Source organism: Lathyrus oleraceus, chromosome 3, assembly GCF_024323335.1.
Source record: "Lathyrus oleraceus cultivar Zhongwan6 chromosome 3, CAAS_Psat_ZW6_1.0, whole genome shotgun sequence".
Lineage (NCBI taxonomy): Eukaryota > Viridiplantae > Streptophyta > Magnoliopsida > Fabales > Fabaceae > Lathyrus > Lathyrus oleraceus.
Window position 1 is genome coordinate 66,767,903 of NC_066581.1, and position 144,179 is coordinate 66,912,081.

A 144,179-nucleotide genomic window follows, 5' to 3' on the forward strand; every position below is an offset into this window, starting at 1 on the left:
TTGAGCTTGCTTTGTGTTGTATTGTTTAAACTGTTTGATTGTTTGCTGTACAATTTGTCTGATTGAATACTGACTGAGTTTGATTGTTTCCAGGTACTTTAGTTGCTCAGTTCCTTGTGAACTATTGCTTTGCTTTGCTTAAGCAACTTGCATAGAGGTATAACCTTCTTACTTCATGTAGTCTGGAGACCCGGCTGTTACCGGGCCGGGCAAATTGTCTGAAGTCCTCCTTAAGAGGCAATGCTTGTGTATGTTTATTTTAAGCCCAAGCAGGAAAAGTCCTTTAAAGAAGGCAATTGGTGGAAGGTAGGGACAAGCAGTCTGTCCCCCACTATTCAGTGAGTCTTCTCCTTGCTCCCATTACATGGTTGTAGCATCGAGATCAAAAGCCCAAGATCTGTTGTGTCAGAGTCATCGAGTATAGAAGGGTTCCCCCATTCTGGACCCATGCTCATTTGTCAGAAGCTCTCCCTGGTTAGGGATATGAGCTGTGAGGTCTGATCCTCACTTCATCCCATCATCTGCTTCACCTTAGCCTCGTAATGGCAAGGTTAAGAGCAAACACAGCCTGTACAGACGATTGCTTAGGCAGTCAAACCTGATTGATTGAGCCCCCTTGTTTGGCTATAGTGCGTGTTATGTGGATATCTGATTGACATGCTTGTTTGAGATACCTGTTCTCATTTGATGATATATGATTGTATGCTTGTGTGCTAGCTTCTTTCCTGGTTAGGTTAGTTTGCTTATGCAAGTAGGATAGAAAACTGAACTTAGGGTTAACGATGCATGACAACATTAGGCTCGAGTCTCAGCTCCCTAGTGTCGTGTTTTCCCCTCTGTTTCTGGTTAGCAATTCAGTCCCTTTCAGGGGAACTACATCGCCCTGATCCTTGTTCCAGACAAGGTATGTAGGCAGGTGGTCGTGCGAGACCACTCCGGGCAACCTTTTTCTTTTTTGCGTGCGTTTACTTGTTATCTGATTGTGCTTGGGTTCGGATGCCGACGTAAGCCCAGTGATTGGCTGTCGGGCTCCACGTTTGCCCTTTTGAGTGTGTTTTGGTTCGGATGCCGACGTAATTCCATCCAGTGGTTGTCGGGCTCCATGTTTGCCACCCTTTCTTGTTGGTTTGTTTTGTGTTGTTTGGCGTGCGTAAGCCGAACTACAGTGGCTCTGATTCTTGTTCCAGACAAGATATGTAGGCATAAGGTGCGATACCTTATCGAGCTCGTTTCTCCTAACCCCACCTGCGTTCCCCGTGTGTGTGTGTGATGTTTAGCAACCTTTTCTTTATTCTAGGACGTGGATCCCGTCGAGTACGACGGACGTGAGGGGTGCTAATACCTTCCCCTTGCGTAACCGACTCCCGAACCTTTTCTCTCTGGTCGCGAGACCATGTCTTTCCAGGTTTCTCTGAGCGTTTCCTTTCCCTATCTTGGGATAAATAACGTTTAGTGGCGGCTCTGTGTGTTTTATTTTCGAGGCTCGCCGGTTGATTTTTCGCAGGATGCGACAGCTGGCGACTCTGCTGGGGACTTGCGATGTAGACCTATGCTGGTCCATCGTCCCTAAGCGAGTCCTTCCTAGCGTTTTAGGATTAGTTTAGGTTGCTTGTTTGTGTTATTTATTGCATTTATTATTCTAACCAGTGTGTATATATTTGCATTAAATGTTTGCATGCATCATACTATCATGTTGTTGCTGTCCTCTGCAGGTGGTTCTGTTGTGTGGGGTGGGTGTTCTGAGTGGGGCTAAAACCCAGGCCCGAGTATACACCTAGGACTAGTGTGGTCTCACGTTGCCTCTTTCATGTTAAGTCAACATGTGCCTGGCGGCGTGATGTGCCACAAGCCGGACGAGGCTCACTTGATAGTGCTCATCTCTGTGGATATTCCGCTTTGTTTGAGTCACTCCATTTGAGTTGTTGACTCTGGTGACCGATCATTCCCGGATCTTTGGTTTAGACGATTTTAAGGGAGCTACAATGGCACACCCGAAAGGGCAAACCCATTGAGTATCTCCGCCCGATTGTCGAGACCATTATCCGCCTTAGGATGACTTGATTAGAACTTACCTGTGAGGGGAGGGTTGTTCTGTCAGATGTTTGTTCAGATAGCCTTCAGATGGTGACTTTTGATCTGTGATTCAGAGACATATTTATGAGTCGGATTTATGGTTATTTGTTGCCGTGACGCCGGAGTGCTGTCCGTGATATTTATCAGTGGGGATCCGTTTATTTCAGGATTCCCCGGGCCGATTCAGATGGTTGAGGGTGTCTGCTCAGAGACTGGTGATGATGATGATGTATCTATCTTCCGTTTATTTCGGAACCCTTGAGTCGGACTTATGGTTACAGTTTCCTCGGATGGGTATGAACAGTTCAGAGACCAGGCTTCTGTACAGTTGATGATCAGAGGGCTTGGAGGATGGCACAGTGCATTGCATTCATGCATCATTCTCATTTCGCATTCATCTGCACCCAAACTACGTCTAGTCATATGGGGAGTACTATGGATTGAGATTCTGGTTGAGAGACATCATGAATTTCAGAATGTGGATGTTAAGATGTTATCTGTCTCGATGAAACCAGAATCGAAGGACGGAATCTTCCTCATATGGATAGACGTTGCATTCATGCATATTAACCTGTTTGCTGTTTTGCAGGAATCATTGCTCGTGCTCGTAGAGTTGTACCCTTGCACTCAACCCGTCCTCACAGATACTTCACCAGACGCAATACACCCAGACTGATGGATCTTCCCAACACAGATATGCTCGAACTGAAAGATAAAATGAACGAGCTGATCAACATCATGCAAGGCTTTGCAGTTGGTCAGAAGGCTCTGGCAGATAAAGTTGAAAAGCTCGAGCGGGCTTCAGCTGCTAACAGTGTTGTTAATCTGGATGGTGTCTCCAATCAGGGGTTGGGTGGATCCAAAGATGGTGGTAAAAGAGCGACTGTGGGTTTGGTGAATGACAATGCTGCTGGTTTTGGTGCTGGTGGTCAACCTGGGCCCGGTCTGGGGCAGAATTTGAAGGACAATTTTGTGCCTCCTTTCTATGGGTTTGATGATGACAGGGAGGAAGACAGAGAGGCTGATCAATTCTCCATGCACGATGAGCCATTTGGTCAATATGGTGTCCAGCCACAGAGCAAAGAAATTCAGTTACTGGCAGAGAAGGTAAAGGCTCTGGAAAGCCACGCCACTCCGGGATTTGTCAACATGTCCAACTTGGGGCTGGTTGAGGGGATTGTGATCCCACAAAAATTCAAAGCGCCTGCATTTGACAAATACAATGGGAGTTCCTGCCCGGAAACTCACCTCCAAGCTTTCGTACGTAAGATTTCTGCCTACACGACGGATCAGAAGCTGTGGATGTACTTCTTCCAGGACAGTCTGTCTGGAGGATCTCTGGAGTGGTACACCAAGCTGAAATCTGCTGACATCAAGGGTTGGCAAGATCTGGGAGATGCTTTCTTTAAACAGTATCAGTTCAATGCTGATATGGCCCCGAGTCGTACCCAGCTGCAGGGTATGTCTCAGAAGAATACTGAAGGGTTTAAAGAGTATGCTCAAAGATGGAGGGAGTTGGCTGCCAGAGTGCAACCTCCTTTGGTGGATCGGGAGATGTCTGATCTCTTCATGGGTACTTTGCAAGGGGTCTTTGCCGAGAGAATGGTGGGTTGTCCGGTAACCAATTTCGCAGACATTGTGGTGGCTGGTGAACGAATTGAAAGTTGGCTGAAAATGGGGAAAATCCAGGGTGGTATTGCTTCATCATCAGGATCGAAGAAGCCCTTCGGAAATGGTCAAAGGAAGAATGAGGGAGAATCAAGTGCTGTGTATGCCCAGGGAGGATACGGTAGGGATCGTTACTACCAGCACACTGCTGCTATAACCATCCCTGCTGGTAATCAGTCGGTACGACAGCAACGTCAGCCACCTCAACAGAGAGCCGGGTACCAGGTGAAAGGAAAAGGGGTTGATCGCTATTTTGACAAGCCGCCCGTGACATACGCTGTTCTGTTCAAAAAGTTGATGGATCTTGGGTTGGTTCAACCGAGGGCGATGGTTCCGATAAGAACAGATCAGTGGCCTCCTGATTACGATGAGAATGCCAAGTGTGAATTTCATTCTGGTACGCAGGGGCATAACATTGAGGGCTGTAGAGCATTCAAGAATGTCGTCCAGGACCTGGTAGACTCCAAAGCTATCAATTTTGCGCCATCACCGAATGTTAATGCTAATCCCATGCCGGTACATGGTCAAGCGACGGTGAGTGCAATTGCTGAAGATGCAGATTACACCTGTGCAGTGGGTGGAGAGACCAACAGTGACTGCAAGCTGGATGGTTGGGTAAAACCGTGTGCACCAGGGCAGCAAATCCTGAACTGGAGGGTTTGAAAGATCAACATTGTTACTCATCTGGAAGAGTATTATTTCTTGTTTTCAGTTTATATGCATGAAAGCCATACGTGTTGCCCGACACGTAATGGTTCATTGTAAGGGCCACCTCATGTTTAAATTTGCATTTCTGCATCATTAATAAATGGATGTTTTTCAGTCAAAAAACGGTGTTCCCTGTTTTTCAATTATTTTTGCAGTTTAAAAACAAAATAAAAATGGCAATGTTTATTTTCTGTTTTTTCCTTTTGTTTTGTCTCGTCCCGACTTCAAAAAAAATTCTTCTCCGGATCTCATTGATAACAATTTGGTTACCTCTCATATGACTTCGACAAACCGATCTATCTTGCTGAAGAAGAAGACGAAGAAGATTGTGATCTGTTGGGATTGGCCAGATTGCTGAAAACAAGAGGAGAAGGTGATTCAGTCGCCCGAGGAGCGATGCAAGATCGTTATTCCAAGCACCGAGGTCAGAAAGGAAGTGAAATTAGGGCCGCTTCAGAGGCGAATCGAGAGCAGAATGGTAGCCTTGTTGAAAGAGCATGTGGATGCTTCACCTGGTCATGTCAGGATATGCCAGGGTTGGATACCGATATTGTTGTGCACAGGCTGCCATGGAAAGGAGACTGTCCTCCAGAGAAGCAGAACGCCAGTGCCTGTATCAGAGAGCCATGGTGACTTTGTTTCATGAGATGATTCATCATGGAATCAAATGCTATGCTATTGACATGATAGAAAAGTCCCAAACAGAAGTGGGGCATCTGGCAGACCGGGGCAAGTCGTTTGACCGGTTGAGACAATTCAGACTGAGGTTGAATTCAAGTAAGGGCACTATCAGAGTGCGGTCCGGTAAGCTGTCGGGGGTTCATTGTCAGAGAGGAATCGAGGTTGCTCCTGCTTAAAAAAAAAAAAAAAAAAAAAAAGAGGAACGCCTGAACCGAGGAAAAACAGAAAAAGAGGTTCGTAGTTTCTTAGAAAGATTGAACTACCTGTCATGGTTCACATCTCATCTAAACAGCCACATGCGAACCTATATTCAGGATGTTGAAAAAAAAATCGAACGGTCAGGCGAAATAATGATTGCCAAGGGGCATTGAAAGAAATAAAGGAATAAGTTGCAGGAACCTCTGATTCTGATATCTCCTGTGGGAAGAGCAATTGTCAGTTCTGTATTTGACGGCCATTGAGGGGTCTACGAGGTGTATTGGGTCAGCATGACGAGTCTTGTCGAAAAGAGCATGCAATTTACCTTAGCAAAAGTTTACCGACTGTGAAACAATACATTCACTGTTCGAGAAACTTGATGTACTTTGGCATAGGCTGCTCGCCGACTGAGACAGTATATGCTGATTCATGCCACTTTGTGGATTTCCGAGATGGATCCGATCGAGTATGGGTTTGAGAATCCAGCATTGACCGGACGGGTGGCGAGAGGAGAAAAATAAAATGTTTACTGATTTGTGATGCTCTCAGAAAGCAATCAAGGGGTGTATTGTCTGATTACATCGCTCCGCAACCCATTGAGGATTATCAACCGATGAAGTTTGAGTTCCCTGATGAGGACATCTCGAGGTGCTCTAATCGAAAGATTGAGAGTGACCGATCCCGGAGGAGGGGCCTGACCCTGAATCCGAACGGATTCTGATGTCTGATGGGGAGGTTAAGGTGGATGAGTTAGTGCTTCCCGGGGCACGATGGAATGTATCAACGATGGTGACCGAGTATGAAGCTGGTATCCTGGGGACGGTACTTCGGTACGTACATCTGCTGGGGCACACGCCTTTCTCACTCAGAGAGCATGATTGAAGAAAAGAGGCTGGCAGCTATCTGTCATGGGCAGTTATACCAGCAAAGGATGAAGCGTGCTTTTGACAAGAAGGTGCGACCTCGGGTATATCACGTAGGTGATATGGTGCTGAAAAGGATCCTTCCTCCCCAAAACGATCGAAAGGGCAAATGGACGCCGAAGTATGAAGGTCCATTCGTGGTCAAGAATGTTTTCTCTGGTGGAGCCTTATTGTTAATGACCATGGATGGTGAGGATCTTCCATCCCCTGTGAATGCGGACGCAGTTACAAAATACTTCGTATAATTGACCCGCTGGACGAAAAGAACAAAATAGTCCAGGCAAAAATGGGCATCCCGGCGAACCAAAAACAGAAAGAAAGGTTCGGGCAAAAATTAGGGATAAAAATGAAAAATGTACACCCGGCAAGTCGAAAACCTGAAAAGGCGACTTGGGCAAAAAAGGGCATCCCGGTGGACTGAAAACCCGAAAGGGCGGTCCAGGCAAAAGAGGGATTGAAACGAACAACTGCGTCTAGCATGATCGTTTGTGCTTTGGTTAAAGCATCATGGATAATACCCGGTGGGGATCAGTTGGAATCGTCTTGTTCAGAAGGCAGAAAGCACGGAGAGTCTGAGGACATATGGGGTGTAACCGAGTTGGAACTCGATGAGATTACGGGTTTCACATTGCCATTGGGATAGATTTTTCCTTTTGTGCAGTTACCTCTTTTCAGGAATTGCTTCCTTTTGTATTTCTCATTTGAGTCACGCTTTTCAAATCAATAAAATGCATATTCAGTCAAATAATTTTGTTTTTGTTTTTCATAATCGCTTTGATTGCAAAAACATCCAGATATTTTTGATAAAGAATCTTGCATTTTTAAAACATACAGGTTTCCTTCCAATGCATGTTTATAAGATTGAAAATTTGAAATCTTATTTGGAAGGTTGAGTGACCCAAGTGTTGAAATCTTGACACGCCTGGGGCACGGTTTTATCTAATGATCTGTTTTGCAGGAACTGTTAGATATTTTCACTCACTTGCAGGTTGTGATGTGGAAGCATTGTAATAAATCCCCAGAGAGTTTGCTCAGGGACTAATGAATGAAAGAATGACGAAGACGTTGCGGCGTACGACGTTCCTTGATGGTAATCAAGAAGACTCTTCAAAGTCGGAAGACTTGAAAGTATGTAATTCCCCGCAGAGTCCGCTTAGGGACGAGTGCATGAAGAAAGGACGGAGAGACGAGAGACGTCCGACGACCTTTGGAATTAATCAAGAAGACTCTTCAAAGTCGGAAGACTTGAAAGTATGCAATTCCCCGCAGAGTTCGATCAGGGACGAAGGAGGAACGGTGGAGAGACGACGAGAGACGTCCGACGACCTTTGGAATTAATCAAGAAGACTCTTCAAAGTCGGAAAATTGAAATTTCTTTATAACTCCCATGAGTACGTTCTCGTCGAGCGCGGAGCGATTTGGGGATACAAGATGATGGAGCAGAAAAGGTCCAGACGAGTCTGGAGTTCTCAAAAGTGGAAAGCTGATACGAGACTGGAAGGTAGATACTGTGGTTCGACGAGTCGACGGGTGTTCTGTGCCAACTTTTCTCATTTCCCAGCTAAGTCCCCAAGCAGAATTATAGGACTAGCTCCTCAGCAGATCCAAGGTCTGTGACCTCTCCAGCCGAATCAGTATGGTTATACCTGGCAGGTGTACAACGGTGTCTCCTCAGCAGTCAGGTCTGAAGGTTGCTAATCCCCGAGTGGAGCGGGTTCAATAAAATATATCTCCAGCAGTTCCCCGAGTGGAGCGGGTTTTTTTCAATGACATATTTCTCCAACAGTGTTCATCCTACCAGTGGATTGAACGAGTTTCTGTAGCAGACGAATATCTGCATCCCCAGCCGAGGGTATCCTACATGTGGATTGATTGGGTCCTCTCCAGCGGAGTAGTTGTCGTTCCCCTAGCAGGGTCTGGATGGTATTCCCCCAGCAGGTTGAAGATTGCTCTTTTCCCCAGCGGGAGTATCTGTGAGGGTTCCCAAAGCAGAGTTGGGATCTATATCCCCAGCAAGTCAAAGACTGTGGTATTCCCACAGAGTGCAGTGAAGGATCTGTATCCCCAGCATGTCCTCGAGAGGGTGGGGTGCAAAGGAGGTATTCCCCAGCATGTCCTCGAGAGGGTTGGGTGCAAAGGATCTGTATCCCCAGCGAGGGTTGTCTATTTCCTAGCAGCAGTGTTATCCCCGGCAGGGTGGAAATCGGAGCAGTGGCGAGTTCCTCAGCAGAGAGTCTCGTTTTCCCCAGAAAATTCCCTTGAGGGGGATATTTTTATGCATTCATCATGTAGAATAAGCATTGCATATTGCATAGAAAAATAAATAATCGCGTAGCATTTCCATAATTATGGAGCATTACGCAGAAGAGATAAAGCATGCATCATTGCAAACGTCAGCTAGTCTCAAGCCGTGGTTATTGTTGGAGAGGTATTTTGCCAGAAAATGAAAGTGTTACTCCGAGTAGTATAGCCTCATGATTGGATCACAGGTATTGTCCCAGTGGTACGACACTGGAGAAGACTCCTTCTGTCGGACGGAGATGGAAAAGGGATGTATTCAACGCAACCCAAACTGTGGTTACCGCTTGAAGATTTGGGGTTCACCAAAGGTGAAGATGTTACTCTGAGGAGATTAGCATCACAACGTCAGATCAGCAATGTTCCCCAGTAGTGCGATATTGGAGGAAATGTTCCCGTCGGACAGAGATGGGGATACAGTCAGAAGACGTTACGCGATCAGCGCGATTCAAGCCGTGATTACCGCTTGAGGTTTGGTTTTGTCTGACAGCGAAGACGATGCTCCGAGGAGTTCAGCATTGTGAGTTTGGAACCACCGTTTCTTCCCAGACATCAGTAAGTGTTTGGTCGATCATTGTTTGATGTCTGTCTGCATCATTGTTTGATGTCTGTCCGCATCATTGTTTGATGTCTGTCCGCATCATTGTTTGATGTCTGTCCGCATCATTGTTTGATGTCTGTCCGCATCATTGTTTGATGTCTGTCCGCATCATTGTTTGATGTCTGTCTGCATCATTGTTTGATGTCTGTCCGCATCATTGTTTGATGTCTGTCCGCATCATTGTTTGATGTCTGTCCGCATCATTGTTTGATGTCTGTCCGCATCATTGTTTGATGTCTGTCCGCATCATTGTTTGATGTCTGTCCGCATCATTGTTTGATGTCTGTCCGCATCATTGTTTGATGTCTGTCCGCATCATTGTTTGATGTCTGTCCGCATCATTGTTTGATGTCTGTCTGCATCATTGTTTGATGTCTGTCCGCATCATTGTTTGATGTCTGTCCGCATCATTGTTCGATGTCTGTCAACATCCTTGTTCGATGTCTGTCAACATCATTGTTCGATGTCCTGTAAACATCATTGTTCGATGTCCAGTAAAACGTCGAGTTTCTTCCCAGTCATCAGTCAGTGTCTGGTTGAAAGTGTTACTCTGAGGAGTGTGGTACCATGATGTCAGATCAACAGTGTTCCCCAGTAGTGCGATATTGGAGGAAATGTTTCCGTCGGACAGAGATGGAAATGATATCAGAAGACGTTACGCGATCAGCGCGATTCCGGGGTTCAAATGGAGAAAAGGAGATGTTGCGACATTTTTGGAGATCGGGGTTCAATCAGAGAAGAGTATATGCTGAGGCATTTTCTGGGGTTCAAATGGAGATAGAGTGGAAGATTATATCCAGGATGAGGTCCTTGGGATTATCTTCTGTTCATGTGTCACCTTAGACTTTGGCGGATGCCAGTGGAGGTCGTTACGGGTGTCTTCGGAAGAAGAGATGCACATGTTACCTTCCTTATGTGAAGGTGTACCCTCTGATATGTCGCCCTCAGAGTGGTTTGGTGTTATTTCCGTCATTGCCAGCGGAATTATCACGGGAGAATGGAGAAAAGGATATGCTGAGGCATTTTCCTGGGGTTCAAACGGAGAAAAGGAAATGTGGAGACATTTTCTGGAGACGGGGTTCAAATGGAGAAAAGGAAATGTGGATACATTCTCTGGAGAACGGGGTTCATTCTGGCGATCGAGAGTTATCGTCAGGCGACTGGGGTTCAAACTGGAGATCGGGGTTCATTATGCTGGCAAGAAGGAGTGCTGAGGCATTTTCTGGGGTTCAAATGCAGGGATCTGAGGGTCGTTTGCGCAGAAAAGAAGTTTTCGGGGTTCAAGAAAATGAAAAAAAGAAGATAAGAAAATTTTGGGGTTCAAGAAAAGCACAAGAAAAAGAAGAAAGAGTAATAATCCCGAGTGGATGTGTGGTGTTCAGGCCGTGGTTATCCCTGAGTTACCATTTATTTTGGTATCCAGGTCGACGTTTTTCAGAGATTGTTTCTTCGCCGATGCTGACAGGCGTTGTTAATTATTATCCCATCAGAGTGCAAATTGTTCGTCTGTTCTTGGTATTCAATCACTCTTCATCCTGATCATCCGAAAGCCGAGGCTATTTCGTATCGACAGGTTCACAGTGGATTGAATAGGGGCAGCTGTAACACCTCAAAATTTGCCCTCCTCTCTTGGGACTAGCATTAACATATTTGCATATCATTTCAGGACATTAGGCATTTCATATTGCATATCATGTGGTTACATAGTGCAAGCCATCTTCCCAAGTCTTAATCAGGAGATGAGGAAGTTCAAAGGTGCAAGCTAGGGTTTAATGACTGATCATGGGCCATCTGAGGATTGGACTGTGAATTAGGGTTTCATGATTTCCAAGGATATTGGTCTTCATCTTGTTTGAATTGATACATCATCATCATCATGGTTGGATGTCATCAGGAGATTGGAGAAGATTCCTTGAGATTAGGGTTTTGACCACTGGTCAACCCTAATCAGTTGTATTGGGCCAATCAGGGCTGGATCAGGAGATGAGGTTTATGAAGGAGATGAGGATCATTTTGTGACTATATGGTGCTTATGGAGGCTAGGGTATCACCCTTGAGCCATTTCAGTTGGAAATTGGGGCTCAGATTGATCAATGCATTGCCAAATTCATCTATCAGATGAAAAGTCAACTGTGGTCAACTGTACATGATCTGGTGGATTTGGAGGTGGAAACAAGTTAGATACACTTCATTCGGGTTGGAACAAGTGTTAAATGACATCTCAAAGCTTAAGAATGAAGAAAATCAAGTCAGGACAAAAACTGCCAAAAATGGAAAGTGACTTGTAGCTGAAGTTTCCAAAAATGGAAAGTTTTTGACCTCAAAAACAGAAGTCCAAGGAAGCTTCAAATGAAAAATTGTTCAACATGACAGATGTAGATCTTGTTCTCACCTTTCCAAAAAGTCCAAGAACTTGAAAATCCAATGTACGGTTTGCAAAATATGGCTCATTGAATTTCAGAAAAGACCGTAATCAGGAGGCCATAACTTCCACATGGTTTGTCCAAATTGCAAGTTCTTTATATGCACAAACTCCATTTGACATGTACTTTGAGGGTGCATCATTGGATTTGTTCAAAAATGGCCGAGGCAAAAAGTCACTTTTCAACTGGACAGCTGAATTGGACCAGGGGCAAAATTGTCCAAATGTCAAAATAATGTGAATTTTGAATGGGACTTTTTCCAACACCTCAGGAATGGCATTTTAAGTGTGTTTGAATATTCATTTCATGGTTAATGCACATGGTTTGAGTTTTGGCATGAAAAATGAAATGGTTAAAAATGGATACTTTACATACACATAGTGAAAATGAGATTTAAGCAACCAATTGCAATGAGAATTGTTTCTACACTTCACATATGGTGTTTTGGACATGTTGGAACCAATTTTGAGCTGGCATGTGCTGTCATGAGGAAGTTACCATTTTGCCCTCACTTACAAAATATCAATTTCCATTAACCATGTCATTTTGCTAATTATGTGATTAGAGCTACAATTAAGCATCCATATATAATCCAAATCATCTCCTAATCATAACTGAATATCACAATTACCAAGAACAGATCTAGATCTCTCACATTCTCTCCATTTTCATCCAAGAACACAAACTTTCATTTCCAAAATTCTTGACCAATTCTCAACCAAACTTGAAGATTTCTTTTGCATTCATCTTCTCCAATCATCTACATCAACTGTTTTTGCAAATTGGAAGGAAAAGCTTGGCCAAACGCGACTGTTGAAGAACTCACCATCAATGGCAAATCGAAAATTCGCATGACTGGAGCAGAATCAAGCTAAGGCAAGGCTTTCATTCATCTTCTATATCCTTCTAGTGCGACTGTTTTCAAGAATTAGAGCTCAAAGCCGCGCGCATTACACTGCAATTTCCAGGTTTGAGTGAAATTCGACTTTAACCATTTGCTTGATTATGATATGCGTTTTAAAGTGCGTAGCATGTAGATCGTCATGATAGCTTTAGTTTTGCAAATGCTTGCCTGTAGTGTGAGAAATCTTGAAATGAAAGTATGAATGCGAAACTTTAAACGATCGATCCGGTTTACACGGTTAGGTTTAGGTTGATTAGATTATATATTCGTGATCTATGCATCGAGACCTTTCCAACGGTTATTAGTTTGTTAATTTTGGTGATGAAATGAGCGAAACCACATTTACCGTTCCAAGCTTGTGTGCGCGCGAGGAAGATGAAGCTGTTCTGGATTTTTTCCGCGTTTGATTCTGTTTTTTGGCTTGGCAATTCAAATTGTTGTTTCCCTCCCTGGACGACCAATAGCGGTGTGACAACACATTAATGAATTGGAATGGCCTTGGATTATTACAATAATGCCACTATAATTTAATGTAATTCGTTTTCATGCTAAATAATTATTTAAAAATTACTAACATCTTAAAAAATTCACCAAAAATTCATAAAAAATCAGAAAAATGTGAGGATTTTTTCCTTGACTTTGTTGACTTGTGTAGAATTTTTTTGACCTATTGGTCAAAGTTGTGCTTGGTAAAAATGTTGTTTGACTTAGGCTTGTCTCACATGTACTCATATTTGATACATTTCACCATTTGATTCATGAAATACTCATAATGTAGAATAAATTCTTGAAAATTTTTGTGGTGGTTCTTGACTCATTGAGGATTATTTATATGTAAATTTCATGAATTTTGGATACCTGGTTAGAGAGCAGCAAATTCTGGAACTTAGGTGTGACAATTTGTGTCACACCTCATTATGTCAACTTGCAGGATTTTTTTGAGTGACCTATACATGTTAGAATTGGCTGAAATTTTGCATGATGATTGGTTGGCATGTCGTGATGTTGTATGAATTTTTGTAGAATTTTTCACTGCATTTTCTATTTAATCATGATTTTTCATTTCTGGAGATCATTTGTGCAAGCTCATGTGACATAGGTTGGTAGAATGATTGGGAAATGCTCACATTGTATTGTATGGCCATGAAATTTGATATGCATGAACTAGACACATTTTAGGACCTCCTTGTTTTGGTCTCATCCATTTCTTTTTTGTTTTCAATGAGATATGAATTTTTGAAGTGGATGTATGCATTGATGGTATGAATTGAAGCATGAAATGGTGTCTGTTTTTGTTGATTTTCATTGACATGGTTCCATTTGCCCAATTGAGCTCAAATTTGACATGGTAGACCTTGATAGACCCCTGTTTAGGTGTATTTAATTTGAGAATTTTTGGATGTGTTTTGGTATGGATTTGAATGCAATAATTCTGTTTGTATGTTTGGTGCTTCATTTGAACCAATATGGATTGTTTTGTGCATAACATGAGCTTGGTGGATGATATAAACATGAGACCAATGATGTTTGCTTGTGTTTGATGTTAATTTGATGTTGGTTAATGAATACCTTGCTGTTTTAGATTTTTTCTTGCTTTTGGACCCTAGGCTTGGCCTAGTGGTCTAGTTGCTAATATTTGCTTGATTTTTCAGGACCAAAAGCATAATGCACATGGAGAATGATCCAAATCAATTTTAATTGATGTTGTGGATGTTTGTACACTAACATAACATTGTTTTGTAGGTGTTAGAGCTTGGGCTTAAGCCTTGAGCTTGCTTTGTGTTGTATTGTTTAAACTGTTTGATTGTTTGCTGTACAATTTGTCTGATTGAATACTGACTGAGTTTGATTGTTTCCAGGTACTTTAGTTGCTCAGTTCCTTGTGAACTATTGCTTTGCTTTGCTTAAGCAACTTGCATAGAGGTATAACCTTCTTACTTCATGTAGTCTGGAGACCCGGCTGTTACCGGGCCGGGCAAATTGTCTGAAGTCCTCCTTAAGAGGCAATGCTTGTGTATGTTTATTTTTAAGCCCAAGCAGGAAAAGTCCTTTAAAGAAGGCAATTGGTGGAAGGTAGGGACAAGCAGTCTGTCCCCCACTATTCAGTGAGTCTTCTCCTTGCTCCCATTACATGGTTGTAGCATCGAGATCAAAAGCCCAAGATCTGTTGTGTCAGAGTCATCGAGTATAGAAGGGTTCCCCCATTCTGGACCCATGCTCATTTGTCAGAAGCTCTCCCTGGTTAGGGATATGAGCTGTGAGGTCTGATCCTCACTTCATCCCATCATCTGCTTCACCTTAGCCTCGTAATGGCAAGGTTAAGAGCAAACACAGCCTGTACAGACGATTGCTTAGGCAGTCAAACCTGATTGATTGAGCCCCCTTGTTTGGCTATAGTGCGTGTTATGTGGATATCTGATTGACATGCTTGTTTGAGATACCTGTTCTCATTTGATGATATATGATTGTATGCTTGTGTGCTAGCTTCTTTCCTGGTTAGGTTAGTTTGCTTATGCAAGTAGGATAGAAAACTGAACTTAGGGTTAACGATGCATGACAACATTAGGCTCGAGTCTCAGCTCCCTAGTGTCGTGTTTTCCCCTCTGTTTCTGGTTAGCAATTCAGTCCCTTTCAGGGGAACTACATCGCCCTGATCCTTGTTCCAGACAAGGTATGTAGGCAGGTGGTCGTGCGAGACCACTCCGGGCAACCTTTTTCTTTTTTGCGTGCGTTTACTTGTTATCTGATTGTGCTTGGGTTCGGATGCCGACGTAAGCCCAGTGATTGGCTGTCGGGCTCCACGTTTGCCCTTTTGAGTGTGTTTTGGTTCGGATGCCGACGTAATTCCATCCAGTGGTTGTCGGGCTCCATGTTTGCCACCCTTTCTTGTTGGTTTGTTTTGTGTTGTTTGGCGTGCGTAAGCCGAACTACAGTGGCTCTGATTCTTGTTCCAGACAAGATATGTAGGCATAAGGTGCGATACCTTATCGAGCTCGTTTCTCCTAACCCCACCTGCGTTCCCCGTGTGTGTGTGTGATGTTTAGCAACCTTTTCTTTATTCTAGGACGTGGATCCCGTCGAGTACGACGGACGTGAGGGGTGCTAATACCTTCCCCTTGCGTAACCGACTCCCGAACCTTTTCTCTCTGGTCGCGAGACCATGTCTTTCCAGGTTTCTCTGAGCGTTTCCTTTCCCTATCTTGGGATAAATAACGTTTAGTGGCGGCTCTGTGTGTTTTATTTTCGAGGCTCGCCGGTTGATTTTTCGCAGGATGCGACAAATAGGAGTATGAGATTGTACATATTTGCATCTGACAAGACTTTAGGGAACACGTTGGCTCAAGAGGATGATAGTGGCGTCGAAAGAGCCATTTACTATCTCAGTAAAGTCTTAAATGATGTGGAAACTAGGTATAGTATAGTTGAAAAATTGTGTTTATGCTTGTATTTCTCTTGTACAAAGTTAAAGCATTATATAAAACCAGTTGATGTTTATGTTTAATCTCACTTAGATATCATTAAACATATGTTGTCTAAACCAACTTTGCACAGTCGAATTAGAAAATGGGCGCTAGCTTTAACTGAATATTCCTTGACGTATATGCCCTTAAAAGATGTTAAGGGACAAGTCGTAGCAGATTTTATAGTCGACCACTCCATAGCTGAGAATGCACTGGACTATCTCGAATTAGAACCTTGGAAGTTGTACTTCAATGGGTCTAGTCACAAAGATGGAACGAGCATATGAGTTCTAATCATTTCTCATAATAAAATTCCAACAAAACTCAAATATAAAGTGGAGGGCCTCTGCTCAAACAATGAGGCTGAATATGAAGCCCTCATAGCCGAACTTGAGATATTGTTGGAATTTGGGGCAACTCGAGTCGAAATAATGGGTGACTCAGAGTTAGTTATAAAATAGATCACAAAAGAGTACAAATGTATTAAAGAGAATTTAATTATGTATTTCATAATTGTCAGTCGATTGCTAAAAAGATTCGAGATGGCTAATATTCGACACATACCTCGATTGGAAAATCAAGTTGCCAATAATTTGCCTCAAATTGCATCTGGGTATAAAATTCCAAAAGAAAAACTGCAAAAAGCCATCGAAGTCAGAGGAAAAGTTGTGTCAACCATATTAGCCCCATTAGACTTAGAAAAGACAAAGTTGGGATACATTGATCAAGAAAACTTCAAAATATTGGCAATATACAATCTGATAGACAAAGATTGGAGGAAACCAATAGTGGAATATCTACAGAATCCAACGGTGCCCGCTGATCAAAAAATGAGGTATCGAGCTTTAAGTTATTTTCTTTTGGGGATGGAGTTGTTCAAAAAGACTCCTGAGGGAGTTTTGCTTAAGTGCCTTAGCGAGTCAGAGGCATATTAGCCCTTTCGACTGTCCATAGTGGGGCACACCAAGTTGGCCATAAGATGAAATGGCTTTTATTTCGCCAAGGGATGCATTGGCCTACCATGATGAAATATTGCATCGAATTTTCCAAAGGATGCCAAGAATGTTAGGCACATGCATGCATACAACATGTCCCTGTGAGCGAATTGCACTCTATAGTCAAACCTTGGCCATTTAGAGGCTAGGCTTTGGATTTAATTGGGGAAATTCGACCACGATCATTTAAGAATGAGAGGTATATCTTGGTGGGCATTGATTATTTTACGAAATGGATAGAAGCTATAGCTTTACCAAATGTAAGCCAAGAAGATGTGATCGATTTTATCCAGAAACATATTATTTATAGATTTGGAATCCTAGAGACTGTCACAACAAATCAAGGATCATTGTTTAGTGGTCGAAAGATGCAAGAATTTGCTAAGGAAATGGGCTTCAAATTATTAACTTTTACGCCATATTATGCTCAGGCTAATGGTCAAGTCGAAGCCGCTAATAAGGTGATTATTGGTTTGATTAAGAAGCATGTGGGGATGAAGCCTAAAAATTGGCACAAAACTTTAGATCAGATTTTGTGGGCATGTCGTACCTCTCCCAAGGAAGCCACTAATTCGACCCCTTTTCGACTGGCCTTTGGTCATGATGCAGTTCTAACATTAGAAATTTACCTACAGTCCACAAGAATTCAAAGGCATCATGATATTCCATCAGAGTCGTATTGGAACATGATGCTGGATGAACTAGTCGATCTAGATGAAGAGAGACTAAATGCCTTGGAGTTATTAAAACGACAGAAGAAGAGAGTAGAGAACTCTTATAATAAGAATGTAAAAATTAAAACATTTTCGCCTGAAGACTCTTCAAATTTTGCAAGTATTCTCTAATGGTGCCTATGAGATTGAGGAACTTAGCGAAGACAAAAGAATCTTGAGAGTGATTGGAAAATATTTGAAAAGATACAGGCCATCACTCTAAGAAATAAAAATAAGAAACGAGTAATTGTGTATAAGTTAAGCAGAGCCAATATGATAAAATGTGCCAAAATGGTTTAAATTTTCTTTAAAGGCCCAAAGGGCTAATATTCATTACAACCAAGACTTATATTCATTACATCAAATAGGCCAAAAATGGAAAATGAGACTAAAACTAGAAAGGGAGATTGGCCTTTATGTGGAGGTACTTTGTTTTGAGAAGTTCCAGGCGTTTCTCACATAAAGACCATTTTGACCGGAGAAGTTTGATTTCTGATTCAAGTGTTCGCGCTTTTTCGACGAACTCCATGCCAAACTCCAGAAGCTCACTTTTGCATTTTTCAGCTTCAGGGATTTTTGCCCGCAGTTCCTCTATTTGTTTTCTCCATGAAGAAATGTCACGGTCATGGCCTTCAATCTCCTCTTTATTATTTTGTTTCGTCTGCTCCAGTTCCATTGCCTTGTTGGTCGATTCAATGGCGGCATCCCAAGCAGCTGCTGCAGAACTAGCTGTCTTTTTTATCTCCTTGGTTAGCTGGGGTAGTAGTTTATGATCTTCGACGGCTTGGTCGATCATAATGTCTATCTCCAGAATGACATTGGCCACTTCAGGGGAAGCTTCTAGTAGATTGACTTGGTTAAGAAGAGCCTTCAATGTTAAGGGGGCAGAAGGATCATCCAGGAGGAGTAGGAACAAGTCGCCCCTAAAGATTTTTTCTTGATTTTTCAAAGCACTTCATATGTAGGCGTACACGAAGGTTGATCATCAGATGTCGTAGCAGTGTTGTCATACCTTGATTTTGGTCCTGAAAATTTTTCCAATCAATCATTCATTTTCATTTCTCCTCATGACCATTTCATCCGGTCATCACCTGCTATTCCATAAACCTTTGGGCCTTGCCATTTGTTTTGGTATAAGGTAATTAATTCCCTTGGTTAAGCAGGAATTGGAGTCCATTATCATCTGATAAGAATCATTTGGAATCTCATGTTTTGTCTAAATTTAATCCGTGTTTTGTGTCCCTCATAAGACACCATTCACCCCTCATTCAAGTTTTTCACTTATGTGGTCATTCACATTCCATTGTCGTGTTCACAATCCTCACTCACTTCTAATGAATTTCTATGCCAAATACAAAAATTACATTAATTCAATCATTCATATTTATTTTTCATTTATTCGAGATTCGAAAATTCCACACATATCTCTCTATCCATATTCATACTCTCCATTTCATATTTAAATTCTTCACTTTATATTGGAAGATTTTCCATTCATTCATGTTTAAAGACTTCCACGTAATCATTCATATTCCAATCATTCATTCATGACCAGGGACCTTCTCACATTCATTCAATCATAGTCATTCATTTGCATGGTGTCGCATTACACGAAAAACCGGCGAGAAAACAAGAACAACAGAGCCGCCACCGTGCGTTATTTATCCCAAAATAGGGAAAGGAAACGCTCAGAGTAAACCTGGAAAAAGCATGGTCTCGCGACCAAAGATAATGGGATCGGGAGTCGGTTATGCGAAGGGAAGGTATTAGCACCCCTACGCATCCGTCGTACTCGACGGGATCCACGCACAAAAGGAAGGAAAATGGTTGCTAAAACACTGCTCATAAACAAACAAACACTGGCTAAAAGAGACACAAGAAAACAAACAAGACTGACTCGGCAGGATGTCGCATCCTGGGCCTACTTAGTCTATCAGGCATAGACATCAGAGTCTAAGTAGTTCGGACTGGGGGAAAACACATGCTCGCTAGGATGTCGCATCCTATGCATACGTATCTTCTTGGACTAAGAAGAATCAGAGCATCCGTAGCTCGGCTCACGCACACAAACAAAACCACACAGGCAAACGTGGAATCCGAATGCCAATCGCTGGGCTTACATCGGATTCCGAACCAAAACACACCCACACTAGAAACCAGATGCCACTTGATGGACTTATACCGGACTCCAAGCACACAACAAGAGGATACGGAATGCCAATTGCTGGTCTTACATCCATCTCCTGACACACACAAGACAAAACAAAAACGGGCGCCCGGAGAGATCAGCTCATCTCCTGCCTACGTACCTCATCTGGTATGAGGATCAGGGCGACGTAGTTCCCCTACGCAGGGACACAGGACTAGCCTAACCAGATAACAGAGGGAGACACAACTAGGGAGACTACGACTCGAGCCTAGATGTTATCATGCAAATCATCCCTAAGTTAAGGTTGCTATCTAACTTGCACAGGAAGCAAGCTATCCTAAACATGACTTGCACAGGAATCAAGCCACACTAACCTGAACTAGAAAGCACAAGCAATCAATCAAAAGCACAAAGCAAGCACACACACTATATACACACAAAGTGGGGCTCAAACAAGGGCTAGGTCTTAGTTGAGGGGTCATATCAACCTCAACAAACAGACACTGCAATCAGGTGAAGTTTGCTCTTAACCCTAACATTGAGAGTTAGGGTGAAGCAGATGAAATGGTAAGTGAAGATGAGACTTCACAGCTCTTATCCCTGGCCAGGGAGAGCTTCAAGACAATGCAAGTGTGGGTTCAGAAAGTGGGAACCCTTCTACACTTATGACTGACACAATGTACAATGATCTTGGGTTAGTATCTGCAATGCATCAACACAGTGGTGTGAGCAAAGCAGATGACACACAGAATAACAGGGGATGGATTGCACATCCCTGGTATCTGCCAATGCCTCTTCACTTAGGAGGTCTTTGGATATGTACAAGGACAAATATAAACAAACACAAACATTGCCTCTTAAGGAGGACTTCAGACAGGTGCCTGGCCAAGTAACAGGCCAGGTCTTCCAGACTACATGGAGAAGAGATCATTATACCTCAATGCTCAAGCTAGCAAGCAAAGCAAGAGCAAGTTCTCAAGGGAACTAAAGCAACTAAAGTACCTGAAAACAATCCAAGATAATCAGTAATAAACTCAAACAGAAATCAAACAGCAAAGGTTAACAGTTAATTGTACAACTGTACACAAGCAAGCAATAGTCAATGCACAAAGGTGCAAGCCATAAGGCACAAGGTACAAGTCTCAAACCCTACAAAATAAACCAAAGTTAGTCATCAACAATCAACAGGTCAACTCCAATTGAGTAAGCATCATTAAGCATGGCAATTGTGCCCTTTGACCTGAAACAAAGCTCAAATGTGAGAGCACAAACCACTAGTACAAGACTAGGGTCAAAATGAGAGCAAAAAGTCAAAACAGAACATGAAACTTATCCAAAATCAAGATCAAACAATTAAGAATCCAATCCAAGTGGTTGCACATTCATATCATTCATCAATATCATTTCATGAATCAAAGAGTACAAAACATGCAATTAGAAGCTCATAGAAGTCAACAGAATGGTTCAACTCAAATCAACTCACAAACATTTTAATAAATCCTCAAAAAATTCATGGCTAAACCGAACTCATTCAATGATCTACACACCAGATTTCAGCTCATTTGGATCAAGGGAAGTAAGTCAATGAAATTCATCAAGTCAACACATCATCAAGCAAGCTCATACAAGGCATCAAAACATGCATCCACTTCAAGCAATCATAAAACAGAGGCAAAACATGATAAATGAATGAGACCAAAGCTATGGTGAACTTCCAAATGTCTACAATACACATGCCAAATTCCAAGTCCATCCAATTAATAACCAGAATTTCACAAATCAAATAAAAACATGTCTCACAAGAAGTCAACAATTGGTCAAGCAGGGGAGAAAATCTCAATAAAAATAGAAAATGCATTCAAAAATTCCAGAAAAATTCACATGCATTACCAACATTCATAAGTATCCTCATGCAAAAATTCAAACCATTTTGAGTTCAATAAGCATGGTAACAAAAATCAACAAGTTGGACATGAATGGTGTGACACAAATTGTCACACCTCTATTCAAAAAATCATATCTCATCAACCAGCAATGATAAAATCACAAACTCTATACCAAAATGACCATGAACATGTCTAGTTTAAGCACAAAAAGATTCAGCTTCATTGGATTAAGCATCCTCATTTCACAAGCAAAATGGCATGGCATACACAAATTGGACACACATGAACAAACCCTAGGAAATTTAAAAATCCACACGTGCATAAATTCTGGAAAAATCACCATAAAATACTAGAGGTCATGAGGAACAAGGTGCAAAAAATCCCACATTATTTGGACAAGTATTGAATGATTTATGATTTTTCTAAGATTGAAGATCAAAATGAAATAAAAATTAAAAATGAAAATGATTTAATTGAATTTAAATGACTGTAGTGGCAAACTGGTAAATACGAAGCCACTTAAGTGAAACGCCGCGTTTCACTTAAGGGCGTGGCAGTCAATGATTGGGCTCATGGCATGGAAACACGATTTACATGCAATTCAAAGGGAACACGGATCTACACGCTTCTGGCTAGGGTTTATGCAAGCATTCATCAAGTTCTTCATCCAAAATCCAGGTGAAGAACATTTTGTTCCAGAATTCAACAAATGAGACACCATTCGATTCATCTTAACGTGTACATCAACAATCCAAGATTCATTAATCCTAATTCATGCTAATATGGAAGAATCGAGCAGGATAATATTCAACAACCAAACTTCAATTCGGTATATCAAGCTTAATACTCAATGAAAATCAAAACCATAAAGTTTAGTGAACTCATGGATGCAAGATCTATCAAATACACATCCTAATTTTAACAAATACAAGGTTCGAAATCCAACCTTCAAGAAATGACAGAGTTGAATCTGGAGTTCTTTGGCCGTGTAAGCGCGAAACAGATGCTTAATGATGATGGAGAAGGTGAATGAACGATGTAATTCAGCTCAATAATCCTTGAAGCAGCTCCAATCAACACTTGCCATGGAAGAAGCTCAATGTAACAGTTCTTGAATATGCTCTACAGTGGCGAATTTCTGCTTGCAAAAGCTTCAACAATACTTGGAGATGAAGGATCCTTGAAGAACAGCACAAGTTTCTTTGGAAAATTTGCAGAAAAAATGAAATGAAAAGTTGAGAGAGTTTTGGATTTTTGATTCTAGATCTGAGATGAGTGAGTGCTCATGTGTTTTCTGTTAGGGTTTCATTTATATATCATCTGTTAAGCAAAACCTTAAACATGTTTAGGCATTTGGCAAGTAGAATTAGTGGAAACAAGTGTTTATGCAAAGTTGATATTTCCACCTCTATGCATGGTGTGCATGCTACAGTGCACGAAAATGGGCCTAAACATATTCCAAATATGATTTTCAGTCAAATGCAATTGGTAGAAAGTGTAGAAAATGCTTATTTTGAAAGTCACTTTTTTACCCCTCCCTTTTTTAATTCAAGTCACTTGAAAAATGCCATTTTGATTGGATGATTTTTGATGAAATGTGATGAAGGATTTGGATAGAACATGTCAAATGTGACTTGTAGCAAAAAACCTCACTCAATTTGGCCAAATGGTTCAAGAGTTATGCCACTTTGAAGTTCAAAAAATCTTGACAATGATTTGATCATAACTTGCCAACCACAAATGAGAAATGCGTCTTCTTGGACTTTTTGGAAAGGTGAGAGCAAGATCTTCAACTTTCATGTTGAACAAAATTTCATTTGAAGCTTGTATGATGATGTAAATTTGAGGAGAAGAACTTTCCATTTTTGGCAGTTTCCAATTACAGGTCACTTACTATTTTTGGAAACTTTTTGTCTGACCTCAAATTCTTCAATCTTGATCTTTGATATGTCAAATGAGACTTGTATGGACATGAATGAAACCTTTCAAACCATCTCCCACCTTCAAATCCTTGAATTCAGGCACAGTTGACTACAATTGACCTCCTAGGGTTTCTGGGGGATTGAACAATGATTGATGACTTCTGAACAACCAAACCTTGACCAAACCACTTCAAAATGATCACATAATCATATGAACTTGATAAACCAACCCTAGGGCTTTGTCTCAATGGAAATGGCACATGCTTGCTTGTTTGACTGATTCTCCTGATCATCTTGACCTAATTTTGTCTGATGACTTGCACTTGGGCAAAGGACAATGCAATGCTATGCAGTGGACTATGTTATGTTAATGACCTAATATGAATATGTATGTATAAAATGGGAGGTGCAAATTTGAGGTGCTACAGCTGCCCCTATTCAATCAGCTGGGAACCCGAATGGATGAGAGCAACGGCTGTCAGACTTTCAGGGTAAACAGGGATGGAATACCAAAGAACCGTAGAAATTTGCACTCTGTTGGATATGATACAAGAAAAGCCAAGTCATTTACCGATGACAGCTGCACGACAACTTCAGGAAAGCGAAACCATTTACCGATGGCTAAATACCGGAAACTTGATATTTACCGATATCAACTTCAGCGAGACCATTTACCGATGGCTGCTGGGAAACACCTTGATATTAAAAGGAAGCAAGACCATTTACCGATGGTGGCTTCAAAGCAACTTGATATTTACCGATATCAACTTGAGGATTCGATATTTACCGATATCGAAGAAAGCGGGGCCATTTACCGATGGCGGCTAAACTGGGCATTCGATATTTACTGATATCGAAGCAAACAGGGCCATTTACCGATGGCGTCTCCACCCGGGGAGGAAAAAGATATTTGCAAATGGAATCAGACAAAACGTTTACTGACGACTCCTGGGGATTTGATTTTATCAACAGGGGAATACACACGATCAGACATTTACCGATGATTGGGATGAGACTCGATGTTTACCGATATCGAACGATGATGTTTACCGACATCCAAAAAACGACCAGACATTTACCGACGACTGGGAAAACACTCGACCAGACGTCAACGGACGACAGGGAGAGGCTTGACGTTTATCGACACCAACGGAAAGGTGAGCACTTTACTGGGGAAGGAAAAACAAATACTCGCAACTGGAAACCAGATAGGACGTTTACCGACGACTCTACTGGGGATCTCTAGCTGGGGAACTGCCAGACATTTACCGATGACTGGGAAAAAAACTCGACGTTTACCGACATCGAAAGATGATGTTTACCGACATCAAACAAAGGCGACCAGACATTTACCGATGACTGGGATGAGACCTGATGTTTACCGACACCGACAGGATGGTATTTACCGACACAAAAAAAATGACCAGACATTTACCGATGACTGGGGTAGGACTAGATGTTTTACTGACACCGAAGCAATGGTGTTTACCGACACCAAAGAAGGAACACACGCGGGTGCTGACACGACACTTACCGGTATCACGAGAATGACATCCTAAATACGTCAAAGCAAGGCTGACCACTTGCTGGGGATCTCACTGGGGAGAAACGAGCTTTCCGTTCTCGGAAGGGTGAGGAAATAAACCTCTCAGGGGAAAATCAATCCTGAATGCTGTCAGGAAAAACCATAGCAGACGTGCTGTACCGATGTTGAACAGACAATTCGCCTCTGCCGGGGACACGATCTGATTGGGTTAACACATGAATGCATATGTTTGAATTTTTCTATGGCGTAATGCTCCATTTTGAACGGAAATGCTACGCGATTTGAGGATGCAATGATCACTACATGCAAAATGCAAAGGATGAACAACTCCGGCTTGGGAGCCAAAACTGATCAGATACTCCAACTCTGCGGGGAGACTCTGCTGAGGAGTACTCTGCGGGGTGAGCATTGACTTCTCACTCGTGCTGGAGGAATAACACTGCTGCTGGGGAAAGGATAAACTCCACTGGGGACATCCTTCAGGACCCAATCCACTCGGGGACTCAGCTTGGGGGAAAAACCAAAACAACTCGCTGGGGACGAACCAAAGCGACTGCGCTGAGGAGTAAACAAAGCAACTCGCTGGGGAGTAACAAGGCGACTTGCTAGGGACAACCTGATGACTTCACTGGGGAGAGCCAACCAATCCACAAGTAGGAAACACTCTGTTCTGGGAAATAAATGCTACTCCGCTGGGGACGACCCATCCGGTCCACAGATAGGATAACTGCTGGAGATAAATTTTATTGAACCCGCTCCACTCGGGGAGGAACTCGGCAAATACAGGCCTGCTGGGGAAACATTCACAGATGCCCACCTGCAAAACAGCACAACAAAATGCCCCCAGGGGGACATGGACAAGATACGCTCAAGTGTCCTCAACATTCAAAATGATTTTCAAATGTTTTATCTTTTTGCACGTTATTGTTTAGCCTTCATGTTCTTATATGCAATGCTTATCAAAATTTCGGACGTTTTTGCAAACAAAACAGTAAAAATAAAAACAAGAGAGCTATTTATCTGAATAACGACTTTTATTGATTGAAAATGTGCCTGAAAAGGCAAATACATTGGGATGCAATTCCTAGAAAGAGGTAATTGCGCACAAAAGGAAAATCTATCCTAATGGCAATGTGAACACGGCATCCACTATTTCCCAATTCTGTTATAACCCACAGGTCATCAGTTTTTTCTCCCAACTCCTTGCTTTCTGAGAAGAATGACTGGACCGATCACATCTTTCGAGATGGTAGACGACGAAGCGTGATATGAAGTACAGATAACTCAGACTGTAGTCTTCGCTCTAATCCCTCTTTTGCCTGGACCGCCCTTTCGGGTTTTCAATCCACCGGGATACCCATTTTTGCCTAAGCCGCCCTTGCGGGTTTTCGACTTACCGGGTGTACCAATTCTTTTCATTTTTATTCCTAATTTTTGCCCGAACCTTTTCTTTCTGTTTTTTTGGTTCGCCGGGATGCCCTTTTTTGCCTGGACTCTTTTATTCTTTTTGTCCAGCGGGTCAATTTATGCGAAGTATTTTTTGACTACATCTGAGTTAACAGGGGACGGAAAATCTTCACCATCCATAGTTGTAAGCATCAAGGCTCCACCGGAGAAGACCTTCTTCACAACATATGGACCTTCGTAATTAGGAGTCCACTTGCCCCTGTTATCTGTACCGGGCGGGAGGATCCTCCTCAAAACCAGATCACCAGTCTGATAGCTCTGAGGACGCACTTTCTGATCAAAGGCTCGCTTCATCCTTCTCTGATATAACTGCCCATGGCACACAGCTGCTAACCGTCTCTCTTCGATAAGGCTCAACTCATTAAACCTTGTTCGAATCCACTCGGCTTCGTCCAGCTTGACATCCAACAAAACTCTCAGAGAAGGGATCTCCACTTCAACAGGTAGGACTGCTTCCATACCATACACAAGGGAGTACGGGGTTGCCCCGGTCGACGTACGTACTGAGGTACGGTACCCATGCAAAGCGAAAGGCAACATTTCATGCCAATCCTTGTACGTAACGACCATCTTCTGCACAATCTTCTTGATATTCTTGTTTGCCGCCTCTACAGCACCATTCATCTTCGGTCTGTAAGGAGAAAAATTGTGATGTTCAATCTTGAAATCTTTACACAACTCTTTCATCATCTTGTTATTGAGATTCGAACCATTGTCAGTAATGATTCTCTCAGGGACTCCATAACAACAGATGATTTCTTTCTTGATGAACCGGGCAACCACTTGTTTGGTAACATTAGCATAGGAAGCTGCTTCCACCCATTTGGTGAAGTAATCAATCGCAACCAGGATGAAGCGATGTCCATTCGAAGCAGTAGGCTCAATCTTCCCAATCATGTCAATGCCCCACATGGCGAACGGCCAAGGCGAGTTCATGACATTCAACGTGCTTGGTGGTAGATGCACCTTATCAGCATAAATTTGACACTTATGGCATTTCCGAGCATACTTGAAACAATCGGATTCCATAGTCATCCAGTAGTAACCGGCTCTCAACAGTTTCTTGGACATTGCATGACCACCAGCATGGGTACCAAACGAACCTTCATGCACTTCCTACATCAACATGTCCGCTTCGTGTCTATCCACGCATATGAGCAGAACCATGTCGAAATTCCTTTTATACAACACATCATCCTGATTCAAATAAAAGCTTCCAGCTAGCCTTCTCAGGGTTTTCTTATCATTCTTTGACGCACCTTCAGGATATTCCTGAATCTTGAGGAAGTTCTTGATGTCATAATACCACGGTTTCTCATCAATCACAACAGACTCGGCTGCAAACACATACGCAGGCCTCTCGAGTCGATTCACCGCAACATGTGGCACATGATTCCACCAATGAACTTTGATCATAGAAGACAAAGTAGCCAAGGCATCAGCCATCTGATTCTCATCCCTCGGGACATGATACAACTTCACCTTCTTGAAGAACGTCATTATTCTTCTGGTGTAATCTCTATACGGAATCAAATGCGGCTGGTTCGTATTCCAATCTCCATTGACCTGATTGATCACTAGAGCGGAATCTCCATAGATGTCAAGCGTTTTGATTCTCAAGTCGATGGCTTCTTCTATCCCCATGATACAAGCCTCATACTCAGCTTCGTTGTTGGTGACGTCAAAAGTCAATCTGGCAGAGAAAGGTATATGTGCACCTTTGGGATTAATGAGCACTGCCCCAACACCGTTACCGTTCATATTCACAGCCCCATCAAACATCAGTGTCCACTTGTCATCAGGATCCGGTCCTTCCTCGACAAGAGGCTCTTCGCAATCTTTCATCTTCAGATACATGATGTCTTCATCAGGGAATTCAAACATCATCGGCTGATAATCATCAATCGGTTGCTCGGCGAGATAGTCTGACAAAACACTACCTTTGATAGCCTTCTGTGACGTGTACTGAATATCATACTCTGTTAAAATCATCTGCCAACGGGCAACACGTCCAGTGAGAGCCGGCTTCTCAAAGATGTATTTTACTGGATCCATCTTAGAAATCAATAAGGTAGTATGGTTCAACATATACTGCCTCAGTCGGCGAGCATCCCAGGCCAAAGCACAGCAAGTTTTCTCGAGCAGTGAATATCTTTGTTCACAGTCGGTAAACTTTTTGCTAAGGTAGTATATGGCATGCTCTTTTCGACCAGACTCGTCATGCTGTCCCAATGCACACCCCATCGAGTTCTCGGTTACTGATAGGTACATTATCAGAGGTCTCCCTGGAACTGGAGGGATCAGGATCAGAGGTTTCTGTAAATATTCTTTTATCTTGTCAAAAGCTTTCTGACAGTCATCATTCCACCTGATTGCTTGATCTTTTCTTAGCAATTTGAAAATTGGTTCACACGTGGCGGTTAGGTGAGATATGAACCTTGCAATGTAGTTCAATCTCCCTAAAAACCCACGAACCTGCTTTTCAGTTTTCGGTTCAGGCATCTCTTGAATAACTTTGACTTTCGCTGGATCAACCTCAATCCCTTTCTCACTGACAATAAAGCCTAATAGCTTATCGGATCTCACCCCAAATGTACACTTGTTCGGATTCAGCCTCAGTTTGAACTTTACCAGTCTGTCAAATAACTTCTGCAAATTTACCAAGTGCTCCTCTTTTGTCTGCGACTTCGCAATCATATCATCCACGTACACTTCAATCTCTTTGTGCATCATGTCATGAAAGAGAGTTGTCATAGCCCTCTGATAGGTAGCACCTGCATTCTTCAGCCCAAATGGCATCACCTTATAGCAGAACGTGCCCCAAGGTGTAATGAATGTCGTCTTTTCCATGTCCTCTGGCGCCATCTTAATCTGATTATAGCCCGAGAAACCGTCCATGAAAGAGAATACCGAGGATTGAGCCGTATTATCAACCAATACATCAATGTGAGGTAATGGGAAATCATCCTTCGGACTCGCCCTGTTCAAATCCCGGTAATCGACACACATTCTGACTTTGCCATCCTTCTTCGGCACAGGAACGATGTTGGCCACCCATGGGGGATAACTGGTAACAGCCAGAAAACCCGCATCCCACTGCTTTTGAACCTCTTCCTTGATCTTGACAGCCATATCAGGACTTGTGTTGCGAAGCTTCTGCTTGACCGAAGGGAACTCTTCTCTAAGAGGTAGTCGATGCACCACAATGTCTGTATCCAAACCAGGCATATCTTGATATGACCAGGCGAATATCTCCATATATTCTCTCAGCATCTCAATCAGCCTCCTCTTGACAGAGTCCTCTAAAGCAGCCCCAATCTTGATCTCTCTTCTGGCGTCCTCGGTACCCAGATTAACAATCTCCAACTCCTCCTGATGAGGTTGGATGACCCTTTCCTCCTGCTTCAGCAATCTGACCAATTCTGCGGGGAGTTCACAGTCTTCCTCACTCTCCTCTTCAGCTTGGTAGATGGGATTATCAAAATCATACTGAGCCATAACAGGATTGTTCATAGTGGATTCCGTGAGATCACTTCTGCATGTTAATGCCTTATTTTAGAAAAAGAGTTCAAGAAAGTCACAAAAAACAAAAACCATTGCCATTTTTATTGTTTTGAAAAAAAAGAAAACAAAAATAGAAAGACAGGGATCACAAAATTTGATTGCAAAACGTCCTTTATTAATGATAATCATTAAAACATGATGAGGCCCTACAATGAACCACTACGCCTTGGGCAGAACGTAGGGTTTTCATGCAAAATGAAAAAACAAAAGAAAATTACTCTGTCTGAAGAGTAACTTGGACCACTTCTTCAGCCGTCCAGTTGTTGATAGACTCCCCTGGTGCACACGGGCGAACCCAGTTGTCTAGATCACAGTCGCTGTCACAGTCTTCACTACCAGTTACAAAGACGTCGCCATGATTCATCAGCCCAGCGCTGGTAAAGGTACTTTGACCCGCTTGCACACTCTGCTCTACTTGGAGAGGCTCATAACCAATGCCAAATTTGTCTTCTTTGACAGGCAAGTCCACCATCTTGCCCCAACCCTCAGCTTTGCCGGAATCAACAACCTCCTTGGCTTGCTTGTACGAAGCAATCGAAGCACCTGGCTTCCTCTGATCAGCGTACGCCACTTTCTCAAGAGCCACAGTCTTGAACGCCTGGCATAAGGTTTCGTGGATCTCGCCATCCACCTCGACATACTTGAACGAGGATAGGTGACTCACCAGAATCTCTTCTTCGCCACACACGGTCACAATCTGACCGTTCCAGACATACTTGAGCTTTTGGTGGAGAGTCGACGAGACTGCCCCTGCTGCGTGAATCCACGGACGCCCCAACAAACAACTATAGGCGGGCTGAATGTCCATAACATAGAAGATTATATCAAAGACCTCCGGACCTATCTTCACCGGCAAGGTAACTTCACCAAACACAGAACGTTTGGATCCGTCAAATGCGCGCACAATAAGGTCACTAGGAGTGAGCACAACCCCTTCAACATCAATCTTCTTCAAAATCTGCTTAGGCAGCACATTCAGCGACGACCCGGTGTCTACCAAATACGTGAGACAAAACTGCTCCCTTGCACTCCATGGTGATGTGCAAGGCCTTGTTATGATTACGTCCTTCAGGCGTTAAGTCTAGGTCAGTGAATCCTACACCATGCCTGGTACTCACATTGGCCATCACCCCCTCCAGTTGGTTGACGGAAATCTCTTGAGGTACGTAAGCCATGTTCAGCATCTTCAATAAGGCATTACGATGCGCCTCAGAGCCCAACAGCAAAGAGAGTATTGAAATCTTGGACGGAGTCTGATTAAGTTGATCTACAATCTTATAATCACTCTTCTTTATGATCTTCATAAACTCCTCCGCGTCCTTTTCAAATGAACCCTCAGGCACCTCCTTCTGAGCCGGTTCTTCGTCGACAACAACCTGTTTGCCCTTTGACTTGGCGGAAGCCTCAGCATTAGCATCCCTCAACGGTTGAGGAGCAAACAGTCGTCCACTACGGGTAAAACCTCCTGGTCCACCAACGTTGTCCACAACGGGACTCACAACCACAGGAGTTTTAACCGGCGCACTGATCGTCATAGGCGCTTGATTTGCTGGCCTTGTCTGATTATCAGCCCTTCTGTTGCTACGGTAGGCATTATTATAACTCCATGGCATAGCCCTACTATTCTCAACTGGTCTTCTTTCAGACGCCACGATAGTAGTTAGAGCACTGATGGTTACCGGAGCGGAAATGGTAACTGGGGTACCACTTGTTGCAGGTGCACTAACAACCCTTTGGCTTCGTCCTTCAGACGGTTTAAAGTAGATGGTGACAGTCGACACCACCCCATTATCTCTGACAGCCCGACTGAACTGAACACAGCCCTCATCAATCAGCTTCTGAACACCAGCCCTCAACTGGTCACAACCATTCTCAGATTCTGCACAACCACTACAGCCCTCATCACAGCCCGGGTAGACACCCCCATTCAGCAAACGGCCCTTTACAACCAGCAGAGAAGTCTGAACATCATCAACACTGACAACCAGATCTTCAGCTTCTTCCCCTTCAATATTGTTCACTCTATGCCCACCATGCTGAGGCATAGGGTTGTTCACAACGTTAGGCACTGGAGCGAAGTTGATCGTCTTGGCATCGATCAAATCTTGAACTTTGTGCTGGAAAGCCCGACATTTCTCAGTATGGTGCCCTGGTTCCCCAGAGTGAAAGTCACAACGGACGTTGGCGTCGTACCCAGGAGGCAATACTGTAGGTGGAGCCATTGTACGCAACTCAATAAACCCCAACCTGAGTAGTTCGGGCAGCAGTTCGGCATATGACATGGGTAACGGATCAAAATGTCGATCAGGCATCCTTTGTCTGGGCTGATACAGACGTTGCTGTTGTTGTTGTTGTTGTTGTTGTTGCGGTTGTTGAACTCTTTGTTGTTGTTGGCGAGGTTGAGGTGCTGGGATTGTCACTGCAGCAACCTGACGGTACTGGTTTCTATTCTGATTTCCTCTGTACACATTCCCTCGGTGTTGTACAGCATTAGTTTCACCTTCTCTACGGCGAGGTGCCCCAGAGAAAGGTTTCTTGGATGATGAACCCACGTCTTGGATCTTCCCGGCTTTGATCAAACTTTCAGTTCTCTCACCACAAATGACGACGTCAGAAAAACTACCGATTGGGCAGCTTCCCATCCGGTCCATGAATACTCCTTGTAGGGTGCCAATAAACATATCTGTCAACTCCCTCTCCAACATAGGGGGTTGAACTCTCGCAGCCAGTTCACGCCACCTCTGGGCGTACTCCTTGAAGCTTTCATTGGATTTCTGACATAGACTCTGCAGCTGAGTCCGGCTCGGTGCCATATCCATGTTGTGCTTGTATTGCCTCAAGAAGGCCTCGCCCAAGTCTCTCTAGCATCGAATGGAATCTCTCTTCAACTCCATGTACCAGTCCAAAGAAGCCCCAGATAGACTATCTTGGAAAAAGTATATCCACATCTTTTCATCATCCGTGTAGGCAGAGATTTTCCGATAGTAGGCCTGCACATGGGTGCGAGGGCAAGAAGTGCCGTTGTATTTATCAAAAGATGGCGCCTTGAATTTATAAGGGATTCTCAAGCCTTCCACCAACCCCATATTGGTGACATCAAAACCGAGAGAATTCTGACATTCCATAGCTCGGATCTTTTCAGCAAGGGCATCAACTTTACGATCCCTCTCATCAACCCTTCCCAGAACGTCTTCGTCTTCATTGAGCAGAGTGAACATATCCTCTTGTCTGTCAACAATCGGAGCCTGATTACGGGCCGGAGCACGGACTACTCTGGCATTAGCGGTCTCTGGAGCAATCGGTTGACCGTTGACTCTAATACCTCTCAATTCGTCCCCTACAACATAGTTGTTGATGGGAACAGCAGCAGTAGCATTGTCATTGATCGGGCCTCCCTCGGGCAGAGCTTGGTTGGCCGGTGGAATTATAGCTTCTTGTCTCTGAACTAGAGCTCGGAGTTCTTCCTAACCTTGTGCAACCCCTTGCATCATGTGCATGAACTGGGCCATGTTAGCCCTCATCTCAGCTAACTCGGCTTGCACTTGATCCATATTCCTTTGATGATTCAGTCTCGTTGAGTAGCGGTGCGGTCTTTGATCAGCTATCTTGCCTGAACACAGGAATCAAAGTGAGAAGTCACGAACAAGAACACCTGTTATGCAAAATGATATGAGTATGATGCTAATGATGCATATGATGCATATGATATGTTCATTTCTCAGGCATTCAAAGAGCCTGATTCATCCTTAAAAGATGGCAACCTGCAGCAACAAGAGAACAACATACAAGATAAATGATATCAAAATGAAACACCAACAACCTTATCTATAGATAAGAGCAACAGGCTCATACAACAGAGTCAACAAAGATCCAAATAAACAGATTACAATAATGAATCCCACCCAACAAGCCTGGAGGTGATTCTCAACATACACATCAAAGATATAATCTAAGACAAACGGTCTTCCGGAATGAGAGTCTTCAGGTACTGGCACTGGTCTATCAACAGGGCGCATTCTGAACATTCTGGTAGAGGGGTGATCTTCTCCTTCAGTTGTCTTCTAAGCTCTACAACTTCTCCTCCAAGATGGGTCTCTAACGCCTGTCTCGAGTCAACCTCCTTCTTCAACTGGATGTCTTTGTCTCTGAGTTGCTTCTCCAGGTCTCTGATCTTCTTCTGGTAACTGGCTTCAGCTCTCTGCAACTTCAAGCACTCCCGGTGTTCTGCATCTAACATGGATTCCATCTCCTCATAAGATCTCTTCTTGCTTCTCAGCCTACTAGCATCCTCTCCCTGCACTCCTCTGAGTTGATGAGCCAAGTTCAACCTATCAGCTTTGGCTTTGTACAGCTCCATCTGGGTACCTTGCTCCTTCTCTCTCAACCGGCGATTCTCCATCAGGGCTTGCTTGTAGTGCTCAGCAGGCACACTCTCAGCAAGGATCAAAGGTGGTTGCTCCTGCAACGGTTCCATCCTATCATAGGGTAACAACAAAGTTTCCACTCTCTTCTTGACCCAATCAGTGTAATCAGGCATAGCAATGGCAAACTTCTTCCCTAAGACGGATCCATCTTTAACACCAATAGTCTTCCAAGCTCTTCCTATCTGCTCCAATCTAGCCGGGTCACTCTGCTTCTCAAAATACACACTTTCAGCTACCTCAGCATCAAGTGGTCTTCCATTCATCATAAACCCTAACTGGCGAAGAGAAAGAACTGGGTTGTAATTGATGCAACCCCTGGTCCCCACAAGTGGCACATTCCGGAACTCTCCACAGCTCATAATAACATTCCGTACATCCATCCGGTATGACTGCCATCTGATATCATAGGAGGTAAGAGACATAATCCTTTGAGTCCATTTATGAGTGCTCTGAGCATCCACAAAAGGTCCACTGACTAGCAGGAGAGATGTAAACCATCTGAGCAAAAGTGGAAGGCAACATCTGATAGCTCCACCCTTACCATGCCTACTGTGAATAGCATAATAAGTGTCAGCTAATAGAGTAGGAACAGGGTTTCCTCCAATGAAGATGATGACTGCAGCATAGTCAACAAAGTTGGGCATACTCGGGAACAAGACGATCCCATAGATCATGACGGCCAACTGAGCATGAAAAGCTTCCCAATTCCCCTTCTCTGCTTCTTCTCTAGCAACCCTCAACAGAAACTTCAACGGCAATCCTACAACATCCCCACTGGGCTTCCAACTACCACTGATCTCCTTGACACTCAAATGAAGAGCTCTAGCGATAACCCTGAAATCGACCTCCTTGGGCACGTCCAAGAAAGGAACCTAATGCTGAATCGGGACGCTCAGCAGAATAGAATACTCCTCGAGAGTAGGCGCCAACTGATAATCTTGAAAGGTGAAACAATGAAGCTCTGGGTCGTAGAACTGTAGAAGAGTCTGCAACGGCACCGGATCGACTACCATCTTCAACAGGGTCAGAATATCTCCATACTGGTCAACAAACCCCTTCTGGCTACCACTGGTCATAAGGCTGCTCAACTCCATTAGAGACGTCAAAGGTTCACGGTGAAAGCTGTAGGAACAAGTCTTCCGCTTCGGCTCTGGGACTGTTGCCATCTCTATCAGTGAACAGACTCTGGAATGTACCTGAGAAATGATATGCATGCAGAGATTAGTTTTTTCTCTCTTTCTTTTTTTTCAAACTTTTTTTTTTTATTTGCTTATTTTTTTTGAAAATAAACATGCTATGATGCAAATGATGCAGACAAGACTGGCTGGCTGCGCATCTCAGAACACAGGATCGAAGCTTCGGTTTAAACTCAGAACCCCAAATCCATCTGAAACCCAAAGTCAACTGAGAAACTGTCATCTGAACCCAAAGTCACCAACAGGACCACAAGTCACCAACGGTACCTGTAATAATGATCAATCCCTCCCCACTCACGGGTGTCGTCTAGGCCAGGGTAAGGTCGAGAGAAACGCAACATAAATAACCTTTCGCAGAATATCATCATATACACACCCGAAGTATGCAACGATAATATCCCACCAGGGTCTGAACTGCTCGTGATATCAATGTTCCGCTAAGTGGCGCAATACCACCCGCTTCCCATGAATCACTCTATTCCTAAGTATCCTAGATTTCACTCATGGCCTGGGTATTGGGCCTTTTACCCCAACAGAGAGAAACAGACAACCAGCCAGCCAGATGAACAATGAATATGAATGAATGCAAACATAAATGCAAACAATAAATGCAAGCAATAAATAATGAATGCAATAAATAACAGCAAACAGCAACCAAAACCCTAACCTAGAGAGCGCTAGGAGAGACTCGCTTAGGGAAGATGGACCAGCAGAAGGTCAACTTCTCTATGTTCCCCAGCAGAGTCGCCAGCTATCGCATTACGCGAAAAACCGACGGGAAAACAAGAACAACAGAGCCGCCACCGTGCGTTATTTATCCCAAAAGAGGGAAAGGAAACGCTCAGAGTAAACCTGGAAAAAGCATGGTCTTGCGACCAAAGAGAATGGGATCGGGAGTCGGTTATGCGAAGGGAAGGTATTAGCACCCCTATGCATCCGTCGTACTCGACGGGATCCACGCACAAAAGGAAGGAAAATGGTTGCTAAAATACTGCTCATAAACAAACAAACACTGGCTGAAAGAGACACAAGAAAACAAACAAGACTGACTCGGCAGGATGTCGCATCCTGGGCCTACTTAGTCTATCAGGCATAGACATCAGAGTCTAAGTAGTTCGGACTGGGGGAAAACACATGCTCGCTAGGATGTCGCATCCTATGCATACGTATCTTCTTAGACTAAGAAGAATCAGAGCATCCGTAGCTCGGGTCACGCACACAAACAAAACCACACAGGCAAACGTGGAATCCGAATGCCAATCGCTGGGCTTACATCGGATTCCGAACCAAAACACACCCACATTAGAAACCAGATGCCACTTGATGGACTTATACCGGACTCCAAGCATACAACAAGAGGATACGGAATGCCAATTGCTGGTCTTACATCCATCTCCGGACACACACAAGACAAAACAAAAACGGGCGCCCGGAGAGATCAGCTCATCTTCTGCCTATGTACCTCATCTGGTATGAGGATCAGGGCGACGTAGTTCCCCTACGCAGGGACACTGGACTAGCCTAACCAGATAACAGAGGGAGACACAACTAGGGAGACTACGACTCGAGCCTAGATGTTATCATGCAAATCATCCCTAAGTTAAGGTTGCTATCTAACTTGCACAGGAAGCAAGCTATCCTAAACATGACTTGCACAGGAAGCAAGCCACACTAACCTGAACTAGAAAGCACAAGCAATCAATCAAAAGCACAAAGCAAGCACACACACTATATACACACAAAGTGGGGCTCAAACAAGGGCCAGGTCTTAGTTGAGGGGTCATATCAACCTCAACAAACAGACACTGCAATCAGGTGAAGTTTGCTCTTAACCCTAACATTGAGAGTTAGGGTGAAGCAGATGAAATGGTGAGTGAAGATGAGACTTCACAGCTCTTATCCCTGGCCAGGGAGAGCTTCAAGACAATGCAAGTGTGGGTTCAGAAAGTGGGAACCCTTTTACACTTATGACTGACACAATGTACAATGATCTTGGGTTAGTATCTGCAATGCATCAACACAGTGGTGTGAGCAAAGCAGATGACACACAGAATAGAAGGGGATGGATTGCACATCCCTGGTATCTGCCAATGCCTCTTCACTTAGGAGGTCTTTGGATATGTACAAGGACAAATATAAACAAACACAAACATTGCCTCTTAAGGAGGACTTCAGACAGGTGCCTGGCCAAGTAACAGGCCAGGTCTTCCAGACTACATGGAGAAGAGATCATTATACCTCAATGCTCAAGCTAGCAAGCAAAGCAAGAGCAAGTTCTCAAGGGAACTAAAGCAACTAAAGTACCTGAAAATAATCCAAGATAATCAGTAATCAACTCAAACAGAAATCAAACAGCAAAGGTTAACAGTTAACTGTACAACTGTACACAAGCAAGCAATAGTCAATGCACAAAGGTGCAAGCCATAAGGCACAAGGTACAAGTCTCAAACCCTACAAAATAAACCAAAGTTAGTCATCAACAATCAACAGGTCAACTCCAATTGAGTAAGCATCATTAAGCATGGCAATTGTGCCCTTTGACCTGAAACAAAGCTCAAATGTGAGAGCACAAACCACTAGTAAAATACTAGGGTCAAAATGAGAGCAAAAAGTCAAAACAGAACATGAAACTTATCCAAAATCAAGATAAAACAATTAAGAATCCAATCCAAGTGGTTGCACATTCATATCATTCATCAATATCATTTCATGAATCAAAGAGTACAAAATATGCAATTAGAAGCTCATAGAAGTCAACAGAATGGTTCAACTCAAATTAACTCACAAACATTTTAATAAATCCTCAAAAAATTCATGGCTAAACAACACTCATTCAATGATCTACACACCAAATTTAAGCTCATTTGGATCAAGGGAAGCAAGTCAATGAAATTCATCAAGTCAACACATCATCAAGCAAGCTCATACAAGGCATCAAAACATGCATCCACTTCAAGCAATCATAAAACAGAGGCAAAACATGATAAATGAATGAGACCAAAGCTATGGTGAACTTCAAAATGTCTACAATACACATGCCAAATTCCAAGTCCATCCAACTAATAACCAGAATTTCACAAATCAAATAAAAACATGTCTCACAAGAAGTCAACAATTGGTCAAGCAGAGGAGAAAATCTCAATAAAAATAGAAAATGCATTCAAAATTCCAGAAACATTCACATTCATTCCCAACATTCATAAGTATCCTCATGCAAAAATCCAAACCATTTTGAGTTCAATAAGCATGGTAACAAAAATCAACAAGTTGGACATGAATGGTGTGACACAAATTGTCACACCTCTATTCAAAAAATCATATCTCATCAACCAGCAATGATAAAATCACAAACTCTATACCAAAATGACCATGAACATGTCTAGTTTAAGCACAAAAAAATTCAGCTTCATTGGATTAAGCATCCTCATTTCACAAGCAAAATGGCATGGCATACACAAATTGGACACACATGAACAAACCCTAGGCAATTTAAAAATCCACACGTGCATAAATTCTGGAAAAATCACCATAAAATACTAGAGGTTATGAGGAACAATGTGCAAAAAATCCCATATTATTTGGACAAGTATTGAATGATTTATGATTTTTCTAAGATTGAAGATCAAAATGAAATAAAAATTAAAAATGAAAATGATTTAATTGAATTTAAATGACTGCAGTGGCAAACTGGTAAATACGAAGCCACTTAAGTGAAACGCCGCGTTTCACTTAAGGGCGTGGCAGTCAGTGATTGGGCTCATGTCATGGAAACACGATTTACATGCAATTCAAAGGGAACACGGATCTACACGCTTCTGGCTAGGGTTTATGCAAGCATTCATCAAGTTCTTCATCCAAAATCCAGGTGAAGAACATTTTGTTCCAGAATTCAACAAATGAGACACCATTCGATTCATCTTAACGTGTACATCAACAATCCAAGATTCATTAATCCTAATTCATGCTAATATGGAAGAATCGAGCAGGATAATATTCAAAACCAAACTTCAATTCGGTATATCAAGCTTAATACTCAATGAAAATCAAAACCATAAAGTTTAGTGAACTCATGGATGCAAGATCTATCAAATACACATCCTAATTTTAACAAATACAAGGTTCGAAATCCAACCTTCAAGAAATGACAGAGTTGAATCTGGAGTTCTTTGGCCGTGTAAGCGCGAAACAGACGCTTAATGATGATGGAGAAGGTGAATGAACGATGTAATTCAGCTCAACAATCCTTGAAGCAGCTCCAATCAACACTTGCCATGGAAGAAGCTCAATGTAACAGTTCTTGAATATGCTCTACAGTGGCGAATTTCTGCTTGCAAAAGCTTCAACAATACTTGGAGATGAAGGATCCTTGAAGAACAGCACAAGTTTCTTTGGAAAATTTGCAGAAAAAATGAAATGAAAAGTTGAGAGAGTTTTGGATTTTTGATTCTAGATCTGAGATGAGTGAGTGCTCATGTGTTTTCTGTTAGGGTTTCATTTATATATCATCTGTTAAGCAAAACCTTAAACATGTTTAGGCATTTGGCAAGTAGAATTAGTGGAAACAAGTGTTTATGCAAAGTTGATATTTCCACCTCTATGCATGGTGTGCATGCTACAGTGCATGAAAATGGGCCTAAACATATTCCAAATATGATTTTCAGTCAAATGCAATTGGTAGAAAGTGTAGAAAATGCTTATTTTGAAAGTCACTTTTTTACCCCTCCCTTTTTTAATTCAAGTCACTTGAAAAATGCCATTTTGATTGAATGATTTGATCATAACTTGCCAACCACAAATGAGAAATGCGTCTTCTTGGACTTTTTGGAAAGGTGAGAGCAAGATCTTCAACTTTCATGTTGAACAAAATTTCATTTGAAGCTTGTATGATGATGTAAATTTGAGGAGAAGAACTTTCCATTTTTGGCAGTTTCCAATTACAGGTCACTTACTATTTTTGGAAACTTTTTGTCTGACCTCAAATTCTTCAATCTTGATCTTTGATATGTCAAATGAGACTTGTATGGACATGAATGAAACCTTTCAAACCATCTCCCACCTTCAAATCCTTGAATTCAGGCACAGTTGACTACAGTTGACCTCCTAGGGTTTCTGGAGGATTGAACAATAACTGATGACTTCTGAACAACCAAACCTTGACCAAACCACTTCAAAATGATCACATAATCATATGAACTTGATAAACCAACCCTAGGGCTTTGTCTCAATGGAAATGGCACATGCTTGCTTGTTTGACTGATTCTCCTGATCATCTTGACCTAATTTTGTCTGATGACTTGCACTTGGGCAAAGGACAATGCAATGCTATGCAGTGGACTATGTTATGTTAATGACCTAATATGAATATGTATGTACAAAATGGGAGGTGCAAATTTGAGGTGCTACACATGGCATGTGATTAGTTCATAATATTTAAGTATCATCACATGAATGCATGAGGTTTCCATGGGAAGAGCTTTTCCATGCTTTTAGCAATAAGCATGAAGAGTTGCAGTTGGAGTCTAAGGATAAAGATGCACTGATTGAGCTACTTGAAGACCGAGTGACGAAGAGATAGAGAGAGCTAGAGGTTTCATCTTCTAGCATGCCTCAACCTTCCGTTGCTTGGAAGAAGATTGTTGACCAGCTTGTCCTCGAGAAGACTCAGATGAAGGCTTCTTTTGAGACCGAGATCCGTCGCATTTGAAGGAAGTACGCGCCTTCAGTCAGATCTTCTGAAATTGTTGTTAGGGATCCTTAGGATGACTAGTCTCCTTTTCTCTTGTATCTTCTTATTTTGGTTTCTGAAATTGTACTCAGTGTAATCCTTCCAATTTATATAAATAAAAAGATATTTTTTGATCATGTCAAATTGTTGCAATTGCCACTTAAATATTATATATTTGCAAATGATATAGTAAGTTCCTTGGAAAAACAAAAATAATCAAGCATTGCATTTCATGCATCATTTGCATAAGTAGGTTTTTGCCAGGTGTCTGATTGGTGTTTCTTCTGTGCTTTAGCCAAGCTGACTCACCGGTACAACACCAGAGCCAATCATCAGAAAATTATGGAACACCTTGAGCAAGAGAACAGAGAGCTGAAGGACGAGATCGCTCGACTGACTGCCATGATGGAGTCAGTCCTTGCTGCTCAAAGCCAAGCTTCTCCAACACCTGCAACTCCTCCCGCGAGGACTGTTATCTCAAAAGTGGTTACCTCTATCGTGCCTGCTGCTGCCGCCCACTTCGCACCGAACTTGCCTGCCGGATTCCCGTGGGGAATTCCGCCCAACATTGTGCCAGAAGGTTTTGCGCCTACTTTTGCTTCCATGCCGGCATCTAGCCCGGTCATGTCCGTGCCACCTCCACTTGTGCACACTTTGCCTCGCGTAAAGGATATCATCTATCACCTTCATGTGTGCATAATTACTGATTCACTACTTCCAGGATAGCCTAACTGGTACTGCACTCCGTTGGTATATGGGGTTGGATAGTGCAAGCATCCGCACTTTCAACGACTTAGGAGAGGCTTTTGTGAAGCAATATAAGTACAATGTGGATATGGCGTCGGATAGGGACCAACTGAGGTCCACGTCTTAGAAGGATAAAGAGACATTTAAGGAGTATGCGCAGTGATGGAGAGAGTTGGTTGCCCAGATCACTCCTCCTTTGGAGGAGAAAGAGATGACAAAAATCCTCTTGAAAACCCTGAGTTCATTTTACTATGAATGCATGATCGCCAGTGCCCCCAGTGATTTTACCGAAATGGTAAGTATGGGGATGAGACTTGAAGAGGGGGTCCGTGAAGGACGTTTGTTAAAAGATGAGGCGTCGACGAGTAAGAGGTATGAGAGTAGTTTCAACAAGAAGAAGGACAGTGAGACAGATGCAATTTCTAGTGGGAGGCAGAGGAGGTCTCCTATCAGAAGAAATCCACCACCCCGTCAACACCATCATCATCAAGTGTCATCAGTAATTCTAGTATTCTCTAATCAACAAACAATACCAATTCAACAACAACAACATCAACGTCAACAACAACAACCGCAACAAAGAACAAACACCTACAACAACAACAACAATACCAACAACAATCATCAACAGTAGAATTTCGAGAGGAAGAAGGTCTCTTTTGACCCAATTCCTATGTCATATGCAGAACTGTATCCGTCTCTGGTCCTCAAAAACTTGATTCAACCGAGGAACCCACCGCAGATCCCAGAACCACTTCCCTAGTGGTATAAACCTGAACTCCGATGTGCTTTTCATCAGCGTGCACCTGGGCATGATAGTGAAAACTGTTATTCGTTGAAATATGAGGTGCAAAAGCTTATGAAGAGTGGTATGGTGTCCTTTGAGGACCGCGCGCCTAATGTGAGAGCTAACCCTTTGCCCGCTCATGGGAAATCCTCAATGAATATGGTGGACGGTTGTCCTGGTGAATTCAAGGTTTTTGGCGTCCGGTTTATCCGAAGATCTTTGGTTCAGATGCATAAAGATATTTGTTTGGTGAGTGACTTTGAACATGACCATGATGGTTGTGTTGTCTGTAGCATGAACCCAAGAGGGTGTGATGTAGTGAAAAGGGACATCCAGCGTCTGATGGATGAAGGCATGATTCAGATTGTTCAATCCCGTCATGTAGATGATGATGTCAATGTCATAGTGCTCATTTTCAAGCAACGAGAGCGGTTAGTAATTTAGTATGATAGAAGCAGCAACAAGAATGTCAGTCAAAGATCAGTATCGTCATTGGTAATACGGTTAACGGGCCCAGTCCCGTATTCATCTGATAAGGCTGTACCGTACTAGTACAATGCTACGATGATAGAGAATGGTCAAGAGGTCCTGTTACCTACGGCCAGTTGAGTGGTGAGCATTGCCGATGTAACGAAGATGGCCCGCAGTGGTCGAGTATTTGGACCAGTCGTCTCAGAAAGTAAAGAAGAAACAAGTGTTGGTAAGAAGGCGGAGATGCCTAATGTTGATCCAGTTGGTTGTTCAAAATATAAGTCTGGTGAATCCAACAACTTGAAAGCCAATGATGGTGATGAGGTGCTCCGATTGATTAAATGGAGTGAATTTAATGTGGTTGAGCAGCTTCTCCACACTCCCTCAAAGATCTCAGTGTTGTCTCTGCTTTTGAATTCTGAAGCACACAAAGAAGCACTGCAGAGAGTTCTTGAACAGGCATATGTGGAGCAGGATGTTACTGTGGATCAATTTGATCACTGATCGGGAAAATAACAAGTGTATTATTTTGCCTTTTGTAGTAATAATGGGGAAATTCCCCGAATGTCGATCTCAAGGACTGGAAGTTAATATTGAGTTTAAATTATCATTCAACTAAAACAAAAAGTATTAAGTTGGTTTTTAAGTGTAAAAATATAATAATAAAAGTAAAGGTAAAGACGGATAAAAATAGGGATTTATACGGAAAAAGGAACAATGCCAGGGAAGGTGTATGATTTATCCCTGTAACAACTCTGAGTCACTATTGCATCAACAAATATCAATTACTACCAGTTCTCAAGGGTATTTTCTCCCAAGTCCTTGGTGAGAAAACCTTTAATCAATCTACCCTAATTCCTATGTCCATAGCCAATTAGGGTGAAGTTAAGTTGTATAATATCAAGAATACTCTGGTTCATACAGGGTATCCCTAGTCCTAGGTGATATCTACTGTAGAGTAACCTTATGAAAACATTATCAATGGTGGTCCATCCTAATTGATAACCACAAATCAATCTCAATTGATCCGAAAGAGAAAGCAATAAACACATCAAAAGGTTATAGTAAAGACAATATTATAAATGCAATTGTAAACTCAAATTCATTACAATTCTAAATCAGGGACACCCCCCTAACATTGGGGGGTTTAGCTAATCATATTGTTTAAAACAAATTCAAGATAAAAATTACACATTACAAGTAATTGGATGACTTTGATCTTCAATCACTCCCGCTCATGAATATCTTCAGCTCTCCGAATGCCTTGATCTCTGTAATACTTGATTGCTTCACAATATTGTGTTTTGCCGTATTCCAAGATGATATTTTCTCTTGTAGAAACTCTCCTTATATAGTGAAAATCCCTTGACAGAAGGTGGAAATCTCCAAAACATCCATGCAGCTCAAGCCCGGTGAAAAAGCCCGAAAACTGGAAAATCAACGTTTTGGGCTGACACGGGCGGCCGTGTCAGCTCTCTGCCTTTTTATTTCCTTGCTGACACGCCCCAGGTGACCTGACATGGACGTGTCAGGCTAACACGGGTGGTCGTGTCAGGCCACTATTTTGGGCATTTCGTGTACTTTCGTGGCCTTCCTCCTGACACGGCCCGTGTCAGGTGACACGAGTGGCCGTGTCAGGCTTCCTGAACTGGGAAATCTTCTTTTTTCGAACACCGAAACTTTCCACTTTCTTGCATTGAGTCCATTGGATCTTCTCTATGGATCTGGAGGGCGTAAACACGATAACCGAAGCATAAAATCACGAAAACACAAAAATAAAACTGATAATTAATAAAATTGCTTAAATAACTTACGGGAATGAAAATTAAATCTAAAGGTACCATAATGCGTACACAGTGTATCAAAATCCTTGGTTTCTTCTCGGATAAGCAACGAAAATATAGTGAAAATGGTGACCGATCACAACCCCAAACTTAGCTCATTGCTTATCCTCAAGTAATGTCCTATACGACAAAGTGTCACTTCCCAAAATTTGTATTCTTACCATGATACTGCTGAGATCTTTTGCCAAAGCCTTCACTCTCCCTTTTATAGTTCCTGCTTTTCCTAATGAGTTTTCAGCCGCACTTCCTCATCGAGGTACAACTTCACCTGTCAGCTTATATCACACTCTCACCAAGTCTCTCGGGGTTAATGTGTTTTCACTCCCAATTCAAAATATGCAATATCAACTCATAAGCTTGAATAGTTTCTCCTTCCATATCAACTACACATAACACACACTTTTTGAAGTCTTTCGGGTTGTAATGGGCCTGGGTTATGGTGTGGATAATTCAAACAAAATGGGAAACAAGTGGTTTTTGGTTCGGAGTCAATGTTAATATTATTTTCACTGTGTTTGTTTATTTTATTCATTTTGCTCTATCATTTTTTTTATCGCTCGGGTTTTTCTTTGCTATTCTTGTTTTTCAACCGAGTGCCTTTCTTTGGCCAGTGCTTCTTTTGAACCCTCGAGTTTATTTTCTTTTCTCTTTTTTTTTTTCTCGATGATTCTCTTATTATTTATTTTTTCGCACTCACCTTGGCTTTTGAACTTATGGGGTTTTACCCCAAACTTAGAATTTCAACACAGCTTAATAATATCAACTTGACTCTGAACAGGGTAAGGAAGTGTTTTGGTCGCGGGGTACATTTACGGGGTTAAACAAACAATGGATACAGGGTCAAATGGGGTTACCAAAGGATAATATTAACGGGATGGATAGAAAGGCTCAGGGGTATAATAAAACAACATGCCTCAGTGTGTGTATACCTGAATATCGCTCATGATGACAAATGTGTTTGGCTTTTTATGCACTCACCATGTTAGGTAAAGCTTGACAACATCCATAGTACTTCGAGTATAGTGCGACTTCTTACTCAACTTGGAATGCACAGGGACCCTACGTTAGTTGAGCTTTAGAAATTGCGTATGATCTTTTCTTCAGCAGCATCGACTTTCTGGGAAGATCCTTCATAACAAGCAATAGTAAGTGGAGTGATCATTTCATCCACTACCACTATTGATCGTTACCTCATCCAACTATAATACCTAGAACCTGAAATACATGCAGCACATGATACCTGATAGTACAAATAAACCAAATGTGAAATGGTAAAAATTAAAAATTGGGAAATAATCAACAAAAATAAAAGAAAAAAGCATAGTAAAACCTCCCCCACACTTGAACTAAACATTGGCCTCAATGTTTTCGAACAAGATAGAAGGAGGGTGACTCACAGTGCCCTATTGAGGGGGCTGGATCGGGAAGTGCGACATGCCCCCACAAAATTCAAAATTTTCAAACAAATCTCAAATCTGCAGGCTTGACACAGGCCGTGTCAGCTAACATGGGTTGTCGTGTCAGGCTGTTGTTATGCTCATTTTTCAACTTTTTCCATGTGAGTATCTTCCCCCTTTTATGCAAGGCACTATGCAAACCTAAAATAACAAACAAACACAAACAATAATTAGAACTAGTTGTAGCACCTCAAATTTTCACCTCCCATTTGTACATACATTTTTATTTTAGGTTATTAACATTGCATAGTCCATCAAGTCATCAGGCAAGACTGGTCAGGAGATTCAACTGTGCAAAGCAAGCAAGTGCATTTTCCATGAGATCAAAATCCTAGGGTTGGTATAATGAGTTCATGTGACCCAAGGATCATTTTGAAGTGGTTTGACCAAGAATTGAAGGCTCAAAGCTCATCAGTCCATGTGCAAATCATCTGAAACCCTAAAAAGTCAACAGAAGTCAACTGTCAGTTCAACTGTGGATTTGGAGGTGGGAGATGGTTAGAGATGCCTCATTCATGTTCATACAAGTCTCATTTGACATTTCAAACATCAACATCGAAGAATTTGAGGTCGGATCAAGACTTTCCAAAAATAGTAAGTGACTTGTAATTTAGATTTTCAAAAAATGGCAAGGTTTTTGACCAACTTCAACTCAAGATTACATCATCAAGGAAGCTTCAAATGAAATTTTGTCCAACATGAGAGTTGAAGGTTTTTCTTTCCCATTTCCAAAAAGTCCAAGATCATGAATTTCTCATGTGTGGTTGATGAGATATGGTTCAAACATGGCAAAGTGTGGTTTAGACTTCAAATGAGCATAACTTTCAAACCAAAAGGCCAATTTGAGTGGCTCTTTTTGCACATTGATCCTTGTAAGATGTATTTTCCAAGCATACAATCATTTGGCATGAAATCTCATTTGCATGGAATTGGTTCAATCATGAAGATTTTTGTAGAAAATTGCATAAAGACATTTTAATTGATCATGAGCATACCAAACCAATTCCAATATGTGCATGGACTGTTTTTAATTGGATTTGGGCCAGAAATTGGCACTGTTCACGTGCATGGGGGTGCATGAAGTGAGAAAAACTCATTTTTGCAAAACACTCCATAACTTGCTAATCACAATTGCATTTGGTCTAAGCAAGTCTTAAACATGATTAGCATGGAGTATATATACTTAACCCTAACTGTTTTCCCATTTTAGCAACATTTCAGATCTGAATCACAAAATCACCAAAACTTTTCTCTCGAATTTTTCTTGCAATTCTTCACACAAGGAGCATTTCTGTTGATCAATTCATCATCCTGAAGCACATTGGAGTAGGTTTGGACGTGGATTCGAAGAAAACAGAGCCATATTTGAACATACTCGAAGCTTGGAGCAACAATGGTGAATTCAAATTCTGGTGGAATCAAGAGCAATTGAACTTCAAACTCTCTTCCAATCATCTGTACAAGCATCACAGGGAAGCTTTTGAGCATTGCAAGGCTTGGATAACACGAAATCCAGTTGCTGCTCTTCAAGAGGTTACAAATTGAATCTCTTATTTCTCAAAATTATTGTGCTATTGATGTAGATCTAAGTTTGCTGGTGATGCTGAGCTTTGAACCATGAAATTTCATGCAATATTGAATGAGTTAGGGTTATTTAAAGTTTTGTGCATGAATGTTGTTGGCTTCGATTTGCTCATGATAGTTGGAATTAGGCTAAACCGTGCATGGATTCGTGACCTAGAATGAAAGATCTACATGATGATGTATTCAATTTGGATTTCTAGTAATTTTGTTCTTGAGCATATGGTACTGTTCATGCATTCACGATGAAGGTGATGGTGTTCATGATTAGGACACGTTTTTGATCTTTCTGGAACGTAAAAGCGTTGCCTATTGTGTTTCTTAGGGTTTGCACGTGATTGGTGCATGCCAAATCCCATGCGCGTTCCTGATTGGTCCGTCTCGTTTGACTTGTGTTGACCTTGCCAGCGTTTTAATGAAACGCGGTGTTTCATGCTTGGCGCCAAATATTTTCAAACTAGCTCAGCCTTCGATTCCGCGCCAGGGCAATATTTTGAATGCTTCATGTTTTTTTGTTCCTTTCCCTCCATGCATTGCCATACTTGTTTCACATGCATTTTTTAATTTTTTCTCAACTTTAAAAATTCACAACAAATTGAATATTCATCCAAAAATTGTGTGGTTTTTTGCATCATGTTCCATTTTCTGTCTACTATTTTATGAATATTTTTCCATAAATTGTGCATGGCTGGAAATTATTTTGTGCTAGGGTTTGTGTAAATGTATGCATTCTTGACATTGCCTTGCCATATCTTTTGTGAAATGCTGAGATTTTATCCAATGCTCATGAAACTTTACATGTTGAAACTAGATTCTTTGATTGACATTTTGGTGTTGAGTTGGTATTTTTATCATGTGTCATTTCTGTTTTATTATCATGCTAAGTTAGGTGTGACAATTTGTGTCACACCTTGTGATGTTCAACTTGATTGATGAATTTTACATATCAAATGATCTCTAATTGCCTTGATTTTTTGCAGGATGCATGATATGAATGTTGTGATTGCTCATGATTTTTGTTGAAATTTTTCGGATCATTTCTCATTTAATTGAGATTTTTCATTCTGGATGGTCATATTTGAGCTTTTGGATTGCTTTGAACTTCATTTGATTGTGAAATGCTTGTTCTTTGTCCAATGAATGTGAAACTTTGAACACTATTTCTAGACATGCTAAATGTTGTTTTGGCTTTGGTTTGAGGTTTTTACCATGAATCATTTCTGTTTTAGGCCTATGCTAAGTTGGTGTGACAATTGGTGTCACACATGTGCTTGTTATGCTTGCCTTGACTTATACAATATGATTACCATGCTTAATGTTGTCCAATTCTCCTAATTGTTTGTGTGATGATCATGTTGTATGTCCTGTTTACTCATGAATTTTGTTGAGATTATTTGAATCATTTTTGAATTAATGTGCATTTGTTCATTCTGATGTCACAATGTGGTCACAACTTATATACTTTGCCATGTTTGGTTCATGAAATGCTTTTGGTATATGATATTGACATGAGACCTTTTGGATTGTGTTCTTGATTGATTAAGGATGATTCATGTTAAATTTCATGTTCTGTTTTAAATTTTTTCTCCATTTTGACCCTAGGCTTTGACCTAGTGGTTTGCCTCTCATGTTTGAGCTTTGATTTCAGGTTGGACATCCAAGTTATATGGTTCATGATGCTCCATCATTTGAGCATTTGATGTTTGCCTTTGACTACTAACATTGTGTGTTTTGTAGGATTGTTAACTCATTTGAGCTTGACTTGTGGCTTATGCCTTTGCTTATTGGGTTTGACTGTTGATATTGACTGTCTGTTTGATTGTTTGACTTGTATACTGATTGGGTTAGCTTTTTTCCAGGTACTTAAGTTGCTTTGAGTTCTTTTGAACTTGCTTTTACTTTGCTTGGTTGCTTAACCACTGAGGTATAACTCTCTGACTTCATGTAGTCTGGAAGACCTGTCCTGTTATGTGGGCAGGCACCTGTCTGAAGCCCTCCTTAAGAGGCAATGCTTGTGTATGTTTATCTTTGTGCCAAGCAGGAAAAGTCCTTTTATGAGGCAATTGGCAGATAAAAGAGATGTGCAATCCATCTCCTGCTATTCAGTGTGTCATCCACTTTGCTCACACCATGTGTTGATGCATTGTGGATATTAACCCAAGATCTTTGTTGTGTCAGTCATATGTGGAGAAGAGTTCCTACTTTCTGAACTCCCACACTTTCATTTGTTTGAAGCTCTCCCAGGCCAGGGATAAGAGCTGTGGGGTCTTACCCTCACTTCCCATTTCATCTGCTTCACCCTAACTCTCAATGTTAGGGTTAAGAGCTAACTACACCCGATTCCAGTTGGCTTGTGTTTCACAGCCTAACCTTGTATGAGCCCAATTGTGTGCATATAGTGTGTGTGCTTGCTTTTTGTGCTTGTGTAGTTGCTTGTGCTGTTTAGGATAGCTTTCTCCCTGTGCAAGTTAGATAGAAACTTCAACCTAGGACCATGGTGAATTTACATGATAACTATTAGGCTCGAGTTAGTCTCCCTTCTAGTTTGTCATTTCCCAGTCTCTGGTTAGGTTAGAAGTTCTTTCCCTGCGTAGGGGAACTACGTCGCCCTGATCCTCATACCAGATGAGGTACGTAGGCAGGAGATGAGCTGATCTCTCCGGGCGCCCTTTTCTTTGACGTAAGTCCAGCGATTGGCAGTTGGTTTCCTGTGTCTGGTTTGTTTTGTTTGGAGTCTGACATAAGTCCAGTGATTGGCAGTCGGTTTCCTGCGTGTGTGTTTGTTGGTTCGGAGTCTGATGTAAGTCCAGCGATTGGCATTCGGTCTCCAGGTTTGCTTGTTTGTGTGGAGTCTGACGTAAGTCCAGCGATTGGCAGTTGGTTTCCTGTGTGGTTTTGTTTGGCGTGCGTTAGCCGAGCTACGAGTGCTCTGATTCTTCTCCGATCAGAGAAGATACGTATGCATAGGATGCGACATCCTAGCGAGCACGTTTCCCCTGTCCCGAACTACGTCGACTATGATGTCTGTGTCTGACAGACTACGTAGGCCCAGGATGCGATATCCTGCCGAGTCCCGTTTCTTTTGTCTTTCTGTGTTTCTTCCCAGCCTTGAGTGCAGTTTGTGAGCAGTTTCTAGCAACCTTATCCTTCCTTTTGTGCGTGGATCCCGTCGAGTACGACGGATGCGTAGGGGTGCTAATACCTTCCCTTCGCATAACCGACTCCCGATCCCATCTCTCTCTGGTCGCGAGACCATGTCTTTTCCAGGTTTACTTCGAGCGTTTCCTTTCCCTCTTTTGGGATAAATAACGCACGGTGGCGGCTCTGTTGTTTCGTTTTCCCGCCGGTTTTTCGCGTAATGCGACAGCTGGCGACTCTGCTGGGGATAAGAGAGAAGTTGACCTCTTGCTGGTCCATCTTCCCTAAGCGAGTCTCTCCTAGCGCTCTTTAGGATAGGGTTTGGTTGCTTTTGTTGTTTCATTCATTGCATTTATTTGTTTATATTTGCATTTATGTTTGCATTTATGTTTGCATTTATGTTTGCATTCATCATATATTCATCTGTGCTGGTTGTGCTGTTTTTGTCTCTCTATGGGGTGGGAGTTACATGAGGTAAAAGGCCCAATACCTAGGCTCTGAGTGAACTCTAGGACACCTAGGAATAGAGTGATTCTTGGGAAGCGGGTGGTATTGCGCCACTTAGCGGAACTTGATATCACGAGCAGTTCAGATCCTGATGGGATATTATCGGTACATACATCGGGTGTGTACATGATGATATTCTATGAAAGGGTTGTTTATCCTGCGCTTCTCTCGACCTTACCCTGGCCTAGATTACACCCGTGAGTGGGGAGGGAATGATCATTATTACAGGTACCGTTGGTGACTTGTTGGTGACTCTTGGTTCCTGTTGGTGACTTGGTTCTGCAGTTTGGGGTCTCAGATGATTTTTGGGTCTCAGATGACTATTTGGTTCCGAATTCAAGCCGAAACTTTGAACCTGTGCTCCGAGATACACAGCCGACCAGTCGTGTCTGCATCATTTGTATCATAGCATGTTTATTTTCGAAAAAATAATGCAATAAAAAATGATAAAAAAAAAAGAGGAAAAAAGCTAATCTCTTCATGCATATCATTTCTCAGGTTCATTTAGGGGTCTATTCACTGTGAGAGATGGCATCTGTTCCAGAGTTGAAGAGGAAGACGTGCACCTACAGTTTTCACCGTGAGCCATTGACATCTTTGATAGAGTTGAGCAACTTGGTGACCGGCGGTAGTCAGAAGATGTTTGTTGATCAGTATGGGGATTTGTTGACATTGTTGAAGATGGTGGTAGATCCAGTGCCGTTGCAGACTCTTCTATAGTTTTACGACCCAGAGCTCCGTTGTTTCACCTTCCAGGATTATCAGTTAGCGCCCACTCTCGAGGAGTACTCTATTCTGATGAATGTCCCGATCAGATACCAGGTTCCTTTCTTGGATGTTCCAGAGGATGTTGATTTCAGAGCTGTTGCCAGAGCTTTTCATCTGAGTATCAAGGAAGTGAGAGATAATTGGAAGTCCAGTGGGGACGTTGTGGGTTTGCCTTTGAAGTTTCTGTTGAAGATGGCTAGAGAAGAAGCAAAGAAGGGGAATTGGGAAGCTTTTCATGCTCAGTTGGCCATTATGATTTATGGGATTGTCTTGTTCCCTAGTATGCCTAACTTTGTGGACTATGCTGCTGTCACTATTTTCCTTGGAGGAAATCCAGTTCCTACTTTCTTAGCTGACACTTACTATGCTATTCACAGTAGGCATGGTAAGGGTGGAGCTATCAGATGTTGTCTCCCTTTATTGCTCAGATGGTTCTTGTCTCTCCTGCCAGTTAGTGGACCTTTTGTGGATGCTCAGAACACTCATAAGTGGACTCAGAGGATTATGTCTCTTACCTCTTATGATATAAGGTGACAATCATACCGGATGGATGTGCGTAATGTCATCATGAGTTGTGGGGAATTTCGTAATGTGCCACTTATAGGGACTAAGGGTTGCATCAATTACAACCCGGCTCTTTCTCTTCGTCAATTGGGGTTTGTTATGAGTGGAAGACCACTTGATGCTGAGATAGCTGAGAGTGTGTATTTTGAGAAGCAGAGTGACCCTGTTAGATTGGAGCAAGTAGGAAGCGCTTGGAAGACTATGGGTGTCAAAGATGGATCTGTCTTAGGGAAGAAGTTTGCAGTTGCTATGCCTGGTTACATTGATTGGGTCAAGAAGAGAGTTGAGACTTTGTTGTTGCCCTATGATAGGATGGAGTCTTTGCAAGAGCAACCACCTTTGATCCTTGCTGAGAATGTGCCCGCTGAGCAGTATAAGCAAGCCTTGATGGAGAATCGTCGGTTGAAGGAGAAGGAACAAGATACCCAGATGGAGCTTTACAAAGCCAAAGCTGATAAGTTGAACTTGGCTCATCAACTCAAAGGCATGCAGGGTGAAGATGCTAGTAGATTGAAGAGCAAGAAGAGGTCCTATGAGGAGATGGAGACTTTGTTGAATGCAGAACACCGTGAGTGCTTGAGGTTGCAGAGAGCTGAAGCCAGTTATCAGAAGAAGATACGAGACCTGGAAAAGCAACTCAGAGACAAAGACACCGAATTGAAGAAGGAGGTAGACTTGAGACACGCATCAGAGAGCCAGCTTGGAGGAGAAGTTGTGGAGCTCAGAAGACAACTGAAGGAAAAGATCACCCCTCTGCCAGAGTGTTCAGAATGTGACCTATTGATAGACCAGTGTCAGTACCTGAAGACGCTCATTCCTGGAGGATATGTGTCTTAGCTTGTATCTCTGTTGTTTATGTTGAGAATCACCTCCAGGCTTGTTGGATGGGATTCATTGTTGTACTCTGATCATTTGGATTTTTGATTGAACCTTTGTTGTATGATCCTTGTTGCTCATGTCTATAGATGAGGTTGTTGATGTTTCACCTGGTACTCATCATCTTGTGGATGTTGCTTCTGTGTTGTTTATTGCAGGTTGCCATTTCTTGAAAGATGAATTAGGCCTTTGAATGCCTGAGAAATGAACATATCATGTGCATCAGAGACAAGAAGCTGCAAATCCACCCGTCAATCCCGCTTTTCCAGAGGGAGGCCCGATCAATGACCCTGCTACTACGGCTGTGCCCATCAACAACTATGTTGTAGGTGATGAGTTGAGGGGTATTCGAATCAACGGTCAACCTATTGCTCCAGATGCTGCTAATGCCAGAGTAGTCCGTGCTCCAGCCCGTAATCCTGCTCCGCTGGTTGACAGACAGGAAAACATGTTTACTCTCCTCAGTGAGGATGAAGACGTTGTGGGGAGGATTGATGAGAGGGATCGAAAAGTGGATGCCCTTGCTGAGAAAATCAGAGCTATGGAATGTCAGAACTCCCTGGGTTTTGATGTTACAAATATGGGTTTGGTGGAAGGTTTGAGAATCCCCTACAAATTCAAGGCGCCGTCCTTTGACAAATACAACGGTACTTCTTGTCCTTGCACCCACGTGTAGGCCTATTACAGGAAGATCTCTGCTTATACAGATGATGAGAAAATGTGGATGTATTTCTTCCAGGATAGCTTATCTAGAGCTTCCTTGGATTGGTACATGGAACTGAAGAGAGATTCTATCCGAAATTGGAGAGATTTGGGTGAGGCCTTCCTGAGGCAATACAAGCATAATATGGACATGGCGCCGAGCCGGACTCAGTTGCAGAGTCTTTGTCAGAAATCTGGTGAAAGCTTTAAGGAGTACGCCCAGAGGTGGCGTGAGTTGGCTGCACGAGTACAACCCCCTATGCTGGAGAGGGAGTTAACTGATATGTTCATCGGTACATTACAGGGAGTTTTCATGGACCGGATGGGAAGTTGCCCATTCGGTAGTTTCTCAGACGTTGTGATCTGCGGAGAGAGGACAGAGAGCTTGATTAAAGTTGGGAAGATTCAGGATGCTGGTTCCTCATCTTCAAAGAAACCATTTTCTGGGGCACCTCGCAGGAGAGAGGGTGAAACCAATGCTGTGCAACACAGACGTGATGTGTATAGAGCAGATGTGAACAGAGGCCCTTATCGCCAGGTTGCTGCTGTAACTATTCCAGCACCTCAACCTCATCAACAGCAACAACAAAGAGTTCAACAACCACAACCACAACAACAACAGCAACGTCCGTATCAGCCTAGACAGAGGATGCCTGATCGACATTTTGACCCGTTGCCGATGACCTATGCTGAGTTGTTGCCTGAATTGCTCAGGTTGGGGTTTGTTGAGTTGCGCACCATGGCTCCGCCAACAACATTGCCTCCTGGGTATGATGCCAACGTCCATTGTGACTTTCATTCTGGTGCACCGGGACACATATTGAGAAATGTCGGGCTTTTCATCATAAAGTCCAAGATTTGATCGATGCCAAGACTATCAATTTTGCTCCTGTGTCGAATGTTGTGAACAATCCTATGCCTCAGCATGGTGCGCATAGAGTAAACAATGTGGAAGGGGAGGAGGCCGAAGATTTGGTGGTCAGTATTGATGAGATTCAGACGCCGTTGGTGGTTGTGAAACATCGTCTTCTGAATGGTGGAGTATTCCCGGGCTGTGATCAGGGCTGTTCAGAATGTGAAGATTCAGCGACTGGTTGTTCAAAGTTGAGGACGGTTATCCAAAATCTGATTGATGAGGGTTGTCTGCAGTTTAGTCGGGCCGTGAAAGATAATGGAGTGGTGTCAACTGTCACCATTTATTTCAAACCGTCCGAGGGACGTGGCCAGAGAACTGTTGGTGCTTCTACAACTGTTGGTACTCCTGTTACCATTTCTGCTCCCGTATCTGTCAGTGCTCCAACTACTATTGCTGTGTCAGGTAGAAGACCTGTTGAGAATAGTAGGGCCGTGCCATGGAAGTATGATAATGCTTACCGTAACAACCGAAGGGCTGAAAGTCAGACCAGACCAGTGAATCAGTCTCTAGTGACTATTGGGTTGCCGGGAAGAGCTCCTGTGACTGTGGGTCCGGTGGTGGACAATGTAGGGGGTCCTGGAGGGTTTACAAGGAGTGGTCGTCTGTTTGCACCACAACCGTTGAGAGATAATAATGCTGAGGCACTCGCCAAAGCTAAAGGTAAGCAAGCTGCGGTTGAAGAAGAACCTGTTCAGAAGGAGGCGCCTGGGGGCTCGTTTGAGAAGGATGTGGAGGAGTTCATGAAGATTATTAAAAAGAGTGACTACAAGATTGTAGATCAGCTGAATCAGACTCCGTCCAAGATTTCTATCCTCTCATTGTTCCTGTGCTCTGAGGCACACCGGAATTCCTTGTTAAAGATGCTGAATCTGGCTTATGTGCCTCAGGAGATATCTGTCAACCAGTTGGAGGGGGTTATTGCTAATGTAAGCACGAGGCATGGTTTGGGGTTTACAGATTTGGACTTGACGCCTGAAGGTCGCAACCATAATAAGGCCCTGCATATCACTATGGAGTGTAAAGGAGCAGTATTGTCACATGTGTTGGTGGATACTGGCTCGTCTTTGAACGTGTTGCCCAAGAAGATCTTGAGTAAGATAGATGTTGAAGGGGTTGTCCTCACTCCGAGCGATCTTATTGTTCGTGCATTTGATGGATCCAAACGGTCTGTTTTTGGTGAAGTCACCTTGCCTGTGAAGATTGGCCCGGAGGTGTTCAGTATTGTCTTCTATGTGATGGATATTCAGCCAGCATATAGTTGTCTTTTGGGGCGTCCCTGGATACATGGGGCTGGGGCAGTTTCGTCAACTCTCCATCAGAAACTGAAGTATATATGGAATGGTCAGGTTGTGACTGTGTGTGGCGAGGAAGACATTCTGGTGAGTCACCTATCTTCTTTCAAGTATGTGGAGGTGGATGGCGAGACCCATGAAACTCTTTGTCAAGCATTTGAGACCGTTGCTCTTGAGAGGGTGGCTTTTGCTGAGCAGAAGAAGCCAGGTGCCTCAATTGCATCGTACAAGCAGGCTGTGGAGGTTGTCAAGGCTGGAAATGCAGAAGGTTGGGGCAAGATGGTTGACCTGCCCGTCAAAGAAGACAAGTTCGGTATTGGTTATGAGCCTCTCCAAGCAGAGCAGAGTGAGCAGAAAGGGCCGAGTTCCTTCACCAGTGCTGGGCTGATGAATCATGGTGACGTCTTTGCAACCGGCAGTGAAGACTGTGATAGTGATTGTGATGTTGACAACTGGGTTCGCCCGTGTGCACCAGGGGAGTCGATCAACAACTGGATGGCTGAAGAAGTAGTCCAAGTTACTCTTCAGACAGAGTAATTTTCTTTTGTTTTTCATTTTGTATGAAAACCCTACGTTCTGCCCAAGGCGTAGTGGTTCATTGTAGGGCCTCATCATATTTTTCAATGAATATCATTAATAAAGGGCGTTTTGCAATCAAATTTTGTGATCCCTATCTTTCTTTTTGTTTTTCATTTTTTTTCAAGACAATAAAAATGGCAATGTTTTTTTGTTTTTGTGACTTTCTTGAACTCTTTTTCTAAAATAAAGCATTAAACATGCAGAATTGATCTTGCGGACTCCACTATAAACGATTCTGTTATGGCTCAGTATGATTTCAATAATCCCATCTACCAAGCCGAAGAGGAGAGTGAGGAAGACTGTGAACTCCCTAAGGAATTGGTCCGATTGTTGAAGCAGGAGGAAAGGGTCATCCAACCTCATCAGGAGGAGTTGGAAGTGATTAATCTTGGTACTAAGGACGCCAGAAGAGATATTAAGATCGGGGCTGCTTTGAAGGAAGATGTCAAGAGGAGGCTGATTGAAATGCTGAGAGAATATGTAGAGATATTCGCCTGGTCGTATCAAGATATGCCTGGGTTGGATACAGATATTATGGTGCATAGACTACCTCCCAGAGAAGATTGTCCTTCAGTCAAGCAGAAGCTTCGTAGAACGAGTCCTGATATGGCTGTTAAGATCAAGGAAGAGGTTCAGAAGCAGTTGGACGCGGGTTTCTTGTCAGTAACTACTTATCCCCCGTGGGTGGCCAACATCGTTCCCGTGCCGAAGAAGGATGGCAAAGTCAGGATGTGTGTCGACTACCGGGATTTGAATAGAGCGAGTCCGAAAGATGATTTCCCATTACCTCACATTGATGTATTGGTTGATAATACGGCTCAATCCTCGGTTTTCTCTTTCATGGATGGATTCTCTGGTTATAATCAGATTAGGATGGCGCCAGAGGACATGGAAAAGACGACATTCATTACACCTTGGGGAACGTTCTGCTATAAGGTGATGCCATTTGGGCTGAAGAATGTCGGTGCTACCTATCAGAGGGCTATGACGACTCTCTTTCATGACATGATGCACAAAGAAATTGAAGTGTACGTGGATGATATGATTGTGAAGTCGCAGACAGAAGAGGAGCACTTGGTAAACTTGCAGAAGTTGTTTGACAGACTGAGAAAGTTCGAATTGAGGTTGAATCCAAACAAGTGTACGTTTGGGGTGAGATCTGGGAAGTTGTTAGGCTTCATTGTCAGTGAGAAAGGGATTGAGGTTGATCCAGCGAAGGTAAAAGCTATTCAAGAGATGCCTGAACCGAAAACTGAGAAGCAGGTTCGTGGGTTTTTAGGGAGATTGAATTACATTGCAAGGTTTGTATCTCACCTAACTTCCACGTGTGAACCGATATTCAAATTGCTAAGAAAGAATCAAGCAATCAGTTGGAATGATGACTGTCAGAAAGCTTTTGACAAGATAAAAGAGTATTTGCAGAAACCTCCAATCCTCATACCTCCAATTCCTGGGAGGCCTATGATAATGTACCTGTCAGTAACCGAGAACTTGATGGGGTGTGTATTGGGACAGCATGACGAGTCTGGTTGAAAAGAGCATGCCATATACTACCTTAGCAAAAAGTTTACCGACTGTGAAATCAAATATTCACAGCTTGAGAAAACTTGTTGTGCTTTGGCCTGGGCTGCTCGCCGACTGAGGCAGTATATGTTGAACCATACTACCTTGTTGATTTCTAAGATGGATCCAGTGAAGTACATCTTTGAGAAGCCGGCTCTCACCGGACGTGTTGCCCGTTGGCAGATGATTCTAACGGAATATGATATCCAATACACGTCGCAGAAGGCCATCAAAGGTAGTATTCTATCAGACTACCTTGCCGAGCAACCGATCGATGATTATCAGCCGATGATGTTTGAATTCCCTGATGAAGACATCATGTATCTTAAGATGAAAGATTGTGAAGAGCCTCTTGTCGAGGAAGGACCGGATCCTGATGACAAGTGGACATTGATGTTTGATGGGGCTGTGAATATGAATGGCAACAGTGTTGGTGCTGTGCTTATTAATCCTAAAGGTGCTCATATACCTTTTTCTGCCAGGCTGACTTTTGATGTAACCAACAACGAGGCTGAGTATGAGGCTTGTATCATGGGGATAGAAGAAGCCATTGATCTGAGGATCAAAACTCTGGATATTTATGGAGATTCCGCTCTAGTGATTAACCAGGTCAATGGAGATTGGAATACCAACCAGCCGCATTTGATTCCTTACAGAGATTACACCAGAAGAATACTGACGTTCTTCAAGAAGGTTAAGTTGTATCATGTCCCCCGGGATGAGAATCAGATGGCTGATGCTTTGGCTACTTTGTCGTCTATGATCAAAGTTCATTGGTGGAATCATGTGCCACATGTTGCGGTGAATCGACTCGAAAGGCATGCGTATGTGTTTGCAGCCGAGTCTGTTGTGGATGAGAAACCGTGGTACTATGATATCAAGAACTTCCTCAAGAGCCAGGAATATCCTGAAGGTGCGTCTAAGAATGATAAGAAAACCCTGAGAAGGCTAGATGGAAGCTTTTATTTGAATCAGGATGACGTGTTGTACAAAAGGAACTTCGACATGGTTCTGCTCAGATGCGTGGATAGACACGATGCAGGCATGTTGATGCAAGAAGTGCATGAAGGGTCTTTTGGTACCCATGCTGGTGGTCATGCAATGTCGAAGAAATTGTTGAGAGCTGGTTATTACTGGATGACTATGGAATCCGATTGTTTCAAATACGCTCGGAAGTGCCATAAATGCCAGATTTATGCTGATAAGGTGCACGTACCACCAAGCCCTCTGAATGTCATGAATTCGCCTTGGCCGTTTGCCATGTGGGGCATTGATATGATTGGGAAGATCGAGCCTACTGCTTCTAATGGACATCGCTTCATCCTGGTTGTGATTGATTACTTCACCAAGTGGGTGGAAGCAGCTTCCTATGCTAATGTTACCAAACAAGTGGTTGCCCGGTTTATTAAGAAGGAAATCATCTGTCGTTATGGGGTTCCTGAGAGAATCATCACTGATAATGGTTCGAATCTCAATAACAAGATGATGAAAGAGCTTTGTAGAGATTTCAAGATTGAACATCACAATTCTTCTCCTTACAGACCGAAGATGAATGGTGTTGTAGAGGCGGCAAACAAAAATATCAAGAAGATTATGCAGAAGATGGTCGTGACGTACAAGGATTGGCATGAGATGTTGCCTTTCGCTTTGCATGGGTACCGTACTTCAGTGCGTACGTCGACCGGGGCAACCCCTTACTCCCTTGTGTATGGTATGGAAGCAGTCCTACCTGTTGAAGTGGAGATTCCTTCTCTGAGAGTCCTGTTGGATGTCAAGCTTGACGAAGTTGAGTGGATTCGAACAAGGTTTAACGAGTTAAGCCTTATTGAGGAGAGACGGCTAGCAGCTGTGTGCCATGGGCAGTTGTACCAGAGAAGGATGAAGAGAGCCTTTGATCAGAAAGTGCGTCCTCGAAGCTATCAGATTGGTGATTTAGTTTTGAAGAGGATCCTTCCTCCCGGTACAGATAACAGGGGCAAGTGGACTCCTAATTATGAAGGTCCATATGTTGTTAAGAAAGTCTTCTCCGATGGAGCCTTGATACTTACAACTATGGATGGTGAAGATTTTCCGTCCCCTGTTAACTCAGATGTAGTCAAAAAATACTTCGCATAAATTGACCCGCTGGACAAAAAGAATAAAAGAGTCAAGGCAAAAAAGGGCATCCCGGCGAACCAAAAAAAAAAGTAAAAAAAATAAAAATATAAGAGGTTCGGGAAAAAGTTAGGGATAAAGAATGAAAAGAATTTGTACACCCGGTAAGTCGAAAACCCGCAAGGGCGGCTTAGGCAAAAATGGGTATCCCGATGGATTGAAAACCCGAAAGGGCGGTCCAGGCAAAAGAGGGATTAGAGCGAAGACTACAGTCTGAGTTATCTGTACTTCATCGCGCTTCGACGTCTACCGTCTCGAAGGATATGATCAGTACAATCATTCTTCTCAGAAAACAAGGAATTTGGGGGGAAATTGAAGATCTATGAGTCATGACAGAATGGGAAAATAGTGGATGCCGTGTTAACATTGCCAATAGGATAGCTTATTTCCTTTTGTGCGCAATTACCTCTTCCTAGGAATTGCTTCCGGATGTATTTGCCTTTTCAGGCCCATTTTCAATCAATAAAAGTCGTTATTCAGATAAATTTCTCTCTTGTTTTTATTTTACTGTTTTGTTTGCAAAAACCGATTTTTTTTTTATAAACATTGCATATAAAAATATGAAGGCCAGACAATAACGTGCAGAAAGATAAACATTTGAAAATCATTTTGAATGTTGAGTACACTTGGGTGTATCTTGTCTATACATTCCCTGGGGCATGTTTGTATTGCCGTTTTGCAGATCACTATCCTTTGATTGTCGGCTAAGCAGGAGCCACAGTTTGTTCAAAAGAGTTTCGACACTGACCAGTAGTGTAGAAGGTTGATTTTGTCCGAGACAGATGTAGGGTTTGTCTCCCCAGTGAAGGAAAGATCAGGGTTGCCTCAACGGGCAGGATTGGGATGCAAATCCCTAGTAGGGTCGTGAAGAGGATTTCCCCAGCAGGTCTGAGAACTGGTAGTTTCCCAGTGGGCCGAAAGATTGTTGTTTCCCCAGCAGAGATGTCTGTGGATAGTTTTTTCCTCAGCAGCCAGGTTTGAAGTGTTGTAATCCTCATCAGGATTGAGTTGACCGTTTCCCCAGCGGAAGTCTGCAATGTTGTTTCCCCAGCGGAGGTGGATTTGTTTGTTTATTTCCCCAGCGGTATCCCCAAGCGGATCGGGTTCAGTAGAGGTCATCTCCGGTAAGGAACATCTGTTCCCTAGCAGCAGTGCGTCTTCCCCAAAGAGTTGGAAGATCAAATCAGACTTTTTGTTCGCTCGGAAGCAGTCGTGTGCTTTCCCAGCAAGAGTTCTCCTACATTTGCATTTTTGCATGTAGTAATCATCATTTGCATCCTCAAATTGCGTAGCATTTCCATTCAATATGGAGCATTACGCCATAAAACTCAAACATATGCATACATATGTTACACCAGTAGATCATATCCCCAGCCGAGGTGGTTCGTATTTCAGCATCAGTACCGCACTTTTGCTACAGTTGCTCCTGACAGCATTCAGGATTGATATATCCAGAGAAGTTTATTTCCCCACTCGTCCGTGAAAGGAAAGTTTGATTGACCCCCCCAGCGTGGTCCCCGACAAGTGATTGGCCTTGTCTCGACATATGTAGATGTCGTCCTTGTGATACCAGTAGGTGTCGTGTTGATCCTCGTGTGGGTCTTGTTTTGATATCGGTAAACATCATCTTTCAATGTCGGTAAACATCGAGTCTCATCCCAGTCATCAGTAAATGTCTGGTCATCCTTGTTTTGGTGTCCGTAAACATCATCTTTCGATGTCGGTAAACATCGAGTCTCATCCCAGTCATCGGTAAATGTCTGGTCATCCTTGTATTGGTGTCCGTAAACATCATCTTTCGATGTCGGTAAACATCGAGTATCATATCTCTCTCCAGTTCATCCGTTGATGTCTGGTTACCTCTCCGTTGGTTTCGATAAACGTTGAGTTTTTCCCATTCGTCCGTTGACGTCTGGTTGACATATCTCTCTCCAGTTCATCCGTTGATGTCTGGTTACCTCTCCGTTGGTTTCGATAAACGTTGAGTTTTTCCCATTCGTCCGTTGACGTCTGGTTGTCATATCTCTCTCCAGTTCATCCGTTGATGTCTGGTTACCTCTCCGTTGGTTTCGATAAACGTTGAGTTTTTCCCATTCGTCCGTTGACGTCTGGTTGTCATATCTCTCTCCAGTTCATCCGTTGATGTTTGGTTACCTCTCCGTTGGTTTCGATAAACGTTGAGTTTTTCCCATTCGTCCGTTGGCGTCTGGCTGTATCTTTTCAAAATCCCCAGTAGAGTCGTCGGTAAACGTCTTGTCTGGTTCCTGTCGTAAATATCCTTGTTCATCCCGCAGAGTGCAAATTTTCCGGTTCTTTCAGTATTAAATCCCTGATTACCTTGAAGGTCTGACAGCCATTGCTCTCATCCGTTCAGGTTCCCAGTTGATTGAATAGGGGCAGTTGTAGCACCTCAAATTTGCACCTCCCATTTGTACATACATTTTCATTTTAGGTCATTAACATTGCATAGTCCATCAAGTCATCAGGCAAGACTGGTCAGGAGATTCAACTGTGCAAAGCAAGCAAGTGCATTTTCCATGAGATCAAAACCCTAGGGTTGGTATAATGAGTTCATGTGACCCAAGGATCATTTTGAAGTGGTTTGACCAAGAATTGAAGGCTCAAAGCTCATCAGTCCATGTGCAAATCATCTGAAACCCTAAAAAGTCAACAGAAGTCAACTGTCAGTTCAACTGTGGATTTGGAGGTGGGAGATGGTTAGAGATGCCTCATTCATGTTCATACAAGTCTCATTTGACATTTCAAACATCAACATCGAAGAATTTGAGGTCGGATCAAGACTTTCCAAAAATAGTAAGTGACTTGTAATTTGGATTTTCCAAAAATGGCAAGGTTTTTAACCAACTTCAACTCAAGATTACATCATCAAGGAAGCTTCAAATGAAATTTTGTCCAACATGAAAGTTGAAGGTTTTTCTTTCCCATTTCCAAAAAGTCCAAGATCAAGAATTTCTCATGTGTGGTTGATGAGATATGGTTCAAACATGGAAAAGTGTGGTTTAGACTTCAAATAAGCATAACTTTCAAACCAAAAGGCCAATTTGAGTGGCTCTTTTTGCACATTGATCCTTGTAACATGTATTTTCCAAGCATACAATCATTTGGCATGAAATCTCATTTGCATGGCATTGGTTCAATCATGAAGATTTTTGTAGAAAATTGCATAAAGACATTTTAATTGATCATGAGCATACCAAACTAATTCCAATATGTGCATGGACTGTTTTTAATTGGATTTGAGCCAGAAATTGGCACTGTTCACGTGCATGGGGGTGCATGAAGTGAGAAAAACTCATTTTTGCAAAACACTCCATAACTTGCTAATCACAATTGCATTTGGTCTAAGCAAGTCTTAAACATGATTAGCATGGAGTATATATACTTAACCCTAACTGTTTTCCCATTTTAGCAACATTTCAAATCTGAATCACAAAATCACCAAAACTTTTCTCTCAAATTTTTCTTGCAATTCTTCACACAAGGAGCATTTCTGTTGATCAATTCATCATCCTGAAGCACATTGGAGTAGGTTTGGACGTGGATTCGAAGAAAACAGAGCCATATTTGAACATACTCGAAGCTTGGAGCAACAATGGTGAATTCAAATTCTGGTGGAATCAAGAGCAACTGAACTTCAATCTCTCTTCCAATCATTTGTACCAGCATCACAGGGAAGCTTTTGAGCATTGCAAGGCTTGGACAACACGAAATCCAGTTGCTGCTCTTCAAGAGGTTACAAATTGAATCTCTTATTTCTCAAAATTATTGTGCTATTGTTGTAGATCTAAGTTTGTTGGTGATGCTGAGCTTTGAACCATGAAATTTCGTGCAATATTGAATGAGTTAGGGTTATTTAAAGTTTTGTGCATGAATGTTGTTGGCTTCGATTTGCTCATGATAGTTGGAATTAGGCTAAACCGTGCATGGATTCGTGACCTAGAATGAAAGATCTACATGATGATGTATTCAATTTGGATTTCTGGTAATTTTGTTCTTGAGCATATGGTACTGTTCATGCATTCATGATGAAGGTGATGGTGTTCATGATTAGGCCACGTTTTTGATCTTTCTGGAACGTAAAAGCGTTGCCTATTGTGTTTCTTAGGGTTTGCACGTGATTGGTGCATGCCAAATCCCATGCGCGTTCCTGATTGGTCCGTCTCGTTTGACTTGTGTTGACCTTGCCAGTGTTTTAATGAAACGCGGCGTTTCATGCTTGGCGCCAAATATTTTCAAACTAGCTCAGCCTTCGATTCCGCGCCAGGGCAATATTTTGAATGCTTCATGTTTTTTTGTTCCTTTCCCTCCATGCATTGCCATACTTGTTTCACATGCATTTTTTAATTTTTTCTCAAATTTAAAAATTCACAACAAATTGAATATTCATCCAAAAATTGTGTTCTTTTTTGCATCATGTTCCATCTTCTGTCTACTATTTTATGAATATTTTTCCATAAATTGTGCATGGCTGGAAACTATTTTGTGCTAGGGTTTGTGTACATGTATGCATTCTTGACATTGCCTTGCCATATCTTTTGTGAAATGCTGAGATTTTATTCAATGCTCATGAAACTTTACATGTTGAAACTAGACTCTTTGCTTGACATTTTGGTGTTGAGTTGGTATTTTTAGCATGTGTCATTTCTGTTTTATGATCATGCTAAGTTAGGTGTGACAATTTGTGTCACACCTTGTGATGTTCAACTTGATTGATGAATTTGCCATATCAAATGATCTCCAATTGCCTTGATTTTTTTCATGATGCATGATATGAATGTTGTGATTGCTCATAATATTTGTTGGAATATTTGGGATCATTTCTGATTTAATTGAGATTTTTCATTCTGGATGGTCATATTTGAGCTTTTGGATTGCTTTGAACTTCATTTGATTGTGAAATGCTTGTTCTTTGTCCAATGAATGTGAAACTTTGCACACTATTTCTAGACATGTTGAATGTTGTTTTGACTTTGGTTTTAGGTTTTTACCATGAATCATTTCTGTTTTAGGCCTATGCTAAGTTGGTGTGACAATTGGTGTCACACATGTGCTTGTTATGCTTGCCTTGACTTATACAATATGATTACCATGCTTAATGTTGTCCAATGCTCCTAATTTTTTGTGTGATGATCATGTTGTATGTCTTGTTTACTCATGAATTTTGTTGAGATTATTTGAATCATTTTTGAATTAATGTGCATTTGTTCATTCTGATGTCACAATGTGGTCACAACTTGTATACTTTGCCATGTTTTGTTCATGAAATGCTTTTGGTATATGATATTGACATGAGACCTTTTGGATTGTGTTCTTGATTGATTAAGGATGATTCATGTTAAATTTCATGTTCTGTTTTAAATTTTTTCTCCATCTTTGACCCTAGGCTTTGACCTAGTGGTTTGCCTCTCATGTTTGAGCTTTGATTTCAGGTTGGACATCCAAGTTATATGGTTCATGATGCTCCATCATTTGAGCATTTGATGTTTGCCTTTGACTACTAACATTGTGTGTTTTGTAGGACTGTTAACTCATTTGAGCTTGACTTGTGGCTTATGCCTTTGCTTATTGGGTTTGACTGTTGATATTGACTGTCTGTTTGATTGTTTGACTTGTATACTGATTGGGTTAGCTTTTTTCCAGGTACTTAAGTTGCTTTGAGTTCTTTTAAACTTGCTTTTGCTTTGCTTGGTTGCTTAACCACTGAGGTATAACTCTCTGACTTCATGTAGTCTGGAAGACCTGTCCTGTTATGTGGGCAGGCACCTGTCTGAAGCCCTCCTTAAGAGGCAATGCTTGTGTATGTTTATCTTTGTGCCAAGCAGGAAAAGTCCTTTTATGAGGCAATTGGCAGATAAAAGAGATGTGCAATCCATCTCCTGCTATTCAGTGTGTCATCCACTTTGCTCACACCATGTGTTGATGCATTGTGGATATTAACCCAAGATCTTTGTTGTGTCAGTCATATGTGGAGAAGAGTTCCTACTTTCTGAACTCCCACACTTTCATTTGTTTGAAGCTCTCCCAGGCCAGGGATAAGAGCTGTGGGGTCTTACCCTCACTTCCCATTTCATCTGCTTCACCCTAACTCTCAATGTTAGGGTTAAGAGCTAACTACACCCGATTCCAGTTGGCTTGTGTTTCACAGCCTAACCTTGTATGAGCCCAATTGTGTGCATATAGTGTGTGTGCTTGCTTTTTGTGCTTGTGTAGTTGCTTGTGCTGTTTAGGATAGCTTGCTCCCTGTGCAAGTTAGATAGAAACTTCAACCTAGGACCATGGTAAATTTACATGATAACTATTAGGCAAAAGTTAGTCTCCCTTCTAGTTTGTCATTTCCCAGTCTCTGGTTAGGTTAGAAGTTCTTTCCCTGCGTAGGGGAACTACGTCGCCCTGATCCTCATACCAAATGAGGTACGTAGGCAGGAGATGAGCTGATCTCTCCGGGCGCCCTTTTCTTTTTCAAACCCCTTTGTGTGTGTGGAGTCTGACATAAGTCCAGCGATTGGCAGTTGGTTTCCTGTGTCTGGTTTGTTTTGTTTGGAGTCTGACATAAGTCTAGCGATTGGCAGTCGGTTTCCTGCGTGTGTGTTTGTTGGTTCGGAGTCTGATGTAAGTCCAGCGATTGGCATTCGGTCTCCAGGTTTGCCTGTTTGTGTGGAGTCTGACGTAAGTCCAGCGATTGGCAGTTGGTTTCCTGTGTGGTTTTGTTTGGCATGCGTTAGCCGAGCTACGAGTGCTCTGATTCTTCTCCGGTCAGAGAAGATACGTATGCATAGGATGCGACATCCTAGCGAGCACGTTTCCCCTGTCCCGAACTACGTCGACTCTGATGTCTGTGTCTGACAGACTTCGTAGGCCCAGGATGCGATATCCTGCCGAGTCCCGTTTCTTTTGTCTTTCTGTGTTTCTTCCCAGCCTTGAGTGTAGTTTGTGAGCAGTTTCTAACAACCTTATCCTTCCTTTTGTGCGTGGATCCCGTCGAGTACGACGGATGCGTAGGGGTGCTAATACCTTCCCTTCGCATAACCGACTCCCGATCCCATCTCTCTCTGGTCGCGAGACCATGTCTTTTCCAGGTTTACTTCGAGCGTTTCCTTTCCCTCTTTTGGGATAAATAACGCACGGTGGCGGCTCTGTTTTTTCGTTTTCCCGCCGGTTTTTCGCGTAATGCGACACTAGTAACGCGTGGGTTGCCTCCCACGAAGAGCTTCGTTTAATGTCTCCTAGCTTGGCGGTTCATTCCCCTTGTTATGGGGGGTACTTCAGCCTCCAAACCTTATTGCCCCTCTTGTACAAAACTAGGAAGCTGTCTCTTTCATCAATATGAATTCCTTTGTGCCACAAGTCCTTTTTAACCTTCGTATCCTTACCTCATTTTCATTTTCTTTTCTTTCTCTTGGTCTTTGGAATGGAGATGGGAGTTTTTCCAGTCAGGGTGGCTAATGGCAGTGGTGAGAGTCGAGAGGGCCTTCCTGTATCTTTCTCTGATGTTGGTATGTTACTTTGCCTTCTCGCCTCTGTCTTGATTAAGCCTACTTGATAGTGAGATTCCGTATCTTCCTCTAGCTCCTGGTATTCAATAGCATTCAATGTTATCTCTTTGTCATGAACTTTCAAGGTTAACGTGCCCTGATCCATGTCGAGATTGCATCGACTTGTCTGCATGAAAGGTCGACCCAGAATGATGGGTGCGTCATCATCTTCAGGTATGTCTAGGATTACAAAATCAACAGGAAAATTCAAGTCCTCTATTGTTACCAGTACGTCTTCTGCTATACCATATGCATCCTTTCTTGAGTGATCCGCAAACTTTAGATTGGTCTTTGTATCACTGACATTTTTAATACCCAACCTGTGATAAATTGATAATGGCATCAGACTTACACTAGCTCCAGAATCTATTAGTACCTTTTTGAAGGTTCTTTCTTTAATTGTGCATGGTATTGTTACCGTTCCCTGATCATTTTGTTTATTAGGAATTTTTTGCCCCAGTGAGTTTGCACTATACTTTTCCTTCCAGGCTACCTGTTCTTCTGTTGTTGGTTTCTTTTCTTCCATTACCTCTTCCATGAATTTATTGTACATGGGCATCCTTTCAAGTGCTTCAAACAAAGACATATGACCCTCAACCTTTTTAAACATTGTCATGAATTTCTCCAAGTCTGGCTCACTTGGCTCATTCTTTGTCACTCTCTAAGGGTAGGGCAACTTAATCACCGATTTAGTCTCTTTTGTAATTTCCTCTTCAATCGGCTCGCCCGAGGATATAATTTTTTTCTTTTTAGAAGCCTTTTTCTTTTTTGTCGTGATAGTATTAATATTTTCTTGACCTCTTGGATTTTGAACTGTTTCACTTGGTAAGGAACCTAGTGTTCGAGAACTTGCTAGTTGTTGTGCTATCTGCCCCAATTGAACTTCAAGATTCTTTAGAGAGGCGGTGGTGTTTTTCTGATTGTTTCTCGTCTCTTCTTCAAATTGCCTATTTTGAGCTGCCATGTTTTCAATGGCAATCTCCCAGTCTGCTTTCCTTGGAGCTTGTTGTTGTTGCTGTTGTGGATATTGAGTCTGATATTGACCTTGACCCTGTTGTGGAAAATTCCCTTTCTGATCTTTCCAGGAGAAGTTTGGATGATTCTTCCAACCTGGATTGTAAGTGTTATAGTAGGGGTTATTCTGCTGTAAGAATTTTATCCCTTCAATTTGTTGAGGAGTTGCACAGCAATACACAGTGTGGTGAGGTCCATTACAGGTTTCACAAGTGATGGTCTGAGCAGGTTGAATTTGAGCTACTTGTTGAGTACCTATATTCATCGCTTTCAATTTCTCTCCACTTCAGCAGCGACTGTATCTTCCAGACGAATTTTATTTGCTTATACTTTCAAGTCAATGACTCCTTCAGGTTTGCTTGTACACCTATCATATAATTCCAGATGCTCATTTGCGGCGATCGCTTCAATGATCCTTTTAATACAGGTGGCTGTTGAGAACTTTGTTGAGCCATCGGCAATTGTATCAATTAACTGTTTTGTCTTTATTTTCAGCCCATTCACAAACATCTGCATTTGTTCAGTCTGATCCAGATTATGAGTTGGGCACGCTACTAGGACCCTTTTGAATCTTTTGTAGGTATCTCCCAAAGACTCACCATCTTTCTGTTTGAAGTTCAAGATTTCATACCTTTTTCTCAGAAATATTGATGCGGGAAAATACTCATTTAAGAAAGCTGTTTCCATCTCTTCCCATGATGTAATACTTCCAGCTGGCAGAGAGGAGAACCACTCTTCCGCCTCTTCAGATAAAGTGAACAGGAACATTCTTAACTTCTTTGCTTCATCAGTATGACCATCAATTTTCAAAGTAGTACTCAAGGTCAGGAATCTCTACAGGTGTTTGTTGGCATCTTCATTAACCTTTCCGGTGAAAGATTTTCTCTCAAGTTGATTGATTGTACTAGGATGCAATTGAAAGTTCGTCACGTTCACCGGTTGGTTGACAATGGTCAATCTACCACCCGGTGCATTTGCCCCTCCATAGTCACCTAGGAGTCTTTCCTGAGGTGGAGGCGGTGGAACTGGAGGAATTTCAGCCATAGTTTCTTTTTCTGAATCTGAGTGACCAGGGGGAGCTTCTTCTTTGGAATCCAATCTAGTGGTTTTACGTCATCGGTGAAGGGTTCTCTCAATTTCTGCGTCAAAAAGAAATTCTGCTGAGGGCTCTCCTCGCATACACAGATTAGTGAATGAAAATATATAAATGACAGAAAAATAATTTTATTGCAGAGCAACAAAATTTTAATTGAACTTAAAATTAAACTCTATATTTTGGCAGTCCCCGGCAACGGCGCCAAAAACTTGATCGGGAAAATAGCAAGTGTACTATTTTTCCTTTTGTAGTAATAATGGAGAAATTCCCCGAATGTCGATCTCAAGGACTGCAAGTTAATATTGAGTTTAAATTATCATTCAACTAAAACAAAAAGTATTAAGTTGTTTTTCAAGTGTAAAAATATAATAATAAAAGTAAAGGTAAAGACGGATAAAAATAGGGATTTATAGGGAAAAAGGAACAATGCCAGGGAAAGTGTATGATTTATCCATGTAACAACTCTGAGTCACTATTGCATCAACAAATATCAATTACTACCAGTTCTCAAGAGTATTTTCTCCAAAGTCCTTGGTGAGAAAACCTGTAATCAATCTACCCTAATTCCTATGTCCATAGCCAATTAGGGTGAAGTTAAGCTGTACAATATCAAGAATACTCTGGTTCATACAGGGTATCCCTAGTCCTAGGTGATATCTATTGTAGAGTAACCTTATGAAAACCTTATCAATGGTGGTCCAGCCTAATTGATAACCACAAATCAATCTCAATTGGTCTGAAAGAGAAAGCAATAAACACATCAAAAGGTTACCGTAAAAACAATATTATAAATGCAATTCTAAACTCAAATTCATTATAATTCTAAATCAGGGACACCCCCATAGCATTGGGGGTTTAGCTACTCATATTATTTAAAACAAATTCAAGATAAAAATTACACATTACAAGTAATTGGATGACTTTGATCTTCAATCACTCCCGCTCATGAATATCTTCAACTCTCTGAATGCCTTGATCTCTGTAATACTTGATTGCTTCACAATACTGTGTTTTGCCGTATTCCAAGATGATATTTTCTCTTGTAGAAACTCTCCTTATATAGTGAAAATCCCTTGACAGAAGGTGGAAATCTCCAAAACGTCCATGCAGCTCAAGCCCGGTGAAAAAGCCCGAAAACTGGAAAATAAACGTTTTGGGCTGACACGGGCGTGCCAGGCTGACACGGGCGGCCGTGTCAGCTCTATGCCTTTTTATTTCCTTGCTGACACGCCCCAGGTGACCTGACACGGGTGGCCGTGTCAGGCCACTATTTTGGGCATTTCGTGTACTTTCTTGGCCTTCCTCCTGACACGGCCTGTGTCAGGTGACACGGGTGGCCGTGTCAGGCTTCCTGAACTGGGAAATCTTCTTTTTTCGAACGCCGAAACTTTCCACTTTCTTTCCTTGAGTCCATTGGATCTTCTCTATGGATCTGGAGGGCGTAAACACGACAACCGAAGCGTAAAATCACGAAAACACAAAATAAAACTGATAATTAGTAAAATTGCTTAAATAATTTACGGGAATGAAAATTAACTCTAAAGGTACCTTAATGCGTACACAGTGTCTCAAAATCCTTGGTTTCTTGTCGGATAAGCAACGAAAATATAGTGAAAATGGTGACCGATCAATAACATTGTGGCTAACATCACTTCATCCAATAATCTGAGCTTTTGCGACGAAGAACTCCATAAGAAGGGAAGAAATCATAACCTGGCTTTGCATATTTCAATGAACTGTAAGGAGGATGCTTTGTCAAATGTTCTTGTTGACACCGGTTCGTCACTCAATGTGCTTTCGAAGTCAACTTTGTCAAAGTTATCTTATCAAGGAGTTCCCATGAGATATAGTGGGGTAATTGTCAAAGCCTTTGATGGCTCCCGCAAAACAGTTATTGGTGAAGTGGACCTTCCAGTCAAGATAGGTCCGAGTGATTTTCAAATTACTTTTCAAGTAATGGATATCCACCCGGCCTACAGCTGTTTATTGGAAATGCCATGGATTCATGAGGCAGGGGCTGTTACCTCCACTTTGCACCAGAAGCTCAAATTTGTGAAGAATGGCAAGCTAGTGATTGTGGGAGGAGAGAAAGCGCTATTGGTTAGCCATCTGTCATCTTTCTCGTATGTTGAAGTTGAGGACGAGGTTGGAACTCCGTTCCAAGCCTTATCTATTGTTGTTGAGAAGAGAGTTAGGGCACCTATGCCCTCGCTGAAAGATGCTCAGAAGATTGTTGAAGAGGGTGTTGTTGATCAATAGGGGCACATGGTAGAGGTCTCCGACAATAGAGGAAGAACTGGTTTGGGGTTCCAGAAGGGCTCGTCAATTGCAAGATCTCAAGATATGCAACTCAGCTTCCATAGCGGAGGGTTCATTCATGGCAATGAACAACACTTAGCTGCTGTGCTAGAGGATAGTGAAGAGGAAGACTGCACCAACTTTGTGACGCATGGAAAGACATGCAACAATTGGACTGCTGTTGATATTCCTGTTATTTTGCATCGATCTAAGTAATTGCTTTTATATTTTTTAAATCCTTCTCCTATGTCTAAGGGAGAAGTGAACATTGTTTGGGAATTTTAAATTGATCATCAATAAAATTAATTATATTCATCCATATCTTTGATGTTTATTTTTACTTTTTGCTTTATTCTGAAAATGGTAATCACAAAAAACATAAATAAACAATATAATTGTTCATCTGCATAATATTTGGTCACAAATTCACTTCTCTAAAATAAAAATATCAAATTATTATGCAGGTTGGTTCCTAACCCCATTGAATACAATGATCCTTCTCCTTCTCCAAATTTTGAATTCCCTGTGTTTGAGGCCGAGGAGGAAAGTGATGTAGAAGTGAGTGAGGAATTGTCTCGTCTTCTTGAGCAAGATGAAAAGATTATTCAGCTGTTTGAAGAACAGATTGAGCTAGTCAACTTGGGTTCCGAAGATGATGTGAAGGAAGTCAAGATTGGGTCTCGTTTGTGTCCAGATGCTAAGAAGGGGTTGATTGATCTTCTTTGAGAGTATTCAGATGTGTTTTCTTGGTCCTATCAAGACATGCCTGGGTTGGATTCTGAGATTGTGGAGCATAGATTGCCATTGAAGCCAGAATGCCCGCCAGTCAAGCAGAAGTTGAGAAGAACGCATCCTGATATGGCTGTGAAGATCAAGGAGGAAGTTCAGAAGCAGATTGATGCCAGTTTCCTTGTAACTACTGAGTATCCGCAATGGGTGGCCAATATTGTGCCTGTGCCGAAGAAAGATGGAAAAGTCTGCATGTGTGTTGATTATAGAGATTTGAATAAAGCCAGTCAGAAAGATGATTTCCCTCTGCCACACATTGATATATTGGTAGACAATACTCCTAAATTCAAAGTCTTTTCATTTATGGATGGATTTTCCGGATATAACCAGATCAAAATGGCACCCGAAGATATGGAGAAGACCACACTCATTACACCTTGGGGAACATTCTGTTATAGAGTGATGCCTTTCGGTTTAAAGAATGCTGGTGCAACTTACCAGAGAGCAATGACTACTCTTTTTCATGATATGATGCATAAAGAGATTGAAGTTTATGTCGATGACATGATTGCTAAATTTATTGATGAAGAGGACCATGCTGAGCATTTGTTGAAGCTATTCTAGCGTTTGAGGAAGTATAAACTCCGCTTGAATCCCAATAAATGTACTTTTGGTGTTCGTTCTGGTAAGTTGTTGGGCTTTATTGTCAGTGAGAAAGGCATTGAAGTTGATCATGCCAAGGTCAAAGCAATACAAGAGATGCCTGCGCCCAAGACTGAGAAGCAAGTCAGAGGTTTTCTCGTCCGCTTGAATTATATTTCCATATTCATTTCCCACATGACTGCCACATGTGCGCCTATATTCAAGCTTCTTCGGAAAGATCAGTCTTGTGACTGGACCGAAGATTTCCTGAAAGGTTTTGACAGTATCAAAGAATATTTGCTTGAGCCTCCGATTTTGACTCCACCTGTTGAAGGAAGACCGTTGGTCATGTCTTTGACTGTGCTCGAAGATAGTATGGGTTGTGTTCTTGGTCAACAAGATGAGACTGGGAAGAAAGAATTTGCAATTTACTACCTCAGTAAGAAGTTCACCGACTGTGAGACTCGGTATTCAATGCTTGAGAAGACTTGTTGCGCATTGGCTTGGGCTGCTAAGCGTCTGCGCCAGTATATTTTGAATCATACCACTTGGTTGATATCCAAAATGGATCCAATCAAGTATATATTTGAGAAGCCTGCTTTAATTAGGAGGATTTCCCGTTGGTAGATGTTGCTATCAGAGTATGATATTATATACCAATCTCAGAAAGCGATCAAAGGTAGTATCTTGGCTGACCATTTGGCTCACCAACCAATTGAGGATTATCAGTCAGTGCAATATGATTTTCCTGATGAAGAGATTCTATACTTGAAAATGAAATATTGTGATGAACCATTGCTTGAAGAAGGGCCAGAACCTGGTTCCCGTTGGGGCATGGTATTTGATGGAGCTATTAATCAATATAGAAATGGCATTGGGCAGTGATTATTACTCCTCAAGGCACGCATCTATCATTTACAGCTAGATTGACTTTCAAGTGTACAAACAATATGGCAGAATATGAAGCTTGCATTATAGGGCTTGAAGAGACCATGAATCTCAGAATCAAATATTTGGATGTCTTCGGTGATTCGGCTTTGGTTGTGAATCAGATCAAAGGAGAATGGGATACAAATCAACCCAGTTTAATACCATATAGAGATTATGCGAGGAGGATTTCAACTTTCTTTACAAAGGTTGAGTTTCATCATATCCCTCGAGATGAAAACCGGATGGCAGATGCTCTTGCAACGTCAGCATCAATGATTGTAGTGAAGTATTGGAATGAAGTTCCCAATTTATCTATGATGTGTCTTGATAGGCCAGCTCACCTGTTTGCTGTTGAAGAAATCAAAGATGAGAAGCTGTGGTATTACGACATCAAATGTTTCCTTCAAAGTTAGATTTACCCGCCTGGGGCATCTTTGAAAGATAAAAAGACTTTGAGAAGATTAGTCGGTAATTTCTACTTGAATGGTGATGTACTGTACAAGAGAAACTTTGACATGGTTTTGCTCAGATGCGTGGATAGACACGAAGCAGACTTGTTGATGACCGAAGTGCACGAAGGTTCCTTTGGTACTCATTCCAATGGACATGCAATGGCAAAGAAGATGTTGCGAGCAGGTTACTATTGGCTGACAATGGAATCTGACTGTTGCAAGTTTGTGAAGAAGTGCCACAAGTGTCAAATTTATGCTGATAAGATTCATGTTCCTCCGACACTTTTGAATGTTATCTCTTCCCCATGGCCCTTCTTCATGTGGGAAATTGATATGATTGGGATGATTGAACCCAAAGCTTCGAATGGACATCGTTTCATTTTGGTGGCAATTGACTACTTCACAAACTGGGTTGAAGTGGCATCGTATGCAAATGTGACCAAGCAAGTTGTTGTAAGGTTTAGCAAGAATCAAATTATATGTTGTTATGGTGTGCCAAGTAAGATCATTACTGATAATGGATCGAACTTGAATAACAATATGGTGGAAGCTCTTTGTAAAGACTTCAAGATTTCACATCATAATTCTTCTCCCTATAGACCCAAGATGAATGGGGCCGTTGAAGCTGCGAATAAGAACATCAAGAAGATTATCTAGAAGATGGTTGTCATGTATAAGGATTGGCATGAGATGCTCCCATTTGCTTTGCATGGGTATCGTACATCCGTCCGCACTTCAACATGGGAAACCCCTTTCTCTCTTGTGTATGGTATAGAAGCAGCACTCCTTGTAGAGGTTGAGATTCCTTCATTGCGTGTGCTCATGGAAGCCAAGTTGACTGAAGCTGAATGGTGTCAGACCAGGGTTGACCAGTTAAAGTTGATTGAAGAGAAGAGATTAACTGCCATGTGTCATGGTCAGTTATATCAGTAGAGAATGAAGAAAGCTTTTGATAAGAAGGTCAAACCTCGAGTGTTCAGAGAAGGTGACCTTGTGCTCAAGAAGATTTTGACATTCAAGCCAGATTCCAGAGGAAAATGGACTCCCAATTATGAAGGCTCATATGTTGTTAAGAGAGCCTTTTCAGGTGGTGCATTGATTCTTAAAACTATGGATGGTGAAGAGTTCACTCGTCCTATGAACGCAGATGTAGTCAAGAAATAATTTGCCTAAGAAGAAAAGAATAGCTCGCTAAGTTGAAAACACGAAAGGGAGGCTTAGGCAAAAAAGAGCGTCTCAATGGATTGAAAACCCGAAAGGGCGTTCCAGGCAAAAATTAGAGACATAAAATAGAAATGATTTCCCGATAAGTTGAGTACCCCACCTTGGGGCAACTTATGTAAAAATTAGGGATTATGGCAAGTAACTGCATTCTGCTGATCTTCAAGGTTTTGAAGACTTGTTTGAGTACAAGGGTTGACAGTAGTTCATCTCCAACAGCGGTCAAGAACACAGTGAATATCAGGAGTTGATAGAAGGATTAAGGATCATTTGTATTCAATGTAACCCTTTTCCATGTAAATTACCATTTTCAACTTTGTTAAATCTATGGAGTCTTGTCATTTACAGACTACCATTCTATTAAATAAAGTTGAGCTTTTATCCAATTGTTTCTACTCTTATTTACTTCAGCCAATTAAATTTTATTATGATCATTTTGAAATTAAAATTTTAAATCAAAATTAAGTTTTCTTTAATATAAAAGCAAGAATTTTTTAAAAGCAAGTAAAAAGAATATCAACAGCATTCTACCTAGTAAATTTAGTTTGCAGTTTGTTACTTCTTGCCCAATACCCGACAAAAGTACCCTTTTTCTCCTCAGCAGAATCCCCAGTGGATCTATTTCCCGCAGGAGTCTATCCTTGATATGTTCACTTTAACCAGTGATAGATTTTCTCTCCTTTGGTATTCTACCCAGTAAAAAGGTAGTTGTAATCCTTATTTTGTTCCTCAAAGAGTTAATCCTTGATATGTTCATCTTAATCGATGACGGGTTCTCTTCTCCTTGATTGGTTTTCTACCCAGTAACCGGTAGTCATAAATCCTACTTTTTCCTGTGCAGAGTCTATCCTTGATATGTTCACTTTAACCAGTGACGAATTTTCTCTCCTTTGGTATCTATCCAGTAACTGATAGATGTAATCCCTATTTTTGCTCCCCTTTTCAGAGTTTATCCTTGATAAGTTCACTTTAACCGGTGACGGATTTTCTCTTTGATTGGTCTTCTACCCAGTAATCGGTAGTTGTAAATCCTACTTTGTCCCTTCGTAGAGTTAATCCTTGATATGTTCATCCTAACCGGTGACGGATTTTTCTCACCGACGGTTTTCTATCCAGTTTTCGATAGATGTAATTCCTCCCTTTTTGTTCAATTGGTATATCCTTGATATGTTCATCCTAACCGATGACGGGTATCCTCCTTAACATCCCCAGGCAAGTCTATCCTTGATATGTTCATCCTAACCGATGAAGGATTTTCTTCCCTGTTGAGTTTATCCTTGATATGATCATCCTAACCGATGACGGATACTCTCACCCTTTGGTCTTCTGCCCAGTAACTGGTAGTTGTAAATCCTATTTTCTGCAGTTTTTCCCAGCAAAGCTATTCTTACCCAGTAACCGGTAATGAATATTCCCTCCTGGATTTTCCTCAGCGAGTCATCCTTGATATGTTCATCTTAACCGATGACGGGTGTCCTCTCTGTCAGATTTTTATTATCTCCTTACCCAGTAACAGGTAGTAGATAATAGATTTCTACTCCTCCTGTGTTGGAGTTTATTCCTCCCCAGTTGAGTTGAGTACGCATTTCTTTGTGAAATTGTTGTTCCCCTGCAAGTCGAGTACCTCAGTTTTATCCTGACTTGCTCGTATCCCCTGTAGATGTTGTTATTTCCCCGGCTGAGTCTTTCCATTTGGTGGAATTCCTTGAGTCCCCCAGTAGTTTTAAGTCGTAGCCTGGCCTACGCATATTCCTTTTTATTCCCCCTAAAGTCTCTGTCTCCCTAGTAAGTTTTCCTTATGGAATACATTATACTCCTGTGGACTTTCGGTCTCTCTGATTTCTTCTTCCTTTGTGGCAATATTTCCCCACAGAGCATTGAACTTTCCATTCATATCATATGCATCATGAGATCTCTTAGGGATCAAAATTTGTTTCTCTATGTTTTTATTTAAGCCCATTCTACTGAGTCGAGCCTAAGATTTTAACCTTCACCTCCTCATTTAGAATCTCCTTAAATAGGGGCAGTTGTAAGACCCCAATTTTGACCCTAAGATCCCTCATGCAATTCCATCATAAGCATAAGCCTTGGGATCATACCTTGGCATCCTCCATACCCCTCTTTCATTGGGTTTATTTTGGGAGAGATCTGTCGCAACCTGAAAAATACAGTGCGCGAAAAAACAACCGGCGAAAGAAAATGACAGAAGAGTCGCCACCGTGCGTTATTCATCCCAAAGGAGGGAAAGGAAACGCTCGAAGTAAACCTGAAAAAGGAAAGGATAAGACGGGGTCTCGCAACCAAATCTTGGGTTCAGGAGTCGGTTATGCGAAGGGAAGGTATTAGCACCCCTACGCATACGTAGTACTCTACGGGATCCACTTTTGTAGTTCTTGTCTAAGGGGTGTGAGTTTATCTTGTGCTGTTTACCAAAAAAAAAGGGTTAAATGAAAATGACTCGCACGGATGTCGCATCCACTGCATACGTATCTCATCTGAATATGAGAATCAGAGTCTTCGTAGCTCGGCTGACCTATGGGTTGGGGGGATGTGTGCTCGCTAAGACATCGCGTCTTATGCCTACGTATCTCATCTGGAGTGAGAATCAGAGCAAGCCGTAGTTCGGCTAACTACGGGGTTATGGATTGGGTTTTGGACGAACGACGTCACTACGCAATCTACCGGATGCTCGACCTTTGGAGACTTACTCGCCTGTAGTAGAAGGAGTTAACATGTTGCTTTGGGTTTTAGGGTTTGGGATGCTCAAGGGCAAAAAGGCAGTCCTTGACGAAGGAACCGCGCTACCTGCAGGGATACGAACACATACAAAACAAACATGTATAAAGTAAATGTGCCAACAAGGGCTCAGAAGTAAATAAACAAAAGAAAACAAATGCCTCCTATCGAGGTCTTCCAACTAAGAAAGCGATAAAATGCGAAAAAGAGGTAAAAGTACCACACGGATAAAGATCCGAAGTAACAGCAATTAAAGGAGTAAGAAACCCAGGGTTCTCCCAAGCTAATGCCATCAAAGAAAGGTGAGTCAGTACAGGTAATCAGAATGAACCTCCAGGGGGTATCCCACAAATAAAGTGGGAAAACCACGCAAACCATCTCTGCAAGAGTCTGTGAGCCCTCACAAAAACTCAACAAAAGGGTTAGTGAAACACGATAAGCATTTTTTTCATGGACAACAGTATGGTTTCAGAAACCTCAAACCCTGTGGCATACATTTCAGAAATCATGTGATTAAACATTCAAGGCATAGGTTTCACCCATTCATGCATAATTAAACCCGTGGGCAAAAACATAATGAAATTCATCCATCATACCTCATACATTCAGATGATCCAAATTAAGAGCATAAAATCATGGGAATGAGGCAAACCTGATGGGAGAGATCGGTTAAAATGTTAGGGTTTGCGTGAGATGGGGATTGCTCTGAGTTCTCTGTTAGGTTCCTCTCCAGGTTTTGTCCAGGATTTTGTTTCAAGGAAACCTCAGAGTATTTTGCTTCCCTTCCTTTTTCCTGTCTGATCTCCCTCTTTTATAACCTGATTTTCATGGCTTTGTGGGCTCAAATGAGAGAGGTCCAACTCCAAGTTTTTTCTATTATATATATATATATATATATATATATATATATATATATATATATATATATATATATATATATATATATATATATATATATATATATTTATTATTTTATTTATTTATTATTATTATTATTATTATTATTTATTTATTTTTCGTTTTTTTTTTTTTAAATAAAGTTTCTTGGATCTAATTCTGATTGACATGATGAAATGCAATATGAAATGCTAAATGAATGCATGAATGAGGAGGGCAAATTTTGGGGTGTTACAGCTGCCCCTATTCAATCATCAGCTAACCCGAGTAGGATGAAAGCGAACAGCTTATCAGACAAACGGGGTGAGCTGTGATTGAATACCAAAGACAGATCGAAAATTTGTGCTTCGAGGACACCACAAAAACGCATAAATACACCGCGCTGTTTATTTTTCTTCCGATCCTCTGGCTGGATCTGAATCAGTCTTCTGGCTTAATCTGAAGTGTCGATCCTCTGGCTGAACCTATACTCAATTTAGTCCTCTGGTTGGATATTAATTTTGATCCTCGGGCTGGACACTATTTTGATCTTCTGGCTAGATCTTCTTCGATCTTCTGGCTAGATCTCCTCCGTTTCGATTCTCTGGCTGAATCTACTTCGATCTTCTGGCTAGATCTGAATTGTTGCGATTTTCGATCTTCTGGCTAGATCTGAATTGTTTCGATTCTCTGGCTGAATCTACTTCGATCTTCTGGCTAGATCTGGATTATTTTGATGATAAATTCCCATCCTTAGGATCCCGCATCCGAGGCATGCGCTGGTTGACCCTCTTTTGAAATCTACACCCAACCTTCATATTAGATATGCAGCTTCGAGAATATTCCACTTTTAGGCTTCGTACATATTCTTCGGGCTAGAACATGTTGTAACGACTCCTCAATTAGACTTGGGCTTGCTGGGGAAATAAAGCTTGTAGGCGACTTCACTGGGGAATCTTCAAATTGAGCCTTAGGCTGGCTTACTTGAACACGATTCTCAGGCTGAATCTTCGAAATGACCCTTAGGATGGATCACTGGAACACGATTCTCAGGCTGAATCTTCGAAATGACCCTCAGGCTGGATCACTGGAACACGATTCTTAGGCTGAATCTTCGAAATGACCCTCAGGCCGGATCACTGGAAAACGATTCTCAGGCTGAATCTTCGAAATGACCCTCAGGCTGGATCACTGGAAAACGATTCTCAAGCTGAATCTTCGAAATGACCCTCAGGCTGGATCACTGGAAAACGATTCTCAGGCTGAATCTTCAAAATGACCCTCAGGTTGGATCACTGGAAAACGATTCTCAGGCTGAATCTTCAAAATGACCCTCAGGCTGGATCAATCACGCTTGATCCTCTGACTGGATCTCATGACCTTGGTTGTAAAGTAATTCTTCAGTTTGCTTGGAAGAACCTGTTTATCAGCTTATGTGTATGCTTGATATGATATGCATGCAAATGCAAATGTTATGCATGGTGTAAAAAGAAATCTGCTTGGGGAAGCAAACTCCGGTAGGGAACAGATCGCTGTATCAATCCTTGAATGCTCTGTGGGGAATGATCCGTCTGCCGGGACCAATGAGCCACCAAAAATAAATTGGCTGCTTGAAAAGTTGACCTTGCGGGGGGAGTATCAACTATGGAAACTTTGTTCGGCGAGGCTCTGTGAGGAGAGTCTGTGGGGAAAACACTTCCTGGGGAAATGTCGTAGGAAACGACCTTTGTTGGGGATATGAACTTGCTAATCGCCCTCAAGCTGGGGATTAAAAAATCTGTTAAAAATAATCTGCTGGGGAATGAGATGAACACTGGGAACGCCACCCTCTCATCTGTTGGTTATGCAACCACTCCGCTGTTGCTAGGAAGATACAGTCTGACACTGTCAACTCCGCTGGGGATATATAGTCTGGATACTGTCAACTCTGCTGGGGAACATGCTCTGCTGAGGAGAGACTTTGTCAACCGCTTGGGGATGAGGATTCATGACTTGGCATCTGGTTCCTGTGACCTGCAACCAAAAATACACGTGTGCCTCGGGGGAATTACTCGGTTTGAATTCACCGTCCGGGATTAAGCACATTCAAAGCAATTTTAAATGTTTTCCTGTGCAAATCATCTGCAAAAGCCACCATTATGTTCATATGCAATATGTTTTATCAAAAATTCGGACATTTTTGCAAACAAACTGATAAATGAAAAATAAAGAGGCTCTTTAACTGAATTATTCGACTCTTACTAGGGAGAAAATTTGTGCCAGGAATAGGCGAGGGTATCAGGAAGCTGATCCCTGAAAAGAGGTGATCGCTATAAAAAGAGAACTATCCTAATGGCAATGTGGAAACGGGGTCCCACCGAGTTTCGACTCTGCTATGGCTCGTATGTCCTCAAGACGCTCTGCTCATCTTGCTTTCTGAAGTGGATGATTAGTCGATCTTTAACCTTCGAAGATTGCCGGATTGAATGAAACGGTGATATAACACTGATGAACTCAGATCACAGTCATTCGCTTATTCCCTAACTTTTGTCTGGATCGCCCCCTTTTCGGGTTTTCAATCCACCGGGATACCCATTTTTGCCTGAGCCGCCCTTTTGGGTTTTCGACTCACCGGGTGTACTCTTTTTTTTTATATCCCTAATTTTTGCCCGAACCTCTTTATTCTTTTTTTTTTGGTTCGTCGGGATGTCCTTTTTTTGCCTGGACTATTCTTTTTATCGTCCAGCGGGTCTATTTTATGCGAAGTATATTTTTTTTAACTACGTCTGAGTTAATAGGGGACGGGAATCCTTCGCCATCCATGGTTGTTAGCATCAAAGCTCCGCCATAGAAAATCCTTTTAACCACGTACGGACCCTCATAGTTCGGTGTCCATTTGCCCCTATGATCTGTGTTGGGAGGAAGAAATCTTTTGAGTACCAATTCACCTACTTGATACCCCGAGGGCGCACTTTCTGACCAAATGCTTTCTTCATTCGTCTCTGACCGAGATACGTCAATTCTGGGTACGTAGTTCCAGCATAGCACCATTTCCCGTTGGTTTGATTGATGACCAAAGCTGAATCCTCGTATACATCCAGGGTTTTAATCTGTATATTGACGGCTTCCTCAAGTCTTAGGATACAAGCTTCGTATTCGGCTTCATTGTTGGTGCAGGGAAAAGTTATTCTGGCACCAAATGGCATATGAACCCCCTTCCAGTGTGATCAACACTACACCAACTCCACGACCATTGACGTGGATCGCTCCATCAAACATCATAACCTATTTGGATTCAGGGTCAGGCTCCTCCTCCGGGAGTGGTTCCTCTCAATCTTTCGATTTGAGAAACATGATGTCCTCATCAGGAAAGTCAAACCTCATAGGTTGGTAATCATCAATCAGTTGCTCTGCAAGATAGTCTGACAAGACACTTCCCTTGATGGCTTTTTGTGAAGTGTATTGGATGTCATACTCTGTCAGTATCATTTGTCACCTAGTAACCTTTCCGGTAAGTGCTGGCTTTTTAAAAATATACTTGACTGGATCCATTTTTGATATCAATAGAGTCGTGTGAGTCAACATATACTGTCTTAGTCGGCGAGCAGCCCATGCCAAAGCACGGCATGTTTTCTCGAGCAATGAGTATCTTTATTCACAGTCGGTAAACTTTTGCTAAGGTAGTATATTGCATGCTCTTTTCGACCTGACTCATCATGCTGACCGAGCACACAACCCATTGACCTTTCTAACACAGTCAAGTACATGATCAACGGTCTTTCCTCTCGGCCTGTAGACTTGCCCCGATCTTGATCTCTTTCTTGTCGTCTGCGGTACCGATGTTGACGGTCTCAATCACCTCCTGATAAGGTGTAATAGCTCGGTCCTCCTGTTTCAACAATCTGGCTAACCCTTCAGGCAATTCACAATCTTCCTCAACCCCTTCTTCGACTTAATAGATAGGATTGTCGAAGTCATACTTGGCCATAGCAGTGTCGTTAGTAGTGAGATCCGGGTGGTCCGCTCTGCATGATGGAGGATCATGCTTTACCTTAGAATGAGAGATTTTTTTTTTGGAAAGAAAGAAAAAACGAAAAAGGAAACATTGCCATTTTTTTTTGTAAAAGTAAAAAAACTGAAAGAAAGAGAACACAAAATTGTTTGCAAAAGCCGTCCTTTATTGATGATAAAAATAATTGCGAAATGTAACTAAATGGATGGCCCTACAAATGAGCCGTTACACCTTGGGCAAAGTGTAAGACTTTATTATGCATGTAATAAAGGAAAACAATAAAAATCACTCTTTCAGTAGAGTAACCCGAACGGTTTTTTCAGACGACCAATTATCGAGCTTTTCTCCCGGGTCACACGGGCGAATCCAGCTATTTAAGTCACAGTCGCTGTCAGCCTTGTCTTCATCTGCAGCATTGACGATGTGGGGAGAAACCAAACCCCCGCTGGAGAGCATACTGGTTTCATTCTTCTGAGATCCCGGAGCATACCCCAATCCAAACTTGTCTTCTTTGATGATTGGCTCCACAAATTTTCCCCAGCCTTGGGCATTACCAACCTTAACCACTTCGATAACTTGCTTGTATGAAGAGATAGAAGTCCCGACCTTCTCAAACTCAGGTGAAAAGACAGCTTCGGGCGCGACCTCATTGATGTTTATGGCTTCGAAGCCCTGACACAGCATCTCGTGCATCTCGCCGTCCATCTCTACATACTTAAATGTAGACAGGTGGCTAACAAAAATATCCTCTTCACCACAGACAGTGACGACCTGACCTTCTAGTTCATATTTGAGCTTCTGGTGGAGGGTAGAAGTAACAGCACCAGCAACATGAATCCAAGGCCGACCTAGCAGACAGCTGTAGGCAGGTTGGATATCCATCACATAAAAGGTGCTCTTGAACACCTGCGGTCCAATCTTAACTGGAAACTCAACTTCGCCAAAGACAACTCTCTTAGAGCCATCAAAAGCCCTCACAACTAAGTTACTTGGCCTCAGGATGGTGTCATTGCAATCTAACTTCATTAAGGCTTTCTTTGGAAGAACATTCAGAGAAGAGCCTGTATCAACCAAAACATGGGAAAGCATCACCCCTTTGCACTCCATTGTGATATGCAAGGCTTTGTTGTGATTCCTGCCCTCAGATGTCAGGTCATTATCGGTGAAACCTAGCCCCCGGCTAGTGTTTACATTGGAAACTACCGACTCCAGCTGGTTAACAGTTATCTCCGGTGGAACATAGGCCATATTCAGTACTTTCAACAAGGCTGCTCTGTGCGCCTCAGAGCACAGCAATAGTGAGAGAATGGAGATCTTTGAGGGTGTCTGATTTAGCTGGTCGACTACCTTGTAGTCACTTTTCTTGATAATCCTCACAAACTCATCTACTTCCTTCTCGAATGCGGTCTTAGGAGGATCTTCCTCAGTAGTAACCTCTTCGGCGGCCATCTGTTTCCCTTTAGCCTTGGCAGCTGCCTCGGCTTCAGTATTCGCGCGTAATGTTGATGGTGCAAATAGGCGTCCACTGCGAGTGAAGCCACCAACCCCTCCAACATTGTCTACAGCGGAGCTACCAATGTCAATGTCTTCTTCGTTAACTTTTTGCCCCTGGCAGTAGATATCAGCCCCATAGTGCCACGGGATAGAACTGTCTTTCTCATACGGAACGGGTCCTGGTATTGTGATGGTGATCGGACCAACCAAAGTCGATTGAGGGCTGTCAGAGTAAATTGCAACTGGTGTTGAACTTTCGATGTTCACCGCTGCTGGTTCTGTACTTTCTGGGAAATATATTGTTGTCGGAGCGAGTCTCTCGGGAACATATATTTCTTCAGGAGTGAAATAAAACGTCACCGTCGATACATCATTCTTCACTGGACGGGCCTGATCGAACTGAAGACAACCTTCATCTATCAGTTGCTGAATACCCCTTCTCAAACTATCACATCCGTTTTCGGCAGCTTGACAATTTCTGCATTCTTCCCCACAGCCCGGAAAAATCTGTCCTTTCAGAAGTCGGTCTTTAACCACCGATAGCGAAGTCTTCACCTTAGTCACATCAGAAACCAAATTCCAAGTTTCCCCACTATCAACAGCATTAATCCTCTGCCCGCCGTGAGTCGGCATCGGGTTCTGGATAACATTAGGCACCGAAGCAAAATTGATAGCCTGGGCATCTCTCAAATCTTGTACCTTTAACTGGAGAGCCTTGCAATTATCTGTAGTATGGCCAGGTGCGTTGGAGTGAAAAGCACATCTGGCATTGACATCATAACCTCTAGGCAAATTAGTGGGATCGATTGGTGGGGCCAGAGTTCTCAACGTAACCAGATTCATGTCAATCAGCTTGGGAAGTAATACTGAATAAGGCATTGGGATTGGCTAGATGACCTGGTCCGTCTGCCTTGGACGTTGTTGATAGTGTCTCTGCTGACCCGGATTACCTCCTTGTTGTTGATTGTTGTACCTGGGTTGTTGTTGCGGATGATATTGCGGTTGAGGAACAGGTGTTGGAATAGTGATTGCGGCCACTTGATCTTGATAATAATTAGGGCGTCCTCTACCCCTGCCTCTGCCGGCATACACAACGCTTGCTTCGCCTTCTTTTCTTTGTTGACCGTTACCAGCAAACGGTCTCTTGGGACCTGATGAGTTGGAAGCACTATTGTCTTGAATTTGGCCCATCTTCAACAGACTCTCGATTCTTTCTCCAGCAATTACTATCACTGCAAAGCTGATTGACGGGCAAGCAGTCAATCTCTCAATATAATTGCCTTGAAGAGTGTTCATGAACATGTCCGCCATCTCCCTTTCAGACATAGGGGGTTGGACGGACGCAGCAATCTGTCTCCAACGCTGAGCATACTCTCTAAAGGTTTCCTTGGCAGTCTGAGACATACCTTGCAACAAGGTCCGATTTGGAGCCATGTCCAAGTTGTATTGATATTGCTTGATAAAAGCCTCTGCCAAGTCTTTCCAGCTCTTGATGGTAGTACGAGACAAATGAGAATACCATTCACGAGAAGCTCCAGTTAGACTGTCTTCAAAATAGTACATCCACAGCTTTTCATCTTCCGTGTGAGCTCCCAACCTTCCCAGATAAGATTGGAGATGAGTGCGTGGGCAAGAAGCCCCGTTGTATTTCTCAAAAGTAGGGGGTTTGAACTTGTGAGGAATCCTTACTCCCTGAACCAGACCAAGATTTGTGACATCAAAGCCTAAGGAATTTTGAGACTCCAAAGATTTGAGCTTCTCAGCAAGCTCATCCATACGGCGAGTGGTCTCGAGGGCCTCGTCGTGCAAAGAAAATTGATCATACTGATAATCTTCAGTAACGGGGCGCCCGTTAATCCGAATTCCTTGATTCACGTTGTACCTTCCGCCAATACCATTTCCAACATTCCCTGTGTTGCCAACATTACCCGGGTTTCCATCAGCATTTGCGTTACCAGTGTTCACAGGGTTATCAGCGTTCCCAGGGTTACCAGGGTTTCCCTCAGCATTTGGTATCTCCACCTCCGGATCGGGTCTCGGTTGCTCAACCAATTCCCTCAGCTTTTCCTGGCCTTCTACCATACCGGTCATCAATGTCATGAACTGATCCATCCTTTCACGCATATCAGCCAGCTCTTTCTGTACTTGGTCCATCGCTAGCTGTGGACGATTTTCCTTTGTCGGGTACCTGTGGACTCGCTTGGGACCAATAACTGCCTGATACAGGGAACAAACATTAGACACTACGGTGGCACCTGCAAAACAGACAAGGGTTAATATGCATGGTATGCGATGCACTGCTTGTTCAGTTTTAAGGCACCCCCGTTTTGAAAGGGAATACCCTGCAAATGAATAAGCATGAGATGTTGGATGCAAATATGCAGATGATGTTATGTAATGCAAAGGCATGTCAATCAGAATTGATGGATCCGCTTGAACATCTGTCAGGTTGCACTGCCTGGAGAGGAATTCACTGAGGAATATAATACAAGACCAAAACTCTCCTCTAGAAAACTGGGTTGGTTGGAGGTTAAGGTTTCCTGAATTTAGCCCGCCCCTCACTGGTAGGTTCTAAGAACAGAAGTTCGTCAGCTTCAGCCCTTCAGTCGCGAATAATACGTTTACCACTGAAGGTTTGGTATTATTACGGGACAAAAGACCTCCATTGACTCCCCTCAACAGGACATCCTAATAGCAAGTTCCCAGTCTCGGGATCCTCAGATTGAGCAGCGAGAATGCGCCCACCAGAGCTAACATAATCATGTCTCGGAGGAGAGGCCTCGACTTAGTTCTCGGGAAATGGTCACCAGAGTCGACGATTTCTAGAGGAACATCCTGCCGTTACGGAACACCCGTAAGACATAATATATCCAAAAGAAACCTCGTATGGGTGTGGTTCTTCACGAACGACTTAACGTAGCAACACGCCACGCAAGCCTCATGATTATCCACTCTAAAACCTGTGTGTACACTCAAGCCTGGGTAATGGGCTTATCTCTCATAGAACACCCCATCCCAATAAACAAACAAACAGATCCAACAAATACAACAGATGCATGCAAGCAGGTAAGCAAATAAATGTACAAAAGCATGAACACCCAATAAACAAGAAATCACACAAGCTAGGAGGGACTCGCTTAGGGAAGAAGGACCAGCAAGAGGCCAACTTCTTTCAATCCCCAGCAGAGTCGCCAGCTGTCGCAACCTGAAAAATACAGTGCGTGAAAAAACAACCGGTGAAAGAAAATGACAGAAGAGTCGCCACCGTGCGTTATTCATCCCAAAGGAGGGAAAGGAAACGCTCGAAGTAAACCTGAAAAAGGAAAGGACAAGACGGGGTCTCGCAACCAAATCTTGGGTTCGGGAGTCGGTTATGCGAAGGGAAGGTATTAGCACCCCTACGCATCCGTAGTACTCTACGGGATCCACTTTTGTAGTTCTTGTCTAAAGGGTGTGAGTTTATCTTGTGCTGTTTACCGGAAAAAAAAGGGTTAAATGAAAATGACTCACGCGGATGTCGCATCCACTGCATACGTATCTCTTTTGAATATGAGAATCAGAGTCTTCGTAGCTCGGCTGACCTATGGGTTGGGGGGATGTGTGCTCGCTAAGACATCGCGTCTTATGCCTACGTATCTCATTCGGAATGAGAATCAGAGCAAGCCTTAGTTCGGCTAACTACGGGGTTATGGATTGGGTTTTGGACGAACGACGTCACTACGCAATCTACCGGATGCTCGACTTTTGGAGACTTACTCGCCTGTAGTAGAAGGAGTTAACGTGTTGCTTTGGGTTTTAGAGTTTGGGATGCTTAAGGGCAAAAAGGCAGTCCTTGACGAAGGAACCGCGCTACCTGCAGGGATACGAACACATACAAAACAAACATGTATAAAGTAAATGTGCCAACAAGGGGCTCAGAAGTAAATAAAAAAAAGAAAACAAATGCCTCCTATCGAGGTCTTCCAGCTAAGAAAGCGATAAAATGCGGAAAAGAGGTAAAAGTACCACACGGATAAAGATCTGAAGTAACAACAATTAAAGGAGTAAGAAACCCAGGGATCTCCCAAGCTAATGCCATCAAAGAAAGGTGAGTCAGTACAGGTAATCGGAATGAACCTCCAGGGGGTATCCCACAAATAAAGTGGGAAAACCACGCAAACCATCTCTGCAAGAGTCTGTGAGCCCTCACAAAAACTCAACAAAAGGGTTAGTGAAACACGATAAGCATTTTTTTCATGGACAACAGTATGGTTTCAGAAACCTCAAACCCTGTGGCATACATTTCAGAAATCATGTGATTAAACATTCAAGGCATAGGTTTCACCCATTCATGAGATGGGGATTGCTCTGAGTTCTCTGTCAGGTTCCTCTCCAGGTTTTGTCCAGGGTTTTGTTTCAAGGAAACCTCAGAGTATTTTGCTTCCCTTCCTTTTTCCTGTCTGATCTCCCTCTTTTATAACCTGATTTTCATGGCTTTGTGGGCTCAAATGAGAGAGGTCCAAGTCCAAGTTTTTTCTATTATATTTTTATTTATTTTTTTATTATTATTTTTATTTATTTATTTATTATTATTTTATTTATTTATTTTTATTATTATTATTATTATTATTATTTTCGTTTTTTTTATTTTTTTTTTATTTTTTTATTTTTTTATTTTTTTAATTTTTTTTTCGTTTTTTTTTTAAATAAAGTTTCTTGGATCTAATTCTGATTGACATGATGAAATGCAATATGAAATGCTAAATGAATGCATGAATGAGGAGGGCAAATTTTGGGGTGTTACAAGATCACCAAGCACTTTGTGATTATATCATACTTGTATTTTATCATTTCACTAACCAAAATACCAAAAATATATCTTTGTATTTGCCTAACTCTTTTGTAGGTAGGGCATGATATCATTGATTCATCAAGATCACATCTAAGGTTTGAGACCCTCATGAACAAGGAGCACAACCAATAATTGATTCAAGAATGGTTGTAAACATCATATATGAGTCCCAATGATCTCTACATGTTATATTGATCAAGTTCTCTTCAAGAGTTTGAAGGTGATTTGCCTTGGAAACCCTAGTATGACTGGGTATCTTGAGTAACTTCTCCAACAAGCTATCTCACCAATTGATCAAATTTCTCAAGGGGAACTTTAAATTTCATCATATTATGCATATGTGATCTACCATGAGCCAAGAAAGTCAAGAGAACTGAAGATTAGTAAGTTGGTTGATGGTGGTTGGCCAGATGAATTCATCTGATCAAAACTGGGTCTCCCTAGACCCTATCTCCTACAATTTTCACCATATGAAAATTATTACAAGAGAAACCTTACTCAATATGATATTCCAAACAACTTTCATGTTGATACCTAGAGCTAGTTTTGCTTGGAAAATCATATTCTATGTTGAAACATTATAGGTCATTTTGTCTAAACCCTAATTTGAAAGTCAACTTCCCAAGGCCATAACTTGCTCAGTTTTTATGAGATGAAAGATTTACAAGTTTCACAATCAAATTCAATGTGTTTACTTCAACTTTTATGTTTGGAGTGGGAGCCAATTCAACTTTTTTGAGCATGTGATATGAGGCTACATTATAGGTCACTTTTAACCTATACCATTGATCAAGTGATTTTTCCAAACTTCAAAAATGCATAACTCTATCATTTCAAATCCAAATGACATGAAATTGGTGACCATTTTGAAGGTCTTTGAGAGAGATACAATGTTTATGAAGACACTTTTCTCATTTGAAGCTTCTATAAAAAGTTAAGCAAGGTGGAATATTGAGACATATGGCTTGACACTTAGAAAAAATTTGATATGTCAAATTTTTCCAAACTTCCACCTCAAATTTCTCCAAGTTCCAAGCTCCAAATGAAAAATTGTTCAACATAAAACTTGTTCCTCTTGATCTCACCTTTCCAAAGAGCTAAAATTAATTCATTTTGGATGAGAAATGCATAGGCTACGGATGGCTTAAACAGGCTGATATCATTTCGCATGGATCCAACTTCAAACATCAATGTACATGTGCCTTGCAATCTAAGCTAACTTCAACACATCTGATCTTCAATTGTGGACTTCAAGCCATCATTTCATGGGCCTATGCGCGTCCATGCAGCATCACATCACATTTGCCAAATTTGGAAAGTGAAAGTGAGTGTGCAAATATCACATGATTTAGCTATAAATAGAGCTTCAATTGCTCAGAAATTCATACACAATTGCGCCAACTTTAATCCCCCATTGAAAACCCTTCATTCTCATAGGATAACTCTGATAAATTCATTTGAATTTGAGCTTGAATGTCCACTGTTTTGATATTCAATTCTCCAGGGATCCATTGCTTCTAAACCACTTAATCCTTCTTCTGCAAGCAAGTTGAGTGAGTCCAAGCACAAGCAAGATCAAGATCTATCAAATTCAGACCTCCATTGAAGGTAATTTTCAGAAATTTTAAACTCTTCGATTCTCTCAAATCTTACTCAATTCTATTAATTCTTTGGTTGTCTGAAGTCCTACCGATGTAGGCAAGGAGATTGAGTTGCTTTGAGGCCAAATCGAAGCAACTCAGTTCATGTACCTCAAATTTCAATTCCACATATCTCTCAGTATATTTGGAATTGGAGTGAATGGAGGTCAGACTCGAGCTCAATGCCAATTTTTCTTCAAGATCATGTCCTTGTTTTTCTTTATGGTGATGGTTCATCTTGACCAGTCCGATGAGGTTCACCGGAGAAGATGACCGGAGCTCTGGCTTCGGCGATGACTTGGCAAGGTTGTGAACCATAGGATCCATGTACCATATTTTAATCTTGATCGTCCCTTCTAATTACCATTGGTACAACGCAGTTGACTAAGGTACATGTGGAACGCGCACTTTGGATCATCAGATCTACCACCTCAATTAGTGAGGGAGATCTGATGGTCCACGTAATTTAGAATTTCTGAATTTTTGTTTTAATTGCATTTTCTTCAATAATTCATATTAAATTCAATATTGATCCAAAAAATATGGGACTTTCACCAAAAAATTTCAAATATTTTTCTCTTTCATATTTTGCATTAAAATTATTTTTTGGATCATTATTAATATTTTTCATGAATCAATTGATTTTGCATTTGTTTTTAATTGTTTAAAAAATATTTTTAAATGTCCAAAAATTATGAAATTTTTTCTCCAAGGTCCTTTGACCTTGTTTGACCTATGATAAATCTCATGACCATTTCTTTGGTGTTTTGATGAGATTTTAGGAATTGGACAAAACATATTTGATTTAAATGCACTATTTTATTATTTTTAATTGAATAAATGCCAATTAAATTTTGTTGACCATTTGTATTGACTTGTATGAGTTTGGTTATTGTTGTTGGGCCTTGGTCAAGGTTGATTTGACTTTGTCAAGTTACTATCATTGGATTTAGGGGATTGATGGAATGTACATTCTATCTCCCAAAATGAATGAATGATATTAATTTGGTAAAAGTCCTCCTTTGACCAATTTGTGATCTCATTCATCCCCTTCCCACTTCATCTCTTTCCTCTTCTTCATTCATTCATTTCCATTTGGCCTATGACATCTCAAAGTCCTAATGCTAGTTGATTGAAAAATTGACATGAGTATGGATGAGATTAGGCCCCACTCTTTGCATATTTTTGTGTGTGGTATGTGTCGCTCCCCGGATTTCCCGAATCCAAGTACAAACGCGAAAAGAGGTGGCGCGGAAAAAAGAGTAGAGTCGCCAGCTATGTACTTTTATCCCAAGAGGAGGGAAAGGTAGTACTGCATAACCAAGGAGGAACGGATAAAACAAAGTCTCGAACCAAAGAAAACTGAGTAAGGGGGCCGGTTACGTGAAGGGAAGGTTATCGCACCCCTTCACGTCTGTGGTACTCCACAGGATCCACGCTTGCTATTTATGTCAAAAGTGTGTGTATAAAAAGTCATATACGCGATGTGAAAGAGAGAAAATCAAAGTAGGGAAAAGAAAGAGTTATTGCTCGCACAGGCCCTACCCTGCTGCATACGTATCTCAAGAAGGATTAAGAATCAGAGCACCGTAGCTCGGCTAACCTATTTTGTTTGTTTTGTTTTTTTAGATGAACGACGTTACTATGCAATCTACCGGATGCTCGACCTTTGGAGACTTACTCACCTGTAGTAGAAGGAGTTAACGTGTTCTTAAGAAAAGAAAATCAAAGAGTTTGTTTGTGTTTTAGGAATGCTCATGCAAAAAAGGAAGTCCTAGACGAAGGAACCGCGCTACCTTAATTGACATGCATACAAGAGACTATACGAAGCCTATCAGTCCTATGGGGAGACGATCACACCACACAAAAAAACATATAGCATAAAGTAAACGCACCAACAAGGGGGCTCAAACATACATGGGTAGGGCTTTAGTCAAGATGGGTCATATCAACCTCGACAAACAAGCCATGCAAAGGTAATCAAATGGGCTCTTAACCACTGACATTGAACGTCAGGGTGAGCAGATCAAAAGGGTAATGAGGATAAGACCTCATAGCTTTTAACCCTAGACAGGGTGAGCTCATGACAAAGCGTGGGGGTTCAGAAAGATGGAACCCTCTCCACTGACTGACCGGACAAAAGATCTTGGGCTTTTGTTCTGAAGCATCGATACGTAGTGCGAGCATAAAGAACGACACACTGAATAACGGGGGATTGACTACTAATCCCTTTTATCCGTCAATTGCCTCTTCATGGAGGTCTTTAGCACTGGTGCCTCCTCTTGGAGGTCTTTGGGCACAAAAGTAAACACACAAAAACATTGCCTCCTATCGAGGTCTTCCAGCTAAGAAAATGGTAAAATGCTGGAAAGGTGTAAAAGGGATCAAGAGATCTACCACACGGATAAAGATCCGAAGTAACAACAACTAAAGAAGCAAGAAACCCAGAGATCTCTCAAGCTAGCACCATCAAAGAAAGCAAGTCAGCAAAGTAATCAGAATAAATCTCCAAATGGTATCCCACAAATAAAGTGGAATACCAAGCGAGCTATCTCTTCAAGAGTCATGTGAGCCCCCACAAAAACTTGTAGCACCTCAAATTTGCACCTCCCATTTGTATATACATTACATGTTTAGGTCATTAACATTGCATTATCATTTGCATAAGTCCATTGCATTGCATCAGGCAAGACTGGTCAGGAGATTCAATTGTGCAAGGCAACAAGAGCATTGTCCATGAGATCAAAGCCCTAGGGTTGATACGTTGAGCTTACATGACCCAAGGATCATTTTGAAGTGGTTTGGCCAAGTGTTGAAGGCTCAGAGCTCATCAGTCCATGTACAAATCATCTGAGGCCCACAAAAGTCAACAAAAGTCAACAGAAGTCAACTGCACAGTCCACTGTGGATTTGGAGGTGGGAAGAGCTTAGAGATGGTTCATTCATGTTCAAACAAGTCTCATTTGACATCTCAAACATCAACATTGAAGAATTTGAAGTCAGATCAAGATTTTCCAAAAATAGCAGGTGACTTGTAATTTGAAATTTCCAAAAATGGATAGGTTTTAGACCAACTTCAACTCAAGATTACATCATCAAGAAAGATTCAAATGAAATTTTGTCCAACATGAAAGTTGAAGATCTTTTTCTCCCATTTCCAAAAAGTCCAAGATCATGGATTTCTCATGTGTGGTTGAGGAGATATGGTCCAATCATGGCAAAGTGTGTTTCAAACTTCAAATGGACATAACTTTCAAACCAAAACTCCAATTTGGGTGGTTCTTTTTGCACTTTGATCCTTATAACATGTATTTTCCAAGCATACCATTACTTGACATAAAATCTCATTACATGGCCTTTGGTTTATTCATGAAGCTTTTGGAAGAAAATTTCATACTCTTTTTGAATGATCATGAGCATACCAAATCAATTTCAAACCTTGCATGGGATGTTTTAAGTGGGTTTTGGGCCAGAACATGCACTGTTCACGTGCATGAGGGTGGATGGAGTGAAAACTTCATTTTTTGCACTTACACTTCAAAGTGATTAACCTCATTTGCATTTTGCCTAAACATTTCCTAAACATGATTAGCATAGAGTATAAGTGCTTAATCCTAACTGTTTTGATCAGAATCATCAATTTCAGATCTAGAATCAGAATTCTCCAAAAATTCTCTCTCAAACTTTTGCCAAATTTCTTCAAGCAAGAACACTTTCTATTGCACAATTCATCATCATGAAGTGCTGTTGAGTAGAATTGGACAAGAATTCAAGAGGAATCGTGGTATATTGAGCTAGGATAGAAGCTTGAAGCATCCATGGAAGTTGAAGATTGAGCTGGTTCCGTGCATCATTGAGCTTCCATTTCATCATCATTCATCTCACAAGCATCATAGGAGAAGACTTGAAGCGTGGCAAGGCTTGGAAGCACGTGATTTCAATTCTGTTCATCAAGAGGTTGGTTTTTCGACCTCTTTAATTCTTAAATTCATTATGCCTATTGTGTAGTCCATTGATTGTTGATAATGCTGATGAAAATTTGGAGTTATTTGGTGCTGTTTTGAGCAAGATACATGCATTTCATGTTTTTGATGTTGATTTTCTTTTCTTCGATCCGAGCTTATCTTGATGTTTTTGCATGAAATGTTTGTGGATTATTGATCTATGATGAAGGACCTACAAGTTAGTATGTTTAATTGTGATTTCTGGAGAAATTGTTCTTGATGCATGGTACTGTTCATGTGATGCGCGAGGAAGGAGATGATGTTCATGTTTCAGCCACGCTTTTGATCTTTAGGGAACGCTTTTCTGCATGTGCATGTGTTAGCCTAGGTTTCGTCCCTGATTGGTCCACACGTTCGCCACGCTTGCAAAATGATTCGCTCACGCTTGTTTGGCCGCGCCACACAAGCATTGACCATGCCAGGTCAATAAATGAAACGCTGTGTTTCATGCTTGGCGCTCCTTTCATTTCAAATTCGTCCCTGCTTCGATTCCCCGCTGCAGCATAATTTCAAATGCTCCATTCATTTTCTCTTTTCCCTACATTATTCCTTATATGCTTCACATGTGTTTTTTTTAATTTTTCTCATCTTAGAAAATTCATATCAATTTGAAAATTCATCCAAAAATTACCAGGTTTTTTGCATTGTAATCCTTATTCTCTCTAGTTTTTTATCATCATGATTTTACAAGTTGTGCTTGGCTGGATAACTTTTTGTGCTAGAATGTTTGAACATGTATGATTATTTGACCTTGCCATGCTTATACCTTTGTGAAATGCTGGTCTTTGATCCAATGAATGTGAAATTTTGCATGATGAAACTAGACACATTGCTTGACATATTGGTTTTGATTTGGCATTTTTATCAATTACCAATTCTGTTTTATGATTGTTCTAAGTTGGTGTGACAATTTGTGTCACACCTTTTGCTTGTTTAACTTTTATGATGAGTTTGCCATGCCAAATGATGTCCAATGCTTCTGATTTTTTGTGTGATGCATATTATGAATGTCTTGATTGATCATGAATTTTCTTGGAATTATTTGAATCATTTCTGATTTAATTGAGATTTTTCATTCTGGTTGATCACATTTGAGCTTTAAAATTGCCTTGAACTTCAATTGATCATGAAATGCTTTTGGTCAATGATATTGATGCGAGACCTTTTGGAATGTGTCAAGATGTGTTTGAAGTTACTTCATGTTAAATTTCAGCTCCTGTTTCAAAATTTTTCTCCATCTTTGACCCTAGGCTTTGACCTAGTGGTTTGTGGCTTACATATGAGCTTTGATTTCAGGTTGAACATCCAGGTTCCATAGTTGATGATGCTCCATCATTTGAGTGTTGATGTTTGCCTTTGATTACTAACATTTGTGTGTTTTGTAGGTTGATGTTGACTCATTTGAGTTTGACTTTTGGATTACACATTTTTGTACATTGGGATTGTTTGTTACTTATTGATTGTTGTCTGTTTGCCTGAATATTATACTGATTTGTTTAGTGTTTCCACAGGTACATAAGTTGCTTTAAGTTCATTGTGAACTTTGCTTTGCTTGGTTGCTTACCACTGAGGTATAATTCTTCTGACTTCATGTAGTTTGGAAGACCTGTCCTGTTATGTGGGCAGGCACCTGTCTGAAGCCCTCCTTAAGAGGCAATGCTTGTGAATGTTTATTTTTGTGCCAAGTGTAGCACCTCAAATTTGCACCTATCATTGTACATACATTTTTATATTAGGTCATAGCATATCATGGTCCATTGCATAGCATTGCATTGCCTCTTTTGCCTCAAGTGCAAGCCAATCAAGAAATTAGGTCAAACTGATCAGGAGATCAGTCAACCAAGCAAGCAAGCACAATTTTCATTGAGCCAAGGCCCTAGGGTTGGTCCAACATGTTCACATGACTTGGGGATCCATTTGAAGAGTTTTGGTCAAAGATTGGATGTTCAGAAGTCATCAGTTCATGCACAGTCAGGCAAAGAACCCTAGACAGTCAACAGTCAGTCAAAGCAGTGGATGGTGGCCATTCTTGTGGAATTTGGGCACCATGCTCATTAATCAAGAGTTCATATGTCTTGGTACATCATTTGAAGTCAAGTTCTCAAGGAATTAGGGTTTGGAATTCACCAGAAGAGGTTCAGTCAGCCAGAAACCCTAAAAGTCAACTGTTGGTCAACTGTCCATTTAATCAGTGATTTGATGATTGGATTTGGTTTGAGAGAGCTCATTCATGTCCAAATAGGCCTCATATATCATGTCAAACACCATCATGGAAGAATTTGAAGCCAGATCAAAAATTTCCAAAAATGGAAACTAGACCTGTAACGGAAACTTACCAAAAATGGAAAGTCTTGATCCTCAAACTTACATCATGATACAAGCTTCAAATGAATTTTTGCCCAACATGAAAGTTGAAGATCTTGTTCTCCCATTTCCAAAGAGTCCAAGAACTCTCAATTCCCATGTGTGGTTGGCAAGTTATGATCGAATCGATTTCAGAAATTCTTGAACTTCAAAAGGCCATATCTCTCAAACCATTTGGCCAATTTTGGTGGGGTTTTTTCCTACAAGTCACATTTGATCCCCTCTTTCCAAAAATATAAATTTCATGAGCCAAAACATTGCCAATCAAGATGGCATTTTTGAACCTAACATATGTGAAATTCAAGTTTGACCAATGGTTGACTTTTTGAATTATGCATTTTTAACACTTGGGGCCAATTGGAACTTGCTTGGAATGTTATTTGCAGCATGTACAAGGGCAAATTCGTGCAAGTACCTACACCCATCATGTATCCATACTTAGTTGCTTGAATTGGAAGAAAGGTACACTTTCACCATGTCCATGGACCATGCCTTGCTTTGTACTCTTAAGACAGAAAATTAAGAGATCATTTGCTGTCATTAAAACCTCATTTGCAGCCCATAACCAACAGAAAGAAGGCCATGCTCTAGCTGCTTGAAATGTGGAGAGCAAGTACATGTTTCAATAGCTATATCCACATTTTCATGGCTTTTGATGCAGGACCACAAGGCAGCAGACTTTCATCATCATTTTCTGTCAAGGACAAGGGCTAATAGCAGGCACACAAACCACATTTTGACAGTAAAAATATAGAACTTCATTCATGCTAGAGATTTTTTTTGGCCATTCTCTAAAAAACCTGTCAAACTCTCAAGAGAAAGCATGGCAAACCATACCAGACAGCAGAGTATTATTGCATTTTTTCTGTCAATTGAGGACTGGTAGCAGCAGCAGCCCACATGGCACAGGACACTCTCTCAAATTTCACCTTGCTATTTGCATTTCAAAAGGTCTGTCAAACAAAAAACTCATAAGGAGCTGAGCTTGGCTTGGCTTAACACTACACATCTGCATCATTTTGAAAGGAGCTAGCATCCATCAAACACACTGCATACAACTCTCTCTCTCTCTCAAGATTCACCTTGCTTTTGCATTTCAGAAAAACCAGTCAAAAACTTCCAAGGGAACAAAACCTGGCACTGTTATTCTCACCATCCATTCATCATAGGAAATCACTAGCTGCAGCCATCAAACACAAAAAGAACTTCATTCATTTGCAAAAACATCACCTTGCTTGCATTTACTAAAACTGTCAAAAAAAACTTCAAAAGACCAAACCTTGTTTTGATTGATACCATATTCCCTCATCATTTTTCTGTCAAAACCAAACTCAGAATTGCAGCCACAAGACCACAGAAGAAACCCTTGGTTCTCTCATGATTTAAAAACTTCCTCTTTTGGCATTTCAAGAAAACAGTCCAAAAACTCCAAAGAATGAAACTTGGCCTTGCCTAAGACATCATTAAAACAGCATTATGGACCTGTTGCAACCACCTTCCTCCACCTGTAGAAGCCCTTGCCCGACTGTTTTTTCCAAGGTGACAGCCATGGCAGAGTTCATTTGAAGCCATTCCAAGCTGTGTCAAGGCAAACCATCTTCATCAGTCATCAAAGCACAACTGAAGCTTCAACTGTTTCACTTCAAAACAGCCAAATAACCCTCGAGTCCCAACTGTGTTGCAAAATAGGTGAGTTTTCAACTTCCACCTTTTTTAAAATTCTGATATGCTTCATGAAGATCTCTTGATGCTGAGTGCCATGATGCTCTTATTTTGAAAATGGCCGTGTGTGCATGAAGTTATTTTGAAAACAAGTTTGGTGATGAAACATGTTTAGCTTCGATTCATGATTGTTAGTGTATTTTAAGGGAAATGATTGATGTATCTTTGATGTATGATCTTGGCCGGTTCGATTGATGCCTTCAATTGGCAATTCTGGAAAAAATTCGTTTTTTGAATTTGATTGAAGATGAGGAATGAGCACTGTACACGAAACCCTAGCTTCAAAGTGCATTTTTCCATATTTTGGTCCTTCACGTGCATGGCATGGGCTTTCAGTCAACAACCAATAGGGTTATTTCATTTGCCTGGCTTAAACGGCATCGTTCCATTAAGTGATCCAAAGAATTACCAAACTGCCATTCTACATTTTTAATTTTAAATCATTTCATTTTATTTCTTCAATTATTTCATCCAACTTGCAAAATTCATAACTTGCCCAATTTTGATCCAAATTTAATGGGATTTTTTGTGTTGTGTTCATCATGATCTCTACTTTTTTATCATTATTTTTCCAGAATTTTTGGATGAGTGGTTTTTAAATGTTGCTAGGGTTTGTGACATGTGACCAATTCTTGTACACTTTGCCAAAACATTTGTGAAATGATGATGCTTTATCCAATGGCTCCCAAATGTTTTGTGCTTAAACTAGACACACTCATGGTGATTTTGGTGTAGAGTTTGTGAATTTATCATTTGTGGTTTGTGAGTTATGATTTTTTGAATTAGGGTGTGACAATTTGTGTCACACCATTGATGTCCAACTTCATGATTTTCATTACCATGCTTCTTGACCTCCAATTGATTTGATTTTTTGCATGAACCTACTCTTGTATGTCTAGTTTACATTTGAATTTTCTTGGAATTATTTGTGGCATTTCCTAATTGTTTGAGATTTTCTCCCTTGCCTAGTCAATTGTTGACTTTGTGTGACACATGTTCCCATTTCATTTGTGAAATTCTCATACTTTATTAGATGGACATGAAATTTTACATGAGATAACTAGACATCCTCATCTTTGCCATGGTTTTAGTCCCATTCATTTATCATACACCATCTCTGATTTATGATTTTTCTAAGTTGATGCATGTTTGGTTGACTTCTTTGAGCATGTTTAAAATTGCTTTGACTTTCTGATTTTCATTGACTGCCTTCCACTTGTCCAAATTGGATGAAATTTGACATGCTTACCATGATATGTGTTAGGATTGATCATGATTTATTTGGTGATTTTTGGAAATGTTTAAGATTGCTTTTGAGTTAAGTCTTGCTGTTGACTTCTATGAGCTTCTGTTTGCCATACTTTGACCTAAATGGTTCATGAAATGATGATGATGATTGATATGGATGTGGATCCAATTGGTTGTGTTTCCTAATTGTTTGAACATGATTTTGGATACTTGCCCTTTGCTGTTTTGGCCTTCTCATTCATTTTTGACCCTAGGCTTGCCCTAGTGGTCCTGTTACTCACATTTGAGCTCATGTTTTCAGGTTGACCAACAAATGACCAATGAGACCAATTCTTTTTGTTTGAGCTTGCCTAAATACCATGACTAACTTGTGTGTTTTGTAGGTGGCTTGGCTCACATGCCTAGAGCCTTGTGCCTTGCACATCCATGTGCCTCTAATTAACTGTTGGTGTCTGTTTCTTTTTGCTTTGTTTGAAGTTGCATACTAACATCTGCTTGACTGTTTCAGGTGCTTTTAGTTGCTTAGTTCCTTGTGAACTTTTTGCTTTGCTTTGCTTGTATAAGCAATTTGCATTGAGGTATGTCTCTTCTTCTTCATGTAGTCTGGAAGACCTGGTCTGTTACTTGGCCAGGCAACTGTCTGAAGTCCTCCTTAAGAGGCAATGTTTGTGATTGTTTACTTTTGTCCTTGCATAGAGTCAAAGTCCTCCTAAGTGAAGAGGCAATTGGTGGAAGGTAGGGATATGCAATCTATCCCCCACTATTCAGTGTGTCATCTGCTCTGCTCACACCATTGTGTTGATGCATTGCAGATACAAACCCAAGATCTTGTACAATTGTACAGTTGAGTCAGTTTCAAATGTGTAGAAGGGTTCCCACTTTCTGAACCCACACATTCTTGTCTTAAGCTCTCCCTGGCCAGGGATAAGAGCTGTGAAGTCTTATCTTCACTCACCTTTCATCTCCTTCACCTTAGCCTCTCAATGGCAAGGTTAAGAGCAACCTTCGACCCTGTTCCAGTTGGCCTCAGTGCCTAACCCTTGTGTGAGCCCCTTGCTTGTGTATAGTGTGTGCTATCTGTGCTTGTAGGATTGTTTGACTTGCTTCCTGTGCAAGTTAGGATTGTTTGACTTGCTTCCTGTGCAAGTTAGGATTGTTTGACTTGCTTCCTGTGCAAGTTAGGGTTAGTTTAGACTTGCTTCCTGTGCAAGTTAGGTTTTGCTTGGCTTGCTTCCTGTGCAAGTTAAGTGTGGGTGTGGCTTGCTTCCTGTGCAAGTCATGTCTAGGATAGGCTGGCTCCCTGTGCCAGTTAGCTAGAAACCTTAACTTAGGGATGAATTTGCATGATAACATCTAGGCTCGAGTCGTAGTCTCCCTAGTTGTGTCTCCCTCTGTTATCTGGTTAGGCTAATCCTTTATCCCTCCGTAGGGGAACTACATCGCCCTGATCTTCATACCAGATGAAGTATGTAGGCAGGAGATTGAGCAGATCTCTCCGGGCGCCTGTGTCTTTGTTTTGTGTTGTTGTGTGCTTGGAAGCTGATGTAAGTCCATCGAGTGGCGTTCGGGTTCCAGTGTGGGTTTGTTTGGTTCGGATGCTGATGTAAGCCCAGTGATTGGCATTCAGGCTCCATGTTTGCCTTCTTGTGTGTGTTTTGGTTCGGATGCTGATGTAAGTCCAGTTAATTGGCATTCAGGCTCCATGTTTGCCTTTGCCCGTGTTTGTTTGTGTGCGTGTCAGCCGAGCTACGAATGCTCTGATTCTTCTCTCGTCCGAGAAGATACGTATGCATAGGATGCGATATCCTAGCGAGCATGTGTCGTCTCCCCAGTCCGAACTACTTCGACTCTGATGTCTATGCCTGATAGACTAAGTAGGCCCAGGATACGATATCCTGCCGAGTCAGTTTCAGTCTGTTTTCTTGTGTCTCTTTCAGCCAGTGTGTGTGTGAGCAGTGTTATAGCAACCATTTATCCTTCCTTTTGTGCGTGGATCCCGTCGAGTACGACGGATGCGTAGGGGTGCTAATACCTTCCCTTCGCATAACCGACTCCCGAACCCATACTCTTTGGTCGCGAGGCCATGTTCTTTCCCAGGTTTACTCTGAGCGTTTCCTTTCCCTCTTTTGGGATAAATAACGCACGGTGGCGGCTCTGTTGTTCTTGTTTTCCCGCCGGTTTTTCGCGTGATGCGACAGCTGGCGACTCTGCTGGGGACATAGAGAAGTTGACCTGTGCTGGTCCATCTTCCCCGAGCGAGTCTCTCCTAGCGCTCTCTAGGTTAGGGCTTTGGTTGCTTTGTGCTGCTTTATTTATTGCATTCGTTTGTATATATTTGCATTTACTGTTTGCATTTATTGTGTGCATTAATGTTTGCATTCATATTCATTATTCATTCTGCCTGGCTGTGCTGTCTGTGTTTCTCTGTTTAGGGGTGGGAATTACTCGAGGTAAAAGGCCCAATACCCAGGCTATGAGTGAAATCTAGGAAACCTAGGAATAGAGTGATTCATGGGAAGCGGGTGGTATGGCGCCACTTAGCGGAACATTGATATCACGAGCAGTTCAGACCCTGGTGGGATATTATCGGTGCATACATCGGGTGTGCACAGGATGATATTCTGCGAAAGGTTATTTATGCTGCGTTTCTCTCGACCTTACCCTGGCCTAGATGACACCCGTGAGCGGGGTGGGTTTGATCATTTTAACAGGTACAGTTGGTGACTCCTGGTACTGATGGTGACTACGAGTTATATTTCTGGACGCCGGAGGTTTGACCCTGGTATTGATCAGAGGGTTCCGTTTATTTCGGATCCCTGGGCTGAATTTGAGGGTACTCGCTCAGATGGTGACTCAGTTCTCCAGACATGGGTTCAGACGCCAGCTCCTCAGATGACTTTGGGGTTTCAGATGGTTCCTCAGATGCCAGTTCCTGCCAGTCTTGGCTCCATCATTTGCATCATAGCATATTTATTTTCAAAAAATAGTAATGCATGAAAAAAGTTAACTCGCATACGCATATCCTTTTCAGGATCATTCATGATAAGATAGCATCCGCATCCGCATCATGCATATCATACACATCCTTGCATTGCAGACATGTTTGGAAAGACTCCTCGCTTTGGTTCCCGACTGAGACAGGATTGTTGATCACCGTCCGCACCGCGACCAGACTCAACCATCAGAGAAGTATGGACCAGGTTCAGACAGAGTTGGCTGAGATGAGGGCAAACATGGCCCAGTTCATGACAATGATGCAAGGAGTTGTTCAGGGGCAAGAGGAGCTGCGTGCCTTAGCCCAGAGACTGGAAGCCGTGATTCCACCAGTCCACCGTGCTTCACCAGTGAGTGTACCCGTTCATGAGAATGCTGCTGTCACTATTCTCGTCAATGATTATGCCGTGGGTGATGAATTGAGGGGGATCAGAATCAGTGAACGGCCTCTTGCCGCAGAGACTGTTAATGTCAGAGCAACCTGCGCTCCGGTTCGCCATCCTGGCTCTTCAAGTTCTTCCGGTTCTAAGAAGCCATCCTCTGGGGCATCCAAAAGGGGAGAAAGTGAAACAAATGCTGTGCACCGTCGGAGGAGTGTGAACAGAGGACAGTATCGTCAGGCTGTTGCTGTGACTATTCCAGCAACTCAACCTCAACAGCAACAGAGAAGACCAGCTCAGCAGCATCAGCGTCAGCAACATCGTCCTCAGCAGCAGGCTTCTCAGCCTCACAATGGTAATCAAGCTGGTGCAAGTAATAAGAGGAAGAAGATCATTTTTGATCCAATCCCCATGTCCTACGCCGAATTGTATCCCTCTCTGTTAGAGCAGAACTTGATTACTCCCAGAGACCCGCCGGCTAAACCCGACAACCCTCGGTGGTGGTATAGGCCTGAACAACATTGTGTGTATCACTCGGGTGCTCCTGGTCATGATGTGGATAGTTGTTTCCAGCTGAAGATGAAGGTTCAAGACCTCGTGAGGGCAGGTATTCTGAACTGAGAAGACTTGGGTCCCCATGATAATCAAGCTTGAAGATAACAAGTCCTGGGCTGGCGCCGACTTTTTCTTCAGAAGGGTTGTTCAGAAAACAGAAGCTGCTGATGCAAAGGATACTGACAGTTGTCATCCCTGAAGGGATCTATCACAATCGGGTCACTGTGGGTTTTCCTACAGTTGTTCATAAGTCTTTGTAACAATCACTTTGTTTAGAAACCCTTCTCCCATGAGGAGATGTGATGACATTGTTGGCAACGTTTTGTGCAATGATATTTTCATTCAAATAATTCATGTTAAAACATTTGTTTTCCAATTGTTTTCCCTTTTCGCTTTTTGCATGAAATTGGTGATCACAAAAAACCCTAAAAAACAAGAATAAAAGCAATCTTTTCATCTGCATAATGATTGTCTTGTTTGATTTCCAAAAAGCTTTTATACTCGAAATCTTTATGCAGGTTGTTTCTTAGACCCATTGAACATAGTGATCAGACGTCATCTCCCAATTTTGAATTCCCTGTATTCGAAGCGGAAGAAGATGATGTTGAAGGGATTCCTGACGGTATTTCCCGACTTCTTGAGCAAGAAAAGAAGATCACTCAGCTGCATCTCGAGAATCAGCAGAACAGCCAACTGGGGCATCGAAAAAAAGAGAGAAAAAGAAAAAAAAAAGAAAGAGGAGGGTGCAAAATCAAAAAAAAAATCAAAAGAAATCCAGATCAAAAGAAAGAAAAAGAAAGAAAGAAACAAAAAATAGCACCCTCGAAGTCCCAAGTTGACTGATGCTGAATTCGATCGAAAAGAAGAGATCAACTGCCATGTGTCATGGTCAGTCATATCAGCAGAGAGTGAAGAAAATATTCAACAAAAAGGTCAAGCCTCGTGTGTTCCGAGAAGGTGACCTTGTGCTCAAGAAAGTCTTGTCTTTCGTGCCCGATTCCAGGGGCAAGTGAACCCCAAGCTATGAAAGTCCATGTGTTGTCAAGAGAGCCTTTTCAGGCAGTGCTTTAACACTTACATCAATGGATGAAGAAGTTCACTCGTCCTGTGAATTCCGATGCAGTCAAGAAATACTTCGCCTAAAACAAAAACAAAAAAAAAAGCAAAAGCTCGATAAGTCGAACACCCCAAAGGGCGACTTAGTCAAAAAGGAGCGTCTCGGTGGATTGAAAACCCGAAAGGGCGATCCAGGCAAAAGTTAGAGACATTGAAAAAGAATTTGCATCCCGCTAGATTGAGCACCTCACACTGGGGCAATCTAGGCAAAAATTAGGGATTTGGCAAGTAACTGCATCTTGACAAGACTGTGCTCTATATCTGTCATCCGTCAGGGATTCTCGATTCGTCGTCGACTGAAGCTTTGAATACATCGAAAATTCAGAATGGTAGAGGAAAGGTCATTATGTTCAATGTAGCCCTCTCCAATATACATCACCGATTTCAAACTTGTACAGATCTATGGAGTCTTGCCCTTTGCAGACTACCATCCCATCACATTAATTTGAGCTTTTATCCAATTATTTGCACTCTTATTTGTTTCAACTCAACAAACGTTTTGCATGTTTTAATTGATGAAGTATCATTGTTTTTCAAAATAAACAAATTTTTCAAAAAAATTATTCTTAAACAAAGTGAACATTCACAATGATGGAAGGATACTTAGGAGATCTGCAGTGCTCTCCCGAGGGTGGTATGATTACCAACAGGTAAGACATTTGTTCGTATCTCGAGCACGACTGTATCTTTGTCCTGCAGAACCTCGTATGGTCTCTCCTCAGTGAATTTGCCCGATGCAGTGTCGTTTGAAGTTGTTCATCTTCATGTTCCCGGCAGTACAGATTCTTCCTCCAAATCCCTGTTAGCTCTATTGTGGGGCATCCCCAGTAAAGTGCTGTTTGAGCCCTATCGTGGGGCATCCCCAGCAAGTTTGCTGTTTCGGACATTATTGTGGGGCAGTTCCCCTAGCAGAGTGTTTACCGAAGACTTCAACTTTCGCCTCTCCAGCAGAGCAGTCTTCATCTCTCCCCAGCATGGGTGCTTTTCTTGGAAGATTCAGTATTTTGCAAATTGACATCCCAGTACTCCATCATGTCCCTCAGATAGATTCCCCAACGGAGTTATTGGCATGAAAAGCTTTCTCAATACCTATCTATCTTCATCAGAGATCTGATTGCTTCTTGGTATCTCTAGCACAAGTTGGTGTGGCGCATCCGCTTGTATGTTGAACTCTTCTCTCCGGTTGTGACCGACGATCCCTCCGGAAGCCTCGGGTGGCCTTTCTCCCCTGCAGGATGTTGATTGTTCCCTATTGTCCCAGCCTCCAGTGGATTTTCTTGGCTCTCTGGTGACTTTGGTTTTCTCTCCGGATGGTTGATTCCCGGACCTGCGTGTTAAGCATGTCTGTTTGTCAACATTCATCATGCATTTTAGGTATAAAGCATACATGCATAATCATAGCATTCAGGTACTCATGTTGCAGCTGTTGCCGTGTATCTGTTGATGATTGCCTCCTGCTATTTGGTAATACAAATCTCCCCAGTAGATTTTCCTAGCAGAGTCGGGTGTGTCTGATCTCTCCATGTAGAGCCAACCCCTTAAGAAGAAAGTGTCAATCTTTTCCTGCCATTTCCCCACTAAGATACATCCTCGTGGATGACGGTTGCTTCCGTTCCCTTCCTAATGGGATGGGTTTTCCCTATTGAGTTCTTTCCTCATTAGGATGAGTCTTGATTCAGTCTGCCTTTTTGGATCAATCCTAAATTGGCTTCTTGTTGACTATCTCTTGTGCTGCCCTGGGGCATAAATGAATAGTCGCTCACTAACCGGCACTCATTCATCTTATCCTCAGCGGAGTTTGTTGGCCTCTACCTACTACCCGGTAGTTGTAAGTCCTATCTTTGTGGTTTTCTACCTACTAGCTGGTAGTTGTAAAATCCCACTTTCATCCCCCTAGTGGAGTTTATCAGTAGACTGTTTGTGTGTCCCCCAACAATTGGGTTTGTGATGCTGTTATCTCCAGTATGGCCGTGAGTGCCTATCCCAAGCAGGTTTGTGGGAATTCATCTCCAGTATGATATGACGTGTTATCATCCTCAACAGAGTTATTACTCTCACCACTATGGTTGTTCTCTCCACTAGGATCGTTCTCCTCAGCAGAATGGTGTGGTTTTTCCTCAGCAAGCTCCCCGAGTGGAGCGGGTCTCATGAAATACATCTCCAGCAGTGATTCTCCTACATATGGATTCGTTGGGTCGTCCCTAATGGAGTAGCATTTATTTCTCCAGCAGAGTTCATCCTACCAGTGGATTGGACGAGTTTCTGTAGTAGACTGATATCTGCATCCCCAGTTGAGTTGATTCTACCTATGGATCGCATGGGTTATCCCTAGCGGAGTAACAGACATTCTCCAAAGCAGGGTTTACCCTATCTGAAGATTGGTTGAGTCTTCCTCCCAGCGGAGTCGCTTCGCCACTCCCCAAGCAGAGTTCCCCGCAGAATATTTCCCCAAGAGGAGTCTCCCCACAGAGTCAGAGTATCTGATCATTTCGGCTCCCTAGCCAGGGTTCATTTGCATTTCGCATGTAGTAATCATTGCATCCTCAAAAATCGCGTAGCATTTCCATTCATAAACGGAGCATTACGCCATAGAAAAAATCAAACATATGCATTCATATGTTCGAAACCCCATTAGACCGTATTCCCTGCAGAGACGGATTTTTGTTCAACCTGTACAACGCATTGGCTACAGTTGCTCCAGTCAACAATTGGTGTTGATAATCCCCACAGAGGTTTATTTCCTCACCTGTTGATGACAGAAAGTTTGTTTCTCCCCAGTGAGACCTCCTGCAAGTGTTCAGCCTAGCCCTGTCATCTTGAGAATGTTAGTATACCCTGTCAGCACCCGGGTGTGTTGTTTCTTTGGTGTCGGTAAACACCATCTTTCGGTGATTTCCAGTCATGCGTAAGTGTCTGGTCTTCTTTGGCGTCGGTAAACACCATCTTTCGGTGATTCCCAGTCATGCGTAAGTGTCTGGTCTTCTTTGATGTCTGTAAACATCATCTTTCGATGTTCGTAACGTCGTCCCTCCCCTAGTGAAGATTCCTCCTCTCCGTTGGTGTCGATAAACGTCGAGTTTTTCCCGATCATCCGTTGATGATTTGGTTGTGTCCTTCTTCCCTAGTGAAGTATTCTCCTTCTCCGTTGGTGTCGATAAACGTTGAGTCTCCCTTTCGTCCTATGACGTCTGGTTGAGTTTTCTCCTTCTCCGTTGGTGTTGATAAACGTTGAGTCTCCCTTTCGTCCTATGACGTCTGGTTGAGTTTTCTCCTTCTCCGTTGGTGTCGATAAACGTTGAGTCTCCCTTTCGTCCTATGACGTCTGGTTGAGTTTTCTCCTTCTCCGTTGGTGTCGATAAACGTTGAGTCTCCCTTTCGTCCTATGACGTCTGGTTGAGTTTTCTCCTTCTCCGTTGGTGTCGATAAACGTTGAGTCTCCCTTTCGTCCTATGACGTCTGGTTGAGTTTCCTCCTCTCCGTTGGTGTCGATAAACGTCGAGTTTTTCCCGATCATCCGTTGATGATTTGGTTGTGTTCACTCTCCCCAGTAGAGTTTCCTCCTCTCCGTTGGTGTCGATAAACGTCGAGTTTTTCCTAGTCATCCGATGATGTCTAGTTGTACCCCTCTCCATGCAGAGTTACCTCTCCGTTGGTTTCGATAAACGTCGAGTTTTTCCCGATCATCCGTTGATGATTTGGTTGTGTCCTTCTTCCCTAGTGAAGTATTCTCCTCTCCGTTGGTGTCGATAAACGTCGAGTTTTTTCCCGGTCATCCGTTGATGATTTGGTTGTGTCCTTCTTCCCTAGTGAAATATTCCTCCTCTCCGTTGGTGTCGATAAACGTCGAGTTTTCCCGATCATCCGTTGATAATTTGGTTGTGTTCACTCTCCCCAGGAGAGTTTCCTCCTCTCCGTTGGTGTCGATAAACGTCGAGTTTTTCCTATTCGTCCTATGACGTCTAGTTGTACCTGTCCCCACGTGGATTTACCTCTCCGTTGGTCTTGGTAAACGTTGAGTTTTTTCCCATTTCGTCCGTTAACGTATGGTTGTATCCCTCCCAGTCATTCATTAATGTCTGGTTACCTCTCCGTTGGTCTTGGTAAACGTTGAGTTTTTTCCCATTTCGTCCGTTGACGTATGGTTGTATCCCTCCCAGTCATTCATTAATGTCTGGTTACCTCTCCGTTGGTCTTGGTAAACGTCGAGTTTTTCCTAGTTGTCCGTTGGCATCTAGTTGTGATTTCTATTCCCATTCGTCATCGTTGTGATGTCTGGATGTGGCCATACCCTTTGAAAACCAAAAAACAAAACAAAATACCCAGTAATAAGTCCCAGTGGACGTTTCCATTGGTGGATCCTGGCATCGTGCAAATTCTGCGGTTCTTGGTATTCAATCCCTGTTTACCCTGAAAGTCTGACAGCCGTTGCTCTCATCCATTCGGGTTCCCAGCTGATTGAATAGGGGCAGCTGTAGCACCTCAAATTTGCACCTATCATTGTACATACATTTTTATATTAGGTCATAGCATATCATGGTCCATTGCATAGCATTGCATTGCCTCTTTTGCCTCAAGTGCAAGCCAATCAAGAAATTAGGTCAAACTGATCAGGAGATCAGTCAACCAAGCAAGCAAGCACAATTTTCATTGAGCCAAGGCCCTAGGGTTGGTCCAACATGTTCACATGACTTGGGGATCCATTTGAAGAGTTTTGGTCAAAGATTGGATGTTCAGAAGTCATCAGTTCATGCACAGTCAGGCAAAGAACCCTAGACAGTCAACAGTCAGTCAAAGCAGTGGATGGTGGCCATTCTTGTGGAATTTGGGCACCATGCTCATTAATCAAGAGTTCATATGTCTTGGTACATCATTTGAAGTCAAGTTCTCAAGGAATTAGGGTTTGGAATTCACCAGAAGAGGTTCAGTCAGCCAGAAACCCTAAAAGTCAACTGTTGGTCAACTGTCCATTTAATCAGTGATTTGATGATTGGATTTGGTTTGAGAGAGCTCATTCATGTCCAAATAGGCCTCATATATCATGTCAAACACCATCATGGAAGAATTTGAAGCCAGATCAAAAATTTCCAAAAATGGAAACTAGACCTGTAACGGAAACTTACCAAAAATGGAAAGTCTTGATCCTCAAACTTACATCATGATACAAGCTTCAAATGAATTTTTGCCCAACATGAAAGTTGAAGATCTTGTTCTCCCATTTCCAAAGAGTCCAAGAACTCTCAATTTCCATGTGTGGTTGGCAAGTTATGATCGAATCGATTTCAGAAATTCTTGAACTTCAAAAGGCCATATCTCTCAAACCATTTGGCCAATTTTGGTGGGGTTTTTTCCTACAAGTCACATTTGATCCCCTCTTTCCAAAAATATAAATTTCATGAGCCAAAACATTGCCAATCAAGATGGCATTTTTGAACCTAACATATGTGAAATTCAAGTTTGACCAATGGTTGACTTTTTGAATTATGCATTTTTAACACTTGGGGCCAATTGGAACTTGCTTGGAATGTTATTTGCAGCATGTACAAGGGCAAATTCGTGCAAGTACCTACACCCATCATGTATCCATACTTAGTTGCTTGAATTGGAAGAAAGGTACACTTTCACCATGTCCATGGACCATGCCTTGCTTTGTACTCTTAAGACAGAAAATTAAGAGATCATTTGCTGTCATTAAAACCTCATTTGCAGCCCATAACCAACAGAAAGAAGGCCATGCTCTAGCTGCTTGAAATGTGGAGAGCAAGTACATGTTTCAATAGCTATATCCACATTTTCATGGCTTTTGATGCAGGACCACAAGGCAGCAGACTTTCATCATCATTTTCTGTCAAGGACAAGGGCTAATAGCAGGCACACAAACCACATTTTGACAGTAAAAATATAGAACTTCATTCATGCTAGAGATTTTTTTGGCCATTCTCTAAAAAACCTGTCAAACTCTCAAGAGAAAGCATGGCAAACCATACCAGACAGCAGAGTATTATTGCATTTTTTCTGTCAATTGAGGACTGGTAGCAGCAGCAGCCCACATGGCACAGGACACTCTCTCAAATTTCACCTTGCTATTTGCATTTCAAAAGGTCTGTCAAACAAAAAACTCATAAGGAGCTGAGCTTGGCTTGGCTTAACACTACACATCTGCATCATTTTGAAAGGAGCTAGCATCCATCAAACACACTGCATACAACTCTCTCTCTCTCAAGATTCACCTTGCTTTTGCATTTCAGAAAAACCAGTCAAAAACTTCCAAGGGAACAAAACCTGGCACTGTTATTCTCACCATCCATTCATCATAGGAAATCACTAGCTGCAGCCATCAAACACAAAAAGAACTTCATTCATTTGCAAAAACATCACCTTGCTTGCATTTACTAAAACTGTCAAAAAAAACTTCAAAAGACCAAACCTTGTTTTGATTGATACCATATTCCCTCATCATTTTTCTGTCAAAACCAAACTCAGAATTGCAGCCACAAGACCACAGAAGAAACCCTTGGTTCTCTCATGATTTAAAAACTTCCTCTTTTGGCATTTCAAGAAAACAGTCCAAAAACTCCAAAGAATGAAACTTGGCCTTGCCTAAGACATCATTAAAACAGCATTATGGACCTGTTGCAACCACCTTCCTCCACCTGTAGAAGCCCTTGCCCGACTGTTTTTTCCAAGGTGACAGCCATGGCAGAGTTCATTTGAAGCCATTCCAAGCTGTGTCAAGGCAAACCATCTTCATCAGTCATCAAAGCACAACTGAAGCTTCAACTGTTTCACTTCAAAACAGCCAAATAACCCTCGAGTCCCAACTGTGTTGCAAAATAGGTGAGTTTTCAACTTCCACCTTTTTTAAAATTCTGATATGCTTCATGAAGATCTCTTGATGCTGAGTGCCATGATGCTCTTATTTTTGAAAATGGCCGTGTGTGCATGAAGTTATTTTGAAAACAAGTTTGGTGATGAAACATGTTTAGCTTCGATTCATGATTGTTAGTGTATTTTAAGGGAAATGATTGATGTATCTTTGATGTATGATCTTGGCCGGTTCGATTGATGCCTTCAATTGGCAATTCTGGAAAAAATTCGTTTTTTGAATTTGATTGAAGATGAGGAATGAGCACTGTACACGAAACCCTAGCTTCAAAGTGCATTTTTCCAGATTTTTGGTCCTTCACGTGCATGGCATGGGCTTTCAGTCAACAACCAATAGGGTTATTTCATTTGCCTGGCTTAAACGGCATCGTTCCATTAAGTGATCCAAAGAATTACCAAACTGCCATTCTACATTTTTAATTTTAAATCATTTCATTTTATTTCTTCAATTATTTCATCCAACTTGCAAAATTCATAACTTGCCCAATTTTGATCCAAATTTAATGGGATTTTTTGTGTTGTGTTCATCATGATCTCTACTTTTTTATCATTATTTTTCCAGAATTTTTGGATGAGTGGTTTTTAAATGTTGCTAGGGTTTGTGACATGTGACCAATTCTTGTACACTTTGCCAAAACATTTGTGAAATGATGATGCTTTATCCAATGGCTCCCAAATGTTTTGTGCTTAAACTAGACACACTCATGGTGATTTTGGTGTAGAGTTTGTGAATTTATCATTTGTGGTTTGTGAGTTATGATTTTTTGAATTAGGGTGTGACAATTTGTGTCACACCATTGATGTCCAACTTCATGATTTTCATTACCATGCTTCTTGACCTCCAATTGATTTGATTTTTTGCATGAACCTACTCTTGTATGTCTAGTTTACATTTGAATTTTCTTGGAATTATTTGTGGCATTTCCTAATTGTTTGAGATTTTCTCCCTTGCCTAGTCAATTGTTGACTTTGTGTGACACATGTTCCCATTTCATTTGTGAAATTCTCATACTTTATTAGATGGACATGAAATTTTACATGAGATAACTAGACATCCTCATCTTTGCCATGGTTTTAGTCCCATTCATTTATCATACACCATCTCTGATTTATGATTTTTCTAAGTTGATGCATGTTTGGTTGACTTCTTTGAGCATGTTTAAAATTGCTTTGACTTTCTGATTTTCATTGACTGCCTTCCACTTGTCCAAATTGGATGAAATTTGACATGCTTACCATGATATGTGTTAGGATTGATCATGATTTATTTGGTGATTTTTGGAAATGTTTAAGATTGCTTTTGAGTTAAGTCTTGCTGTTGACTTCTATGAGCTTCTGTTTGCCATACTTTGACCTAAATGGTTCATGAAATGATGATGATGATTGATATGGATGTGGATCCAATTGGTTGTGTTTCCTAATTGTTTGAACATGATTTTGGATACTTGCCCTTTGCTGTTTTGGCCTTCTCATTCATTTTTGACCCTAGGCTTGCCCTAGTGGTCCTGTTACTCACATTTGAGCTCATGTTTTCAGGTTGACCAACAAATGACCAATGAGACCAATTCTTTTTGTTTGAGCTTGCCTAAATACCATGACTAACTTGTGTGTTTTGTAGGTGGCTTGGCTCACATGCCTAGAGCCTTGTGCCTTGCACATCCATGTGCCTCTAATTAACTGTTGGTGTCTGTTTCTTTTTGCTTTGTTTGAAGTTGCATACTAACATCTGCTTGACTGTTTCAGGTGCTTTTAGTTGCTTAGTTCCTTGTGAACTTTTTGCTTTGCTTTGCTTGTATAAGCAATTTGCATTGAGGTATGTCTCTTCTTCTTCATGTAGTCTGGAAGACCTGGCCTGTTACTTGGCCAGGCAACTGTCTGAAGTCCTCCTTAAGAGGCAATGTTTGTGATTGTTTACTTTTGTCCTTGCATAGAGTCAAAGTCCTCCTAAGTGAAGAGGCAATTGGTGGAAGGTAGGGATATGCAATCTATCCCCCACTATTCAGTGTGTCATCTGCTCTGCTCACACCACTGTGTTGATGCATTGCAGATACAAACCCAAGATCTTGTACAATTGTACAGTTGAGTCAGTTTCAAATGTGTAGAAGGGTTCCCACTTCCTGAACCCACACATTCTTGTCTTAAGCTCTCCCTGGCCAGGGATAAGAGCTGTGAAGTCTTATCTTCACTCACCTTTCATCTGCTTCACCTTAGCCTCTCAATGGCAAGGTTAAGAGCAACCTTCGACCCTGTTCCAGTTGGCCTCAGTGCCTAACCCTTGTGTGAGCCCCTTGCTTGTGTATAGTGTGTGCTATCTGTGCTTGTAGGATTGTTTGACTTGCTTCCTGTGCAAGTTAGGATTGTTTGACTTGCTTCCTGTGCAAGTTAGGATTGTTTGACTTGCTTCCTGTGCAAGTTAGGGTTAGTTTAGACTTGCTTCCTGTGCAAGTTAGGTTTTGCTTGGCTTGCTTCCTGTGCAAGTTAAGTGTGGGTGTGGCTTGCTTCCTGTGCAAGTCATGTCTAGGATAGGCTGGCTCCCTGTGCCAGTTAGCTAGAAACCTTAACTTAGGGATGAATTTGCATGATAACATCTAGGCTCGAGTCGTAGTCTCCCTAGTTGTGTCTCCCTCTGTTATCTGGTTAGGCTAATCCTTTATCCCTCCGTAGGGGAACTACATCGCCCTGATCTTCATACCAGATGAAGTATGTAGGCAGGAGATTGAGCAGATCTCTCCGGGCGCCTGTGTCTTTGTTTTGTGTTGTTGTGTGCTTGGAAGCTGATGTAAGTCCATCGAGTGGCGTTCGGGTTCCAGTGTGGGTTTGTTTGGTTCGGATGCTGATGTAAGCCCAGTGATTGGCATTCAGGCTCCACGTTTGCCTTCTTGTGTGTGTTTTGGTTCGGATGCTGATGTAAGTCCAGTTAATTGGCATTCAGGCTCCATGTTTGCCTTTGCCCGTGTTTGTTTGTGTGCGTGTCAGCCGAGCTACGAATGCTCTGATTCTTCTCTCGTCCGAGAAGATACGTATGCATAGGATGCGATATCCTAGCGAGCATGTGTCGTCTCCCCAGTCCGAACTACTTCGACTCTGATGTCTATGCCTGATAGACTAAGTAGGCCCAGGATACGATATCCTGCCGAGTCAGTTTCAGTCTGTTTTCTTGTGTCTCTTTCAGCCAGTGTGTGTGTGAGCAGTGTTATAGCAACCATTTATCCTTCCTTTTGTGCGTGGATCCCGTCGAGTACGACGGATGCGTAGGGGTGCTAATACCTTCCCTTCGCATAACCGACTCCCAAACCCATACTCTTTGGTCGCGAGACCATGTTCTTTCCCAGGTTTACTCTGAGCGTTTCCTTTCCCTCTTTTGGGATAAATAACGCACGGTGGCGGCTCTGTTGTTCTTGTTTTCCCGCCGGTTTTTCGCGTGATGCGACACCAAGCAGGTAAAGACCTCTTATGAGGCAATTGGCAGATAAAAGAGATGTGTAGTCCATCTCCTGCTATTCAGTTGTGTCATTCACTTTGCTCACACACCTTGTGTTGATGCATTGTGGATAATCACCCAAGATCTTTGTTGTGTCAGTCATCTGTGGAGAAGAGTTCCTACATTCTGAACTCCCACATTTTCTATTTGAGTCAAGCTCTCCCAGGCCAGGGATAAGAGCTGTGAGGTCTTACCATCACTTCCCATTTTATCTGCTTCACCCTAACTCTCAATGTTAGGGTTAAGAGCTAACCACACCCCATTCCAGTTGGCTTGCTTTTGCTGCCTAACCTTGTATGAGCCCAAACTGTTTGCATATAGTGTGTGTGCTTGCTTTATTGTGCTTGTATGTGCTTGACTGTGCTGTTTAGGATAGCTTGCTCCCTGTGCAAGTTAGATAGAAACCTCAACCTAGGGCCATTGTGGATTACATGATAACTATTAGGCTCGAGTCAGGCTCCCTGGTAGTTTGTCATTTCCCAGTCTCTGGTTAGGTTAGAAGTTCTTTCCCTGCGTAGGGGAACTATGTAGCCCTGATCCTCATACCAGATGAGGTACGTAGGCAGGAGATGAGCTGATCTCTCCGGGCGCCCTTTTTATTTTTCAACCCTTTGTGTTGTGTTGGAGTCTAACATAAGTCCAGCGATTGGCAGTCGGTTTCCTGTGTCTTGTTTGCTTGTTGGAGTCTGACGTAAGTCCAGCGATTGGCAGTTGGTTTCCTGTGTGTGTTTGTTGGTTCGGAGTCTAACGTAAGTCCAGCGATTGGCAGTCAGTTTCCTGGGTGGGTTTTGTTTGGCGTGCGTTAGTCGAGCTACGAGTGCTCTGATTCTTCTCTAGTTAGAGAAGATACGTATGCATAGGATGCGACATCCTAGCGAACATGTTTCCCCTGTCCCGAACTACGTCGACTCTGATGTCTGTATCTGACAGGCTACGTAGGCCCAGGATGCGATATCCTGCCGAGTCCTGTTTCTCTTGTCTTTCTGTGTTTTCCTTCCAGCCTTGTGTGCAGTTTGTGATCAGTTTTTTTAGCAACCTTATCCTTTCTTTTGTGTGTGGATCCCGTCGAGTACGACGGATGCGTAGGGGTACTAATACCTTCCCTTCGTATAACTGACTCCCGATCCCATCTTTCTCTGGTCGCGAGACCATGTCTTTTCCAGGTTTACTTCGAGCTTTCCTTTCCCTCCTTTGGGATAAATAACGCACGGTGGCGGCTCTGTTGTTTCGTTTTCCCGCCGGTTTTTCGCGTAATGCGACAAAACGCAACAAACAAGGTAGAATAACAAGATGGGGTGCAATCAAGAGTTGCACCAAATAGAAGAATCATAACAACAACAGTGTCGGGTAAATAGGGCGCGGGTGCAATAGAAAACATGTCACAACAAAGCATGAATGATGAAAGGAGGATACAATAGCACCAAGTCAGAAGTGACATCAATTCAATAAGTGTCTCAAGAACTCAACTCAACAAGATCAAAGCAAAAGCACTAAACATCCAAAGATGCATCAAAGTCAAACAAGTCAACATACAAGTTCAAAGTGCTTCAACTTCAACAAAAGCATTATAGACAAGTTCATGCAATTATGTGTCAAGATGAAATGAACATGGCAGCAAGGTATGCACATCATAAGCATGTCAAATGAGCTATGTAATCAATATGCAAGCCTCCAAGTTCATATCATAAGCATAGAATCATTTTTGGATCAAAATCAAACAAAGTGTATCATGAAACTCTAATGCGTCTTTCATGCTCAAATGAACGCAAAAAGGAGCTCATCATGAATAAATGCACAAAGACTTGATAGAAACATCATAGAACAGGGTAGAACACATGTGTAAAGGGACCAAACCAGAATCAAAGTGTAACCACATGAATCATGCTATTAAAGTTCGCAAAAGTTCGCAAAAACAACCAAGGATAGGAGGCCTAAACCTCTTGTCAAACAAATGCATCAAAAGGCTATCAAAACTCAAAGTCAGGGGGCAAGGCTCCACACATCAAGACATGACATACATACTGAAACATGTGCAAAAGGATTGGTTTCAACACTCAAAGGAAGTGGCACAAGTGCCTCATGCTAAGCAAGCGTCAAAATAGGGACTAAAATGCAAACATCAACTTCAAAAATCCAAATCAAACTGAAAATGCATCCTAAATTCATGGGAATTTAACACAAGGTTCCACTAAGCATATATAAACATCATGCAAAAAATCAGGAGCATCCAGATTCATTTGATATGAAAACAAAAATCGAGAAATTGAGAATGTAATAACACGTCCAAAAACGCAACATTCGAATTCATGTGTCAAACCTTAGCAAAATGACATATAAAATAATCAAACCAGTTACCATATCTTAGTATCATGTATGAGGATGGTGTGTGCAAAAGCTTGGGTCAGAATGGTTAAAATATGGGATTTCATGAAGGTTTGATTGCAAATTGTCAAAAATGCATATAAATGAATCAGAAATTCATATTAAATTCCACGTGTCATGAAATTATTGGGCAATGGTACCAAAAAATCAGGGACTCATCAGAGATCATTCACAAAAGGTTTCAGATTTTTTTAAGTACTTTTGCTATTTTTAAAAAATAAAATAAAACGGGGTGAAATATGTACATGGCATGTGACACATGTGCAACAATATCAATTGGTCCATAAGTCACTTAAGTGATTAATAAAAATAAATAAAAACAAAAATTAGAAAAAATGTGGGCCTTTGGATCAAAATACAATTCAACAAGATCTAACGGCCACGAGATCATCTTCTTCCTCAAGACACTCCGGCCATGAACAATAACACCGGCGGGATTCCGGCCACCTCCGGCGGCGGCCTCCTCCACGCGCGGCCCAGAACTTCACAAAAATGGGGCTACCCCCCCTAAACCATATGCTAGGAACTCAAAAATCACCTTAGTTTTTCATGAATCCTCACCAATCTCTCAAATCACAACCAAAAAGTTTGAACATCAAAACTTTAAATCAAGATTTCTCACTCAATATTGCATCATTTTAAAAAAGTAAACACATCTACATCATCACCATAGCATGTAGTTTCATTTAGGCATAAGAAATGAGCGAAATAAGAGAGTCAAAATTTGAGTTACCGGAAACGGCGCCTTCCGAAACTTCAGTATGATGACGAGATAAACTCCAGAATACCTCCCTTGAACTTCTATGAATGTTTGCTACCCTCGATTGTGCTTGAAACGGTCTAGATCTTGAGATTCAAGAAGCGACCTCCATTAAAGCTCTGTTTAGAAACAACTTGGAATGGCTCAAATGAAGGGTGGTTTGTGATCCTTAGAGTGTGTAGACCAAGAATATCCTACTGGTTTTCATTTTTCATGGATGTATGGAAGGATTTGATGAGAATCAAGTATGAGATGATTTTTGGAAAGTGAGTTTTTCAGAGTGTATGGAGGCTGCACGAATTAGGGTTTTGCTCCAATGAATTTTTAGAGTTTATACTCTGATTTTTTTTGCTTGGTGGGCTCAAAAATGAAGGATTTTCAAGTCCATGATTTTTTGTTATTTTTGTTATTTTTATTTATTTTCCACACATGTGGGAATGCATGGCCTCAAATCCCAAGGTGGATTTGGCCCAAAAAACAATGCTGAATAAATTCCCAATGATTGGCATGTGAGAATATTCCATGATGTCAACTTGTGTCCTTTTGACTTTTCATGCAAGAAAGCTTGAAAAATGACTTGCACCATTGATGAATCATGCAAAATTATAGGTCATTTTGCATGCCATTTTGAAGTATTTCTCAAAGCAAAGCCATAGCAAAAAGAGCCACACCAATTGGACTTGTCAACCTCAAGTTATGCCTTTTTAAAGCCTTCATGCACACTCCATCATTCAAGAACCATAACTCCTCAACCATTCATCATATGGCCTTGAAATATGACTTTTTGGAAAGGGGAGATAAAGATCTACAACTGTCATGCATGAGAAAGAGCTCAAAACCGCCCTTGCTTTTGATAATTTGCCTGTTATATCAGCAAGCTTGCTAGGCGAGTGAGGTAGCGAAGGGCTCGCTAAGCGAGCACTTAGCGAGGTTCCAGCGAACACTCCCAGACTTGGATAAAAGCATAGCTAGCAGTTACTCGCTAGGCGAGCATCCAGCGAGCAGGTTAGCGAGCAATTCCAGTAAGTTTCTTCCTAGCGAGCATGACAGCTCAGGAACATCTTTCCAAATTTGGTAACCTGTGCACTGGACCTTTGTTCCTTCAAGATTAATGTTTTGAATGATGAATAGACCCTATTTGAACATGCTGGAAGTATCTCAAGTCATTCCCTAGCCATTTGACGTCAGTTGACCAACAGTTGACTTTTGACTTCACAGTTGAATTTTGAATTGTACTGAGCCCATTAAGCTTGATCCTTTAAAGAAAACCTCTGAAAATGAAACCCTAGCTCCCAAGAGCTCTACAGAACATCCATAAGACCTTCAAACCAATAATGTATCTCAATCCTTGAGGAACCCTACTTTGACTTTGATACCCAGATGAATATAAACTTCCTTGAGTGTTGAGAAAAACCCTAGTTGATGCACAATTTCCCTTGGGTTGACTGATCATTCAGGTAGAACCCACAAAGTGACTTGGATGATATCCAAGCTTCTTGGAAGAAAAACTTCTTGAGCTAATTCTGATTGGCATGATGAAATGCAATATGAAATGTTAAATGACCTAAAATGAATGCATGAATGAGGAGGGAAAATTTGAGGTGCTACAGTATGTTTCATGAGCATAGTTCATAATACTATGTCTCCAACATGCATTAACACCAAAAGTTTATTGCCCGACCTCAAATAGTTGTGACTTCTATATAAGTCCAATTACGACTGCTTAACATAGCGCTAAATTTGTGACATAAAAAGCATAAGCATTCTAGTTAGTGAGATTGTAAGTCTCCCCTCTTTCATGGTATTATGTGGAAACTTGGCCTTCTTTCCTTCCTTTGGAAGATGTTTTGGTTCAAGGATCCATGCTTGTGACAAGTGGGTTGAGTGTTCTCCAAAGAATGTCTTGAAATCAAAAGCAAAGCAAAACTAACTTCTAACCTACTAACTACTAACTTTTAACTTTAAGTCTTTACTTTAATGCAATTTACTCTTAGCACTTTATATCATTTGTCATTATACATATCATTCTAATTGTTTATGTTAATGTAATTTTCACTTTGTCCATTTGGACTATATTGTGTGATATATTTTTTTTGTGTATACTTTGTTTGTTTGTTTGATCTTTGACCATTAATGTACATAATAAGAACAAAAACCCTAAAAAAACTTTTGAGTGGACTGTTGGTTTGATCTTGGACGAATGGACTTAGAACTTAGGCAACATTCCTTTGCTAATGGAATTGGCCAATGCCAACTTGTTAAATGACCTAAAATGAATGCATGAATGAGGAGGGAAAATTTGAGGTGCTACAGCTGCCCCTATTCAATCAACTGTGAACCTGAACGGATGAAAGCAGCGGCTATCAGACTTTCAAGGTAAATAGGGATTGAATACCAAAAGAACCGGAGAATTTGCACTCTGTAGGTGACGAATCAAGGAAAGCGGGGCCATTTACCGATGGCGGCTTCAAAACAAATTTGATATTTACCGATATCAAAGATAGTGAGGCCATTTACCGATGGCGGCTTCAAAACAAATTTGATATTTACCGATATCAAAGAAAGCGAGGCCATTTACCGATGGCGGCTTCAAAACAAATTTGATACTTACCGATATCAAAGAAAACGAGGCCATTTACTGATGGCGGCTTCAAAACAAATTTGATATTTACCGATATCAAAGAAAGCGAGGCCATTTACCGATGGCGGCTTCAGAACAAATTTGATATTTACCGATATCAAAGAAAACGAGGCCATTTACCGATGGCGGCTTCAGAACAAATTTGATATTTACCGATATCAAAGGAAGCGCTACAAGACCAGACATTTACCGATGACTGGGAAGGAACTCGATGTTTACCGACATCAAACAATGATGTTTACAAGTGAAACAAGACCAGACATTTACCGATGACTGGGAAGGAACTCGATGTTTACCGACATCGAACAAAGATATTTACAGACACCAAGGAAAGAATACATTTATCAAACGAAACCATTTACTGATGGCGAAAATGAAATACTCGATATTTACGGATAGTGAAAACACATAGTTATTTAAACGACAAAACCATTTACCGATGGTTAACGAGCGGCTGATGTTTACCGACATCGAACAATGATGTTTACCGACACCAAAAAAGGAAAGGACACACACGGGTGTTGACAGAACGATTTTTTTGTAGACACCATGAGAGACATGCCATTTACTAATGGCCAACGATTTGAATTCGACGTTTATCGACATCGAAAGATGATGTTCGCCGACATCAAAGAAAAGCACAGACATTTACAGGGATCAACACGACACTTACCGGTATCGCAAGGATGATATTTACATATGTCAAAATAAGGCAGACACTTACTGGTGACTAAATCGGAAAAGAATCAAGCTTTCCTTTCACGGACTGATGAGAAAATAAATCTCACTGGGATTATCGATTCTGAATGTTGTCAAGAGCAACTGCAGCAAATGCGCTACACTGATGTTGAAAAATGATCCGTCTCTTCCGGAGATATGATCCAATCTGGTTTAATACATGTATGCATATGTTTGAGTTTTCCATGGCGTAATGCTCCATAATGAATGGAAATGCTACGCGATTTGAGAATGCGAATGCAAATGATGATTACTACATGCAAGATGCAAAGGGAGGAAAACTCCTGCTGGGAAAGCAAATGATCACTTTACGGAGCATACAATTTCTGATTCGATCTTCCAACCCTGTGGGGACATACAACAATTCCGCTGAGGATACTTACTGATCTGACATTCTCGGAACGGTAGAGAAACCAACTCAACTAGGGAGTCACTTGTTGGGAAAACACCAACCTCTCGACCATGCTGGGGAAACAAATTTTGAACTCGACTTAGACGACCCAACTTCTTACACGACTGGACAACGTTGAAACAACAGGGTCTTCCTTCGAACAAACTTTGGCTCATCTTCTTTAGCCATCAATCAAAGATAGTAACCTGCAAAACGGCAGGACATACATGCCCCAGGGGATCGTATGGACAAAATATACTCAAGTGTACTCAACATTCAAAATGATTTTCAGATGTTTTATCTTTCCGCACGTCATTGTCTAGCCTTCATGTTTTTAGATGCAATGTTTATCAAAAATTCGGATGTTTTTTGCAAACAAAACAGTAGAATAAAAAAAACAAGAGAGCAATTTGACTGAATAACGACTTTTATTGATTGAAAATGGCCTATAAAGGCAAATACATCAGGAGGCAATTCCTAGGAAGAGGTAATTGCGCCAAAAGAGAAAATAAACTATCCTATTGGCAATGTGAACACGGCATTCCACTATTTTCCAATTCTGTTATGACTCATAGATCTTCACTTTCCCCCAAATTCTTTGCTTTCTGAGAAGAGTGATTGGACCGATCATACCCTTCAAGATGGTAGACACTGAAATGCGATGAAGTACAGATAACTCAGACTGTAGTCTTCGCTTTAATCCCTCTTTTGCTTGGACCGCCTTTTCAGGTTTTCAATCCACCGGGATACCCATTTTTGCCTAAGCCGCCTTTGGAGGTTTTCGACTTACCGGGTATACATATTATTTTTTATTCTTTATCCCTAACTTTTGCCCGAACCTTTTTCTTTTCTTTTTCTCTTGGTTCGCCGGGATGCCCCATTTTTGCCTGGACTTTCTTTTTTGTCCAGCGGGTCAGTTTATGCGAAGTATTTTTTGACTACATCTGAATTCACAAGAGACGGAAAATCTTCACCATCCATAGTTGTAAGCATCAAGGCTCCACCAGAAAAGACCTTTTTAACAACATATGGACCTTCATAATTCGGAGTCCACTTGCCCCTGTCATCTGTACTGGGAGGAAGGATCCTCTTCAAAACTAAGTCACCTATCTGATAGCTTCGAGGACGCACTTTCTGATCAAAGGCCTTCTTCATCCTTCTCTGATATAGTTGTCCATGGCACACAGCTGCTAATCGCTTTTCCTCAATTAAATTTAACTCATCAAACCTGGCTTGAACCCACTCAACCTCGTCAAGTTTTACATCCATCATCACCCTCAAAGAAGGGATTTCAACTTCTACTGGCAAGACTGCCTCCATGCCATACACAAGTGAAAACGGAGTTTCCCTGGTTGACGTACGCACTGAGGTACGATACCCATGCAAAGCGAAAGGCAACATCTCATGCCAATCCTTGTACGTCACAACCATCTTTTGCACAATCTTCTTAATGTTCTTGTTTGCCGCCTCTACAGCACCATTCATCTTTGGTCTGTAAGGAGAAGAATTGTGGTGTTCAATCTTAAAGTCTTTGCAAAGCTCTTTCATCATCTTGTTATTGAGATTCGAACCATTATCAGTGATGATTCTCTCAGGAACCCCATAACGACAAATAATTTCTTTCTTAATGAATCGAGCAACCACTTGTCTGGTAACATTGGCATAGGAAGTTGCTTCCACCCACTTGGTAAAGTAATCAATCGCGACTAGGATGAAGCGATGTCCATTAGAAGCAGTAGGTTCAATCTTTCCAATCATATCGATGCCCCACATCGCGAATGGCCAAGGAGAATTCATAATATTCAGAGGGTTTGGTGGTACATGCACTTTATCTGCATAGATCTGACATTTGTGGCACTTCCGAGCGTATTTGAAACAATCTGATTCCATGGTTATCCAGTAATAACAGGCTCTTAACAACTTCTTGGCCATTGCATGACCACCAACATGGGTACTGAAAGATCCCTCGTGTACTTCCTGCATTAACATGTCTGCTTCGTGTCTAACCACGCATCTAAGCAGAACCATGTCAAAGTTCCTCTTGTACAACACATCATCCTTGTTCAAGTAAAAGCTTCCAGCTAGCCTTCTCAGTGTCTTCTTGTCATTCTTTGATGCTCCTTCAGGATACTCTTGGCTTTTGAGGAAATTCTTAATATCATAAAACCACGGCTTCTCATCAATAACAGACTCGGCTGCAAACACATACGCAAGCCTCTCGAGTCGATTCACAGCAACGTGTGGCACATGATTCTACCAATGAACTTTAATCATGGAAGACAATGTGGCTAAGGCATCAGCCATTTGATTTTCATCTCAGGGTACATGATACAACTTTACTGTCTTGAAGAAAGTCAGGATCCTTCTGGTGTAATCTCTATAAGGAATCAAATGCGGCTGATGAGTATTCCAGCCTCCATTGACTTGGTTAATCACTAGAGCAGAATCTCCATAAATGTCTATAGTTTTGATCCTTAGATCCATGGATTTCTCAATCCCCATGATACAGGCCTCGTACTGAGCTTCGTTGTTGGTTACTTCAAAAGTCAATCTGGCGGAAAAAGGTAAGTGTGCACCTTTAGGATTAATGAGTACTGCCCCAACACCATTTCTATTCACATTTACCGCCCCATCAAACATCAATGTCCACTTTTCATCGGGATCCGGTCCTTCCTCGACAAGAGGCTCTTCACAATCTTTCATCTTTAGGTACATGATATCTTCATCGGGGAATTCAAACATCATCGACTGATAGTCATCAATTGGTTGCTCGGCAAGGTAATCAGACAGAATACTACCCTTGATGGCCTTTTGCAACGTGTACTGGATATCATACTCTGTCAAAATCATCTGCCAACGAGTCACTCGTCCGGTAAGAGCCGGCTTTTCAAAGATATACTTTACTGGGTCCATCTTAGAAATCAACAAGGTAGTATGGTTCAACATATATTGTCTTAGTCGGCGAGCAGCCCATGCCAAAGCGCAGCAAGTTTTCTCGAGCAGCGAATATCTTGTTTCGCAGTCGGTAAACTTTTTGCTAAGGTAGTATATTGCATGCTCTTTTCGACCAAACTCGTCATGTTGTCCCAATACACACCCCATCGAATTCTCTGTTACTGAAAGGTACATTATCAGAGGTCTCCCAGGAACTGGAGGTATAAGAATTGGAGGTTTCTGCAAATATTCTTTTATCTTATCAAAAGCTTTTTGACAATCATTGTTCCACCTGATTGCTTGATCTTTTCTTAGCAATTTAAATATCGGTTCGCACGTAGCTGTTAGATGAGATATGAACCGCGCAATGTAGTTCAGCCTCCCTAAAAACCCACGAACCTGCTTTTCGTTCTTGGTTCAGGCATTTCTTGAATAAATTTTACTTTCGCTGGATCAACCTCAATCCCTTTCTCACTGACAATGAAACCTAACAGCTTTCCAGATCTCACTCCAAATGTACACTTGTTTGGATTCAACCTCAGTTTGAACTTTCTCAATCTTTCAAACAACTTTTGCAAGTTTACCAAGTGCTCCTCTTCTGTCTGAGACTTCGCAATCATATCATCCACGTACACTTCAATTTCTTTGTACATCATGTCATGAAAGAGAGTCGTCATAGCTCTTTGGTAGGTAGCACCGGCGTTCTTCAACCCAAATGGCATTACCTTATAACAGAACATGCCCCAAGGTGTAATGAATGTCGTCTTCTCCATGTCTTCTGGCGCCATCTTAATCTGATTATAGCCAGAAAATCCATCCATGAAAGAGAAAACCGAGGACTGAGCAGTGTTATCGACCAATACATCAATGTGAGGTAATGGGAAGTCATCTTTTGGACTGTCTCTGTTTAAATCTCGGTAATCGACACACATCCTGACTTTACCATCCTTCTTCGGCACGGGTACGGTGTTAGCCACCCCAGGGGGATAATTGGTAACTGCTAGAAAACCTGCATCCAACTGTTTCTGAACCTCCTCTTTGATCTTGACAGCCATATCAGGACTAGTTCTGTGAAGCTTCTGCTTTACCGAAGGACAATCTTCTCTGAGAGGTAGCCTGTGCACCACAATATCTGTATCCAAACCAGGCATATCTTGATACGACCATACGAATATGTCCACATATTTTTGCAGCATTTCAATCAGCCCTCTCTTGACCTTTTCCTCTAAAGCAGCCCCTATCTTGATCTCTTTCTTTGCGTCCTCAGTACCAAGGTTAATGACTTCCAACTCTTCCTGGTGAGGTTGAATGACCCTTTCCTCCTGTTTCAATAGTCTGGCCAATTCTTTGGGGAGTTCACAATCTTCTTCACTCTCCTCTTTGGCTTGGTAAATGGGATTATCGAAGTCATACTGAGCCATAACAGAACTGTTTTTAATGGAATCCGCAAGATCAATTCTGCACGAACGATGTTTCATGCTTTATTTTAGAAAAGAGTTCAAGGAAGTCACAAAAAAAAACATTGCCATTTTTATTGTTTTGAAAATGAAAGTAATAAAAATAGAAAGACAGTGAACACAAATTTGATTGCAAAACGTCCTTTATTGATGATAATCATTGAAAATTTAAAACATGATGTGGCCCTACAATGAACCACTACGCCTTGGGCAGAGCGTAGGGCTTTCATGCAAAATGAAGAAACAGAAGAAAATTACTCTGTCTGAAGAGTAACTTGGACTACTTCTTCAACAGTCCAGTTGTTGATCTTCTCCTCTAGAGCACACGGGCGCACCCAATTATCCATATCACAATCACTGTCACCATCTTCATTGTCTATTGCAAAGACATCCCCGTGATTCAGCAATCCAGCACTAGTGAAAGTACACGGCCCTTCCTGATTCTGGACACCCTTCTCTGATGATTGAATCGGCGGATAATCGATGCCAAACATGTCTTCTTTTACGGTCACATCAATCACCTTGCCCCAGCCTTTCGCGTTACCTGAATGAATGACCTCCAGAGCTTGTTTATAGGACGCAATCGAGGTACCTGATTTCTTCTGTTCAACAAAAGTCACCTTCTCAATACTGACAGTCTCAAAAGCTTGACATAGAGTTTCATGAATTTCGCCATCCATCTCCACATATTTGAAGGAGGATAAATGGCTCACAAAGATGTCCTCTTCGCCACACACGGTCACAACTTGACCATCCCACACATATTTTAGCTTTTGGTGGAGAGTCGAAGAAACTGCTCCGGCTCCATGTATCCAGGGACGCCCCAACAGACAACTATATGTTGGTTGAATATCCATCACATAGAAGACAATATTAAACACTTCCGGGCCGATCTTCATAGGCAACGTGACTTCACCAAAAACTGATCGCTTGGATCCATCAAAAGTACGGACAACAAGATCACTTGGTGTGAGAACAACCCCTTCGGCATCAAGCTTACTCAGAGCCTTTTTGGGCAGCACATTCAAAGAAGAACCGATATCAACCAAAACATGCGACAAAACGGCGCCTTTGCATTCCATCGTGATATGCAGAGCTCTATTGTGATTGCGACCCTCAGGTGTCAAGTCTAGATCCGTGAATCCCAAACCATGTCTCATGTTAACATTTGCAATAACACCTTCAAGCTGGTTAATAGAAATCTCTTGAGGCACATAAGCCATATTCAACATTTTCAACAGGGCGTTACGATGCGCCTCGGAACACATCAACAGAGAGAGAATAGAGATTTTTGACGGTGTCTGGTTCAACTGATCCACGATTTTGTAATCACTCTTCTTGATAATTCTCATAAATTCCTCCACGTCCTTCTCAAAAGAATTCTCGGGCACTTCCTTTCGCACTGGTTCTTCTTCAACTACAGCTTGTTTTCCTTTTGTTCTAGCAAGAGCCTCAGCATTGTTATCCTTCGGAACTTGTGGTGCAAACAAACGACCACTTCTCGTAAATCCTCTGGGTCCTCCCATATTACCCACAGTCGAACCAACTGTTACTGGAGTCTTATTTGACGAACCAATCGTCACTGAAGTATGATTTACTGATCTAGTCTGATTCTCTGGTCTTCTATTTCTGCAAAAAGCATTGTCATATTGCCACGGAATTGCTCTACTATTCTCAAAAAGTCTTCCACTATAAGCAGCAATGGTGGTAGGAGTACCGATAGTTACTGGAGCATTAATAATCACGGGAACACCAACAGTCACCGGAGCAGATATGGTCACGGGCGTAGCTACGGTCACAGGAGCACCAATAGTCACAGGCGCACAAATAGTTCTAGGAGCACGTACAGGACCTTCTGACGGTGTAAAGTAAATGGTAACAGTCGATACCTCTTCACGGTCTTTCACTACTGGATCAAACTGTAAACAACCTTCATTCATCAATTCCTGGATACCTTCTTTCAATTTCACACAGCCGTTTTCATGATTACCACAATTTGAACAATTCTTGTCACATCCCGGGAATACTCCCCCTCTAAGCAGACGTTCCTTCACTACAAACAACGAAGTCTGAACATCATTAATATCGACTACCAAGTTCAAATTTTCCCCATCTTCCACACTATTTACTCTGGGCCCTCCATGCCGAGGCATAGGATTATTCACCATATTCGGAGTAGGAGCAAAGTTAATCGTCTTGGCATCAATCAAATCTTGAACTTTATGGAAGCTGTCAGAGCTATGTTCCCCTGCAGAGACGCCTTTGGATATTGTCTTCTATCCCCAGCAGATCTAAGGATTGCCTATCCCCAGCAGGCCTGGAAGTGGGTGTATTCCCCAGCAAATATTTCCCCAGTTGAGATCCCCACTGAGTATGAAGGATGTGGTATCCCCAGCGGAGGTGTCAGTGGAGTGTTGTTCCCCAGCAGTCGGGTTTGAAGTACTGTTATCCCCAGCGTGGTCGTGAGCGCTCGTCCCTAGCAGGGTTGTGTATGCCGCTCCCTAGCACAGAGTCTGGTATATTACTTTCCCCACCAGCGTTTTGCTCTTCCTCAGCAGAGTTGGTGTGTTATCCCCAGCAGAGTTGTTTTCCCTAGCAGATCTCCCGAATAGAGGTTGGTGTTGATGATTTTCCTCAGCGAGTCCCCGAGTGGAGCGGGTTCAAAGAAATTTATCTCCAGCAGAGTTTATCCTACATGTGGATTGGATGAGTTTTCCGTAGCGGAATGATATCTGCATCCCCAAGCTGAGTCTATCCTACCTGTGGATTGGGTGGGTCGTCCCCAGCGGAGTAGCATTTATTTCCCAAAGCAGAGTTTATCCTATTTGTGGATTGGTTGGCTTTCCCCAGTGAAGTCGCCTGACTATCCCTAGCAAAGTCGATTTGTTACTCCCCCAGTGAGTTGCCTTGTTTACTTTCCCCGGTGGAGTAGTATTGATGGTTCCTCAGCGCAGTCGCCGTTAGGTAGTCCTCAGCAAAGTTGCTTTGATTATTCCCCAAGTGGAGTCTCGAGTGGATTGGGTCCTATGAAGAATTTCCCCAGCGGAGTCTATCATTTCCCCAGCAACAGTGTTATTTCTCCAGCACGAGTGAGAAGTCGGTGCTCTCCCCGCAGAGTATTCCTCAAGCAGAGTTTCCCCGCAGAGTCAGAGTATCTGATCAGTTTGGCTCCCCGGGCGGAGTTTTCATCATTTTGCATTTGGCATATAGTGATCATTGCATCCTCAAAATGCGTAGCATTTCCATTCGATATGGAGCATTATGCCATAGAAAAATTCAAACATATGCATTCATGTGTTGGAAACCAATCAGACCATATCCCCGGCAGAGACGGATCTTTGTTCAACATCTGTACAGCACGTTTGCTACAGTTGCTCCTGACAGCATTCAGGATTGGTACCCCCAGAGAGGTTTATTTCCTCATCCGTTGGTAACAGGAAAGCCTGATTTTCCCCAGTGAGATCCCCTGCAAGTGTGCAGCCTTGCCTTGACATTGGTAGATGTCATTTCTTGCGATACCCGTGAGTGTCGTGGTTGTCCCCACGTGGGTCCTTTCTTTTGGTGTCCGGAAACATCATTTTTCGATGTTTGTAACGTCGTCCTCCTTCCCTAGTGAAGCAAGAGTTCGACCTCTCTGTTGGTTTCGATAAACGTCGAGTTTTTCCTAGTTGTCCGTTGATATCTAGATGTATCTTTTTCCCCAGTAGGGTTCACCTCTCCGTTGGTTTCGATAAATGTCGAGTTTTTCCTAGTTATCCGTTGATATCTAGTTGTATCTCCTTTCCAGGTCATCCGTTGATGTCCGTTCACCTCTCCGTTGGTTTTGATAAACGTCGAGTTTTTCCTAGTTATCCGTTGATATCTAGTTGTATCTCCTTTCCAGGTCATCCGTTGATGACCGTTCACCTCTCCGTTGGTTTTGATAAACGTCGAGTTTATCCTAGTTATCCGTTGATATCTAGTTGTATCTCCTTTCCAGGTCATCCGTTGATGTCCGTTCACCTCTCCGTTGGTTTCGATAAACGTCGAGTTTTTCCTAGTTATCCGTTGATATCTAGATATATCTTTTTCCCCAGTAGTTCACCTCTCCGTTGGTTTCGATAAACGTCGAGTTTTTCCTAGTTGTCCGCTGACATCTAGTTGTATTTTCCCCACAGGTCATCCGTTGATGTCTGTTCTCCTTCTCCGTTGGTTTCGATAAACGTCGAGCTTCTCCCTTTCGTCCGTTGACGTCTGGTCGGGTCTTCCCAGTTCATCCGTCATCCGTTGATGTCTGTTCTCCTTCTCCGTTGGTTTCGATAAACGTCGAGCTTCTCCCTTTCGTCCGTTGACGTCTGGTCGGGTCTTCCCAGTTCATCCGTCATCCGTTGATGTCTGTTCTCCTTCTCCGTTGGTGTCGATAAACGTCGAGCTTCTCCCTTTCGTCCGTTGACGTCTGGTCGGGTCTTCCCAGTTCATCCGTCATCCGTTGATGTCTGTTCTCCTTCTCCGTTGGTGTCGATAAATGTCGAGCTTCTCCCTTTCGTCCGTTGACGTCTGGTCGAGTCTTCCCAGTTCATCCGTCGTCCGTTGATGTCTGTTCTCCTTCTCCGTTGGTGTCGATAAACGTCGAGCTTCTCCCTTTCGTCCGTTGACGTCTGGTCGAGTCTTCCCAGTTCATCCGTCGTCCGTTGATGTCTGGTTTCCTTCTCCGTTGGTGTCGATAAACGTCGAGCTACTCCCTTTCGTCCGTTGACGTCTGGTCGAGTCTTCCCAGTTCATCCGTCGTCCGTTGATGTCTGGTCTCCTTCTCCGTTGGTGTCGATAAACGTCGAGCTTCTCCCGTTCGTCCGTTGACGTCTGGTCGAGTCTTTCCCATTCATCCGTTGATGTCTGGTCACCTCTCCGTTGGTTTCGGTAAACGTCGAGTTTTTCTTGGTCGTCCCCAGTAGAGTTACCTCTCCGTTGGTTTTGGTAAACGTTGAGTTTTTCCCATGTCGTTCGTTGACGTATGGTTGTATCTCTTTCCCAGTTATCATTAATGTCTGGTTACTCTCCGTTGGTTTCGATAAACGTCGAGTTTTCCTAGTCGTCCGTTGGCGTCTAGTGGTGATTTCTATTCCCATTCATCGTCCATTAACATCTGGATGTGGTTGTACCTTTGAAAAAATCAAAATCCCCAGTAGAGTCATTGGTAAAACATCTTGACTGACCTAGTAACAAGTATCAGATCCCATTGGAAGCATCCGTTGGTGCATTTTTCCTTTCTTGGATCCCCGCGGAGTGCAAATTTCTACGGTTCTTTGGTATTCAATCCCTGTTTACCCTAAAGGTCTGACAGCCGTTGCTCTCATCCATTCGGGTTCCCAGTTGATTGAATAGGGGCAGCTGTAGCACCTCAAATTTGCACCTCCCATTTTGTACATACATTTTCATGTTTAGGTCATTAGCATTGCATTGCCCACTGCATAGCATTGCATTGTCCATTGCCAAGTCATCAGTTAATCAGTCAAGACTGGTCAGGAGATCCAGTTGTGTAAGCAAGCAAGTGCATTTCCTATTGAAGCAAAGCCCTAGGGTTTGTAAGTTGAGTTCATGTGATCCAAGGATCATTTTGAATTGGTTTGGCCAAAGGTTGGATGCTCAAAGCTCATCAGTCATTGCACAATGCATCTGAAACCCTAGAAAGTCAACCAAAGTCAACTGTGCATATAATCATGGATTTGAAGGTGGGAGATAGTTAGAGAGGCCTCATTCATGTCCATACAAGTCTCATTTGACATTTCAAACATCAACAATGAAGAATTGGAGGTCAGATGAAAAGTTTCCAAAAATAGTAAGTGACCTGTAATTTCAAATTGCCAAAAATGGAAAGGTCTTCTCCTCAAGATTACATGTCCAAGAAAGCTTCAAATGAAATTGTGTCCAACATGAAAGTTGAAGATATTGCTCTCACCTTTCCAAAAAGTCCAAGAACATGAATTTCCCATGTGTGGTTGAAAAGTTATGGATCAATTATTACCAAGATAATTTGAAGTTCAAAAGGGGATAACTTTCACACCACAAGGCCAAATGGAGTGGGATTTTTTGCAACATTCTTGTTTTGATATGCTCTATCCAAATCATGCATCACATTTCATCAATTCTCATCATAAAAAAATTGGATTTTTCACTTGAATTGAATTTGAATTTTGGAGGGAAAAATCTCATTTGAAAAATATGCATTGTTTTCATGTTTTTCCACTTGCACTTGGTCTTAAACAGCATTTGGAGTGTATTTGGCTCAAAAATCGTGCACTGTAGCAATCATTCCATGCACATAAGGTGAATTGACCAATTTTGCACAAACACTTGCATCTCACTAATTACTTTGGCATTTGGCTAATTGTGATTAGTATCTTCATTAATCCATCATATATAAAGATAATCCTAACAGAAAATGCCATTAACATTTCATTCAAACCAGATCTAGATCAAAATTGCAAATCTCACAAACTTTTTCTCTCTACTTTTTCTGCAAAATTCTTCGAGTCCTTTGCTATTTCTTCATTGATTCATCATCTACAAGTGCTATTGGATCTTCTGCAAGCAAGGAATCACCATTTTCGAGCAGAATCTTGGACTGTTAAAGCAAGCATCATCCATGGCAGTTGCTGATTAGAGCTACATCCAAGACAATTGAGCAACATTCCTTCATCCATTCATCTACCTGAGCATTAAAGAACTTCTGTTTCAACTTTCCAAAGCCTGAAAAACACGATTCCAGTTCTGCAATCCTTTGAAGGTTAGAATTCGATCCTTGTAATTGTGGAAATTATGATGTGCATTTGATAGATCTTTCCATGTGGAGTATGCTGAGCTTCGTATCTTTAATTTTCATCAAGAATTGGTTGAGATATATTGAATCTAAGATTGATGTGTGAATTTTCTTTTACTCGATCCAGACATGTTAGCACGAATTAGGTTTAATTGAGTTTAGATTTGTGTTGTGCTTGGAAAGATGAAGCTATTGGTGTATTCATTTTTGATTTTCGTGAACAAATGTTCTTGTGTGTATGAACTTCATGAAGCTGATGAAGAACCCTAGAAATTCGTTTCCAGAAAGCCTTTTGATCCTTGCCTGCGTTCATTGCATGTGGTTTTGTGTTTATGACCATGTACTGGTCCACTTGGCACCAGCGTGTCACTTTCATTGGCTACGCTTGCTTCCAATTGCCACGCCAGCTTTAATGAAACGCAACATTTCATACAAAGCGCGCTTCATTTAAAATGCTAGCCGGTTCGATACTTGGCTGGAGCATTATTCATTTTGCCTTCACATTTTATTTCCATTTATCTCACATGTTCATGTATGCCTTTCTATTGTTTTTTTAATTTTTTTCCTTCATTCAAAAAACCATAACTCATTGATGGATTGTCCAAATGAGATGAGATTTTTTCCATTGTGTTCCTCATGATCTCTACTATTTTTTGATGATTTTTACAAAAATTGTGCACACCTGGATTTTTATTTTGGCTAGGGAATGTTCATACATGTGTTTTGTTGCACCTTGCTGGACATTTTCATTGTGAAATAATGATGCTTAATCCAATGAAGCTGAAAATTTACATGCTTAATCTAGACACTTTGATTGATCTTTTGGCTTTGAGTTTGTATTTTTAGCATGCTTGGTTGTTGAGATATGAGCTGATCATTGGAGGTGTGACAATGTGTGTCACACCATTTCTTGTCCAACTTGTTGATTTTCTTTACCATGCCATATGAACTCCAATTGATGTGAATTTTTGCATGATGCTACTTCTGGGTGTTAGGATTGCTTGTGAATTTTCATGGAATTTTTGAGTGCATTTCCAATTTGTTTGAGAATTTCTTTTCTGTTTGACCATTTGTGGGCTTTTTGAGAGTCATGAACTTTAATGATTTGTGAAATTCTTGATGTTTATCCTATGAGCCTGAAATTTTGCACATGTATTCTAGACCCTTTGAAGCTTGTCTTGGCTTTGTTTTGATGTCCATATCATGCTTAGATTTTGTTTTGTGCTTGTGTGAAGTTGATGTATGATTTTGTGCCCTCATTGAGCTTGTTTTGCCCTGCCTTGCCTTAGGGATTTTAATTGACATGCTTCCACTTGTCCAAATGACTTGAATTTTGGTGTGTTGATCATGTTATGAGTGCTGTTTAGCCATGATTTTTCTTGAGATTTATTGAGCCATGTTTGAGTTGATGTGGATTGGTTCATTCTGTTTGCTTCTATGAGCTTTCAAATTGCATGCTTTGCCTAAATGCTTTATGAAATGAAATTGGTGTATGATATGGATATGAGACCAATTGGATGTTGTTCTTATTTGTTTAAGCTTGATTCATGCCAATTTTCATGTTCTGTTTTGGTTTATTGCTCCCTCTTTGACCCTAGGCCTTGTCCTAGTGGTTTGCCTCTCACATTTGAGCTTTGTTTCAGGTTAAAAAGCACAATTGCCATGCTTGATGATATTCACTCATTTGGAGTTGATCCATTGCTTGTTGATGACTAATCTTGAGTTTGTTTTGTAGGCTTTGGGACTTAAGCTTAAGCTTTGTGGCTTGCACCTTTGTGCATTGATGCTTGTCTGTCTGTTTATGTACAGTTGACTGTTGACCATTGTCTGTTTGACTTTTGTTTGAGTTGTGTACTGATTATGTTGGATTGTTTTCAGGTACCTTAGTTGCTATAGTTCCTTTGTGAACTTGCTTTTGCTTTGCTTGATAGCTTGAGCATTGAGGTATAATGTCTCTAACTGCATGTAGTCTGGAAGACCTGGCCTGTTATTTGGCCAGGCACCTGTCTGAAGTCCTCCTTAAGAGGCAATGCTTGTGATTGTTTACATTTGTCCCTGTACATATCAAAGACCTTTGATAAGGCAATTGGCAGATAAAAGAGATGTGTAGTCCATCTCCTGCTATTCAGTTGAGTCATCCCTTTGCTCACACAACTGGTGTTGATGCATTGTGGATATTAACCCAAGATCCTTGTATGTTGAGTCAGTCATATGTGTAGAAGGGTTCCCACTTTCTGAACCCACACTTTCATTTGTCTGAAGCTCTCCTAGGCCAGGGATAAGAGTTGTGAGGCACACCCCTCACTTCCTATTTCATCTGCTTCACCCTAACTCTCAATGTTAGGGTTAAGAGCTAACATCACCCTGATACAGTGGCTTGTTTGTCGAGGTTGACATGACCCCTTGACTAAAGCCTAGCCTTGTTTGAGCCCCTCTGTTTGTATATAGTGTGTGTGCTTGCTTTGTGCTTCTGTATGACTGTTGTGTTGTTTAGGATAGCTTGCTCCCTGTGCAAGTTAGATAGCAACCTTAACTTAGGGATAATATGCATGATAACATCTAGGCTCGATTCGTAGTCTCCCTAGTTGTGTCTCCCTTTGTTATCTGGTTAGGCTAGTCCTTTGTCCCTGCGTAGGGGAACTACGTTGCCCTGATCCTCATACCAGATGAGGTACGTAGGCAGGAGATCGTACGAGATCTCTCCGGGCACCCTTTTTTTTCTTTCTTTTCTTTTTGTGTGTGTTTGCTTGACAGTTATTAGGCTCGAGTTCCCGACTCCCTATTAACTTGTTGTTTGTTATCCTTCTTGTGTGTTAGGATATGGATGTAAGACCAGCGATTGGCTGTCTGTATCCTATTAGCGTTTGGTTGTGTGGAGTCCGACGTTGGTCCAGCGATTGGCAGTTGGTTTCCTGAGTGTGTTTCTTTGGTTCGGAGTCTGATGTAAGTCCAGCGATTGGCATTCGGTCTCCAGGTTTGCCTGTTTGTGTGGAGTCCGACGTAAGCCCAGCGATTGGCAGTCGGTTTCCTGTGTGTGTCTTGTTTGGCGTGCGTTAGCCGAGCTACGAGTGCTCTGATTCTTCTTTAGTCCGAGAAGATACGTATGCATAGGATGCGACATCCTAGCGAGCACGTTTCCCCCTAGTCCGAACTACGTCGACTCTGATGTCTATGCCTGATAGACTACGTAGGCCCAGGATGCGATATCCTGCCGAGTTAGTTTCTTTTGTTTTCCTGTGTCTCTTTCAGCCAGTTTGTGTTTGTTTGTGAGCAGTGTTTAGCAACCATTTTCCTTCCTTTTGTGCATGGATCCCGTCGAGTACGACGGATGCGTAGGGGTGCTAATACCTTCCCTTCGCATAACCGACTCCCGATCCCATTCTCTTTGGTCGCGAGACCATGTCTTTTCCAGGTTTACTTCGAGCGTTTCCTTTCCCTCTTTTGGGATAAATAACGCACGGTGGCGGCTCTGTTGTCTTCGTTTCCCGCCGGTTTTTCGCGTAATGCGACAGCTGGCGACTCTGCTGGGGATAAGAGAAGTTGACCTCTTGCTGGTCCATCTTCCCTAAGTGAGTCTCTCCTAGCGCTCTCTAGGTTAGGGTTTTGGTTGCTGTTTGCTGTTATTTATTGCATTCATTTATTTATTGTTTGTATTTATGTGTGCATTAATGTTTGCATTCATTCATATTCATCTGTGTTGGCTGTGCTGTGTTTCTACGTTTGGGGTGGGAGTTACTCGAGGTAAAAGGCCCAATACCCAGGCTATGAGTGAAATGTAGGAAACCTAGGAATAGAGTGATTCATGGGAAGCGGGTGGTATGCGCCACTTAGCGGAACATTGATATCACGAGCAGTTCAGACTCTGATGGGGTATTATCGGTGCATACATCGGGTGTGCACAGGATGATATTCTTGAAAGGGTTGTTTATCCTGCGTTTCTTTCGACCTTACCCTGGCCTAGATGACACCCGTGAGTGGGGAGGGAATGATCATTATTACAGGTACAGTTGGTGACTTGTTGGTGCCTTGTGATCCTGTTGGTGACTCTTGGTTCTTCAGATGACAGTTCCTCAGATGACTTTGGGGTTTCAGATGGATTTGTGGTTCCGAGTTCAAGCCGAAGCTTTGATCCTGTGTTCCGAGACGCACAGCCTTCCAGTCTTGTCTGCATCATGTGCATCATAGCATGTTTATTTTCAAAAAGATACGCAATAAAAAATGAAAAAAGAAAAAAGAAGAAAAGAAAAAGCTAACCTCTGCATGCATATCATTTCTCAGGTACATTCCAGAGTCTGTTCACTGATAGAGATGGCAACAGTCCCAGAGTTGAAGCGGAAGATTTGCTCCTATATTTTTCACCGTGAGCCTTTGACGTCTCTGATAGAGTTGAGCAACCTTGTGATCAGTGGAAATCAGAAGGGGTTCGTTGATCGGTATCGGGATATTCTGATACTGTTGAGGATGGTAGTTGATCCGGTGCCATTGCAGACTCTTCTCCAGTTCTACGACCCAGAGCTTCGTTGCTTCACCTTTCAGGACTATCAGTTGGCGCCTACTCTTGAGGAGTACTCCATTCTGTTGAACGTTCCGATGCCGTATCAGGTTCCTTTCTTAGACGTGCCTAAGGAGGTTGATTTCAGAGTTGTTGTCAGAGCTCTCCATTTGGGTATCAAGGAAGTCAGTGGTAATTGGAGGTCCAGTGGGGATGTTGTGGGTCTGCCTTTGAAGTTTCTGTTGAGGGTAGCTAGAGAAGAAGCAGAGAAGGGGAATTGGGAAGCTTTTCATGCTCAGTTAGCCATCATGATCTATGGAATTGTCTTGTTCCCGAGTATGCCCAACTTTGTGGACTATGCTGCAGTCACTATCTTTCTCGGAGGAAACCCGGTTCCTACTCTGTTAGCTGACACTTACTATGCTATTCACAGTAGGCATGGTAAGGGTGGAACTATCAGATGTTGCCTTCCACTTTTGCTCAGATGGTTCTTGTCTCTTCTGCCAGTCAGTGGACCTTTTGTGGATGCTCAGAGCACTTACAAGTGGACTCAGAGGGTTATGCTCTTACTTCATATGATATCAGATGGCAATCTTACCGGATGGATGTGTGTGATGTTATTATGAGTTGTGGAGAGTTCCGAAACGTGCCACTTGTAGGGACTAGGGGTTGCATCTACAACCCGGTTCTTTCTCTCCGTCAGTTAGGGTTTGTTATGAATGGAAGACCACTTGAAGCTGAGATAGTTGAGAGTGTGTATTTTGAGAAGCGAAGTGACCCGGCTAGATTGGAGCAGATAGGAAGAGCTTGGAAGTCTATTGGTGTTAAGGATGGAGCTGTCCTAGGGAAGAAGTTTGCCATTGCTATGCCTGATTACACTGATTGGGTGAAGAAGAGAGTGGAAACTTTGATGTTGCCCTATGATAGGATGAATCCTTTGCAAGTGCAACCACCTTTGATCCTTGCTGAGAGTGTACCTGCTGAGCAGTACAAACAAGCCCTGATGGAGAATCGCCGGTTGAAGGAGAAAGAGCAAGATGCCCAAATGGAGTTGTATAAAGCTAAAGCTGATAGGTTGAACTTGTCTCATCAACTCAGAGACATCCAGAGTGTAGATGTTGGTAGAGTAAGGAGCAAGAAGAGATCTTATGAAGAGATGGAGAACTTGCTGAATGCAGAACACAGAGAGTGTTTGAGATTGCAGAGAGCTGAGGCCAGTTATCTGAAGAAGATCAGAGACTTGGAGAAGCAACTCAGAGACAAAGATATCCAGTTGAAGAAAGAAGTCGACCAGAGACTTGCATCAGAAGACCAACTTGGAGCAGAAGTTGTAGAACTTAGAAGACTGTTGAAGGAGAAGATCACTCCCTTGCCAGAATGTTTAGAGTGTGAACTGTTGATAGACCAATGTCACTACTTGAAGACGCTCATTCCTGGAAGTCGTTTGTCTTAACTTGTATTCCAGATGTAGATGTTGAGAATCACCCCCAGGCTTGTTGGGTGGGATTCATTGTTGTACTTTGATGTATCTGGATCTTTGTTGACATTGTTGTATGATCCTGTTACTCATTTATAGATGAGGTTGTTGGTTTCACTCTGTACTCATTGCTCTTGTGTATGTCGTTTTTGTGCTTCCTGTGTTGTTCTTGTTGCAGGTTGCCATCTTTTGAAGATGAATCAGGCTCTTTGAATGCCTGAGAAATGAACATATCATGTGCATCATATGCATTAGCATCATACTCATATCATATTGCATAACAGGTGTTCTTGCTCGTGACTTCTCACTCTGATTCCTGTGTCAGGCAGGATATATAGCTGATCAGAGACCGCACCGGTATTCAACCAGACTCAATCAACAAAGAAGTATGGATCAGGTTCAGACTGAGTTGGCTGAGATGAGGGCGAACATGGCCCAGTTTATGACAATGATGCAAGGGGTTGCGCAAGGTCAGGAAGAGCTTCGAGCCTTGGTTCAGAGACAAGAGACCGTGATTCAGACGTCCAACCGTGCTTCGCCTGTTGTTGCACCTGCTCATGAGAATGTTAATGTTGCTGCTCCCGCCAATGACTATGCCGTCGGGGATGAGTTGAGGGGGATAAGAATTAATGGACAGCCTCTTGCTGCTGAGACTGTCAATGTTAGAGCTACCCGGGCTCCTATTCGTCATCCCGCTCCGATTGTCGACAGACAAGAGGACATGTTCACACTGCTGAGTGAAGATGATGAGGTGGTCAGAGTTGAGGCTAGGGATCGGAAAGTTGATGCCCTTGCTGAAAAAATAAGAGCTATGGAATGTCAAAACTCCCTTGGTTTCGATGTGACTAATATGGGGTTGGTAGAGGGGCTGAGGATTCCCTACAAATTCAAAGCACCGTCCTTCGACAAGTACAACGGTACTTCTTGCCCTCGTACTCACGTGCAGGCATATTATCAGAAAATCTCTGCTTACACCGATGATGAAAAGATGTGGATATACTTTTTCCAAGATAGTCTATCCGGGGCTTCTTTGGACTGGTACATGGAATTGAAGAGAGATTCTATCCGATGCTGGAGGGATCTGGGTGAGGCCTTCTTGAGGCAATACAAACATAACATGGACATGGCGCCTAGCCGGACTCAGCTGCAGAGTCCTTGTCAGAAATCCGGTGAAAGTTTCAAGGAGTACGCCCGCCGCATGGTGCTCACCGGGTGAATAGCATTGAAGGGGAAGAAGCTGAGGATCTGATGGTCAATGTTAATGAGATTCAGACTTCTTTGTTTGTGGTAAAGGGCCGTTTGCTGAATGGGGGTGTTTACCCAGGCTGTGATCAGGGTTGTATTGATTGTGAGGAATCTGAGAATGGTTGTGAACGGTTAAGGGCCGGTATCCAGGGTATGATGGATGAGGGTTGTCTGCAATTCAGTCGGGCTGCCAGAGATCGTGGGACAGTGTCAACTGTCACTATCTTTCTCAAACCGTCTGAAGGACGTGGGCAAAGAGTTGTTAGTGCGCCTACAACAAGTGGTACTCCTGTTACCATTTCTGCACCAGTAACTGCCAGTAATCCAACAACAATCGTCGCTCCGGTCAGAAGGGCTGTTGACAGTTGGGTTGTACCGTGGAAATATGACAATGCCTACCGCAATAACAGAAGGGCTGAGAATCGGGTCAAGCCATCGAATCAAGCACCCGTGACAATTGGTGTGTCAGTCAGTAAAACTCATGTGGTTGTGAGTCCCGTTGTGGACAATGTCGGTGGACCAGGAGGCTTTACTCGCAGCGGACGACTGTTTGCTCCTCAACCGTTGAGGGATGCCAATGATGAGGCTTCTGCTAGGTCAAAGGGCAAATAGGTTGTGGTTGACGAGGAACCGGCTCAGAAGGATGTGCCTGAGGGTTCGTTTGAAAAGGACGTGGAGGAGTTTATGAGGATAATTAAGAAGAGTGACTATAAGATCGTAGACCAACTCAACCAAACTCCGTCCAAGATTTCAATTCTCTCTTTGCTGTTGTGCTCTGAGGCACATCGTAACGCTTTGCTGAAGATGTTGAATATGGCGTATGTACCTCAAGAGATATTCGTCAACCAACTGGAGGGTGTGATTGCCAACGTGAGCACCAGGCATGGTTTGGGATTCACTGACCTAGACTTAATGCCTGAGGGTCGTAATCATAACAAGGCCTTGCATATCACCATGGAGTGCAAGGGTGCTGTATTGTCTCACGTGTTGGTCGACACCGGCTCGTCACTGAATGTCTTGCCCAAGCAAATTATGAAGAAGATATCTGTTGAAGGGGTTGTGCTTACTCCTAGTGACCTGATAGTTCGTGCATTCGACGGATCCAAACGTTCTGTGTTTGGTGAAGTTACCTTGCCTGTGAAGATA